Below are 144,179 nucleotides of genomic sequence, written 5' to 3' on the forward strand. Positions count from 1 at the left end.
TTATTTTTTTCCCTTTAGGTTGTGCGGCCCAGGACTTGGCCATACCAGCTATATATGTTATTGTTTAGGTCTTTGTGTATATGTCTTGTCCTTTTTTTTCCTTTAGGTTGTGCGGCCCAGGACTTGGCCATACCAGGTATATATGTTATTGTTAAGGTCTTTGTGTATATGTCTTGTCCTTTTTTTGTCCTTATTTTTTCCCCTTTAGTTTGTGCGGCCCAGGACTTGGCCATACCAGGTATATATGTTATTGTTAAGATTTGTGTATATGTCTTGTCCTTTTTAGCTCACCTGGCCCGAAGGGCCAAGTGAGCTTTTCTCATCACTTGGCGTCCGGCGTCCGTCGTCCGTCGTCCGTCGTCGTCCGTCGTCCGTCGTCGTCGTCCGTCGTCGTTAACTTTTACAAAAATCTTCTCCTCTGAAACTACTGGGCCAAATCAAACCAAACTTGGCCACAATCATCATTGGGGTATCTAGTTTAAAAAATGTGTGGCGTGACCCGGTCAACCAACCAAGATGGCCGCCACGGCTAAAAATAGAACATAGCGGTAAAATGCAGTTTTTGGCTTATAACTCAAAAACCAAAGCATTTAGAGCAAATCTGACATGGGGTAAAAATGTTTATCAGGTCAAGATCTATCTGCCCTGAAATTTTCAGATGAATCGGTCAATCGGTTGTTGGGTTGCTGCCCCTGAATTGGTAATTTTGAGGAAATTTTGCTGTTTTTGGTTATTATCTTGAATATTATTATAGATAGAGATAAACTGTAAACAGCAATAATGTTCAGCAAAGTAAGATCTACAAATAAGTCAACATGACCAAAACGGTCAGTTGACCCGTTTAGGAGTTATTGCCCTTTATAGTCAATTTTTAACCATTTTTCGTTAATTAAAGTAATCTTTTACAAAAATCTTCTCCTCTGAAACTACTGGGCCAAATTAATCCAAACTTGGCCACAATCATCTTTGGGGTATCTTGTTTAAAAAATGTGTGGCGTGACCTGGTCAACCAACCAAGATGGCCGCCACCGCTAAAAATAGAACATAGGGGTAAAATGCAGTTTTTGGCTTATAACTCAAAAACCAAAGCATTTTGAGGAAATCTGACATGGGATAAAAATGTTTATCAGGTCAAGATCTATCTGCCCTGAAATTTTCAGATGAATCGGTCAATCGGTTGTTGGGTTGCTGCCCCTGAATTGGTAATTTTGAGGAAATTTTGCTGTTTTTAGTTATTATCTTGAATATTATTATAGATAGAGATAAATTGTAAACAGCAATAATGTTCAGCAAAGTAAGATCTACAAATAAGTCAACATGACCAAAATGGTCAGTTGACCCCTTTAGGAGTTATTGCCCTTTATAGTCAATCTTTAACCATTTTTCATAAATCAAAGTAATCTTTTACAAAATCTCCACTGAAACTACTAGGCCACAATCATCTTTGGGGTATCTAGTTTGAAAAATGTGTCCGATGACCTGGCCATTCAACCAAGATGGCCGCCACGGCTAAAAATAGAACATAGGGGTAAAATGCAGTTTTTGGCTTATAACTATGAATTCAAAGCATCTAGAGCAAATCTGACAAGAAGTTAAATTGTTAATCAAGTCAATATCTATCTGCCCTGAATTTTTCAGATGAATTGGACAACTGGTTGTTGGGTTGCTGCCCTCCAATTGGTAATTTTTAAAGAAATTTTGCCGTTTTTGGTTATCTTGAATACTATTATAGATAGCGATAAACTGTAAACAGCAATAATGTTCAGCAAAGTAAGATCTACAAATAAGTCAACATGACCTAAATGGTCAATTGACCCCTTAAGGAGTTATTGCCCTTTATAGTCAATTTTTAACAATTTTCATTGATTTGGTAAATATATTATGTAAATTTTTACCAAATATAGTTCTCTGTTACTAATGGGCAAAGTTCATTATAGATATAATTGTAAGAAGCAAAATCGTTCAGTAAAGTAAGAACTTCAAACACATCACCATCACCAAAATACAATTTTGTCATGAATCCATTTGTGTCCTTTGTTTAATATGCACATAGACCAAGGTGAGCGACACAGGCTCTTTAGAGCCTCTAGTTTTGTCCTTATTTTTTTTCCTTTAGGTTGTGCGGCCCAGGACTTGGCCATACCAGCTATATATGTTATTGTTTAGGTCTTTGTGTATATGTCTTGTCCTTTTTTTTCCTTTAGGTTGTGCGACCCAGGACTTGGCCATACCAGGTATATATGTTATTGTTAAGGTTTTTGTGTATATGTCTTGTCCTTTTTTTGTCCTTATTTTTTTTCCTTTAGGTTGTGCAGCCCAGGACTTGGCCATACCAGGTATATATGTTATTGTTTAGGTCTTTGTGTATATGTCTTGTCCTTTTTTTGTCCTTATATTTTTTCCTTTAGGTTGTGCAGCCCAGGACTTGGCCATACCAGGTATATATGTTATTGTTTAGGTCTTTGTGTATATGTCTTGTCCTTATTTTTTTTCCTTTAGGTTGTGCGACCCAGGACTTGGCCATACCAGGTATATATGTTATTGTTAAGGTTTTTGTGTATATGTCTTGTCCTTTTTTTTCCTTTAGGTTGTTCGGCCCAGGACTTGGCCATACCAGGTGTATATGTTATTGTTACGGTCTTTGTGTATATGTCTTGTCTTTTTTTTGTCCTTATTTTTTTTCCTTTAGGTTGTGCGGCCCAGGACTTGGCCATACCAGGTATATATTTTATTGTTAAGGTTTTTATGCATATGTCTTGTCCTTTTTTTCCCTTAAGGTTGTTCGGCCCAGGACTTGGCCATACCAGGTATATATGTTATTGTTAAGATTTGTGTATATGTCTTGTCCTTTTTTTGTCCTTATTTTTTTCCCTTTAGGTTGTGCGACCCAGGACTTGGCCATACCAGGTATATATGTTATTGTTAAGGTCTTTGTTTATATGTCTTGTCCTTTTTTTTTCTTTACGTTGTTCGGCCCAGGACTTGGTCATACCAGGTATATATGTTATTGTTAAGATTTGTGTATATGTCTTGTCCTTTTTTTGTCCTTATTTTTTTCCCTTTAGGTTGTGCGACCCAGGACTTGGCCATACCAGGTATATATGTTATTGTTAAGGTCTTTGTGTATATGTCTTGTTCTTTTTTTGTCCTTATTTTTTGTCCTTTAAGTTGTGCAACCCAGGACTTGGCCATACCAGGTATATATGTTATTGTTAAGGTTTTTGTGTATATGTCTTGTCCTCTTTTCCTTTAGGTTGTTCGGCCCAGGACTTGGCCATACCAGGTATATTTGTTATTGTTACGGTCTTTGTGTATATGTCTTGTCTTTTTTTTGTCCTTATTTTTTTTCCTTAAGGTTGTGCGGCCCAGGACTTGGCCATACCAGGTATATATGTTATTGTTAAGATTTGTGTATATGTCTTGTCCTTTTTTTGTCCTTATTTTTTTTCCTTTAGGTTGTGCAACCCAGGACTTGGCCATACCAGGTATATATGTTATTAAGGTTTTTGTGCATATGACTTGTCCTTTTTTTTTCCTTAAGGTTGTTCGGCCCAGGACTTGGCCATACCAGGTATATATGTTATTGTTACGGTCTTTGTGTATATGTCTTGTCTTTTTTTTGTCCTTATTTTTTTTCCTTTAGGTTGTGCGGCCCAGGACTTGGCCATATCAGGTATATATGTTATTGTTTAGGTCTTTGTGTATATGTCTTGTCCTTTTTTTGTCCTTATTTTTTTTCCTTTAGGTTGTGCGACCCAGGACTTGGCCATACCAGGTAAATATGTTATTGTTAAGGTGTTTGTGTAGATGTCTTGTCCTTTTTTTGTCCTTATTTTTTCCCCTTTAGGTTGTGCGGCCCAGGACTTGGCCATACCAGGTATATATGTTATTGTTAAGATTTGTGTATATGTCTTGTCCTTTTTTTGTCCTTATTGTTTTTCCTTTAGGTTGTGCGACCCAGGATTTGGCCATACCAGGTATATATGTTATTAAGGTTTTTGTGCATATGTCTTGTCCTTTTTTTTCCTTAAGGTTGTTCGTCCCCGGTCTTGGCCATACCAGGTATATATGTTATTGTTACGGTCTTTGTGTATATGTCTTGTCTTTTTTTTGTCCTTATTTTTTTTCCTTTAGGTTGTGCGGCCCAGGACTTGGCCATATCAGGTATATATGTTATTGTTTAGGTCTTTGTGTATATGTCTTGTCCTTTTTAGCTCACCTGGCCCAAAGGGCCAAGTGAGCTTTTCCCATCACTTGGCGTCCGTCGTCCGTCGTCCGTCGTCTGTCGTCCGTCGTCTGTCGTCCGTCGTCGTCTGGCGTCGTTAACTTTTACAAAAATCTTCTCCTCTGAAACTACTGGGCCAAATTACACCAAACTTGGCCAAAATCATCATTGGGGTATCTAGTTTAAAAAATGTGTCCGATGACCTGGCCAACCATCCAAGATGGCCGCCATGGCTAAAAATAGAACATAGGGGTAAAATGCAGTTTTTGGCTTATAACTCAAAAACCAAAGCGTTTAGAGCAAATCTGACATGGGGTAAACTTGTGTAACAGGTCAAGATCTATCTGCCCTGAAATTTTCAGATGAATCGGATAACCCGTTGTTGGGTTGCTGCCCCTGAATTAGTAATTTTAAGGAAATTTTGCTGTTTTTGGTTATTATCTTGAATATTATTATAGATAGAGATAAACAGTAAACAGCAATAATGTTCAGCAAAGTAAGATTTACAAATAAGTCAACATGACCGAAATGATCAGTTGACCCCTATAGGAGTTATTGCCCTTTATAGTCAATTTTTAACCATTTTTCGTAAATCTTAATAATCTTTTACAAAAATCTTCTCCTCTGAAACTACTGGGCCAAATTTATCCAAACTGGGCCACAATTATCTTTGGGATATCTAGTTTAAAAAATGTGTCCGGTGACCCGGCCAACCAACCAAGATGGCCGCCACGGCTAAAAATAGAACATAGGGGTAAAATGCAGTTTTTGGCTTATAACTTAAAAACCAAAGCATTTAGAGCAAATCTGACATTTGGTAAAATTGTTTATCAGGTCAAGATCTATCTACCCTGAAATTTTCAGATGAATCTGACAACCTGTTGTTGGGTTGCTGCCCCTGAATTGGTAATTTTAAGGAAATTTTGCTGTTTTTGGTTATTATCTTGTATATTATTATAGATAGAGATAAACTGTAAACAGCCATTATGTTCAGCAAAGTAAGATTTACAAATAAGTCAACATGACCGAAATGGTCAGTTGACCCCTTTAGGAGTTATTGCCCTTTATAGTCAATTTTTAACCATTTTTCGTAAATCTTAGTAATCTTTTACAAAAATCTTCTCCTCTGAAACTACTGGGCCAAATTAATCCAAACTTATTCACAATCATCTTTGGGGTATTTAGTTTAAAAAATGTGTCTGATGACCCAGCCATCCAACCAAGATGGCCGCCATGGCTAAAAATAGAACATAGGGGTAAAATGCAGTTTTTGGCTTATAACTCAAAAACCAAAGCGTTTAGAGCAAATCTGACAGGTGCTAAATTGTTTATCAGGTCAAGATCTATCTGCCCTGAAATTTTCAGATAAATCGGACAACCAGTTGTTGGGATCCTGCCCCTGAATTGGTCATTTTAAGGAAATTTTACTGTTTTTGGTTATTATCTTGAATATTATTATAGATAAAAATAAACGGTAAACAGCAATAATGTTCAGCAAAGTAAGATTTACAAATAAGTCAACATGACCGAAATGGTCAGTTGACCCATATAGGAGTTATTGCCCTTTATAGTCAATTTTTAACCATTTTTCGTAAATCTTAGTAATCTTTTACAAAAATCTTCTCCTCTGAAACTACTGGGCCAAATTAATCCAAACTTATCCACAATCATCTTTGGGGTATCTAGTTTAAAAAATGTGTCCGATGACCCGGCCATCCAACCAAGATGGCCGCCATGGCTAAAAATAGAACATAGGGGTAAAATGCAGTTTTTGGCTTATAACTCAAAAACCAAAGCGTTTAGAGCAAATCTGACATGGGGGTTAATTTGTTTATCAGGTCAAGATCTATCTGCCCCGAAATTTTCAGATGAATCTGACAACCCGTTGTTGGGTTGCTGCCCCTAAATTGGTAATTTTAAGGAAATTTTGCTGTTTTTGGTTATTGTCTTGAATATTATTATAGATAGAGATAAACTGTAAACAGCAATAATGTTCAGCAAAGTAAGATTTACAAACAAGTCAACATGACCGAAATGGTCAATTGACCCCCTAAGGAGTTATTGTCCTTTATAGTCAATTTTCAACAATTTTTATAAAATTTGTAAATTTTTACTAACATTTTCCACTGAAACTACTGGGCCAAGTTCATTATAGATAGAGATAATTGTAAGCAGCAAGGATGTTCAGTAAAGTAAGATGTACAAACACATCACCATCACCAAAATACAATTTTGTCATGAATCCATCTGCTTCCTTTGTTTAATAGTCACATAGACCAAGGTGAGCGACACAGGCTCTTTAGAGCCTCTAGTTTTTTCTTTACGTTGTTCGGCCCAGGACTTGGTCATACCAGGTATATATGTTATTGTTAAGATTTGTGTATATGTCTTGTCCTTTTTTTGTCCTTATTTTTTTTCCTTTAGGTTGTGCGGCCAAGGACTTGGCCATACCAGGTATATATGTTATTGTTAAGGTCTTTGTGTATATGTCTTGTCCTTTTTTTGTCCTAATTTTTTCCCCTTTAGGTTGTGCGTCCCAGGACTTGGCCATACCAGGTATATATGTTATTGTTAAGATTTGTGTATATGTCTTGTCCTTTTTTTGTCCTTATTTTTTTTCCTTTAGGTTGTGCGACCCAGGACTTGGCCATACCAGGTATATATGTTATTGTTAAGGTTTTTGTGCATATGTCTTGTCCTTTTTTTTCCTTAAGGTTGTTCGGCCCAGGACTTGGCCATACCAGGTATATATGTTATTGTTAGGTCTTTGTGTATGTCTTGTCTTTTTTTTGTCCTTATTTTTTTCCCTTTAGGTTGTGCGGTCCAGGACTTGGCCATACCAGGTATATATGTTATTGTTGAGGTCTTTGTGTATATGTCTTGTCCTTTTTTTGTCCTTATTTTTTTTCCTTTAGGTTGTGCGACCCAGGACTTGGCCATACCAGGTATATATGTTATTGTTAAGGTTTTTGTGTATATGTCTTGTCTTTTTTTTGTCCTTATTTTTTTTCCTTTAGGTTGTGCGGCCCAGAACTTGACCATACCAGGTATATATGTTATTGTTTAGGTCTTTGTGTATATGTCTTGTCCTTTTTTTGTCCTTATTTTTTTCCTTTAGGTTGTGCGACCCAGGACTTGGCCATACCAGGTATATATGTTATTGTTACGGTCTTTGTGTATATGTCTTGTCCTTTTTTTGTCCTTATTTTTTTTCCTTTAGGTTGTGCGGCCAAGGACTTGGCCATACCAGGTATATATGTTATTGTTAAGGTCTTTGTGTATATGTCTTGTCCTTTTTTTGTCCTTATTTTTTCCCCTTTAGGTTGTGCGGCCCAGGACTTGGCCATACCAGGTATATATGTTATTGTTAAGGTCTTTGTGTATATGTCTTGTCCTTTTTTTGTCCTTATTTTTTTTCCTTTAGTTTGTGCGGCACAGGACTTGGCCATACCAGGTATATATGTTATTGTTAAGGTCATTGTGTATATGTCTTGTCCTTTTTTGTCCCAATTTTTTTCCCTTTAGGTTGTGCGGCCCAGGACTTGGCCATACCAGGTATATATGTTATTGTTAAGGTCATTGTGTATATCTCTTGTTCTTTTTTTGTCCTTATTTTTTTTCCTTTAGGTTGTGCCACCCAGGACTTGGCCATACCAGGTGTATATGTTATTGTTAAGGTTTTATTGTATATGTCTTGTCCTTTTTTTTTTCCTTTAGGTTGTTCGGCTCAGGACTTGGCCATACCAGGTATATATGTTATTGTTACGGTTTGTGTATATGTCTTGTCTTTTTTTTGTCCTTATTTTTTTTCCTTTAGGTTGTGCGGCCCAGGACTTGGCCATACCAGGTATATATGTTATTGTTTAGGTCTTTATGTATATGTCTTGTCCTTTTTTTGTCCTTATTTTTTTCCTTTAGGTTGTGCGACCCAGGACTTGGCCATACCAGGTATATATGTTATTGTTAAGGTTTTTGTGTATATGTCTTGTCCTTTTTTTGTCCTTATTTTTCTCCTTAAGGTTGTGCGGCCCAGGACTTGGCCATACCAGGTATATATGTTATTGTTATGGTCTTTGTGTAAATGTCTTGTCTTTTTTTTGTCCTTATTTTTTTTTCCTTTAGGTTGTGCGACCCAGGACTTGGCCATATCAGGTATATATGTTATTGTTTAGGTCTTTGTGTATATGTCTTGTCCTTTTTTTTCCTTTACGTTGTTCGGCCCAGGACTTGGTCATACCAGGTATATATGTTATTGTTAAGATTTGTGTATATGTCTTGTCCTTTTTTTGTCCTTATTTTTTTTCCTTTAGGTTGTGCGACCCAGGACTTGGCCATACCAGGTATATATGTTATTGTTAAGGTTTTTGTGTATATGTCTTGTCCTTTTTTTCCTTTAGGTTGTTTGGCCCAGGACTTGGCCATACCAGGTATATATGTTATTGTTACGGTTTTTGTGTATATGTCTTGTCCTTTTTTTGTCCTTATTTTTTCCCCTTTAGTTTGTGCGGCCCAGGACTTGGCCATACCAGGTATATATGTTATTGTTTAGGTCTTTGTGTATATGTCTTGTCTTTTTTTTGTCCTTATTTTTTGTCCTTTAGGTTGTGCGACCCAGGACTTGGCCATACCTGGTATATATGTTATTGTTAAGGTTTTTGTGTATATGTCTTGTCCTTTTTTTTCCTTTAGGTTGTTCGGCCCAGGACTTGGCCATACCAGGTATATATGTTATTGTTAAGGTGTTTGTGTATATGTCTTGTCCTTTTTTTGTCCTTATTTTTTCCCCTTTAGTTTGTGCGGCCCAGGACTTGGCCATACCAGGTATATATGTTATTGTTAAGATTTGTGTATATGTCTTGTCCTTTTTTTGTCCTTATTTTTTTTCCTTTAGGTTGTGCGACCCAGGACTTGGCCATACCAGGTATATATGTTATTAAGGTTTTTGTGCATATGACTTGTCCTTTTTTTTTCTTAAGGTTGTTCGGCCCAGAACTTGGCCATACCAGGTATATATGTTATTGTTACGGTCTTTGTGTATATGTCTTGTCTTTTTTTTGTCCTTATTTTTTTCCTTTAGGTTGTGCGGCCCAGGACTTGGCCAAATCAGGTATATATGTTATTGTTTAGGTCTTTGTGTATATGTCTTGTCCTTTTTTTGTCCTTATTTTTTTTCCTTTAGGTTGTGCGACCCAGGACTTGGCCATACCAGGTATATATGTTATTGTTAAGGTTTTTGTGTATATGTCTTGTCCTTTTTTTTCCTTTAGGTTGTTCGGCCCAGGACTTGGCCATACCAGGTATATATGTTATTGTTATGGTCTTTGTGTATATGTCTTGTCTTTTTTTTGTCATTTTTTTTTTTCCTTCAGGTTGTGCGACCCAGGACTTGGCCATATCAGGTATATATGTTATTGTTTAGGTCTTTGTGAATATGTCTTGTCCTTTTTTTTTTCTTTACGTTGTTCGGCCCAGGACTTGGTCATACCAGGTATATATGTTATTGTTAAAATTTGTGTATATGTCTTGTCCTTTTTTTGTCCTAATTTTTTTTCCTTTAGGTTGTGCGACCCAGGACTTGGCCATACCAGATATATATGTTATTGTTAAGGTCTTTGTGTATATGTCTTGTTCTTTTTTTGTCCTTATTTTTTTTCCTTTAGGTTGTGCAACCCAGGACTTGGCCATACCAGGTATATATGTTATTGGTAAGGTTTTTGTGTATATGTCTTGTCCTTTTTTTTCCTTTAGGTTGTTCGGCCCAGGACTTGGCCATACCAGATATATATGTTATTGTTACGGTCTTTGTGTATATGTCTTGTCTTTTTTTGTCCCTATTTTTTTTCCTTTAGGTTGTGTGGCCCAGGACTTGGCCATACCAGGTATATATGTTATTGTTAAGGTCTTTGTGTATATGTCTTGTCCTTTTTTTGTCCTTATTTTTCCCCTTTAGGTTGTGCGGCCCAGGACTTGGCCATACCAGGTATATATGTTATTGTTAAGGTCTTTGTGTATATGTCTTGTCCTTTTTTGTCCTTATTTTTTTTCCTTTAGGTTGTGCGACCCAGGACTTGGCCATACCAGGTATATATGTTATTGTTAAGGTCTTTGTGTATATGTCTTGTTCTTTTTTTGTCCTTATTTTTTTCCCTTTAGGTTGTGCAACCCAGGACTTGGCCATACCAGGTATATATGTTATTGTTAAGGTTTTTGTGTATATGTCTTGTCCTTTTTTTCCTTTAGGTTGTTCTGCCCAGGACTTGGCCATACCAGGTATATATGTTATTGTTACGGTCTTTGTGTATATGTCTTGTCTTTTTTTGTCCTTATTTTTTGTCCTTTAGGTTGTGCGACCCAGGACTTGGCCATACCAGGTATATATGTTATTGTTAAGGTTTTTGTGTATATGTCTTGTCCTTTTTTTTCCTTTAGGTTGTTCGGCCCAGGACTTGGCCATACCAGGTATATATGTTATTGTTAAGGTGTTTGTGTAGATGTCTTGTCCTTTTTTTGTCCTTATTTTTTCCCCTTTAGGTTGTGCGGCCCAGGACTTGGCCATACCAGGTATATATGTTATTGTTAAGATTTGTGTATATGTCTTGTCCTTTTTTTGTCCTTATTTTTTTTCCTTTAGGTTGTGCGACCCAGGACTTGGCCATACCAGGTATATATGTTATTAAGGTTTTTGTGCATATGTCTTGTCCTTTTTTTTCCTTAAGGTTGTTCGGCCCAGGACTTGGCCATACCAGGTATATATGTTATTGTTACGGTCTTTGTGTATATGTCTTGTCTTTTTTTTGTCCTTATTTTTTTTCCTTTAGGTTGTGCGGCCCAGGACTTGGCCATATCAGGTATATATGTTATTGTTTAGGTCTTTGTGTATATGTCTTGTCCTTTTTTTGTCCTTATTTTTTTTCCTTTAGGTTGTGCGACCCAGGACTTGGCCATACCAGGTATATATGTTATTGTTAAGGTCTTTGTGTATATGTCTTGTTCTTTTTTTGTCCTTATTTTTTTCCCTTTAGGTTGTGCAACCCAGGACTTGGCCATACCAGGTATATATGTTATTGTTAAGGTTTTTGTGTATATGTCTTGTCCTTTTTTTCCTTTAGGTTGTTCGGCCCAGGACTTGGCCATACCAGGTATATATGTTATTGTTACGGTCTTTGTGTATATGTCTTGTCTTTTTTTTGTCCTTATTAATTTTCCTTTAGGTTGTGCGACCCAGGACTTGGCCATACCAGGTATATATGTTATTGTTAAGGTTTTTGTGTATATGTCTTGTCCTTTTTTTTCCTTTAGGTTGTTCGGCCCAGGACTTGGCCATACCAGGTATATATGTTATTGTTTAGGTCTTTGTGTATATGTCTTGTCTTTTTTTTGTCCTTATTTTTTTTCCTTTAGGTTGTGCGGCCCAGGACTTGGCCATATCAGGTATATATGTTATTGTTTAGGTCTTTGTGTATATGTCTTGTCCTTTTTTTGTCCTTATTTTTTTTCCTTTAGGTTGTGCGACCCAGGACTTGGCCATACCAGGTATATATGTTATTGTTAAGGTTTTTGTGGATATGTCTTGTCCTTTTTTTTCCTTTAGGTTGTTCGGCCCAGGACTTGGCCATACCAGGTATATATGTTATTGTTATGGTCTTTGTGTATATGTCTTGTCTTTTTTTTGTCCTTATTTTTTTTCCTTTAGGTTGTGCGACCCAGGACTTGGCCATATCAGGTATATATGTTATTGTTTAGGTCTTTGTGTATATGTCTTGTCCTTTTTTTTTTCTTTACGTTGTTCGGCCCAGGACTTGGTCATACCAGGTATATATGTTATTGTTAAAATTTGTGTATATGTCTTGTCCTTTTTTTGTCCTTATTTTTTTTCCTTTAGGTTGTGCGACCCAGGACTTGGCCATACCAGGTATATATGTTATTGTTTAGGTCTTTGTGTATATGTCTTGTTCTTTTTTTGTCCTTATTTTTTTTCCTTTAGGTTGTGCAACCCAGGACTTGGCCATACCAGGTATATATGTTATTGGTAAGGTTTTTGTGTATATGTCTTGTCCTTTTTTTCCTTTAGGTTGTTCGGCCCAGGACTTGGCCATACCAGGTATATATGTTATTGTTACGGTCTTTGTGTATATGTCTTGTCTTTTTTTGTCCTTATTTTTTTTCCTTTAGGTTGTGCGGCCCAGGACTTGGCCATACCAGGTATATATGTTATTGTTAAGGTCTTTGTGTATATGTCTTGTCCTTTTTTTGTCCTTATTTTTCCCCTTTAGGTTGTGCGGCCCAGGACTTGGCCATACCAGGTATATATGTTATTGTTAAGGTCTTTGTGTATATGTCTTGTCCTTTTTTTGTCCTTATTTTTTTTCCTTTAGGTTGTGCGACCCAGGACTTGGCCATACCAGGTATATATGTTATTGTTAAGGTCTTTGTGTATATGTCTTGTTCTTTTTTTGTCCTTATTTTTTTCCCTTTAGGTTGTGCAACCCAGGACTTGGCCATACCAGGTATATATGTTATTGTTAAGGTTTTTGTGTATATGTCTTGTCCTTTTTTTCCTTTAGGTTGTTCTGCCCAGGACTTGGCCATACCAGGTATATATGTTATTGTTACGGTCTTTGTGTATATGTCTTGTCTTTTTTTTGTCCTTATTTTTTGTCCTTTAGGTTGTGCGACCCAGGTCTTGGCGATACCAGGTATATATGTTATTGTTAAGGTTTTTGTGTATATGTCTTGTCCTTTTTTTTTCCTTTAGGTTGTTCGGCCCAGGACTTGGCCATACCAGGTATATATGTTATTGTTAAGGTGTTTGTGTAGAAGTCTTGTCCTTTTTTTGTCCTTATTTTTTCCCCTTTAGGTTGTGCGGCCCAGGACTTGGCCATACCAGGTATATATGTTATTGTTAAGATTTGTGTATATGTCTTGTCCTTTTTTTGTCCTTATTTTTTTTCCTTTAGGTTGTGCGACCCAGGACTTGGCCATACCAGGTATATATGTTATTATGGTTTTTGTGCATATGTCTTGTCCTTTTTTTTCCTTAAGGTTGTTCGGCCCAGGACTTGGCCATACCAGGTATATATGTTATTGTTACGGTCTTTGTGTATATGTCTTGTCTTTTTTTTGTCCTTATTTTTTTTCCTTTAGGTTGTGCGGCCCAGGACTTGGCCATATCAGGTATATATGTTATTAAGTCTCCCAAACAAAGTTTGGAGACTTATTGTTTTTGGTCAGTTCTTATTATTTTTATTATTCTTCCTCTTCTTCTTCTTCCGCCACTTTAAAAATGAACTTGTCCGCAGCGGTTCTCCTAAACGGCTTGTCAGATATACTTAGGATTTTACAATATGTTAGACTAACATGTCTAGGTGAGCCATCAATGTTTCGTTTGTGCATTGGGGTCTATTAAGGGGTATTTTGGGGGGTAGAAAGGAGGGAGGGGTTTACTATAGAACCCTATGGGATTTTATTTTCTAAAATTTTCAAATGAATATAACTTGAAAACTGTAAGTGCTAGATACATGCAGTCTTCAGAAATGATTATAGGACAATAAAACAAATCACATGAAATATAGGGGGAGTCCCTGGGGGGTCATCCCCACCCCCTTCAATTTGAGAATATGCTTTTATCTTGTAAAAGGTCCAGATCCCCACCCCTAAACCATATATATTCTTGAATGGGACGATAAAACAAATCAAATGAAATTAAAGGGAAGTCCCTGGGGGGTCATCCCCACCCCGTTCAATTTGAGAATGTGCTATTATCTTGTAAACAGTCCAGATCCCCACCCCTAAACCATATATATTCTTGTAGGGGACAATAAAACAAATGAAATGAAATAAAAGTGATGTCCCTAGGGGCTCACCCCACCCCCTCTTGTTTGAAAACTTGTAAACGGTCAACATCCCCACCCCTAAACCATATCTATTCTTGTATGGGACAATAAAACTAATCAAATGAAGTTAAATGGAAGTTCCTTGGGGTCACCCCACCCCGTTCAATTTGAGAATGTACTATTATCTTGTAAACGGTCCAGATCCCCACCCCTAAACCATATATATTCTTGTAGGGGACAATAAAACAAATGAAATGAAATAAAAGGGAAGTCCCGAGGGAGTCACCCCACCCCCACTTGTTTGAAAACTTGTAAACGGTCACCATCCCCACCCCTCAACCATATATATACTTGTATGGGACAATAAAGCTAATCAAATGAAATTAAAGGGAAGTTCCTGGGGGTTGCCCCCACCCCGTTCAATTTGAGAATGTGCTATTATCTTGTAAATGGTCCAGATCCCCACCCCTAAACCACATATATTCTTGTATGGGACAATAAAACAAATCAAATGAAATGTAGGAAAAGTCTCTGGGGGTTACCACCACCCCCTCCTGTTTGAATACTGGTAAATGGTGGAGATCCCCACCCGTAAGCCATATATATTCTTGTATTGGACAAAAAATCAAATCAAATGAACATGGGACCATATAAATGGCGAGTTATGGGAGCTTTGTTTGGGAGACTTCGTAACAGCATTCTGTTACAATTACTTCTTGTTGTTTAGGTCTTTGTGTATATGTCTTGTCCTTTTTTTGTCCTTATTTTTTTTCCTTTAGGTTGTGCGACCCAGGACTTGGCCATACCAGGTATATATGTTATTGTTAAGGTCTTTGTGTATATGTCTTGTTCTTTTTTTGTCCTTATTTTTTTTCCTTTAGGTTGTGCAACCCAGGACTTGGCCATACCAGGTATATATGTTATTGGTAAGGTTTTTGTGTATATGTCTTGTCCTTTTTTTCCTTTAGGTTGTTCGGCCCAGGACTTGGCCATACCAGGTATATATGTTATTGTTACGGTCTTTGTGTATATGTCTTGTCTTTTTTGTCCTTATTTTTTTTCCTTTAGGTTGTGCGGCCCAGGACTTGGCCATACCAGGTATATATGTTATTGTTAAGGTCTTTGTGTATATGTCTTGTCCTTTTTTTGTCCTTATTTTTCCCCTTTAGGTTGTGCGGCCCAGGACTTGGCCATACCAGGTATATATGTTATTGTTAAGGTCTTTGTGTATATGTCTTGTCCTTTTTTTGTCCTTATTTTTTTTCCTTTAGGTTGTGCGACCCAGGACTTGGCCATACCAGGTATATATGTTATTGTTAAGGTCTTTGTGTATATGTCTTGTTCTTTTTTTGTCCTTATTTTTTTCCCTTTAGGTTGTGCAACCCAGGACTTGGCCATACCAGATATATATGTTATTGTTAAGGTTTTTGTGTATATGTCTTGTCCTTTTTTTCCTTTAGGTTGTTCTGCCCAGGACTTGGCCATACCAGGTATATATGTTATTGTTACGGTCTTTGTGTATATGTCTTGTCTTTTTTTTGTCCTTATTTTTTGTCCTTTAGGTTGTGCGACCCAGGACTTGGCCATACCAGGTATATATGTTATTGTTAAGGTTTTTGTGTATATGTCTTGTCCTTTTTTTTCCTTTAGGTTGTTCGGCCCAGGACTTGGCCATACCAGGTATATATGTTATTGTTAAGGTGTTTGTGTATATGTCTTGTCCTTTTTTTGTCCTTATTTTTTCCCCTTTAGGTTGTGCGGCCCAGGACTTGGCCATACCAGGTATATATGTTATTGTTAAGATTTGTGTATATGTCTTGTCCTTTTTTTGTCCTTATTTTTTTTCCTTTAGGTTGTGCGACCTAGGACTTGGCCATACCAGGTATATATGTTATTAAGGTTTTTGTGCATATGTCTTGTCCTTTTTTTTCCTTAAGGTTGTTCGGCCCAGGACTTGGCCATACCAGGTATATATGTTATTGTTACGGTCTTTGTGTATATGTCTTGTCTTTTTTTTGTCCTTATTTTTTGTCCTTTAGGTTGTGCGGCCCAGGACTGGCCATATCAGGTATATATGTTATTGTTTAGGTCTTTGTGTATATGTCTTGTCCTTTTTTTGTCCTTATTTTTTTTCCTTTAGGTTGTGCGACCCAGGACTTGGCCTTACCAGGTATATATGTTATTGTTAAGGTTTTTGTGTATATGTCTTGTCTTTTTTTTGTCCTTATTTTTTTTCCTTTAGGTTGTGCGACCCAGGACTTGGCCATATCAGGTATATATGTTATTGTTTAGGTCTTTGTGTATATGTCTTGTCCTTTTTTTTTTTCTTTACGTTGTTCGGCACAGGACTTGGTCATACCAGGTATATATGTTATTGTTAAGATTTGTGTATATGTCTTGTCCTTTTTTTGTCCTTATTTTTTTTCCTTTAGGTTGTGCGGCCCAGGACTTGGTCATACCAGGTATATATGTTATTGTTAAGATTTGTGTATATGTCTTGTCCTTTTTTTGTCCTTATTTTTTTTCCCTTTAGGTTGTGCGACCCAGGACTTGGCCATACCAGGTATATATGTTATTGTTAAGGTCTTTGTGTATATGTCTTGTTCTTTTTTTGTCCTTATTTTTTTCCCTTTAGGTTGTGCAACCCAGGACTTGGCCATACCAGGTATATATGTTATTGGTAAGGTTTTTGTGTATATGTCTTGTCCTTTTTTTCCTTTAGGTTGTTCGGCCCAGGACTTGGCCATACCAGGTATATATGTTATGGTTACGGTCTTTGTGTATATGTCTTGTCTTTTTTTGTCCTTATTTTTTTTCCTTTAGGTTGTGCGGCCCAGGACTTGGCCATACCAGGTATATATGTTATTGTTAAGGTCTTTGTGTATATGTCTTGTCCTTTTTTTGTCCTTATTTTTCCCCTTAAGGTTGTGCGGCCCAGGACTTGGCCATACCAGGTATATATGTTATTGTTAAGGTCTTTGTGTATATGTCTTGCCCTTTTTTTTCCTTTAGGTTGTTCGGCCCAGGACTTGGCCATACCAGGTATATATGTTATTGTTAAGGTCTTTGTGTATATGTCTTGTTCTTTTTTTGTCCTTATTTTTTTTCCTTTAGGTTGTGCGACTCAGGACTTGGCCATACCAGGTATATATGTTATTGTTAAGGTCTTTTTGTATATGTCTTGTCCTTTTTTTGTCCTTATTTTTTCCCCTTTAGGTTGTGCGGCCCAGGACTTGGCCATACCAGGTATATATGTTATTGTTAAGGTCTTTTTGTATATGTCTTGTCCTTTTTTTGCCCCTATTTTTTTCCTTTAGGTTGTGCGGCCCAGGACTTGACCATACCAGGTATATATATTGTTAAGAACTCATGTTGATAGAAGCTGTGTCCTTGGATTGTTATCATGTTTAACATTTGTTAAGAACTCATGTTGATAGAAGCTGTATCCTTGGATTGTATGTCATGTTTAACTTTGTTAAGAACTCATGTTGATAGAAGCTATATCCTTGGATTGATATCATGTTTAACATTTGTTAAGAACTCATGTTGATAGAAGCTGTATCCTTGGATTGTTTGTCATGTTTAACATTTGTTAAGAACTCATGTTACTCATGTTGAGTTCTTAACAAATGTTAAACATGACATACAATGTTGAGTTCTTAACAAATGTTAAACATGACATACAATCCAAGGATACAGCTTCTATCAACATGAGTTCTTAACAAATGTTAAACATGACATACAATCCAAGGATACAGCTTCTATCAACATGAGTTCTTAACAAATGTTAAACATGACATACAATCCAAGGATACAGCTTCTATCAACATGAGTTCTTAACAAATGTTAAACATGACATACAATCCAAGGATATAGCTTCTATCAACATGAGTTCTTAACAAATGTTAAACATGACATACAATCCAAGGATACAGCTTCTATCAACATGAGTTCTTAACAAATGTTAAACATGACATACAATCCAAGGATACAGCTTCTATCAACATGAGTTCTTAACAAATGTTAGACATGACATACAATCCAAGGATACAGCTTAGAACTATCAACATGATCCTTGGATTGTTATCATGGACATGTTCCCATCTTTTCTACAAAACAATTTTAATTATTGGAACTTCTATTGAACTATTGAAAATAATAAGTAAATAATTTCTTGAATACAACCAAAATTTGGAAATCTAACTTCACTTGAAGTTCTCTTAATTATCAACAATATAGAGAACAAAAATATTGGTTTGACCATGTAAGTTAAATTTTCGAAATTTTCCATTACCTGATGCAGACGATTCGTACACATTACATCCCTTAATTTGAGAAATCAATTTGGCTCTCCATCAGGGTATTTATACTTAATCATTTATTCTTTATCAGGGTATTTATTTTATGAAGTTGAAGTCCAATCAACTTGAAACTTAATTAGTATACATGTTCCCTATGATATGATCTTTCTAATTTTAATGCCAAATTAAAAATATTGACCCCAATTTCACTGTCCAATGAACATGTAAAATGATAGTGTGAGTGGGGCATCCATGTACTATGGACACCAAACTCCAATGGCTTGAGATATGATAAAATTAAATCTAATAACAAATATGATAAACAGCAAACAATGACTTTTTCCATCGTTTTGTGCCAACAAAGACGGATAGTTTAAATGATATGTCAACATGTCACTTAAAGCATTAGTAAACTAAGTAAAGAAATGTTAAATTGTTTATTTACTCAGTTAATTATTCTGCATTAAATATTGTTTCAATTATTTTTAAGATAGATTTTCCATGTCGCAGAGCAATATTCCATTGAAGATGCATGTTAAAGAAATCTTCAACCAAGTCAGAAATTAGTCTGCAGCTTTACCTAGAAAATAAGAGAAGCAAGTTTATTTAAGCCTAACAATTTCTATACATGTACCAGGTATATCAACAAGATTTACTATTAAAATTATAAAAAGTAAGCCTGCAGATTGGAATATTACATCCAAGGGGAGACAACTTCAACCAAGTCAGGAATTAGTCTGCAGCTTTACCTAGAAAATAAGAGAAGCAAGTTTATTTAAGCCTAACAATTTCTATACATGTACCAGGTATATCAACAAGATTTACTATTAAAATTATAAAGATTGGAATATTACATCCAAGGGGAGACAATTTCAACCAAGATTTGTTAATTCAATAAGAGATAACTCAGTAAAATAATGAGATTTTTGTGCAGTGGAAATTCAAGTCATTATTATTTTACTTTTTTTTTTTTGGATTTAACATCGTTATATGTATTTTACAAACTTCAGTGTTGATATAATACTATTCTGATTATGTATTAAGAAATCATAACAATATTTAGTAAATTTTTGTTATGTTGATAATAAAAATGGATTTGTAAAATATTTAATGTATCCATTTTATTTTATTTTTGTGTTCTTTCAGTGAGATGTTTTCATGGTGTTGGCAATAAACTTGGTAGTCTTATACATCTAATACAAAGGTACGTAGAAGTTTTTTATTTTGTTAAAAAAAAAATAATATATAGTTGGTGAGAAGTCTACTCGCATTTATCAGTACCATTATATTAGTAAATTAAAGGATATCTTCTAATTGCATAAATAATTGCTGTGTTGCTGGATAGCTGTCTAATCCATATATTCTCATCATTTATTACACCTTTATATACTAATCATTTTTTTTATGATGAAGCATGTCATTTATATTTTAGGTTATCATCACAGCTTGTCTATTAGGATTGAGGTTGGATATGGCCATTGGAGCTGACCTTTATCAGGTGAGAATCAGTAGATAGATTTATGAACTATTTATCTTAAATGAGCATGTCAATGATGATTTTTACCACTATAATAAAATTAAGAGATGCAGTGTGATTGCCAATGCAATGAGACAGTTGACACATATGACAAGGATTTTAGCAACTCCTATCACTTTACCAACTTCAACAATGAGAAAAATCTATACTGTATTGTTAACTATAAAAGTCCACAACATGAAAAATGTGAAGCATTCAAAGGTAAAACAAAAGGCCTGATGAATGATAAATCAAATAACTTGTTGTTCATGCTATTTTGCTAAAAAAGACTGGTGATTTAAAAGTTAATAATGCTACCAAATCATTTTAAAAAAAGTAAAAGAAGAGTTATGTGTAAATATATTATTCTTATTGTTATTATGTCCAGATAATTATTCTCTTGAATTAAATAGTGTTTCAATTATATAGTTTTGTTAGAGATATGTTGAAGAATCTATATTTCTTCTACTGTGGCTGCATAAAAGGTTTGTGTCGGATAACTATAACAAAATACAATGTAAATCAGACAATTTTTGTGTATGCACAACAGACTTCATGGAGAAAACTCTGACCTAAAGCCGCAGCAGAACCAATAGCCAAATGAATTCCACCGGTTGAATCCCTCACTAAACAGGAAATCGTAGCAGCACCATCTAAATACCCAGCCTCAACTCTGGTTAACACACAAAAGACACCAGAAAAATTAACCATAGATGTACTGACAGAGAATACTTACACCTCAGCAATCCTGAAGATTAAGATGACGATGTAATATGTGTTGAAACCGCAGGATCGCAGAAATACAGTACAAACCACTACTGCTATTTAGTGGAAGAAGAACAAAAATACCAGACTACCAATAATTATAAAACATACAAGGGACCAGTTCAAAGCTCAAGCCCGAAACAGTATGAAGAGATAACTCTCCGAGGATAATTAGATGACACAATAGTAACAGTATGAGGAATGTATAACATCTTCATCATTTGAAAACATTGGACAATAACATTTTAATTTCTAAATTATTTTTATTTAAAACTTTGCAACTTTATTAAAATATTTTTCAACCCAATACATTCAACACATAAGTAACCCATAATAATAGAGACAATAGATGGAACATTATGATGTAAAAAACTTGATACCATTTTTATAGCTTTATGATTTTACAATAGACATTTTTTATGCATAATATGTTTGTCATTTTCTTACACATGTTACTGTATAATGTTTATTTTATATCTTTTTTCATTTCGTCCCTTTATTTGTAATTAAGTAAACAAACTAGCATCTTTTCTTATGTTAATTTAATATAATTTTATCAAATTATTTCTCACAATATCTTTTTATTGTTGCTTTAAATCAAGCACCAATTGCTTTAATTTGTTTTAAATTATTCCACATTTAGTAACTGTTCCTTGAAAAGTAATACAAGATAAAACTTTCAATAAAACTAGACTACAATGTTCTTTAAAGGGGCACTAGCTACGAGATATATAAAAAACTATAGTAAGATTTTTTTTTTGTTCAATCAATAATGAAAGTGAAATAGTGAAATAATAATACGCTTTTAGCATCCAAAATGGTTCAATTTTGTCAAATTAAGCGAAGAAACATTGATAATTACTCAATCACTTGCAAGTGAATTAGTCCACCTCATTAAATCCGTATTCATGTGAACTTCAATTTAATCCCTTGCTAGAGACTGACAACGCATGCAAAAATTTGTACGTGTACTGGTTATTTAAAGAAAAAGAATGTCAACAATGAAAGTGAAACTACGGTAAATCATTTGATTACTGATTAGATCCATATAAAATCACTCTTGTACGGTTAAAAACAATGAGAAACATATATTTTTAATCTATAAAATAAACTCAAACAGCCCCAAAATCATCCTATTGCACGTGTTGGTTTAATCTATTCATATCTTTATTTATGTTTACATCGCTTATATGGTCATTAGGTCAAATCGGTAGTTAATTAGATGGGGTCTGGGCTAAAATACACACGAAACGAACATTCATATTATCTACCCCATGCTCTGTAAACTGTTTATTTTAAACTTTCGGTAGTTAGGATAAATGTTTTACATTATTATAAATCAAATATGAAAATTTGAGTCGAATCAGTGACCATGAATTTGACAGCTAGTGCCCCTTTAAACTCTGGAAATCTCAAGCAGGTAGATGTAAATTACGAAAAAATTAAGGACATATAAATTACAATGTCAAATAACATATTAAAGGTACCTAAGTGTCTACAGAATATAATCCTTTTCCTTCTCAAATCCCAGTATAATCGTACTATTTAAAACACAAATTATGCAGAATGTAATATAATTTTAAGTTCCAAAATTTTCCTGCCACTTCGACTAACTGGAACTGAAGTGCCTTGTGAGATCATATGACATGATCAGGGAAATGTATAACTATAGTATTTGCGTTTCTCCCTAATAAGGACAAAGAGTTATGCCACTTTCCATGACCTAGTTTGCCAAAAAATAATTTTTAATAAAAATTAGCATATACCATCAAGCTTCAGTTTCCACAGAACTTCCTTGAAATTTTATCTCTGTGCCATTTATCATATATTATCTCAATTTTTGGCATCATGTCAGCATTAATTAATATCACTTCCCCTAAAAAAAAATGATAGTCCACCATGCCAAAATTGATGTTACTTGCATTTTTAAATAAAAGTTTAAACAAAATGTTTAGATCAATAAAATTCATTTAAGATAAAATTATGCCTTTCAATGAAATAAAAAAGATTGGTCATTATTAAAAAAAAAACATGCATAAAAAATTCTGCTTAATTTTATAAAAAAAAATTATAAACTGACTACTATATATGGCAATCCTATCAATTTTAAAATAATTAGAAATGCATTTTACTAGGAACAAAATATATCAAACATTACGAACTATAACCATACAAAATCATAACCTTTATCATATTTATAGAGTCTATTATCTTTTGATCAGTTAGCAGTATTATTTCTTCAAAGAAAATTTGAATTATTCTAATCATATAATTCATTCATTTTGTTTCACATAAACTCTTATTAAATCAAGCAAGTACTGCTACAATCCACTATTCAACCATATTTTATGTATACAAACCACGATTTGGTTAAACTAAAAACTTAACTTAATAATGAGCCATCAATACATGTCTAATCTATAAAAGTATTCAAATGTAACTTGAAAAGTTAAAATGTACTAAAGGGACGAAACTCACAAGGCCATACCGACACATTAAATTGATTTTTTTCATTAGAATATTTTGTTCATTATAAATGAAATCTATGTTTATCAAATATTCAAAATTATCTCTAAAACAACTTTTCACAATTTAGACTTTTTCACAATTTAGACTTTAAGTCAACCTGGCCTTGGGGGTATAGGTAGTACTAACTTTTCAAAAATCGTGATCAAATTTTTATTTGAGCAGTCACCAGAAAGTCATTCTCTGTATTTCAACTAATTGAGTTTCATTTTTTTGTTGCTGATAATATTGATGTGTGAAACACCTACTGATGAGTCCAAAATTCACACATCCATATTACAATACTTTGTTATCAATTTCTATTCATTCCAGATTTTGATCTTTTACAACCTTACTTCCACCCATATAATTAAAATTTTGCAATTATTTTCACCAATCAGGATGTCAAATTTTGTGTTACTATATAATGGTGTTTTTTTCAATCGCTTCACTTTCTAGCCATTGTTCAACATAGTGATTAAGTATAAGGGCCTTTTTATAATTGCTGATTGCAATATTACAGTTGTTTTTCTAATATTTTTATTTATATACCTTTTTGCTAATTAAAGGTGTGGTCCAACACTTTTATCCTGAGATAGGCTCGGATATAAGGTTTCCTTTCATATTCATGTAAATATAAATGATGATTGTTGGTTTTCCTGGACGGCCTTGACTATTTATGAAGGGTAAAAATTCAGAAAAATAAGCAAATACACTAGCTATTGATACATTGATATTGTTTGATATTTGTAAAATGTGTGAGTGCTGGAAATTATTTATGATATAAATTAAATATGTTGTCTATCTGAGACTCATTCGACGGGCTCTCAGCAAATTTACATTTGGGTTTTAGTTTTATTTCGTCATAGAATATAGGTAATACTCATTAAAACCCTGTGTCCTCACAAGCTGTCCAAATTATCAGAATTATATACACTTGTGTGCAGCATAAGTGACTTTATGGTACAATGAAAGATTGTAATTTTTAATTGTATCCAGTCTTGTGTTATCAATGTTTTGTAAATTTTAGAAATATGTAGAAAATAGTTTTGGTACATATGTGCTTATCTATCTTAAAACTCATTGGAATTTTGTAATTGATAAGGGGGCACTACTTCAAGCACATGTTTTAATATCGATCCTATTGTCCAAATAGTTGCCGAAGAAAGAACACGTACAGAAATTCGGTGACAATAAAATATTTTATATAAAAAAACTTGAAAAGAGATTGGTTAATTGTTGAATTAAAGGTGATAAAAAGAGCGGTATCTGCCCCAAAAAGTTGAGGTGTTACACTATAAGTAAATTATTTATTATAGTGACATGTGTTTTTCACAAAATATTATATAATACAGTGAGATATAAAAACAATAATTAAAACACCCGACCCTTTGGGTCTATAAGTCACTTTTTAAACATAAATTTCAATGGTACGACTACTATAATTAACAAATTTGTAGTCAAGGGGAGATAAGTTCTCAGATAACTCTAAATTGATTGACTTTTAAAAAAAATTCAATTTCAATAATTGATGACATTAATTTTGTCATTTCATTTATTACATAATATGCTCATTGACTCTGACTGTAATGAAAGTATTGTATATTTAAATTCACAATTGGTAGTCACCGTACTTATAATTGTAGTGTATGCAAATTTTGTACATGTATCTTTTGATATGATTGATTTTGAAACATAAACTGTCACATCTGTGACCTGCATCATCATAACATGTGTTAGTTTTTATTTTGATTTAGTGGACCATAAAAATATATTTTGTTTGATTTGTTTAAGCCTAAATATTTCAGGGGTAGAATTAAGTTATAGTAAATAGATATAAGAAGATGTGGCATGAGTGCCAATGAGACAACTCTCCATCCAAGTCAAAATTTGTAAATGTTAACCAGCTTTCAACATAGAGCCTTGGCTCTCATTCAACAGCAACTATAAAGGACCCCAAAAATGGCCACTGTAATATAATTCAAACAGGAAAACCAATGGTCTAATCTATTTAAAAAACAAGAAATGAGAAACAATTATGAATCACATCAACAAACAATGAACATCAGGTTTCTGACTATGGACAGGTGCAAACAAATGCAGCAGGTTTAAATGTTTTAATTGGCGCTTAAAAACACAGGTCAAGTCAAATTTGTTTTTTACAATAATTGTTCAAGAGTTGTGGCTTGCCTTTGAACATGGTATTTCATATATTTCTGGATGATAGTTCTAGTCCTACTTGACCCAATCCTTTGAATTGTACTGTGGATCATTGAATGCAGTTTAAAGTCTGTTTTTGATGGTTTTTGTAGAGCCTGTTACTTCTGTCTCAGAAAGCTCGACATCATAGTAATCTGGCAGCAGTGTTAGTTAACTTATTGAAAGCTTTATATTTTAGAAGGTGGTTGACCTTGATGCTAATCATACTAAATAGATGTCTTATGTTAGCAAGTTTCCATCTGTCACATGTCCATTGTCCTTGACCTCTTTTACATGGTTCAGTGACTACTTGCATAAAAAGTTGTTTTTTTGTAATGTTAGTTTGTCTCTTATTATGAGAAATAGGATAACTATCTTTGGTATGTGGGTACCTTGCAAGGTATCATGCCTGTCAAACTTTTTTCACTTGACCCTGACCTCACTTCATCGATCAGTGAACACTTAGGTTTAGTTTTATATAGTGGTCAAGTCCATATCTCAGATACTATAAGCAAACGCTCTAGTATATTTGGTGTATGAAAGAATTGTATGGTGTACATGTCCAACTGTCAGGTGTAATCTGTTTTGATTTCATTTTCTTGGTTCAGTGGTTATTGTTAATTTTTTGTGTTTTGGTCTGTTTTTCTTAATGATGCAATTATTATAGTGACTAAGGTCTATAATGTTTGGTGTATGGAATGATTGTAAGGTGTACATGTCTAACTGACTGGCAGGTGTCATTTGATCTCATTTTCATGGTTCAGTGGTCGAATTTAAGTTTTTGAGTTTTGGACTTTTTTTCCTAATACTACTCCTGTATATGCAATAGGTCAACTATATATGGTGTATGGAAATATTTTATGATGTACATGTTAGTATCACAGGTTTTATTTGACCTTGACCTCATTTTCATGGCTCATTGTGCAGTGTTGAGTTTTTGTGTTTTGGTCTGTTTTTCCTAACTATGGGTATAAGCAATAGGTAAAATATATTTGTTACATGGAAGTAATGTAAGCTGTACATGTCTGCTTGGCATGGTTCATCTGACCTTGACTTCATTTTCATGGTTCATTGGTCAATTTTCAGTCTTCTTGGTTAAGTCTTAGACTAGTATTGCCACATTTTCACATATTTATGATCATTCAATTAAATCCATAAAGGATATCCAGTACAGAAATTGCTAACAAGAGCACATGAGTTTCACATGTGAAGCACATGAGATGCACATAAGAATTGTATGCAAATCAGATTGCTCACATGATCAAGTCCAGATTTCAGAAAGTCTTGATTTGCAGTTTTTCATTTTGTATAGGAATATATAAGTATTCAAGTAACAGGTTGTTTATAAGTGTTTGATCTGAAAATGTATAAATAGTTGTCAAAGGCTCATCAGTGACGCTCATATCAAAAAATTTTATAAAGCCAAAATAGTTCAAAGTTGAGGAGCATTGAGGATCCAAAATTCCAATAAGTTGCGCCAAATACAGCTAAGGTAATCTATGCCTGGGATAAGAAAATCCTTAGCTTTTTTCAAAAAATTCAAAACTTGGTAAACAGGAAATTCAAAAAATGACCACATAAAACAGTATAGCATGATCACATGAAACTAAATTTCAGGAAACTCTTATTCTTAGTCTCTGCTATAATGAAAAGGAAGGATTGACAAAAACATTGACAGACAGAAGGATTGACAGCCAGAAGGAAAGAATGACAGACATATAGACATAAACCAGAACTTATTCCTCCTTTGCAGTAGGGATATACAAATAGGGACCAAACATTAATCCACCATTCTGCCTCTGATGAAGGTCCTTTTTGGACCGAAACCGGTCAGGGTATTAAACATCACCAGGCCCTGTGAATTATGTGTATTGGTATATATACTATATTTTTAGAGATATACAAATCAATTCACTAACTAATTTGTTTGTTGCACTCATATACATTAGCTGTGAGAAAACATATATACAATATCTCATGTGTAGACTTTATTTATTAATACAATGACAAGTAACAATATTAAACAAAATAACTAAAAAAATTGTCCTGTACATATCACAGACAATAGAAATAAATGGACGGACATAAGATGTAATAACAAAGGATACGATGTGATAAGAAATGTCCCTGATACCCTTAAATATTAAAACTTTTCGAGTTTTGAGGGAATATGGTGCATTAAATATTTAATTTACTGTTACACTCAAAATTTGGCATTTTCCAAAAAATCTTTTTATTTGATACAATTATCAGGAATTTCAATTACTTTTCAAAACAAAGACATAAGTTAATCTAAGAAATATATATATAAATTAGTTAATCTAAGAAATATATATATAAATTAGAGAGTGGTGTGTTTAAAATAAATCACTGGTTTTGTTTGTGGAATGATATAAATAATACAACAGTTAAAAATTGATATCAAAATCATGTTTTTGGGTGGCATTAACTAACAAATGAAAATACTCAGAGTCCTAAGAAATATTGCATTTTGTCCAACGTTTACAAATTTGCCAACTTTTAAAATTTATTTATAAAAGGGGTTAAATTGCTCCTTAAAATACCTTATCCTTTATGGTTTTATTCACTTTTAACATACACAATCATATATACAGAATCACTACAATAAGTAATAATAATTTGATTAATTGTTGATAAATTTATGCCATCATAGTCCATTATGAATAAAGTGTGGTGATATTTTGATCAGTAGCATTAAAAAAATATGTATAAATGTTTCTCTGATTCTTCGTCAATTTATCCCTTTCTGCACCCATTGTATAAAAAAAATATAATCAACGTGTGGTTCATTTGATCTCAGTACTTCATTGGTTAAAATCTAATTATGACGTTGAATTTTCTTGCTGTCCTCTGAAATTCCTATTGTGAAGGCATGAAAAAAGGTGACCATGCCTGATGACGTCACATAGAAAGAACACATATTTTGCAGATCATTCAAAAGAAGGAATAAGTTTGCCTGTGTATTGTTTGAAAATCATTAGAGAATGCGAGCCTCGTGTTTTAAATTTGAAAATTTAACTGTCTCGAGTGGATAAATATCGTAATACAATCGATGCAGTGGTAGAATCTATATTTCTCCATCCCCATGTGTGTCCTGTATTTTGATTATTTTTGTCTGGCAAACTTTCTATTTTCTACTTTATTGAATCACTAGAGAAAACCGGGTTTATTTATACTAGAATAAATTTAAAAGGATGCAAAATAAACAATATTCCTGAGCAATAAAAATATTTTTCTTAAAAAAATATTCTAGAAGTATTGCAATGGGTGCAATTACCAGTAAATCAAATTATGATCTTCAGAAAAAAAAATAATGCAACTTAAACATGTCATGATGAAAAAACATTTGCATTGTATATAAAACAATAGGATACAATATGCCATACTTATTTGCAAACATAGATTGGTTATAATATGTTTATAATAAGATGTTGATAAATATCAACCTCATTTGACTTTTTGCATAACTGCATTTCACGTCACAAGTTTTATTCCTCACTAAAAATGTATTTTTTTACATCTTTAACAATCATTTATGATTTATAAAGAGATAGTAAAAACACAACATACATTTGATTTTATTTGTTTTATAAAAAGAAAAACGTAAAAAAACATTCTCAGTCAAGAATAATAATTTCATTTATCTGTTTTATCCTATAAATGTAAAAGTATGTAAAAAAGAAATTAACTTGCTAATGAAAATAAAATCAGCTTTGTAAAAATGTCAATGTTGTGGTCAAGATCATTTAATTAGACAATCTTCAATAATATATATAAAAAAAAAACAGAAGGGGAGATAATTGAGCAGTAAAATAAATTTGAGTACAAATCCTTATAAAAATCAGTCAAACACCAGTTCATGTAATAGAAGTCATACAATTAAAATACATTTTTTTTCACAAAATCTATACCCTATTAATTAAAAAATCATTCAAGTCTAAATGTTAAAGCTTATTGAACATTAAAATCAAAATTTAGAATTTACTAGCTTATCTCCCTTTTCTTAAACAAGTCTACATATAAATAAAAAGATGTGGTATGATTACAAACTAGACAATGAGACAACTATCAATCACAGACAAAATGATTTGGATGTTTACAATAATAGATCTCTATAGTCCAGATCATGTGAGATCCTCATGAGTAGTTGATTAGGTCACCACCGTACAGCCTTCAACAATGATCAAAAGCTGTACCATATGATATGTTATTAAGTCCTCAACATGACACAATGTGAAACAGTTCAAATGAACAGCCTGATTACTCTTGTATATTCTTGGTTTATAAATTATCTAGATAAGTTCATCTTTATTTCTTACAGTGTGATGTTGTCTAGCAAATCCTTAGGCAGAATTGTATTAAAAAAAAGAAATTCATATTCTTAAGATGGGAAAAGTGAGTATTATGTCTATGCCTATACTAATGCCATTTAACTTCTACATATGGTAGATAAATGTCAATGTGGCACAATCAAATGTATAACTAAAGTATACACATTCTTACAAGTTTTGGTCATCAGTCCAGTTATACAAACACTGAGATTTATTTATCTACAAGCAATGATATAGATTAACCTAAAAATACTATCTATCTAATAAAATGATGACAATATTGAAATGATCAGAGTAAAAAATATAATAATAATCTATCAAAAAAATAAATCTTCATTACCCACATGTATAAAAGAACAATGGCAAACACTCAGTCATGATAAGAATGTTTCCATGGGAAATAAATATTCACAATTTTACAATAAAAAGGAAACCAAACATAATTAGGTGACACATGCTTCTTAAATATTTAGCTGAGGTCAACAGGTTATGCATGAAGATTTTTAAAATGACAGTAGATATGATGATGATGGACTTGCAATGTGCCTTTCAATTGTCAATAGCTATTAAAGCAATTTCTTAATTTTCAAATGTGAAAAAGAACTGAATTTTGGCATTAAATGTTTAATTAGTATAAAAGACTTATTGGAAAAAATTAATAAAAACAGTGCTATTGGGTAAATGTAAAAAAAAAAAAAAAAAATGCAGTATAAAAAATATTTTATATTAAATGTCCAATTTATATAGTTGCCTTTCCTAAATAGTAAAAAAAAATATGAATATCAAATAATAAGCTTTTTTTTAAATCTTTCTTCTTTTTTTGTCTTGTAATTTTTTACTGAAAACATAATTGTAAATATGGAATATGAATGTACAAATCAAAAAGTAATGATGAATGTTTATCAAAGTAATTCATCGCTATCATAATAGTCTTGATGCGTCCAACTTTCCTTTGGTTCCCTAGGATACACAGAGGTCTGAGACTTTTTCCCTTTTTTCTTTCCTTTTTGTTTTATAACTGAACCTGACATTGGTCTAATAGTGTCTCCTTGGTAACCAGAACTAGGTCTTCCTCTTATGTAATCTATAAAGTAACAGTATAAATATTAATAATGATATTTTCAATACTATTCATATGGAATTATAATAAAATAAAGGTGACAAACAGATTCTTTGGTTTTAAACAAATTCTTGTTTTAAAAAAGTCAAATGACAAATAAACAACAGAAACAAGAACAAATATATAAATTTGTCTCATTTATGCTGATTCTTTAAAGATAATTTCTGCAAACATTAAAGCTATACTTTTAAAAGTCATTTATAATAAATAACACTCAGTTATTGCATTTTGTAGGGTTATGATGTTCTTTATGTACAAATTTCTCTTATGCATGTACCATTTTCTGATCCAGATTTGGACAAACAGCTTTATAGTGCAAAACTAACACAATTGAGATTTAAAAATGTAGAAAATACAAACTTAAATTTTGTTTATGTGACATATGAAATATTTTAAGCAAATGATGTTTCTGCTTTTCATTAGTTTTCATATACATGTAATAAAAATCAAGAAACTGCCATCAAATTAATATAAATAAGAACAATAGGAGTTGTTGCATAATTGTTAAAGGGACAATAACCCAACAACACAATAAAACCAAATCTATATTATTTCAAAGTCAAACTGCATCCAATAAAATAAGCTACAAATTGACCCTTTAAATATGAGCAAAATTAGAAATGATGTGTACGTGGTTAAATGATGTGAATGAAGTAAAATATATTCTAATGTTTTTTTTCTCTCAGATATTCTTGAACTAAGTAGTGGCTGCATATGGAAACAGTATTATTTGTGCATTTTTCCTTTGATCTTTATTTGTGATAATTTTCATATCATGCTTCTCACTTGAGATGGAAAAATTATCGCTAGAAACTAAGGAGGTCACTTGGCGTTGCTAACGAAATTGACATGAACTTGACAACGTCATCATAGGTAAAATAGCGATAAACAGATTATCATTGGTCATCTCAACTCGATTGCTTTCCTCACTTTCGCTGTACCAGCTCAAGCGAGAAAATCAATCTCGTTGAGATGATCAACGATAATCTATAAATATCTCTAATGTTTACGACACAATCTTATGTCAAGCAATAATATCTTTAACATGGATCTGCTCTTTTAATTTTTTTTTTATTGAAATTAAACTTATTATTAAACAAGAATGTTTGCATAGTACACAGATCATTTTCTAATGGGGTCAAAACTCTAATTAGGCATTAAAATTAGAAAGATCATATCATATAAGTTTCAAATTGTACGGACTTCCACTTCATCTATAACTACCTTGACCAAAACTTTAACCTGAAGCAGGACAGACGGACAGACAAACAGATGCACAAACTGAAAAACTATAACCCCTAGATGGGGCTTAAAATTAAAAAAAAAATTGTTGTTCAAATTCATTAATAACTGTTTATTAGCAAGAATTGTGTCTAAGATGATACCTATTCCATTCCAAACATATAAATCTATATAAATGTTACCACTGAACTTTCTTTTCTTGACTGAATAAAGTTTTGACGGATGGACAGATGGCTCTTTAATGTCCAGTGTCAAATTAAAATACATATTTAGGATGAGATCATGTTGCTGTGAGATGAATATGAACCCTGCATTGTATTAGACCAACATGCTGAGCAAGATTTTTAAAGTGCTAGTTCACAGGAAGAATTGTCACCCTACCTAGAGACATTTTATCTGACTTCTGGTCAACTAGTTTTTTTTTCACTGCTAAAATGTGGCATGCTTAGCAAATACCAATTTTTTAGTCTTTGATTTGACCTGACCAATGGTCTGGCCGATGAACTCCTGCACTTGTAAAGCAGGCTACCACAAGACCATCAAGGTGGTTATTTAGAATTTGAGTACTAGAGTACTATCCTATATATAAAAAAGCTACACAATGCTTGCTATGAATGGTTTGATTAATTTCAAAGTTTACAGAATTAAGATAAAATTTCTACGCTACATACAAAATATGCTTCCTTCAACACTTTTACAACCCTATAAAATTAGAAAGATAAATATTTTATTATTAAAAAATATGCTTGATTTCATTTTTATGCTTTAATATGAGGACCATTATCTTTTTTTTTTGTCAATTGTGAATTCCTCTGAAAATCCACAAATTTTGTTAAATATATATATTATGCACGTTTTAAGAAGAAACTTTGGGCGATAGAAAAACCTAGTTTTCAACAACATCATATAAACTTGACTTACCAGTATAGGGTATTCCTCTTTTTTTTAGTTATCCCAATTTACCTTTTTTTTCAATATGAATATAAGGGGAGAAAAGAAATGGGATGAATATCACACAACCAGCAACCAAACAATGATATATGACCTTGAGATGAATACCAACCAAACAATGATATATGACCTTGAGATGAATACCAACCAACCAATGATATATGACCTTGAAGTTTTACTATAATGAGATGATGAAATGGTTTGATAATATATAACTGAATGCAAGGATTAAGTGTTTATAACAAACATGATACAGGAACCAAATCAAGAATATAAGTAACACTCTGTGCAGTTTTATATTCACCAACATAAAAAACATTAACTTACAGAAATATATATATTACATAGAAGGAACTGGAACTGTAAAAAAGTGGCATTATTTATTGTTAAATTCATTCTTTAACGAGGAATTGGTTTTATAAAAAAACTTCCTGCTAAGATTGATTTGAAGTAATGAACAATTTAGTATACTTATGACTAATCTTAGTCGTAAGTTTTTTTGTGAAAACAACTCTAGACTTTAACTCATCTTACAGTAAATATGTGTAAACAGATGTTTTATTTTCTACTTAGTGTTTCTATTTCCATGGAATTCAATTTAGGAAAACAGTAACCAATAAAACTGAACTGCATAAATTATCTCCCTTTTTAACTATCTGAATTCTTTGTGTTACCATTTTCATACAATTTATTTCTAGTCTTTAACATTTTTGCTTTTGTTTTGAAAAAAAAAAAAACAATACCTACTACAGACTACACAAGTACAACCAGATGGTTCAAAAGTTAGGTGTGTCAGTGGTGGATCTAGAAATTTTCATAAGAGGGGGCCCACTGACTCCCCAATTCCATCACGCTTCAGTGATTCCCTATATAACCAACCAAAATGTTTCTGAAAAGGGGGTTCCCGGGCCCCCTGGGCACCGCCCTAAATCCGCCCCTGTGTGTTCAATTTTTACAAGTAAGACACCACTCGTATACAATTTGGTGGCAAACTATTTATAGCATAAGTTGAACAAAAACTGCTATTCCTTCCAGGGCACTTCAGTCTAACCCTGGATATTGGTGAGGTGGGAATTACTCAATCTTTAGTTTACCATTTAGTATTATTCATGGGTTGTCTTTTCCATTTCTTTGATTATGATTGTTCATTGGCCCTCTGTTTATATCCTCTCCTTTTCCCAATTTGATAAAAAAAAAAATGAGGAATCTAACAAAAGGGTCTCCTCACTTATTAATTACCTACATTTCAAAATAGTCCAATAAAGGATAAAAATTGCCTCTGGCAATCATGTTTATTTGCAAGATTGAAAGTATTGCAAGATTGTCATTCTTTTGAAAGAATGAAGCAATTAACAGTAATATAAGTTACTCATACCTATTTCACCATCTTCATCTAATGTTAAGTCTGTTTTGGCACGTTGCAATCCCTGACGTAATTCTTTGCCTAATTTCTTTGCAGCCTGCTCATTGCCACCAGTATCTTTAAATACAAAAATCCAAATTTAATAGATTAATTTATTTTAAATTACAACCACCAACAAAAAAATGGAAAAGATTTCTTGCATCGTTATCATTTGAAGCAAATTTCTGTTTGATCAATGTACACACTTGCTTCGTCTACAAAAAAATAAAGTTTGATAACATTGACAAATATGCATTTGCAAATATGGTTTAATCTGTATTTTACTTATTCAAAACCATGAGGATGTTAAAACTGACTTGTCTGTGATACTTATAACAATTATTTTGTTCGGGTAATGCAGCTTTATACTATGTGTGATCAAATGCTATCAACTAAAAGCTTCTGTTTCTGACTGCATACATAAACATATTGTTTATAATATCATAAAGTACTTAATTTTTATGGAAACTACTTTTATCATTTTAGTATTATTTTTTTATTTTTATTTTTCAAGTATGTCTTTCATTTGTGTTTCCCCTGTCCCTATTTAATATTTATGTGTATATAAGCCATTACAGGAGCACATGCTTACAACAGTACCTCCTGATAAACAGATAAATACCACTCTCATAATATATAAAATATAGATTTTGGAGAAGACATTACCAAGTTGAAAAAACTTGTGTCTAATTCGTTTGTCATTTTTGAACAATAACCTATGTTTTAACTAAAAACTACCACTCTCATGGCAAAGTATAAAAAGTTCATCTTAAGGTGGTACCCAACACTTTCACTAATATTAATTTGGCTCGTTTAATTTTCATAAAATTTTGACAAAGTATTTACTTTGACCCTTTAATAAAAATATCAAAATATCAAAAATTTTGAACCAACCATTTTATCTGAAAAATTACACTGGTTATATAGCAGTTTGACAAATACCAATTTTGATCATTGAGAAACTTTATGTTCCCTTTACAACACAACGTAATTAAAACGTTTAGCTGACTTTACAGAGTTATCTCCCTGTAGTGTTAGGTACCACCTTAAACTAAAAACTACAACTCTCATGGCAAAGTATAAAAAAGTTCATCTTAAAGTGCAGCATTAACTATTTGTTTCACATCTGGTGAGTTTCCCCTTCCACTTTTACTCATTCTTTGTGTGCCTGTACCAATGAGCCTGTAATTAAGTGGTCGTTGGTTCATGTGTGTGTCATATTTGTTTTCTGTTATAAATTGGGTTGTTCCTTTTTTACTTGAATGGTAAGCATGCAGGGCCTTTTACAGCTGACTAAACTATGGATACTCCTCATTGTTGAAGGCTGTGCAGTGACCAAAGTTACTAACATACATGCAATATAGACTCGGGTACAATCATAACCAAACTAGTAAATTTTAAATTCATTTGATAACAATCAAATTACCTCTGATAGCAGTATCAACTGCATCCTCTAATTCTCTTTTTGATAAGTCTGAAGCTGTAGCTAACTGAGCCAAAAACTGTTTCTTTTGTTGCTAAAAAATATGCCAGTAATTATTATTGCAGTTTCATTTATTTCAAGGATGTATATTTTGGTCTTTAAGAAAATGTTCAATATAAAAGGGTAATTAAATGTTGTATCATTTGATTTGTTAGATATTTTGTTGAGGACTTGAATATAGTGGCTTGCTGATTTGAAAATTAAAATTTAACTCATTATAAGTTATAAAGTGACATTTGTAGATTAATGAACAGGATCTGTACACTGTTTTCATGGACCCCATACATTCTTACCAACTCTCTGTGCTAACTACTAATTTCAAAATTTTATCATTAAATGTGAATTTGAGAGAATTTTTTTTTCTGCTTAGCAGTGACTAGTGATATTCTACCTATCCTACACTTTGAAGTGTTATATCAATCAGTAGATTCAGTAAGCTGCTGTTCAAAAATATCAAGGTATCTTTTTTAAATTTGAATCCGAAGTCTTGATTTATCTTTTTTAAAGTTATTCATAGGTACCAAAGAGAAAAGAAAATGTCAATTGTTATTTGTTTCTGCTATTTACCTTCAATTCTGTATCTAGAGTAACTTCTAATTCTCTATTCAATGCTTCCTTGCTTTTTTCTAGCTCAGCCTTCATTTCTAAGTCAAGCTCATCCCTGTGTCTTTTGTGTTGTTGTTCTAGATAACTTAATTTTAAAACTGATGCAGCTTGTCTAAAAAAAAATATATAATACTGTAAATTCAGAAATTATTGCGTGCATTTATTTTTGTGAATTTGTCATTTTGGACCACAATTTGATTTTAATTTTTGCGATATTGAGAAAAAATCCTGTTTAATTTATATAAAAACCTTAAAAAATGAGAGTTTAAATTAATGTGATTATAACCCTGTCGCATTTTTCGCAATAATAAAAACATCGCAATAACTCCTGAATTTACAGTACACCTATCTCAAGTCTTTGTTTTAAGATATAATAAAATTAGCCCCGCTTCGGAACGGAGTTTCCCTATATCTTAGGACCCACTGACCCATGTTCAAATGAGTTACATTGATTGACCCAAGGTTAATCAGCATAACCAACTTTATTGAACAGGTTTTACTGTGATGTAATAACATAAGTATATGTGGCACAATAATTTTACAAAACAAGAATGTGTTCATAGAACCCCCAATTGCACTTTCATTTTCTATGTTCAGTGGACCGTGAAATTGAGATGAAAAATCTTATTTGACATCAAATTTACAAAGATCATATCATAGGTAACATGTTTACTAAGTTTAAAGTTGTTCATCAAAACTAAACTTGATCAAATTATAACCTGAAGCTGGACAGTTTATTTTCAATGTTCAGTGGACCGTGAAATTAGAGTCAAAACTCATTAAAATTAGAAAGGTCATATCATAAGGAACCTGTGTACTAAATTTCAAATTAATTGGACTTCAACTTCCTCAAAAACTACCTTGACCAAAAACTTTAACTTTAACCTGAAGCGGGACAGACAGACAGATGGATGAACGTATTGTTGACTGAATGAATGAAAAAGCAGACACATAGACTGAAAAACATAATGGCCCTGTAGGGCATAAAAAAATGCAGAAATTTGAAAGCTGTATATAGTAGCTTTTTTCACTTCTTTTTGGCTCATTTATGTTAATGTGAGATCGTTTAAGTAAACTCACCCTGCACCTCGTCTTTTTATAGAAGCTGATTTAACTACTTCTCTTTCTTCATGTTTTTCTTCTTGAAGTTCTCTGAAATCAGATAAAATTGTTTACTGAAAAATACCTTGTGTGCTTGAATAAAAAAACCTTTAAAATAATGTTTAACATCCATTACCTTTTGTTGCATTTCTTTCTTCTATTGTAGTTTTCCTTTAGATATCATCCTTTTGGCCAGGACTTTATACAAATTATGATTTTATCTGTCATTGCAATAAACAAAACATTTTTGAGGAATTTGGTAAAGTGAAACACGATACAAAAACATCACTTTATGCTTGCTCTTCATTGTTAGAAGCTAAGAAGTCACATATTTTTTTTTTTTGAGAACCAAATTTATTATATGAGGCAGATCATTTTCAAGGAGAGGAAAACATCTATAGGCAGATTTACAACCAGTTGCATGCATTTATCATAGTTCCAGAGACATCTAACTTTTCATAACAGCAGAAAATGCCTGCCTGCAATATGTTTTTATGTGACTCCTAAAGATCCTGTATGTCAACAAATTGTGGTACTACCAGTACAAGTGCTATCAAATTCTTTTTTGAAGGCTATAGTTTCAGAAAATAAAGTTTAAATGATAATTGTTCCACTGTTTCAACCTGAGATCACCCCTAGTTTTTGGTGGGGTTTATGTTGTTTATTCTTTAGTTTTCTATGTTGTGTCATGTGTACTATTGTTTGTCTGTTTGCCTTTTTCATTTTTAGCCATGGTGTTGTCAGTTTATTTTCGATTTATGAGTTTGACTGTCCCTCTGGTATCTTTCGTCCCTCTTTTTCAACAGAAATGAGAACTCCTTCTATGTCAATAATTGTCTACTCTTTCTACAGAAATGAAAACTTGCAGAATACTTCTATGTTACTCCAAATAAACAAAACTTACTGTTCCTTCATTAACTTTTTAGTCTGGATTTTATCTTGTATAACTTGTATTTGATGTTCACGTTTATTCTCTATCTGATCGTGGACATATTCCATTTGATTTTTGTGTTGCTGTAAGATCTGATCAACAGCTGATGTCTTCACTGTACCATCGGTTAACTTCTTTTCAAGTTGGTCCTATAAGTAAAGATATTAACATATGTATTTCATATTACTAATTTTAAATATTAAAAAAATGTGCTTGGTAAGAAATCAATTTGTAAAAATTCTTGAGAATTTAGCTTAAAAAAACTGCACACCTTCATTTACAGCATATATTAAATAGACCTCTTTCCAGTTGTAACCATTTCTGCCAAAAACTCTGATGTTGGTGAACATCATTTGAGCTTTTAGGGGCATCAGCACTTCCTTCCCATGCTTAGCAAGCCTTGAAAAATATGATGCTACATTGCATGTATTATTGTGTAAATTAAATGCTGATCATTGATAATCAGGACTGCTGTCATTAGAGAATTGTGATTAAATATCTACTGAACAAACTTTATTTCTAGTTTATCCTGCATAATAACAATCAGAATAAAGCTTGATAAACTTAAATAGTGCACAGATTCAGAAGGTCCTCTTTATCTGGTAAATTTTGTCATAAAGGCACACATAATGGACGAACTTTTCCAGTAAAGGACATAATTAAGGCCATGGCGTTGTCAGTTTATTTTAAATTTATGAGTTTGACTGTCCCTTTGGTATCTTTCATCCCTCTTTTCCTTGATTAGTGGTCTCTGTTGTCTTTATCTTTTATTTTGAGTAAATAATCTTATGAAAGATTTGTACATCTGTATATTCCAATATTTTGATCCCATACCTGTAAGCTCTGTAGCTGTGTGTCTTGTTTTGTTAATAAAGCTTGTCTTCTGGCTGCTCCAATCTGTAAAATACAACACATTACTATGTATATACATGAATCGTAGTGTCTAGGTTTGTTTATTTAGAAACAGACATTCATTACATTCTATGCGGGATACTATCTACCAATATCCATGCAAAAATCCTTTTATTGTATTATCAGCTCTTGAAAAACTTTAAAAAAATATATTTTTGTGACAGGCCATTGATAATATATTCATATTTGAACTAGCGCAATAAGACAAAATATTGTAAGTTGACTTTTCATAAAATTCTCTAGGATATATCATGTTGGTATAAAATAAAACTTCCTTGTCTTTATTGAATGTAGTGTTGACAACAGATCTTTGATCATTTTTCGTAAATTCATATGCATTGTTTTAGATTTGAAGCCATTAAAACCATATTGTATAAAAACGTGTCTTTTGTTGAAAACTTTGTTGACCACAAGATGTCTTTTGACTTTAAGTGTTTCACAATGTATATATTTAGTATCATAGCACATGCTCTAAACAATACATCAATACATATACACTTCAAATGCAGCATAGATTTTACTTTGATTCATGTGATTTACATTTTTGTAACCCTATATATTCATGTTTTAACATATTTTAATAAATAATAATCTTTGTAATGTTTATCAATATATCTAATGCAAATATTAATCCACACACCTCTAATCTACCAATCAAAACTCCTAATTCCTTCTCCTGCTCCACCAAAAGAGCCTCTGTTTCAGAAGCCATTTTTCTTTTGAAATCTATCAAAGCTTGTTGTCTTTCCATTTCTATTTTTACCTCTTCAGCTGCAAGTTCAGCTTCCTATAAAAGAAAAATTGCAATTTGGGGTTGCTGTCTTATTCAAAGTTTCCCATACATCTCATTTTATTCATTTAAACAAATATTTATAAAGTGTCTATTTTAGATTTACTTTACTATATGAACAATTACATGCTGTATGTCTGCTCTATGGTCAGGTTGTTGATTCTTTGACACATTCCCCATTTCCATTCTCAATTTCAGAATCTTACAGAAAAAATGAAAACAAATGTCCTACTTTACAATCCCCTAAAAACTGACTCTAAAATGAGAATGCAATTAGTTGCAAACTTTTTAAAATCCATTTTTTATTTTTTATATAAAAATCAAAGATGTTAACAATCATGTGAAATGATTATTATTCAATAACTTACCAGCTGCTTTGTAAGTTTGTCAAATTCATCTTTATTCATTTTTGATTTGCTCAAAAGTTCATCTTCACGTTTTTGCCTAATTTCTGCAATTTTTGTTCTTCTTTTTGCCAGTTTAGCTTCCATACTACAAATTAAATTGATAAATAATTTTCATAAGAAGAAAGAGTTGGGAGAGTTAACAGTCAAATGATTTTCTATTAGTATTCAAACAAATGTTGTATCAGTATATTAACTAAAAACTAAGAGCTCATTTCAATTGTCTGATAATATGAAATAACTTTAAATATCAAAAAGTTCAGTTTTTCCTTTAATATTACTGAGTTAAATTGATTGTTGTTTGCTTTGATTTACGCCACATGAGCACAAAAAGGCTATTTGGGACAAGAGCTTATTTTAATATTTTTACAATTCAAATTGTATATTTTAAAATCAGACAAAAGTTCCTTCAATAAACTCTAAAGTCTTAAGCATTTGTTTATTTACAAACAAAATTACTGAGTTTGACGTTTCTGTGCAAACATATATTTTTTACATTATTAAATTTTTCAACTTCTGTTAAATTACTCTTTGTTAATTAATATACTTTTATTACTATTTTCTTAAATTTTGCACAGATCATCTCTGTTTTTGTGCTGATTTTTCATATCATGTTACTCTACTGAGATAAATTTTTGTTTGTCCATAAGATAGAGAACACTATAAGGTCAAAAAGTCTACATAGTTGATTTTACCAAGGAAAACAGGGATAAACAGATTATCAATGATCTTCCAAACTCTAGGATAATTATCAGAAGCTATCTCATTTCAGGGTTGCCTGCCTTCAATGACAAAGCAGCCGAGAAACATCATTTATTTTGAAAACCGATTGATAATCTATTACTACAGAGTAATTTGTAAGCCTGTTGTTTAACATATTAAGTAAAGTTATATAAGTTTTTTACCTTTTTTCTTGTCTTAATTTTGACATCTGTAACTGGTTGTTTAAGACTTGCATGTTATGCCCATGTTCTTTCATGATCTTCTTCTTTGCCCTTAAATATACAATATCTACAATGATCATCTCCATCATTTTCATCCTGTATAGGGGGTCTCATTGGAGGTTCCGATCCCGCATCCCGCTTACTATTTTGTCAGATTCCCGTATCCCGCTTACACTATGTACGTAAGCAATTCTCATTTTTTTGTCATTTCCCGGGTCCCGCTAGATCTCATTTCCCGTTTTCACGACACAATAATTTGACTTTCACGTGTCCCGCTTACAAAAATTCGGCAATCCTGCGTCACGCTTAGACCCCAATGAGACCCAATGTATACTCATATGGTTAAAAGTTTGCATTTGTTAGCTGATAAAGAATACTTATACTGTAAATCAACTTATTTTCACGGATACTCTATTTCACGGCTATTTTATTTTGTGATTTTCTAATTTACTTGATATTGTTAAATAAGGAAAGATCCAAGTGTTACATATTTGCGACGATTATATTTGTGTTCAATATTTTTCATTATAAAAATCATGAAAAATAAGTTGGTTTTTTTGGGTTTTTTTTACATGTGACTGTGACATTTGTCATAAGAAACCTCAAATTAAGAAAAATAATGCATACGTTTTTTTATAACTCAATGGATAGTTTTCATTATAAAACTGATGTACATATACTTTTTTTCTGAAGAAAATTCTTTAATTTATTTATATTTAGAAGAAGTTTACTTTATTTTAATTCAGGGATCTCCATGGCCTGTTTAACGATGGCGCCCCGCCATCGTTCAAATGTCTTGCGCCATCGTCAAATGACTCGCTCCATCGTTAATTTGTCTTGCGCCATCGTTAAATTGTCTTCCGCCATCGTTCAAAACTTCATCATTTTTTGTAGCCCGACGCCATTTTTTTTATCAATTATAATCAAATGCATGTAATTGCATAACCTTTAGGCTTTTTATGTTATAATCCAACACAGTTCTAATGCCTGAGGGATATCCGGATTAAGATCGCTAATCACTTGTACCTGAGCTTGTACAGGTAGATAAACAAACCAGACAGGAGAATACTATCTGAGGATAGACGATCCATTTGTCGAATTAATCAACTAAGTTTCAGCAAATGATTATGATAATTTAGATTAAATAAATTAATTAATAATCCAGTTACAAAGAAAACAGTTTAACAAGTCGAACACGTGCTTTATTTTGACTTACGCAATCAGCATCCCCCTTTTTTAAGAAGTACAAAATAAGACCCAAAACAGTAAATATTATTTCATCACAAATAACTCGAGTACTGCTGTAACGATAATTTAGAATGACTTTAAAACTTATAAATATTTCCTGTAAAGAAATATCGTATCGTAATTCCGAATTCATTTCGTATATTACAATCAAATTGATACATCCGCTTTTCCGGTTTCTAGTCGGACTCGAAAGATGCATATTGCACAGCATCAATTTGTCAGATAAAGTCATTAAAAACCTTCTTATTTGCTTTACAAATCTCTTTAACCTTTTACATAACCCGTACGAATCGTTTTGTTGTTGCTGCAAATCCGCCAAACCGGTAATGGGTTCTGAATTTGACAGTGTCCATGAAAAATAAGCTCCACATCATATGATTTTTAACCCCCATAACAATTACCAAAAATACAAGAGATCTACATGGGGACCTTCATGACAGCTTTTGGTCATTCTCGACTAAGGGGGGAACCATGAAGACTTGGCATTTGAATGGTTAAAAACGGCAATAAATGAACATATTGATACATGTACTTCTTATTCTATAATGAAAATTCAAATAAAATATAATTTCAATAAGCAATGAATTAGCATGTTCACCATTCCTTGTATGGAGGGATAAAATACTTCCGATCGCGCTACACTGTACAGCGTAGACACTGTTTATAATGGTGAAAGTTCCTCCATGGTTCAATTTTCATCCATGGAGATCCCTGAGCTTCCTTCCATGAAGCAATTCCCCTGACATATTTTCCGTATGCAAAGTGACCTCAGTGCGACCCATCTCGTAAAATCCGGTGATCACAATACGCATGGATGTCCTTAAAATAAACTATTATCTGAATTTACATGTAAAACATGTGCTCAATTTCCATGCTTTTTTGTTGATTTTTTGTTGATTAAAATTCAGCTCCAAACACGAACTTTAATTACCTGCCATATTTTCACATCAACACTGACCGATTGAAAATAAAAATTAAGGATTATACGAAATTTACACCAAAAAAAATGATAAATTCGTGCACAGAAGACTAATTTATGATGTTTGTATGCATTGGTTCAAGAATTGGAAGAACATTATTTTTCACCGGTCACTCGTTTCTAATGACTTTAATGTGGATTGTAATGGGGTATCAAACATGACAAAGCAAGATGAATGTTTCCTCAAAATGACAGCATCTCAAAAAAGAATATAATTTAAAACTAACTGTAGCAAGTAACTGAGTAATAGAAAAATGTTGCTAAAGTTTACAGGTTTGATTCTTGATGGAAACGGGCCTTCCTATCCTCACTAACATAATGAAGAGTTGTCTCATTGGCTATCATACAACATTTTCTTTTTTATATGTACACCTTATAATGATACCATAGACCAAATATTTTTTTTTATTATTGACAAATCCTGAAAAAACTCTGGATTCATTTCTTTATTGTAAATCCACTGGATTCATTTCTTTATTGTAAATCCAATTTATAAGAAATTTCCACAGAAAAAAAACTATTGTCTGTGAGGATTCTACACAAAAACAATTTTACAGAAAAGTAGCCATATTGGATTTAGAAAACCAAGTAACAAATGTTAATATTAGGAAGAAACTTCTCGTCTTTTCAACAACTTTCAAATGTTATATGTAGACCATAATGAAGGTTTTAAGACAACCACAGCATACTGCCGGGTATCCATCATGATGACTCTCTACCAGCTTGTACTGTTAGAAGGTGTCATATTACTCGATGCAACTTTCAAAAAGATTTAAATCTAAGCTTCACACATTTTTTTGTTTCAACTCAACAAAATACATAATAATTTACGACTTACTCTTCATTTAATTCCAGACTGCTATTTAACACCCTATTAACTGTTGTCAGTTGTTGTTCAGCAAGTGTTTCTTGTTCTTGGTTAGATTTCTCCTCATCATCTTCAAGTTGCTGAAAGAAAAGCAATATTTTTTTCTTACAGAGTTATAAAAACAATTATATTTGCAATTCAACAAAACCAAACAATATATATCAAATGATACAGTTTAAAATATTTGTGAACAATATCACTGCATTGTTTTCATGCACTCACCTATATCTCTATCAAAATCTGTACAAAAACTGTTTTCATGAGAAATTTCAAATTTTGCTAAGAGATTGATATTAACACTGATTTAAAAAAAAAAACATCCAAAAAAATTCTGTCCAATGATAAAAATATTTTTTGTTACACTGCACTTGCTTCATATTAACAGTATTTCACCTGTTTGTTGCAAAACTTGTTTCCTAATCCACTATAAATAAATATATTTTAATTACACTAAACTAAACCTGTTTGTCAAAATGCATCTACGTAAACCATTATAGCAAATTGATATTGTGATTGGATAACCTTTTTGAATATATATATATGCATAGAAAGATTGGTTCAAAAACTTTTTAATACATTGTTTGCTGTAGAAAAAACTGCTAAAGTGAGAGAACTAGATTCCCTTTATTTCAATAAATACTCATTGAGTTTCAACAATACAATTTTGCAATGGCTAACAATTTTCAAAAGACTTTGTAACAATTTATTTTTCTTCTTTCATATTCAAGAAAATGTCTAAACAATTATGAAGTTTCAGTGCTAATTTTTCAAACAGTTTTTGATTTTTTTTTAATTTAACTGATCAGTAACAAGAATGTTAGTGTTTTTATATGGTGGTTTTTCATGATAATAGTAGGCAAAATGTAACAGGGTTGTAAAGGGTTATTTTTGTGCAACATGTTTTGCCATTAAAAGATCAATGTGCAAGACATTTTTAAATGAAATGCTCATTAATAGAATAGTGAAATGGCAATTTTATTTCGCGTTCTTTTGTGCAGATACCCCCCCCCCCCACTTTGTACACCCCTCATGTAAAGCTAAACAGTTTCTGTTGACATTACCATCATTTTTTGTTCCCATCTTGCTTGAAGCATAGCTTTCATTCTGTTTTGTTCCTGAAGTCTAGCATCTGCAATATAACAATATAGACCTTTATAAAAATTATAAAAAAAATACCTCATATACTATACACATGTTACATATCCATTTTTTTTTTACCCAGGACCTCCAACACCCTAGGCAAGCATACTTTCACGACCAGCTATGCAGTACTGACATATAATTTGACAAAATTGTGTTTTTAAAACTATTACTTTTACTCAATAAAAGTGCTTGTAAACACTGAGAGGTAAAGATTGCATTTATTTATTAATGGGATGTAAAATTAAATATTGCCTTGTATAAAGCATTGATGTAGTTGATTCAACTAAAATTCTGGACAAAGGAAGATAACTCCAATTTCTAAAGATGACCTGATATTGATATTTTTGGAACAGATACATGTATAAGATTCATGCACCTTGCAAGAATAACATTATTTTGTGACTTGTATATCTGAGTATAAATTTCAATGATTAATTTCTGGAAATGTTCATAAATAGGATGCATAAATTGTTATGATCAATGTACTATATTTTGTGAGATATTAGTGATAAATCTTAGACGATTTAGTAATCAAGTCAGTACCATAAGGTTTTGATTGTGTTTCATGAAATCTTTACACAAAAAAAAATACATGGTATCAATTTCTTTGCTAATATATAACATCTCTTGTAAGTGTTTATGGAAAATTGCTTCCTAATAGAAAGATGTTTTGATTAGATAATATCTTCAGATTTATATATTATATATTGCTATCATATCTGTGTATATTATGTTGTAAATTGTAAGTTATAAATAATAGATAAAAAAAAAAAAGTGTTTATGGACTTACCTTCAAGTTGTAGCATTCTTTGTTTATGTGCTTTGATCATTCTGTTAACATCTGCTGGATCAGCTGATGACACAGAACCAATAGCTTTGTTCATTCTTTCTCCTCGCTCTTCTATTGATTGCACTTTATCCCGATTTATTCTCTAAAATTGTGTGCCATGTTTTAAAACTTCATTTTGGATATAAAATACTGAACAATGAGAATTGGTATTATCTCTCTTACGATGGGTAGTAATATGTCTAATATAAATCGTAACTCATTTATCTTTTTTTCTTTTGAAATACTCTGTATCATTTCTTGAATGTGAGACATTTATTATTCATTTGTTCCATCAAAAGTTTTAGTCTTTGCCTGTAATTTTGACCTTCCAAATTCTTATACTATATCGTAGTTTAGAACATACATCATGTTTTATTGTACTGTCAGATCATGAAGGCTTCATAAAAATATAGTTTACATACTGTAGATTCATTTATTTTCGTGGGTACCAATTTTCATAGTTTGAGGAAAACTTGCATATATATATATTCGTAGATATCTAATTTCGTGGTTTTGGCAAAGTCTGCATTCATTCCTTTGGAAAGTGTACTATTCTTTGAACATGTAAATTCTTGGTTCTCCTGTACCCACGAAATCCAAGAAAATTGGTATCCAACGACTTTTTGAAGGCTTTACAATACCTGTCTAATCTGATCCAGTTGCTGTAGTTCTGTCTGATCAAGTTCTGCTTCTGTTGATTCCAGTTCTGTTCTTTGTTCTTGTAGCAACTCATGGTAACTCTGAAAATATTTCTGGTATTTAGTATGATTCTTTTACTTAATTCTTTTTACAATAAATACAATTTTTAATTTTTAGACTCATTTGAATTCAAATAATAATCACAATTCATAATAGGAGCTAGAACAATCATATCATTATTCATGATTTATATGAAATATTTTAAAAGAAGAAAAACAGTTTCTAATATACCCCACTGGGTTCTAAGTATTACTATCACTGTCTTCTAAGATGGCCATCTTTGATTTAAAATCAGCGATAAAATTACAGACTTACATACAACCATAATGTCATCATAATTCTAATATTTATTCAACAAGTTAAACAGTTTCCAAGTTCCAACAAGGTTGTATGTTCAAGCAAGTTCCTATCAGCATCAAAAATATAGTCTTGATGTATGACCTATAAGTTGATATTTGGGAAGAGAACTGAACCCTATGCATCAAACAAACATATGTCTACTAAATAACCACTTTTCAAAGTACAATGTATTTATTTTGAATGGATATCTTGTTATGAATTGACCATCTTGCTTAACTTTTTCCCCAAGGAAAACCTACCTCTATAAAGTTAGCAGTGTCTGTGGATTATTTCAATTACCTCTATAGAGTTAGCAGTGTCTGTGAGTAAATATTTCACCTACCTCTATAGAGTTAGCAGTGTCTGTTAGTAATTATTTCACCTACCTCTATAGAGTTAGCAGTGTCTCTGTGAGTAATTATTTCATCTACCTCTATAGAGTTAGCAGTGTCTGTGAGTAATTATTTCACCTACCTCTATAGAGTTAGCAGTGTCTGTGAGTAATTATTTCACCTACCTCTATAAAGTTAGCAGTGTCTGTGAGTAATTATTTCACCTACCTCTATAGAGTTAGCAGTGTCTGTGAGTAATTATTTCACCTACCTCTATAGAGTTAGCAGTGTCTGTGAGTAATTATTTCACCTACCTCTATAAAGTTAGCAGTGTCTGTGAGTAATTATTTTTTCACCTACCTCTATAGAGTTAGCAGTGTCTGTGAGTAATTATTTCACTTACCTCTATAAAGTTAGCAGTGTCTGTGAGTAATTATTTCACCTACCTCTATAGAGTTAGCAGTGTCTGTGAGTAATTATTTCACCTACCTCTATAGAGTTAGCAGTGTCTGTGAGTAATTATTTCACCTACCTCTATAGAGTTAGCAGTGTCTGTTAGTAATTATTTCACCTACCTCTATAGAGTTAGCAGTGTCTCTGTGAGTAATTATTTCATCTACCTCTATAGAGTTAGCAGTGTCTGTGAGTAATTATTTCACCTACCTCTATAGAGTTAGCAGTGTCTGTGAGTAATTATTTCACCTACCTCTATAAAGTTAGCAGTGTCTGTGAGTAATTATTTCACCTACCTCTATAGAGTTAGCAGTGTCTGTGAGTAATTATTTCACCTACCTCTATAGAGTTAGCAGTGTCTGTGAGTAATTATTTCACCTACCTCTATAAAGTTAGCAGTGTCTGTGAGTAATTATTTCACCTACCTCTATAGAGTTAGCAGTGTCTGTGAGTAATTATTTCACCTACCTCTATAGAGTTAGCAGTGTCTGTGAGTAATTATTTCACTTACCTCTATAAAGTTAGCAGTGTCTGTGAGTAATTATTTCACTTACCTCTATAAAGTTAGCAGTGTCTGTGAGTAATTATTTCACCTACCTCTATAGAGTTAGCAGTGTCTGTGAGTAATTATTTCACCTACCTCTATAGAGTTAGCAGTGTCTGTGAGTAATTATTTCACCTACCTCTATAGAGTTAGCAGTGTCTGTGAGTAATTATTTCACTTACCTCTATAGAGTTAGCAGTGTCTGTGAGTAATTATTTCACTTACCTCTATAGAGTTAGCAGTGTCTGTGAGTAATTATTTCACTTACCTCTATAAAGTTAGCAGTGTCTGTGAGTAATTATTTCACCTACCTCTATAAAGTTAGCAGTGTCTGTGAGTAATTATTTCACCTACCTCTATAGAGTTAGCAGTGTCTGAGAGTAATTATTTCACCTACCTCTATAAAGTTAGCAGTGTCTGTGAGTAATTATTTCACCTACCTCTATAAAGTTAGCAGTGTCTGTGAGTAATTATTTCACCTACCTCTATAGAGTTAGCAGTGTCTGTGAGTAATTATTTCACCTATCTCTATAGAGTTAGCAGTGTCTGTGAGTAATTATTTCACTTACCTCTATAAAGTTAGCAGTGTCTGTGAGTAATTATTTCACTTACCTCTATAAAGTTAGCAGTGTCTGTGAGTAATTATTTCACCTACCTCTATAGAGTTAGCAGTGTCTGTGAGTAATTATTTCACTTACCTCTATAGAGTTAGCAGTGTCTGTGAGTAATTATTTCACCTACCACTATAGAGTTAGCAGTGTCTGTGAGTAATTATTTCACCTACCTCTATAAAGTTAGCAGTGTCTGTGGATCACCTACCTCTATAAAGTTAGCAGTGTCTGTGGATCACCTACCTCTATAAAGTTAGCAGTGTCTGTGGATCACCTACCTCTATAAAGTTAGCAGTGTCTGTGGATCACCTACCTCTATAAAGTTAGCAGTGTCTGTGGATCACCTACCTCTATAAAGTTAGCAGTGTCTGTGGATCACCTACCTCTATAAAGTTAGCAGTGTCTGTGGATCACCTACCTCTATAAAGTTAGCAGTGTCTGTGGATCACCTACCTCTATAGAGTTAGCAGTGTCTGTGGATCACCTACCTCTATAAAGTTAGCAGTGTCTGTGGATCACCTACCTCTATAGAGTTAGCAGTGTCTGTGAGTAATTATTTCACCTACCTCTATAAAGTTAGCAGTGTCTGTGGATCACCTACCTCTATAGAGTTAGTAGTGTCTGTGAGTAATTATTTCACCTACCTCTATAGAGTTAGTAGTGTCTGTGAGTAATTATTTCACCTACCTCTATAGAGTTAGTAGTGTCTGTGAGTAATTATTTCACCTACCTCTATAGAGTTAGTAGTGTCTGTGAGTAATTATTTCACCTACCTCTATAGAGTTAGCAGTGTCTGTGAGTAATTATTTCACCTACCTCTATAAAGTTAGTAGTGTCTGTGAGTTATTATTTCACCTACCTCTATAGAGTTAGTAGTGTCTGTGAGTAATTATTTCACCTACCTCTATAAAGTTAGCAGTGTCTGTGGATCACCTACCTCTATAAAGTTAGCAGTGTCTGTGGATCACCTACCTCTATAAAGTTAGCAGTGTCTGTGGATCACCTACCTCTATAAAGTTAGCAGTGTCTGTGGATCACCTACCTCTATAGAGTTAGCAGTGTCTGTGGATCACCTACCTCTATAAAGTTAGCAGTGTCTGTGGATCACCTACCTCTATAGAGTTAGCAGTGTCTGTGAGTAATTATTTCACCTACCTCTATAAAGTTAGCAGTGTCTGTGGATCACCTACCTCTATAGAGTTAGTAGTGTCTGTGAGTAATTATTTCACCTACCTCTATAGAGTTAGTAGTGTCTGTGAGTAATTATTTCACCTACCTCTATAGAGTTAGTAGTGTCTGTGAGTAATTATTTCACCTACCTCTATAGAGTTAGTAGTGTCTGTGAGTAATTATTTCACCTACCTCTATAGAGTTAGCAGTGTCTGTGAGTAATTATTTCACCTACCTCTATAAAGTTAGTAGTGTCTGTGAGTTATTATTTCACCTACCTCTATAGAGTTAGTAGTGTCTGTGAGTTATTATTTCACCTACCTCTATAGAGTTAGTAGTGTCTGTGAGTAATTATTTCACCTACCTCTATAGAGTTAGCAGTGTCTGTGAGTAATTATTTCACCTACCTCTATAGAGTTAGTAGTGTCTGTGAGTTATTATTTCACCTACCTCTATAGAGTTAGTAGTGTCTGTGAGTAATTATTTCACCTACCTCTATAGAGTTAGTAGTGTCTGTGAGTTATTATTTCACCTACCTCTATAGAGTTAGTAGTGTCTGTGAGTTATTATTTCACCTACCTCTATAGAGTTAGTAGTGTCTGTGAGTAATTATTTCACCTACCTCTATAGAGTTAGCAGTGTCTGTGAGTAATTATTTCACTTACCTCTATAGAGTTAGTAGTGTCTGTGAGTTATTATTTCACCTACCTCTATAGAGTTAGTAGTGTCTGTGAGTAATTATTTCACCTACCTCTATAGAGTTAGTAGTGTCTGTGAGTTATTATTTCACCTACCTCTATAGAGTTAGTAGTGTCTGTGAGTAATTATTTCACCTACCTCTATAGAGTTAGCAGTGTCTGTGAGTAATTATTTCACTTACCTCTATAGAGTTAGTAGTGTCTGTGAGTTATTATTTCACCTACCTCTATAGAGTTAGTAGTGTCTGTGAGTAATTATTTCACCTACCTCTATAAAGTTAGCAGTGTCTGTGGATTTGTCAGCTTTATGTAATAGCAGAGATTTTTCTTGTTCATGTTTCTCATTCAGCTGATGAATTCTTCTCAATCTTCTCTGTTCTAATTTACTTGCCAAATCTAACTGTTGTCTTTGTGAATCTAATAATAGATATAAGATATAATTCAACATTGTGGTTTCCCATTTTAAAAGTTATATATGAGTAACTGCAAGGTCTCAAAGATGATCATCATATTCAATGATAAAATAAAATGCGAGAGACAAATAATTGAATATTTATCATTCATAGAGCAATTGTCAAAGAAAATTATAAATATCATGTTTAATGACATTTAAATAGTTAAAACTTGCAAAGTGATCTCAGATTTTTTCAGAAGTTAAGGTAAATGAAAAACATAGTATGGTAAGTGATGGTATCGTCGCAATCATTCACAATGAAGCTTAGTGGTTTATGAACCTTAATGGTTTATTTTTTGAAAATTGTTATGATGTACATGATGTATGGACATATGTATATCTATCTAAGCCATTGGCGGATCCAGGGAGGGGGGGGGGGTTCCGGGGATTGGAACCCCCCCCCCCTTTTTTTTGGCCGATCAATGCATTTGAATGGGGACATAGAGCTGGAACATCCCCCCCCCTTTATCCTTGGTTGGGAACCCCCCTTTTTAAAATGGCTGCATCCGTCTCAGAAACCAGATATTAATTTTCTATCAAACAATAAAAGATGAGTTACATGTACATGTTTAAGTTCATTCATGTTTATACAGTTATAATTGAAAGTCCTATATTAAAACTTAATTCAACCTGACACTTGACAGTATAAACAAACTGTTAACACATAGATATGACTCTCTTGTATAACTTCATCAGTATTGCAGGTCAGATAAAAAAATTAATAAATGACCTACAATTTATTTTCTTTTGAATTTCCCTTCATGCAAGATTTATGCACCACGATTAACTTCAAGTTTAAAGATCTTAGCTTTAATTTACTTTGTTGATGACACCGAAACACTTTTACATCTAAAAGGCTAGATACTGTATGGCTTGCACATATATCAGTATTATACATTTTTTTAACATCCTATTTGAAAACTAATGAACAAATGACAGAAGAAGAATGTAAAAAGAAAATTCAGTTGTCAATACCTTTCTCATGCTGTCTATTTAACCGTTTAAGATCCATCATGTATTCATTCAGTATTTCTTTTTTCTGTTTCTCTGTTAAGTTTCCATCTATAACAAGTTTCTTCATTTCTTCCTCATAACTGTCAGCACTATTATTGCCTAACTCCTGTGCTTGTTTGTCCTGGATATTTCTGAAATCTATAATCTGTTTTCTCTTTGCCAATCTTTCTTCTAAAGCCTAGAAGATAATGATAGTAGTGGAAAATACAGATTCATTCTATTTAAGGTGGTACCTAACACTACAGGGAGATAACTCTGTAAAATCAGCAGAACGTTTTAATGACGTTGTGTTGTTAAGGGAATATTAAGCTTCTTAATGATCAAAATAAGTTTTCGTCAAACTGCTATATAAACAGTGTAATTTTTCTGATGAAATGCTTGGTTCAAATTTTTTGAAATGTTTATATTTTTGTCAAAGGGTCAAAGTAAATACTTTGTCAAAATTTTATGAAAATTAAACGAGCCAAATTAATTTAAGTGAAAGTGTGACCACCATAATTAAATTGTTAAAATTTCAAATACTTTTGTAGACATTTTTTTGGACTTACTTTTTTCTGTCAACTACTATAACCCCAAAAGTATATGTTATATATCTTATAATTGTACTATGATAATTTGATGATGATCTTATTTTTTTGTTACAAGAAGACATACATTTTGATATTGAAATGTGGATCATCTTAGGATATGAACATTTCAAAGTTACACTGAAAAGTCTTGTATGTCTAAAATAAAGTCATTACTTACCCTTTGTTGTCTCAGTCTTTCGTCATTTAGTTTTTTCTCAAGTTTTCCCATATCTTTGAGTAAGCCTTCCATGACTGCCTCTATCTGTAATACATTGTAATAAATTATAATAAATTATCATAATAAACATTTAGTATGCTGTCTTCTCCAAATACATTTATAATAATAGACACATAAAATGATCTGATATTTAACAATCATTTTTTTTGTGTATTCATTTGAAATATTTAAGTTGTTTGATTTACCAATCACACTCATACGTTTTACCATCTAAATGTTGGCAGGCTAAAATATCTTTCAAAAAAATAAAAATTACCTCAGCTTCTGACAATTTTGTATGTCTTCTCAAGTCTTGTTTTATCTTCTCTCTTTCTTCATCCAAAATTTTATTCTAAAAGAGAAAAATAAATTAAGTCTAAATATTATTCATAACAAATAAAACACAATAACAATCTTTCATACTTTGAAAAAAACTGTCAGTTACCTTTAAAAATAAGTTTTTGAAAGCTTCTATAATGGAAGATATATTTTTCTATACTTAAGTATATATTATTCAAAATACAGGTACTCTTTACTCCTAAGATATACAGGTATCATTCTAATATGACGTTCTTATTTAGCTTTGGAAACAAAGCCATGTTCTAATTCCAACAAAACAAGGCCTCACGTGATTAACATCACAATTGAAATTGCAAAGTCAGATGAATTTTAAACAACACAGGAGATCAAAAATGGACATTTGTGTTGGTGTTGCAAGGAAATCAAATAAAAATATTCAAAAAGTAAGTTTCAATGTGTTTGTTCTTTTTTATTGTTAAACTGCTGATTTTCTATAACTTTTTTGTTCATCAAATAAAAAATGGTGACATTTACAACATGTATTATAGGTCCTCTTGGAAGTACAAAAGTTCAAAATAGTCTTTTGAATAGAATCAACACAATTCTATCATGCTATGCTCTATGTTCATTTTAACATGTGTAGACATTATATATGTTAAAATAAACATAAAGCATGACATGAAAGAATTATTTCTTAAATAAACCAATAGTACCAGATCTAGAATTATATTATATTAGTTTGGTCTTTAATTCTGACTAATGACAAAATGAAATTAACTTTTAATTATGAGAGATTTTTTTATTTTGCTAATACATGCAGTACTCTACTACTGAACCCAAGGGAATACACAACGATTTAGATTACCTCCTTTTGCTGGGAAGCCATGTCTATTTTTTCTAATTCATTGTCAAGAGTTTGTTGATCTTTACTGTGAACCACTCTAAGTTCCTAAGAAGAAAAAAAAATATACATGTATTGAAATATTTCTAAAAACAGTAAAATGTATTATGCTGGACTACATCCCTGCAATAAGTGATATCACAGGCAAAATAATGATTAATTGAAAAAAAAGATTTTGATTTTTTAATTTTTGGTGTTTAAATGCCACTTTCTAGCACAGCATTTAGGCTATTTTGTGGCAGCCAGTTTTTATTGGTGGAGGAAGCCGCAGTGCCCTGAGAAAAACATTACCTACGATAGAAAAATTGACAATCCTAGTCAATTCAGATTGAAGTCGAGTGCACCCACACGAGCGGGGTTTGAACTCACAAGTTGTGACTAGTCACAACCTCAGTGTTGACTAGCTTGTGATTACAGTAGTAACTACCTATACCACTCGGCTAACAAGTCCACTTTGAATAAAAGAAGTATATCAAACATTGTAATGTTGCAATAATACAGTATTCAGTATCAAGAGCTGTCTCATTGACATATACACAACATCTCCTCTCTTCATATGTCTTTACATGCAAATTATCAGAGCGCACAGATAACTTTTCATGCATATTGTTAGGAAAACATTACGACTTTATTACGTTATTTCTATATTTAGATTAATTGTTACATTAGATTGGTTATTTTTACAGTAGCAAAATCCGTTTCAACATGTAACGTTTTTTCTGTTTTTGTGTTTCTTTTGTTTTGTTTCAATAAAAGATCATCTACATCAATAGTGTGTATATACAATTGATATTTACACAAAATTTAGTGAAATATGAATGGATTTCTTACTTAAATAATTCTTGTAAAATGAAAATAACTATACATACAGCTTCAGTCTCTAGCTTATCATCCTCAATCACTTTCTTTTTATTTTGAATATCTTCCATGACAAAGTTGACAAGACGAGACAAAAGGGGATCATCTATTTTGGCCTTCTTAAGCTTCATTCTTAACATGGCTAGGAACATCTACAATATAACAAGTGAACTTTCAGTATATGCATATTTAAGATATTCCATAAAAAAATGTTTTATTTAAATATTTCCTATTTACACTTTTAACGTCTAGTTTCTGGTAAGATTTCATTCTTCTCTGAATTGTTGTTCTGCCTGTTCAATGGAGTGGTTAAATGTTAACCTCTATTCATACAGTTGCTTGTTTGGAAGTTTCATTTATTTTAGAGGATATAAGGTAAACTATCAATATTTTCTTCAACTTCATACTTTATTTGGCCTTTTTAACTTATTTGTGTCACTGATGAGTCTTTTGTAAATAACGCACGTCTGTTGCAAATACAAAATTTCAATCCTGGTTATCTATGATGAGTTTATTTAAAAGTGAATAACTTCCTTTGAGTGTATTCTTTATATTGGCCAAAGTAATTATCATGTAATTGTTTGAAATATATATACCTTCTGAATTGTATAGAGTCTGTGTACTTTTAATTATATTTCTAACAAAACACATAAATTCTTCATTTCAGCTGATTGTAACCAGTACAAGTACTACGTTCAGTACAATTGTTTGAATAAACACTTATACTGAAAATCAGCTCAAGACAAGCTGAGTTAAAATGTAACCAACAGAGCTATTTGAAACCTATTCTGCTATCATATAACTCACCGATTCTTTTTCTTTGCCAAGGTCATTAGACAAGTGGTCGACTCTGTCTAAGTCTTGTTTAGCTATTTCTGATTCGGCCTCTTCACTATAAATAGAACAATATTGTTTAAAATAGAAATTTCATATCTTTCAATTGTAGAAACAGAAAATTTTTTCATCTTAAAAATATATGATAATGTAACATAAAAGGAGAAGGGTTAAGATCTAAGGAATAGTTTTACCCCTACTCATTTTCATGTGCCGGTCCAAAATCAGGAACCAATGTCAGAAGTTGTTGCATGCTGTATGTTATATTCAAATGGCTTCAAATTCATTATTTGGAGAATTGGGTGTTTATGGAAAATCTTTGTTCCTGTAATTATTTAGTAATAAAATTAAACACACATATATATACTCTGTGTTAGAAGTGACCCCTACTTTTACTAGGAACAATTAAAACCAAACATATGTTATCTTTATATATAGGACAATATCAGAAAAATGTAATCTTTACTTTTGTATATAATGTTAATGGCATTAAGATATTAAAACATTGTCTGATTAAACAGTTTGGAAACCTTAGTAATCTCATGGTTATATGCTCCCAGCATCAAACATGTCAGGGTGGTAATGGGTTTGTTACCTAGTGTTTACTTTAAATTTGAAATTTGCAGTTTCTCTGCTAGCCTAAGCATAAATCACACAGAGTAAGACCTAAGAATTGATGTTATCCATTGATCTAAATTACTCTAAACCATTAGAAAAAGGGGATAAACAGGCCTTATATTACATGTATAGACTTTAAGTACTTATTTCTATGAGAACATTTAACACATGATTATAGAGTAATTTTCATTAGGTCCATTAAAATAACTGTGTTCAAGTACAAAGAATATATCAGAGTGCTTAGACTTAAGATCACTAAAATTTTGTTGCTGTCTTTGTCTTAACAGTTGTAAACGCTTCTTTTTTAATTTGTTTTATTTCTATACTTAAGAGTTATGAAATAAATTTTCAGAAAATTTACAATCCTTACAAGCAACCATGATACATAAAAAGGTCTATTTTATAATGAATAAAATAGTTGGATCTTTTTTTTTTTTCTTAAATATTTTATAAGTATTATGTCGAACTGTTTGATATTAAGGGTCATCAATTTTCTTTTCTTTTTCTTTCCTGGAATTAATAATCTTAAGGTGTAACACCACTAATTCTGGCCAGGCCAGAAAGCACATACCAGAAAGTAGTGCATATTTAACACAAAATAGTTCCTACGCATGAGTGTAACTTTTGAAACATGTAGAATATTTAGGTATTTTTGGTATCAAATGAAAGCTGAAGGACTGGTGATCCTTGTAGAACACTTTTGGACTTTTAATTTTGAATATTAAAAAAACTGCACCAAATTTTAAAAAGAGGGTACATTTTGTCTGTTTGTCAAATCTGAAGTACCTGTTTTGGTACATCTGAAGTTCCGGGAACCAGTTCTTTCTTATATGCCATTAAAGGTATGTTGATTTTTTCAGTACAAGACACCATAAAGTGTTGCTTTGAAATGCAATGATAATGCCACTTCATTTGAACTTAAAACAAAAGAGGTGTGCCTGCTTGAAACGTATGAATTTAACATAGGAAGCAAAGGGACCATGAATTAGTGGTGTAATTCCTTAATATGGAACATGAAATAAATAAACTAAAATAGCACCATTTTAACCATATCTGCATATCAAAGACATGATAACAATAGGTAAATGGCTACTAAAAAAAAACACTTTAATAATCTTAAAAAAATATTTGTTTAAATCATTGAAATATCTAACTGCAAAAATCACGATCACATTAACAATGTACCCTAATGATTGGCTGTCAATTTGACCATCACGTGAAGGGAAATGAACTTTTTATAAAATTAACAATACATGTTTACTTGAGTCTTCTGAAGAGGATTAACAGGTGTTATCAAATAACGAATTAATTAAAAAGAATTAGGATTTTAATTAGATTGCCTTGAAATGGGATTTAAATTCTAATAATGTACTTTAGCAAGAGAATTAAACAAAGTATGACGTGACAATTTACCTCACAGCATGGAACAGGAATTATTGTCTATTTATATAGCTTAATCGCAAGAAATTAAAAACATTTCTTTCAAAATAAAAACATTTTATAAAAATATTTTACATATTATTACGTCTTCCGTCACCAAATAGAGATAAAAATTATGCAAATATCTGAAATTTATCATAAAATGTATCTTTTTTAAATCTTTTTTTTGTGTGTTAGTTTTACAAACAACACCCCTGTAATATCTGTGTTTAACCCATCAGATAATGAAAATGAACCTCATGAAAATTATGGCCAAATAAACAGTAAAACTTTGGACATTTCTTGTGGTATCTATTTTAGAAAAATCACTCATACTTTTTCTTTGTAATACTTTTTTGAAAAATATCGATTTTACTTGAAATGATAGGACATATTTTAGTGAGAACTGACTTTTGTTCTATGACTATTGTAGGTATTGGTCAAAGGTGCTATATATATTTACTTTATTTTATTGCCTAGAAAATGATGGGTTAGATCAGATAACTGCAGTTGTGTAGCTACGAAGTGAAAAGAAAATTATCTTGGAAAAATCTGCATATCAAAGACATCTTACAACATAAATGAGGGTACACTTTAAGTTTACATTATTGAGCAGCTGTTTAAGATTTTGTTGAAATTATGTTTTTTACATCTTCAACTTGCTGATCTGCATCTATATATGGAAAAAATATATATTATGTAGTTTCTATTTGACCGTACCTTGTAAACTTGACAAGAATACCACCCATACCAGTTTGGAAAGATTTGTCAATTTTAACTTCTTTTCCTTTCTTTTCATGTTGATACTCATCATTTAACCCTAGTTTTCCCATCAGACCTTTTCCTTTTCCTTTCTTCTTTCCTGCACTCTTCTTTCTACCTTTTCCATCAGATACAATCTGTATAGAGAAAATAATTCATTCTAACATTCAATCACTTTCCACAACAAATAAAAATAACACTAAAAGACTTTGTGCATAAGGTTTAAGGAATATTATCATGTAAAACATCTGTAATTCTGACATGACGTCCTTCAAATGCTTTTGAGTACACACCCATTGTAAAATATGAATATATTGTTTGTGCTGTTCCGATCGTACTCCCATGATGCATTAAAGCTATTGGAATATTTGTTCTATGTTAGATATTCTAATTTGTGGTACATGAAATCCATGAAAATCTGTATTGCACAAATATTAATAAATACACGATACAAACCTAAGTTATTCATTAAATCTTACCGTAACAGTATCATCATCATCATAGTCATCTATAATCTTGACTGTTTCTCCTCTAGTTCTTTCCTTTCTTCTGTCTTCTTCTATTTCTTCTTGGTCTTGTTGCTATAAAAAAAAATCTACATTTATCAAAAAGTGTTATTGACTTAGTAACTGTTATGTTAAAGTAATACATGACAATGACAGATTTATGATAATTATAAGATCATGAATGAAATAACCAAAACTGTGAATACGAGATGATTACCTTCCACATCATAAATACTCTTTTACCTATTTTAAACTAGTTAAGAGGAAGGTCATTTTTAAGACGCTTGAATGTTGTATACAATATATAAAATTTCAACCTTTTCTTATCATTCATTGACATTTATACCCTAAATAAGTCATAACTAGGGATAATAGTGAAAATTGACAAAGTATATATAGCATAACATTCTTTTGTCAGATTTACCTAAAATGAACCATTACAATAAACATTGCACGCACGGTCACTTTAAAAAAAAAGTACATTCTGAAAAATTCTGAAATTTTACAAATGATTTCATTACTGTGGAAAATTGTAATCATAGAGGTTTAAAATAATATAAACTTAAATTACTTGTACACAGCTATATCTGAAATGGCAACAATCTATCTAACATTTTTCTCTCTTAATTTTTCAACATTTAAAATAATTTCAGAATTTACAAAGATATAAGAAGATGTGGTATATTTGTGCCAATGAGACATGTACAGTACATTTATTTATAATTTATAACTCATCCACATTACTTATATACTTATATTTGATGCATAAAAGATATTGGTAAGTCTTATCAATAAGATAAAATTAGATCATACTAAAATAAGTACTTCACATTATGATTTTTCTGTATTTTATACAAACTTAAGGGCATCTGATACAGTTTCTCGATATAATGTCATTTTATAATTTTTAAATAAGTTGTAGGCCTTGGCGAGTTATAAAATAAAACACAATATAAAACATAGGTCACCGTGTTTGTTTTTGAGAAAATTGAGGCTGAAAATTGGGGATTTGTGCAATTTTGTAAAAAACTAAAGGAAATGTTATAAAATTAATTTTTGAAGCAGATAATTTCTTCACCGTAAATTTTAAGATAGGGTCCAAACTGAATCTGTGATAAGCGACAATAAGGAAAAAACTAAATCCCTACACGAATGACTATACAATTATTCAAGCCTTGCTTGACAACATTGCTGACCAGATACTCAAAGTGGTATTTTTTTAAACCTAAAAATATAGAAATAAACTGTTTCTGAAATTTTATCATGCATTCTCCAAATCTTAAATAAAGGAAAGGTCACCAGTAAATGGGAGATCTATGGAATAGCATATTGTGGATTATAATACTTAAACTAAATAATTAAATAATTAAAACTGATCTGAAATTTAACTGAAATGGATCAATATTTTTTGGTATAATATACATGTGAAGTTATGTTACAGTTCAACAAGCTTTACTGACAGAAAGTTGAAAGTACATTTATTGGACTGATTCATTTTATTGCTCAATATATAGTTTATGGTGAAAAATTGTCCCTCTTTAAAAGTTTATATCTTTTAAAATTCCAATTACTTGAAGTCCCTTCAATATACAATATTAAATCAATAATTAATGTTTATCTAATAACCAACTGAAATATATATTTGAAAAAAATGCAATACTTATCCTGTCAAACTTTTGGCAATATTAAAAACATTCATAATACAGTGTTAAATTAAACATAATGCTATAAAAATCAAAACCAAACTTTAATATCTAGTAAACGCATAGCAAAACTAGAGGCTCTAAAGAGCCTGTGTCGCTCACCTTGGTCTATGTGAATATTAAACAAAGGAAGCAGATGGATTCATGACAAAATTGTGTTTTGGTGATGGTGATGTGTTTGTACATCTTACTTTACTTAACATTCTTGCTGCTTACAATTATCTCTATCTATAATGAACTTGGCCCAGTAGTTTCAGTGGAAAATGTTAGTTAAAATTTAAAAAATTTATGAAAATTGTAAAAAATTGACTATAAAGGACAATAACTCCTTAGGGGTCAATTGACCATTTCCGTCATGTTGACTTATTTGTAAATCTTAATTTGCTTAACATTATTGATGTTTACAGTTTATCTCTATCTATAATAATATTCAAGATAATAACCAAAAACAGCAAAATTTCCTTAAAATTACCAATTTAGGGAGAGCAACCCAACAACAGGTTGTCAGATTCATCTGAAAATTTCAGGGCAGATAGATCTTGACCTGATAAACAATTTTACGCCATGTCAGATTTGCTCTACAGGCTGCAGTTTCAGAGTTAAAAGCCAAAATCTACATTTCACCCATATGTTCTATTTTTAGCCATGGCAGCCATCTTGGTTGGTTGGCCGGGACACCGGCCACAATTTTAAAACGAGATACCCCAATGATGATTGTGGCCAAGTTTGGTTTAATTTGGCCCCGTAGTTTCAGAGGAGAAGATTTTTGTAAAAGATGACTAAGATTTACGAAAAATGGTTAAAAATTGACTATAAAGGGCAATAACTCCTAAAGGGATCATCAACTTACCATTTTGGTCTTGTTGACTTATTTGTAGATCTTACTTTGCTGAAAATTTTTGCTGTTTACAGTTTATCTCTATCTATAATAATATTCAAGATAATAACCAAAAACAGCAAAATTTCCTTAAAATTACCAATTCAGGGGCAGCAACCTATCAACAGGTTGTCCAATTCATCTCAAAATTTCAGGGCAGATAGATGTTGACCTGATAAACAATTTTACCCGATGTCAGATATGCTCTAAATGCTTTGGTTTTTGAGTGATAAGCCAAAAACTGCATTTTACCACTATGTTATATTTTTAGCCATGGCGGCCATCTTGGTTGGTTGGCCGGGTCACCGGACACAATTTTTAAACTAGATACCCCAATGATGATTGTGGCCAAGTTTGGTTTAATTTGGCCACGTAGTTTCAGAGGAGAAGATTTTTGTAAAAGATGACTAAGATTTACAAAAATGGTTAAAAATTGACTATAAAGGGCAATAACTCCTAAATGGGTCACTAGACCATTTTGGTCCTGTTGACCTTTTTGAAGATCTTACTTTACTGAATATTTTTGCTGTTTACAGTTTATCTCTATCTATGATAATATTCAAGATAATAACCAAAAACAGCAAAATTTCATTAAAATTACCAATTCAGGGGCAGCAACCTATCAAAGGGTTGTCCGATTCATCTCAAAATTTTAGAGCAGATAGATCTTGACCTGATTAACAATTTAACACCATGTCAGATTTGCTCTAAATGCTTCAATTTCAGAGTTATAAGCCAAAATCTACATTTTACCCCTATGTTCTATTTTTAGCCATGGAGGCCATCTTGGTTGGTTGGCCAGGTCACGCCACACATTTTTCAAACTAGATACCCCAATGATGATTGTGGCTAAGTTTGATTAAATTTGGCCCAGTAGTTTCAGAGGAGAAGATTTTTGTAAAAGTTAATGACGAAGACGGACGACGGACGCCAAGTGATAAGAAAAGCTCACTTGGCCTTTTAGGCCAGGTGAGCTAAAAAAAGAAGAAAAATAAATTGTATAGTTATTAAAATAAATTTACTAAAAATAAAAAAAACAACATTGTATGATATTATTTTTTTCAAACATCGATGTAAGGCTTTCAGAAAATGTGAAAATATTTCAAACCTTGATGACACAGTTTGAGTGTAACCTTATAAACATAATTTTTCAGAATTTTAGAAAAAAAAAGAGTTAATTTTGATAACATTGTTGGGAATTTGTGAATAAATAAACATTGATCAAGAGTGTTTCCCAAATTAATTTTTTGGAGGGAATATATATCTTTTTGGCAAGAGGCTAGTTGTAATCCGCATTATTTTTAAGCAATTTCTTATCAAAGAATACAATTACTGCATTTGACTGAATTTACTGTTGTCTAATGGGTAACTCAGCTAACTCAGTACACAAACTACATGTTCCACTTAGAGATGGCTTGAAATATATCTTTTTTTTTAATTTTAGGATCCATTTGACCTTAATGAGTCCTTCTCCTTTTAGTTCTCCTTCATAAATATTTCAAATTATTAAATCCAAAGTTAGAGCATGATAAGCCATACTAACAAAAGGGACTTACTACAGATGCCAAATGATGGCAAAAGTACACATGGACTTTAAGATCAGTTGAGCTTTTTAAAATGGATACAAATATATAACATATTATACTAGACACTAATCAATGATGAGATGAAAAAGAGTTATTTTCCAAGTTTGTTTGTATGTAACAGAGATAACTTTATTTGTAGTATGGATTAATGTTTATAAATTCTAAAATACCATTACCAAATAGTTGAACCAAAGAGAATGCAACTACAAAACATTTAAGAATGAAACAGGTGAATCTTGCAACAGCATCATGGTATGTTTTCTAACATAAAAGAATATAATTTGAAATTATGTAGCTATGGTTATACAGTAAACAAATTAGTTAACTAATAATTTAATGCACAAAAAATGTGAATCATGCTTATACAGTGTAACCTGTCTAATCCCACACCTGAGTTTTCCAAAAATGTGAATCATGCTTACACAGAGTAACCTGTCTAATCCGACACCTGAGTTTTCCAACATCCTGCATTAACTGACAAATTTTAATGGTCCCAAAATGTGCCTATCCTTGCAGAAAAAAAAGTATTCCGACACCCCTGTTTAATCCTACATTTTTTTATGGTCCCCCAGAGTATCGGATTAGGCAAGTTACATTGTATATATAAGTTAAGGGACGACATCAAAAGATCGATGTAGGATAAAAAACTTAAATCAAATAGTTTGGGGGTGGGGGTCAACATTGCTGCAAGTTTTGTTAATCTAAAATCTATTTTACATATATATCCATATAGGTAAATCAATTTTTCCCAAATTAAGTTAAGAAGGGGGGTCGGGGGGTCAGCGAAAAACTATTTGAATTAGTTTTTTATCCTACATTGAACTTTTGATGTCGTCCCTAACAGTAAACATACTGTAAATTCATTTATTTTTGTGGGTACCAATTTTTCTGGATAAAGATTTTTTTTTTCTTTTCATGGATTCTTGATTTCATTGTTTTTCTAAAGTCTGCTTACAACTATTTAGAAAGCTTGTATGTCATTTAACCTTTAAATTTGTGGTTCAACTTTACCCACGAAATCAACAAAATTGGTATCCAACAAATAATAATGAATCGCCAGTATTTCAACTGGAATCAACTGTTGCAGAAATTCACCAATTTGTTTCTAAAATACTACAGAAAGAGCTTTTAAAGCAAGAAAAACTATATAACTAATGCAAGCAACTTACATTTTTTGCCTATAATTAGTATAATAAAAAAAAATCTATGTGCATGAACATTATATACTTAGAATTACCATAATCTATTAAGTTTCTACATCTTAGTAAAGAGATCTTCAACAAATTGAAAATAAATTTTCTTAATTTTATTACCACTTAAAAATTACTTTAGAATGTCATATGAATGACATTATTTTTTCCTCTTAATTATTTTTAATTGAAATAAATGAAAACAACGTTAACATGTTAATATTTCTTATTTAATAAATAATTGTATTTACTTTCTTTGCGTAATACGAAGTAATTCGGTTCTAGTCCTTTATATAATTATTTTGGCGCCTTTTTCTAATTATCGAGAAAACACCAAAGCGAGTTCTACAGTTACATTTAGATATTGTTTATTACAATGTTTTTGTATGGAAGTTTTTTTTTTCCTGTTCTAATTCAAAATTTTTTATATATGTAGATTTGTGATTCCAGAATTGTGTCGATAATTTGGACTTTGAAATAATTTAATATAATTTGGATTAATATATTGAATATGAATGAAACATATTGTTGAAAAAAGTTTATTAAAACTGCTTTGGTGCATCTCTCAATTCACATAAGGCTTTAGTTGTCTTTGAAGTAATCAGAAAAGTTTTATGTTCGGATGAGCAAGCGAAGGAGAACATAATCAAAGTTGCATGCGTCCGAGGTGCTTTCTGAGTTTACCTTTACCAGGAATGCTCAAAGCCAAAAATAAGTTTTTTCAAATGCTTACCCTTTTTTTAAAATAATCTCTGATACAGACTGGGACACAGAAGACTGTTACTAATATTCCAAAAGCAAGTCCTAAAGCAAAAGCACCTCCAATCCATGCCTTATTTATTTGAAATGATTCTGTTTCATATGTAACGGTTACTGGTAGGCAAATATCATTAAGAATTCCACTTCTGACACGGTATGACATTGCTGGTCAAATTCAATTGATGGTCAATATTGTTACTGTACTTTCTTTAGATCTTCATTCCTATTAAATATAAAGAAGATTCAAAACTAACTGTAGACACCTCAAATTCTAAAGCATAAAGATAATTTATAATCGTTCTGAAAATCTTTTATAGATAAACTTGCATTTCGGTACAATATAGAAATAAATTGCTCCAGATAAGGTCCTTTCAGAAAATAATTGCCCAAGCACATAAATTTGAATTTAGATCTTTTTAATAATCAAGTGCATAATTTTTTTCCCACATAATGCTAGTTCAGAAGAGTTGTCTAAGAATATAGTTGACAAACAGGCCTCATGCTATTTCTGAATTTTAGAGTGTCTTCAAGTGAATTCACCTTTTTTGGCTTTATAATTGAACAAAAAAAGATAGATTTAAAAAGATTACTTCATAGAAAAGTGTTGTTTTTGTTTGCCCTGCACACGTAACAAGCTTTCATCATGGATGTTTTACATAATGGAGAAGACCATGGAAGTAGACAATTTAATTATATTTAATGTTGCAGTGATTTGACTAAAATTTAAATTATCATATTTTTACTATTCAATATGGGCATTTGACCAGGGGAACATCTGAAGTTTACAAAAGTACCAAAAAACTTAATTACCACTTTTAAAGAGCCAAGATTAAGAATCTGTTTTTGGACAATGATATGGTAATTTATGTAAATTTATTGATAAGACAATGTTAAATTATTCAAACACTAAGACTTTTATACCCCAAGCATACATGGCCATAGCCAAAGTAAGCATTTAGATCTAGTGACATATTCAAAAAGTGTAACTATGAATTCTACAAAAACCTCTTTAAAAGCATGTTTTAGCTAGTCTCCTACAGAGCTGCTTGTCATCATCTTATCCTAGTATTGCCACATGTTTATACATATTCATGATCATTCAATTAAACCCATAAATGATATTATCATATGATAAATGGCAAGAAATATGGGTAATATGTTTCACTGTATGTAAACAGGATAATGATTATATATTATAAAGTTTTTGGTTGGGATAATGTTCTGAAAAAGTTCATAATAAATTTATGAAATATGTTTTTGGCGTGAATAGAAAGGCAAGTAACATGGCTGTGATGTCAGAGCTTGGTAGATGTCTTATTTAACAATGCTAAAACTTTGTAATACTTGTAATAGCCTCGGAGGTTTGAAAGAAAGATTATGATATGCATTTTAATGTTGCACACAATTACATATTTCTAATGTTAATAACTTAATAAATGGTACTCTAGTATAGATTATATTCAAAAAGGGATTAAATTATCTAATTTTGACCAACTAACTGATTCTTTATGTAATTAAGTATGTTAAAAACTAGGTCGTTAATTTCTTGTTAATGTATTCATTTTTTGCTCTGTTTTAGTGTTTATACTATTTGTCATGTGGTCGATTCGTGACTAAGTTGATTTGTAACTGAGACGGTTCCTACCTCGTGTAATTATATATAGTTATAAAGTGTGTATCTATAAGTTTGGTCTCTGGAATTGTTTATCTATATGAATTGTCTATATATTGAAGCCAAAATAAATTTCTTGAGTTGTGTTCTTATCATTTATATTTAAAAATGATCAAACTGTGCATCTAATAATAATAATATTTTAATAATTTTTAAAATTTTAAATTCTTGGCTATTTAGTGATTACGTTTAATGGTTTTATGACAGTTATTGACATTTGTGATGAAAAGTTATTAGGCATAAAGTGATTAAAAATAGGATTAAAAAAATGGCTTATGATTTGAAAAAGATAAATTGATTTACATTCCTCCTTTTCACGCGGGCTGGGGACTGGCAGGGTTTTTTTCATCAATGGTCTTCCTTTAGAACATTAACTTCACTATGTTGTCCTTTATTTGCATGTACATGTATATACTTGCATAAAACCTGATTTTTCTAGCTGAAAATAAACTGGTATAAAAAGGAAACAAAGTCTTAGTTGGCCGGAGCAACAGTCACCAGCATTTGGTCCATAAACAAAAGCACATCTAATTAACAATGATATCTGGTTACGAGTATATTTATCCCAGAATAAGAATATGCGTCCTTAAGCTTGTTTGAAGTGGGACCTAACACGCTGATACCTTTTTAATTTACCTTCAGATATACAAGGGTACCTTCATGACAAATAATGGTAAATATTCTTGCCAAATGGTAATTATTGGTGCATGACGATAAAACCAACAATTTCTTTCAGACGCTTAACAAATCGACTGGTTTTGACGAATCATGTTCATTTTTTTCCAAAAATAACGGTAACAATAATTAGAGATAATGATTAGATACCTTTAATGAATCACGACAAGGATATCTTGACAAATCATGGTTATTTTTAAGCTAATTTGATGCTAACGGTAGCCGATAAAAGCCATTTGACGTCTGACTGTAAAGGGCATCACTTCTACCCTCATATGTACATCAAAAAGTCTTTTTATTATTTCCATAACCTACATCTCATATTATTAAATATTGTTATTAGGTTACGAAACGTTAAAGTTACAAAAATGAACTACATTGTAGTTAGTTACGAATCAACGTGCACCCATCTTGATAGCATTAATGGTACTTAAGTTAATAATTCTACAACAAATGCATTCATAATTTATATGATTGACAGCTCTGGTTCTTGTCACTGATGTTTACTGTTGTATTAATCAATTATGTCAATCAATTTGTAACTGAATCTACATGCAGATATGTGATATATTTACAGGACATGCAGGAGTTTGTTTATCTTTCACTATTTTTCTTTACCAATTTATATAATCATTGCATTACCTGTGAAAAAGTCAGATGATGGAGATCACGTTTAAAAAAAAGAATGAAAATGACAGTTATATTCAAGTTCAGTCATGCATGCTTGTTTACTTGTTTATCAGTCGCGATGGGTATTAATCGACGTTAATTTCCAGCCTAAAAAATGTATTATCTGTCTTCGTAGTATAAAGCGCAACAACGACATAGACTCATTTTTTCTTTGGACTTTTCCTGTCTGCCGAGGATTTTCGAAAGGAAGCTTGATTGGTTACGACAGGTGCCCCAAGAAATTATAATCAAATATGTAATATTTATATTTATATACACATATCAAAGGTAAGAGAGTTGAGGTAATCGAAAATGCAATTATTTAATATCAGTTTGTAGGATACACTTTTTATTGTTTAGATACAATTTTAAATGCCCTGTATCGCATAAATGAAAAATATGCACCAACCACATTTCACGCTGTACATAGCTATATAGCCTAATATTACTCAGCCTTTTCAGTTTTCCATTGACTACACTTTATACAGCACCTGCACTTGATGACATAGCATCAGGAGAATTTGTTGATGACACAGCATCAGCATGATCAAATTCTCCTTTGCTTTATAATATTTACAATGAAGAAGGAATCCGGGTCCGTTCGCACCCATTCATGTTCACACCCTATCACCACGTTCGCACCCTTTAACTTTCACACCCTACACGTTCGCGCCCAATTTTTATTAGTTTTGTGTTTAATAACTTTGTAATCAAGTTTTGGCAAGTGTATTTGTTGTCATTGTGAGACATGTTTTTTTTTTTTTTGTGTTTAATAACTCGTAATCTTGTTTTGGATTTATAGTGTATTGCTAACTTTTATTTCATTGTTTCATAATAAAGAGAGACTATGACTATGTATAAAAATTTTTGTGTTGAATAAATTTAAATCATGTTTTGGTGAGTGCATTGCTATGATTTTTTGTTTCATTGTTTCAGATCAAAGGGGCCAAGCTGTTAAAATCTTTTGTGTTTTTCATTTAAAATCTTCAATGTTTTTACTGACATACCAAGCGAAATACATGCAGTATTTACATCAAATCAATTAAAAACAACAATCTTGATTTTCTTATTATTCAACTGGAATTTTATTTAAAATTGGGTGCGAATGTGCGAGGTGCGAACGTGTAGGGTGCAAAATTGTATTGGGCGCGAACAGACCTGATACCATGAAGAAGAAGAAATGTCATAAATGAACCCCCTGACTACACTTTTCTTCTTAGAAATCTGTCCAGTGTTGAAGCAGTTACAACTAGCATTGTTTTATTTAATAATAACTGATACAATAATCATCATGCACTGTAAAGAATCTACATTTTGAATGCAGTGCATCATCCAACAAGCAAGAGACAACAACATTCCAACTCATTCTTTCATATTGATTGGAACCCTTATATATATATGGCACTGATGTGCACATTAGGAAATTTGAACCTCACATCTGCTCTTGCTCACTGCCATTATATTCATGTTGACCAATATCCCAATAGTATTAAGTAAGACTTGGTGTTTACAATGTACTCAAACACACCCAGGTATTCAGGGCAAATGTGAATCTGGGCGAATGGACCCAGATTTTATTTTTTGTATATTCTTGTATGTTACAAATGTATTTTGGTGATTTGTATCTTTGTGTGTTTAAGAGTAAATCTATTTACTATGAACAAATTTTCTTAGTTGCTAAACACAAAAACTTATATATATAATAAAACAAAAAACAGAACATAAGTTCAAGAGCCAACATATTTTGATATATAAGTATAAATTCAGCAGGACAGTTCATTCATAGCAAATGTTATAAGCCAGGTGTTATATATCTGTATGTTGAATCCGTACTACATGTATCCGAAACCGTTGTATTGTCTTAACCATGATTGTTGTGATGATTACATGTATCAGCCTCTTTTGGCGTTTGAATGAAAAGTAAAAGGATGACAATTTGAAAACTCTTTGTTTTCTTAACAATATATATACTTGTCTTTAGTCCCCAAACCTAAGTCAGGTATATCACACAGGTCTGGTCTGTGAACATTTGAAACTGAAAGATAAAATTTGAAAATTTAAGAATAGCATAAAATAAAATCTACAAAGGAAATACATGAGTCAATGGAAAAAAGCTTTTAGCAAACATTTTTCTTCATTTCCAGATAAGACACACACAAAAACAATGTAATATTATTAAATTATAAAAATGTGTGTTCAGTTAGGATTTAACAGGTTTTATCCATAATTCCATTCATTGATTGTACATTATTATACATAAATTGACATAATTAAACACACAAACAAAGATAGAGAAAACATATACTATAAGAAGCATATACATGTACATAAAAAAGATGTGTATAATTGCCCATGGGACATTATATTAACTCTCCACAAAAGACCAAATGAGACAGAAATTAACAACTATAGTTCACTGTATGGTCATCAACAATGAGCAAAGCCCAAACCGCATATATATAGTCAGCTTTAAAATGCCCAGAAATGACAAAAGTAAAACAATTCAAATGAGTAAACTAATGGCCTAATTTATGAACAAAAAAACTGAATGCAAACAAACTGAGTAATTATTTTTTTTTTTTTTTTTTATAATTGTCTGTTTAATGTCTTTTAATTTGAATAACTGTGATATGTACAGTCATGTATGATGTATTAATATGAAAAGTTTCTTTTTTTCATTTCAGAAAAAGAATGAAATTACTGTATGCCATATTTGCCCTTCTTGGATTTGCATCCCCTGTTTTTGGACAGCAATACACATCAAATTTAAATTTAACTTATGAAGAAAATGCAGTTATAACTGTTGGAAGTCAAGTTATAAATTTAAATGTAAGTTAATAAAATTGTGTTCTTCGATTGTAAAAAAAACTCACAAATAAAAGGAAGTACTTTCATATGGGTGAACATCAATGAGATATGGAACCAATAGAACGAAAAAAAAGTTTGATATTAAGAATTTTCTTATATAAAAAGAAGATGTGGTATGATTGCCAATGAGACAACATACTCTCCACAAGGGATCAAATGAGAAAGTGACAACTATAGGTCACCATCATTGTTTACTTTATGATATCTTTCAATTCATGTATATAGAATCAAAAAACAGAAAGAATTTATTTCATTTCCCACATCTATATTACTCTAATCAACACAAAACTGGGCAACATTGCAAAAGATTTTACTGGATAGCAAGATTGACCCAGAGATATCTGTCAACAACATTGTATTGATCTGATGAAGTAAAATGGCATTGATAATATCGCTGCAAACTTCTAATGATTAAAACAGCCGTGCTTCCATTAAAACTAAAAGAAATATAATAAATTTTAACTACATTGTGTAAGATATAAGAAGGTGTGGTATGAGTGCCAATGAGATACTCTCCATCCAATTCACAATTTATAAAGGTGATCATTATAGGTCTTCAACACGGAGCCTGGGCTCAAACCGAACAGCAGGCTATAAAGGGCCCCAAAAATCACTAATGTAAAATAAAATTGAGAATGGAAATGGGGAATGTGTCAAAGAGACAACAACCTGACCATAGAAAAAACAACAGAAGAAGGTCACCAGCAGGTCTTCAATGTAGTGAGAAATTACAACCATTCAAATGGGAAAACCAACATGTCTACATCTACATGTATATAAAAACCGAAAAACACTTACAAACCACATCAACAAACAACAACTACTGAACATCAGATTCCTGACTTAGGATAGGTGCAAACCTATGAGTCAGGTTTAAATAATCTGACACAATAGTAATGCATATTTAGTTTTGAACATGCAACAGCCACAAAAAAATTTGAAATACCATCTTGTTTCTAAAAATTACAGCATCACATCCATAACACAATCTATAAGAATATCAATTCAGATAGCATCACATTCAGAAATATAGCATCACATTACCATGATGCTTAAAGGCCCTGGTTTTGTTTAAATATTATAAGATAAAATTGTTTTCCTTCAGCTAACAAATAGATTGGTATATTTACTTTTATTACAGGACACATATTATGTCAACTCAGCAGCATTGGATCCAGCCTATATAAATACAAATGATTATGTGCAGTATCCATCCTTAATTACCGCCAATGGCCATCACATGGAGATCATTGGACTTAATGACTCAACTGGTATCTACCCTGCATCAACAATTATCTTTGAAAAAGTCATTGAGGTTTGTATTTAGCTGTAACAGTTAACCAATCAATTGTACAATTGAACCTATCATGAAGGTCACCTTGAGAAAACCTATCTTGTCAGGTCACCTGTTTTATGAGAAAACCAGTCCCACTATAGTTATATCTACATTTTGAACCTGGATCCAAAGGTTGTGGTACAAAGTCAGTTTTTTTTACTAGTCCAAAGGGTGACCTTCACATATAAGTTTGACTGTTTATACAACAAAATAACACTTTTTACCAAACAATCCATTAATTTGAAAATAATGTTCTATTCATTTTGGTAACAGTTTACACACAGTGTTTTGGCCGTTATTAAAAGTTTATATCTTTGATATCATATACATTAGAAGATGAGGTATGATTACCAATGAAACAACTCTCCACAAGAGACAAATGACATTGAATTCAACAATGAGCAAAGCCTATACCGCAATGCGGCGCATAGTCAGTTATAAATGGCTTTATTAGATTCAGATCATCTAAATTTTCTTGCAAGCATTATACTGTTCAATGTTAATTAGGCCATCAATTGAGTTAAAGAAGATCAGTTTGAATTTTTATGTTTCAGTACTGTTGACTATTGAATAACAATGAACTACATTTCACTCAATCATGAAAGCGAGACAGAGGGATCCTAGATTCCGTAGGCTACTGTGGCAACATTTATGTTCAGTCTGTGGTTAAAGTTTTTTATACATCAATAACTTTGTCAAAACTTCGCAGAATATTACACAATTTGGACAGTTCTAAGCTTGTTTATAATCAAAATATAGTAGTAAAAGCAGAATTTTACTGATAAATTGACCTAATTTTTTTTTACAGTTTAAATTCATATTTAGTGTCAATCTGAGCTTAAAGTTTTTCTGTCATTAATGACTTTGTCAAAACTTTGTGGAATCTTATGAAATTTGGACAGATGCTTGTTTATGACCAAAATACAGTATCCAGAGCAAAGTTTTGAAAATATTTATTTTCATTTTGCCATTTTTTACTGATAAATTGATGTAGTTTTTTTTACAGTCGTCATTCAGATTCAGTCTGAGGTAAAAAAAAAAATCTGTCATCAATAACTTTGTCAAACCTTCATTGAATTTTATGAAATTTTAGCAGTTTAAAAACTTTCATGGATTGTAAGGCAACTTGGACATTAGCTAACCTGATGGCTGAGGCTCTTCAAGACCTAGAAGTACATGTAGCATATAAGAAAATCAAAAAATTGTGCAGAATTTATCTTTGTTTTAAATAAAGATTTACTTGACATGAGTAAAGTGTTATCCTATCCAGTACTATAGAAAAAAATCCTCATAACATTTCATAGCATATAAGAAAATAACTATCACTGAAAGTTAACCAATCAAATTTTCCACCTTATTTAACCTGTGCATAAGCTTTAGTAACCATGTAACCTCAAGTTTCCAAAATATTCTATAGAATCATTGATCAATCCTCAAATTAAAAAATAATTGTTCTTTGAAATACCCAAGATATGTGTTTATGACCCAGAAATATTATTATGAAATGAGATGTAGGATTAATTACCTCCAACTGTCAAATTCAAGGGAATATTTTTTTCTACCTATTTTCGTATGCAACCTGATGTGACGTACTATAATTTGGTAGAATTACGCCTTTTACATTTACAGCAGCTATCGTAGATGAGACTAAGGGTTCTGTTAAACCCCTTACAAATGTTTTACTTGAGTGAAGTTAAATTATCATTTGAACTTTGGTGGATATTTGTCTCATTGTAATCATAACACAGTTCTTTCTTTATTTATTTTTTATGTTTTTTATTAATTTTCAGATGAATGATGACACTATTTCAACTTCTCAAACACAGATGCTAGAAATAAAATTGTGGATAGCAAACAATGATTCTTCAGAGACTATTAATAATGTATACATTGAAGAAGATTTAACTGAGGGATTAAAGGCAGATTATGGTACAGTAACAACAGGAGGAACTGTTACAAGTACTAATGGAGAGAGAGAATTTAATTATACTGTCGGAAATTTAGCAGGTAAATTATGAATAAACTTTGAGATGGAAGTTGGAAAAACAGGACTTGTACTAAGTTCATGGCTATTTAAAATTGTTCCAATAAAAATTTTGCTAGGATCTGGCCTTGAAGTCATAAAACTTTGCTCAGTGCTCTGAGCACAAAAATCATGCTCGAAACATGAAATCCAGCAGTTCGATTGGTTGATTTTCCAGTCTGAGTACAAAAATCATGCTCGAAAGTTTTGTGATGTGCTTTCTTTAATGATCATTTGCTTTAACAGTATTTTTGCATAGAAAGTTTTTGTTTGTTAATCTCTTAAAAACATTATTACAAAAAAAAACACATTTAAAACATTTGTTTATAAAAAAAAATATATATTGGGAAGATCCATTTGACTTAAGTTAACAGGCTTTTTTGCTGCATTTCTTAATGACTTATTAGAAAATCTAACCAGGCCTCTTCTTTTGACAGGTTCAATTTTCTTTCTCTATAAAAAAAAGAAATATTAATTTTTGTATTCTATAGGTTAAAATTATTATGATTTCCTACATGTAGGTAACTTTAAAGTTTATGAAGATAAAATACTCTTCACCTTCATCTTTTTTTGGTCTGTGCATCTGTCAGTCCATCTGTCTCTTTTTCTTATCACATTTTATAAACATGTCTATTTCATATAAGATCGCTCAAGTCATTGTCCATTTTATGTATGTTAAGAAACTGTAAAGGGTAACCTAGAAGTTTCCAATTCTGCAGTAGAATCTCCATGCTGGAGAATTAAAATAACACATTCATGTCTATTTGGACCCTGAAATATAAATCTAATGCCTTGCATAAAGAGAATGCCACACAGTTACTGAAAGTTAAAGTTGATAAGGTTGTTTGCTTGTTTTAAACGTTTAATGTGTTAATACTTACGATTTTTGGAGGCTAGGGATTCAAAATGTTTGTCCATGGTAAGTCCAACAGTAGAATGGAGATATTTTATTTGAACATAATTTATCATTTTTAGTCTCCATGACCTAATAGAGCAATGAAATGACATAAAACTCTTAATTTCTTTTAAACATTTTCTATAAACTATAAAGTAATGAAATGTGTGTTCATTTTATAAAAAAATATTTCAATCTTGATGCATCTTTGGACTCACCAGTTTTGAGGAGTCCAGACATATTTTCAGGACTCCTGTACTCACCTAAGTGAGAACCCTGATCAATGATATAAACTTATAATGTTGTTTCATTTATTTGTATTTTAAAGCTAGTACAAGTTCTAGTTTGACGTTCATTGCCCGACCCTATGGAGATGATGGGACAGAATTAGGGGACGATATTACCTATTTTTACAGCAACCTTTACTTTGATGCTAAAGATGTAAGTGCTCCTTTTATTAAACAAAATCAAGCCATACTGAGAATGAGACTACATTACTTAGTACATTTTCACTCCAATGAAACCTTTCATAAACAATTAAAAAATTCCTTTGAAAAATGAAGAGTGTTTTAAATTATAAGTTTCACTAACAGTAAGGCCATAGTTAGCTGCGGAACCGTAGCTCTTAGGTCCTTATGTTATTTTTTGACTATTTGCGGACGAGCTACGGTTCCGCAGCTAGGCCATAGTGTGATCACCCATGATAGTTCTGTACTTTTAAGTGGCTAGATGTCATTATTTCATCTTATTCATTTATCCATGTAACTTATTTGAAAGGATAAAAGGAGTACTAGTTTACTATTGTAATTTCAAGGGTCCAAAGAATGGCTCTGTTTTTTTCTTCTTTTACTTGAATCATTTTTATCTTATAAAGCATATTTTCTTTTCTTTGAAAATATGTTAGAACTTGTGTTCATCATGTGTGTGCACTGAATGAGAAACTGACACACCACCAAAAATACAAAACAAAAAAAACACACAAACAATATTTTGATCAGTTGATATTTTATTGGCACTATATTATAGGCATTCTTGATTTAGTTATAAAATACCAAATAATCAATCTTAATTATCATCCTTTTTATAAAAATTAACTTTAATACTTCTTTACAAAATATTGTTTATTTGTTGAACAGATAAGTGGAACATATCAAACTGTTGGACCAGTGCCAATATCTGTATGTGTAGTGAGGGAAAATAATGAAATATCAAATGTAAGTAATACTATAAATTTATTAATGTTTCACATTGTTTTATTATTGCAAAAGTTGGTGGAATCTTCTTATAATTAACTCACTGGAACTCACATTTTAAATACTTTTATAACCAACTTTTTATATACAACATGTAGTTGATGTTTGCATAAAAACAACTGTGAAAAAAAATAATTATTGAAATCTTTTAACTCGCTCCCTTGATCTCTATGTTATTCATATGAGTGATTTACTATATGTATATTTTTGTTAAATTTCTACTGATATATATTTATCAAATCATTTTCTCATTTTGTATATATGAGTTTCATTCACTGCCTATTGTTCTAGATTTGTGAACAAATTAATATTGCACTGATAGACTTAATTCCTGCTGACTTCAAGATTTAGCTCGAAATGAGTATATAATGTCATTGAAAATGAAGCTTTCCATGTTATAAAAACATCTAAGGGATAACATTCCTTCTCTAACCAAGAAATTTGTGAATCAGTACAAGATTATTTCATATGATAATTTACTCATGTGAATCCAACTCATATCCTGGGGATCCCAATGTAACAATATTACCGTACAAAACTCACTTTTGAGTTAAATAGTTCAGATTAAATAAAAAGTTACACTTGCCAGTTGCATGTATCTGGTTAACACATATATTGATTTGGTTGCAATATTCAGACTTAAAATTAAGTAAACTGTAGATATTTTTTCATATTATTTGTATTTTGATTTCTGTTACAGCTGTTTTACCAACATGGATTTACAGCATTGGCCTTCTTCATGGCCACCCTCCTTGGAATTTTATTAGTTGTTTTGTTTGCAGTGTTGTATATCATCTTCATTTCAAAAAGAAGAAAATCTGTAGTTGGAATAGAGGTTAGTTTAACAGACATACATTTCATTTCAGAGACATTCTTTCTGTGAAATTATGAACTTCAGGACACAAAATATTGAATGAAAATTGTTCTTTTGTAGACCTTTTTTTCATTATGCTGATACATATTATGTAACTTTATGTTGATTGTTGGTTCATAAGTGTATTATGGTGGGATATAAGTGGAGTTTATATTTTAATCAGTGATTTTTCCCTACTTTTTGAAGTTCTATAGTCATTCTGCAGATGTTTAAAATCTTATAGTCCATATTTATACCCCAGCTTTAAAAAGGTCGGGAAATACTGTTTTACCTCTGTCTGTCCATCCATCCATCAATTCGTCCATCCCTCCCATGAATATTTTTCTTTACATCTTTCTCGGGAACTACATAACAAGGATTTCTGAAATTTGGTTTCAGGTTTTATACAAGTCAGCTATACCCTATGATGTGTTTTCAGATTCATCACTCAACAACTTCCTGTTTACTGAACACTTACATATTTTTACACTATTGAAATAATCCACTTAAGGCAGGGTTATCATCAGTGAACAGTAGCTTGCAGTTCCACTTGTTCATAAATAGTTTTGCATTCACTTTGAATGTTTAAAAGAAGGAAAAATTATGTTTTTACAGAATTTGTAAAAAAATGATTGAATGCAATCAAGTTTTCCAAGAAATTGTGATTTTTATAAATGTTATATAACATTAAGCAAAATGCATACATAGAAGATTGCTGAACCATCCTTTGAACAAGTATTTTACAAAATCTTTTTTTATTTTATTTTAGGATCAAGTTATGATGGAGAAAGGAAAAAATATTATATTAAATCCTGCTGAAGTTATGAAGACTGGGAACACAATTCTTGATTATAGGTATTAAATATTCTCCCTATCACTTTATTTATGACTGGCGATCACCTGATACGTTAGAAAAAAATGGTGGTTTATCTTTTCAAAATGAGCGTGGTTTGTTCAATTTTCATACACTTTTCCTGTACTATTCCATGATGAACAGATACAAAAACTGTAAGTTATGACAACAAGGAACACAATAGATTAATTTTACGAACAAAAGCTTTATTGTGTCTTTATTAATTATATATAAGACATGGCAAATTTCTGGATTGCAAACAGAAGGATAAATTTACACAATAGACTACAGAGATATGAAATGAATTTTATTTGAATAAAACATGACAAATCAAGAACAATAAGATACATATTACAAATATAACATGTAAAATATAAAAGCAATTGAGGTTTTAGCAAAAATATTCTGTATGCTTCACTTCACCTGGAAATTTCTTTGTTGGAGTTTGGATCTGAAAAAAAAACTAAGAAAATGTTTGAAGGTAATTATAACGCGTCCCCTCTCACAAGAAACATGACCCAGGGTATGAATATGTGCACTATACATACTTCAAAGGACGGTATTCTCTTCTTGTTTTTTTGTCAAAGGAATTCTCTGTGTATATGACTTTATTACAAGTACAAGCCCATGTTGATCTTTTATCTTATTTTTTATAATTGACTGTTTTATATCTGACAGCTCAACAGCAGCAGATGATAGTATTGTTGGAATTTTATCTATGAAAGACAGACTCAAAAGATACAGAGAAATCGACGGGTAATTTATTTGTTAAGTTTTGTATGCATGTTAAGCCATTTGTCTGGTGGTTTTTTTTTATATGTCTTTCCTAGTATTACTGTTAATCTTATAGATATCTATAATTGCTGTTTTGTTTTATTTATCCACACTTTTGTAACAATTTTACAATAGTCCATTCTTATTATGCATTTTGTATATTCCAGTGTATGTATTTTATGTTAAATATTTTAATTGCTAATTTTCAAAATTATACTTTTATGTACGTTATGCAAGGTTTCAGTAGATTTAACTTTTTCACTGGATGCATAATCAGTTGCTGACTGTGTATATTGTGACTGTTGGGTGCATATGTTGAACTATGTTGAAAGACATACATAATGGCAATTATGAAAAACATCACCTTTTTTACTTTAAGAAAACCTGTAAGATTCCTACTGCTGTTCCTTTTAAATGGGTGCAAATTCCGTACTCTCTGCAATTAGCATTATATTAATATACAGAACATTGCTTGTTTTGTGTTACATTTTTAAATTCATTTGTAAAAGATGACCAGCTAGAAGCTGAATTCCTCACACTTTTCAACAGGATCAGAACTGTACTAAGCATAAGCAAAAGCAATTCTCTTTGTCTTTATCTAATGAAGTAACCATAATCTATTTCAAATATATCAATAAGTCTAATGTGGAAAGAAACACATGAATGGTCCTGTGAACATGAGAATGCAAATTATTTTTACCTGGATTTGATTTTGATTTTTGGTGTTTTAACGCCACTTTTAAGCACCTCATTTAGGCTATTTCGTGGCTGCCAGTTTTTATTGGTGGAGGAAGCCAGAGTGCCTAGAGAAAACCATCAACCTTCGATAGGAAAACTGACAATTCTAGTCAATTGAAACTAGCAGGGTTCAAACTCACTTTTTTTTCTTTTCAATTTCAGTTTGGATATTGTTTCTTCAATTAAAGTGGACACAGATATTGAAACAGAGAGAAATGATGCTACGGTTCAGGCTACTGTTCTGCTTCTCAATGGACTTCATCAGAATAAAGATTTATCATCAGCCAATCAACAGCAAGTCGTAAATAACTTTAAAAAGAAGAGAACAAACCTAGACAAGAACTTAGATGATGAATATAAACGTGAAGTCAAGAAATTGTATAAGAAACTTGGTGCCAAAAATAAGGTCAGTTGGACCAGTTATGTGGTCTGTTTGATGCTTAGTAATGCAAAGATCTGTTAAATTATTGAGAACTTTGAATAAAAATGAATTATACAGCAACAAAAGAATCCAAAAAAATTATAAAGGAAATCTGTAAAGGTCTCACATCAAATGATTTTGAAAACATAAAGGCCAATTTTTCATTTTCTAGTAATCATAGTTCTAAGACTGAACAATTGATTGTTGCTCTTTCTACTGTCACTGGCAGGACAATAAATATAAATATTTAGTTTTCTGCACTAATAATCATAGTTCCAAGACTGAATGATTGATTGTTGCTCTCTCAACTGTCACTCGCAGAATAATATATATATAAATATTTAGTTTTCTGCATTAATAAAGGGGAGACAATCTAAGTATTTCAATTATTTATTTAACTTCACCCTTCTATTGTTATACGACCGCAAAATTTGAAAAAATTTTCGTCGTATATTGCTATCACGTTGGCGTCGGCGTCGTCGTCGTCGTCGTCGTCGTCCGGCGTCCGAATACTTTTAGTTTTCGCACTCTAACTTTAGTAAAAGTGAATGGAAATCTATGAAATTTTAACACAAGGTTTATGACCACAAAAGGAAGGTTGGTATTGATTTTGGGAGTTTTGGTCCCAACATTTTAGGAATTAGGGGCCAAAAAGGGCCCAAATAAGCATTTTCTTGGTTTTCGCACTATAACTTTAGTTTAAGTTAATAGAAATCTATGAAATTTTGACACAAGGTTTATGACCACAAAAGAAAGGTTGGGATTGATTTTGGGAGTTTTGGTTCCAACAGTTTAGGAATTAGGGGCAAAAAAAGGGCCCAAATAAGCATTATTCTTGGTTTTCGCACAATAACTTTAGTTTAAGTAAATAGAAATCTATGAAATTTAAACACAAGGTTTATGACCATAAAAGGAAGGTTGGTATTGATTTTGGGAGTTTTGGTCCCAACAGTTTAGGAATAAAGGGCCCAAAGGGTCCAAATTAAACTTTGTTTGATTTCATCAAAAATTGAATAATTGGGGTTCTTTGGTATGCCGAATCTAACTGTGTATGCAGATTCTTAATTTTTGGTCCCGTTTTCAAATTGGTCTACATTAAGGTCCAAAGGGTCCAAAATTAAACTTAGTTTGATTTTAACAAAAATTGAATCCTGGGGGTTGTTTGATATGCTGAATTTAGAAATGTACTTAGATTTTTAATTATTGGCCTAGTTTTCAAGTTGGTCCAAATGGGGGTCCAAAATTAAACTTTGTTCATCAAAAATTGAATAAATGGGTTCTTTGATATGCCAAATCTAACTGTGTATGTAGATTCTTAATTTTTTGTCCAGTTTTCAAATGGTCTACATTAAGGTCCAAAGGGTCCAAAATTAAACTAAGTTTGATTTTAACAAAAATTAAATTCTTGGGCTTATTTGATATGCTTTATCTAAATATGTACTTTGATTTTTGATTATGGGCCCAGTTTTCAAGTTGGTCCAAATCAGGATTCCATATCAAGTATTGTGCAATAGCAAGAAATTTTCAATTGCACAGTATTGCACAATAGCAAGAAATATCTAATTGCACAATATTGTGCAATAGCAATTAATTTTCAATTGGAGTTATCTTTCTTTGTTTAGAATAGAAGCTGATAATATATGTTGGAAATTTGCCAGACATGACTATGATGTCATTTTCTATTTTTATTTGCCAATAACTTTATGTAAATAACTTCATTGGAAATTTGCCAATATAAAATGTTGCTGATGAAGCTTTTTTTCCTTATCTTATCTAAAATGTTTTTAGATAATGTATGTTGGACATTTGCCAGACATGACTATGATGTCATTTTCTATTTTTATTTGCCAATAACTTTATGTAAATAACTTCATTGGAAATTTGCCAATATAAAATGTTGCTGATGAAGTTTTTTTTATTGTTTTATACAATAAACAATGTATATTCACTTTTACTACCAACCAATCTTTACCATTCAGTGATAACAAGCACTTTATTTTACATTTTAATATTTTATGATGTATTTAAACGAGTAGTTATTGTTGCAAACTCCATTAGAAATTTGAATTGATATCAGTTTTGGAAAAAGGGAAACAGGGATGTGAAAAAAAGGGGGGGGGGGTTTAAATTTTTCTCATTTCAGATTTCATAAATAAAAAGAAAATTTCTTCAAACATTTTTTTGAGAGGATTAATATTCAACAGCATAGTGAATTGCTCAAAGGCAAAAAAAATATTTTAAGTTCATTAGACCACATTCATTCTGTGTCAGAAACCTATGCTGTGTCAACTATTTAATTTTAGATTTAAAAAATTTGAAGAAGAAATCTTTAATTGATTTGTAAAATCTTGACATTTGTTTTGTGTAAAAAAAACATGTAATGTCAAAAATTTGATCACAATCCAAATTCAGAGCTGTATCACGCTTGAATGTTTTGTCCATACTTGCCCCAACTGTTCAGGGTTCAACCTCTGCGGTCGTATAAAGCTGCGCCCTGCGGAGCACCTGGTTCAAAGTTATTATGGTAAAAGGTGGTGCTAAATACTTATACATGGAGATCACATATTACATACAGAAAATATTCTTGTATAATGTTTAAAATAAATATATTTTAGGCAAGAATGTCTCATTTGCTGCAGAAACAGAAAGACGAGAGGAAAAAGATTGTTAGCGAGATGTATGATCTAGGAGACAAGGTATAGTAAACTAGACATCTTTAATATGTATAGATATCTCATGTGTAACACATATGAAAACAACTGCTATCAAAGGAGTTTTGGAACAGAACAGTAAAACTAGACATATTCTGAATAGATATCTTATGAGTTACACATATTAAAACAACTGCCAACAAAGGAGTTTTTGAATGAAATGGAAGCCCAAGTTGTTAAACTCTTCAGCTTTTGTACATTAGTACTGTAAGTTCCCAAATTATTGTGAGGTTTTTGTTATTGTGAATTGCAATAATACGAACTGGCATTTTTATATCTGATTCAAGTAACTGTATGCAGACTTTCCTGACATCGCAATAATTAATCTCACATTTTTGTCCATGTTTCAAAAATCACGATAATAAATGCATGCAATAATTTCTGAATTTACAGTATACTGCTAATTTTTTATTGAACCCTAGAGGACTTTAATGTTTCTGATCTGTATACTATAAGCCATTTTCTATGAATAATAAGTTTAACTCTCAAGTTTATTTGTTGGAAGGTGATAACAAAAACTAAAATAATCTTGTTTGTAGTCATCCTGTATAAGCTCAAAGACCATTTTAGATGAAAAGTTAACAACAATCATCAATCATGTCTGTAGTATTAGATAGGTGATAGAAAGAGCAAAAATAAATCTTAAAATATATTCTGAAAAACAGTTTTAATTTCACAGTATGTTATTATTTAGGAAAGAAACCAGTTGTTAAAGATGCTGGATAAACAACACCAGGCTGAACAAACAGAAGAAACATATAAGCTTAAACTAGAACAAGATGAAGAAACTGAAAATCTGAGAAAGGTAAATTAAATTATTTGAAATATGAATATCAAAGTTGGGTGAAGGTGTGATATACATATTTTATTCTTTCAAACCTAGACCTGCCAACTTTCCTGCTTTATAGGGGATATCCCCCATGAGGATGTTCTGACCCGACCCTTATAAAACTCAATTATAATAGACATAGTACTTTAAAAAAACACATTCTGAGGAGAAAAAAGTACATTTTTAAAACACATGTTTTCTTATTCAAAACCCTAGTTGTTTGAATTTAGAACACTTATTGTGCTTAAAATCCACCAGGTAGATTATTAAAAGTTTGCAGGAATGTACATCCAAACCTGTTTACCTTTAAAAATATACCACTAGACAATTTTCAAAATAAAATCTAAGATGGCCAAAATTGATTTTAATTACTGTGACTTGACTGTTAGTATTGCACCTCATTCAAAATTCTGACCAAATTGCAATTTGTTTTATTAAACCAAACTGTTCAAGTTGTCAGAATTTGAACAAACTGTTCAGTCAAAATGTGAAAGTGTAAGGTGATAAAATAAAACATACCTACAATCCTATGTTATTTTAGTCCATATTATTGATGTTGTGAAAAATCAGTCTAACAGTTTGTATAGAAACTTTATTGTCATTGTCATGCTAAAGGTGATATGTAGTAATTTTGAATTGCTATAAAAATGTCCAAACTAAGCTTTCATATAGTTTTTCTTTCAAAAAGTCTTCTATATTCATGAGAATCGGACATCATTTGAATAAAAACATTTCATATTCAGTAAAATAAGTGTGAAATTACAATACATTGTGTAGTTAAGATTAAAATACATAGACGTTACATGGACGTTAAGCAAGAACTAATCAATCAAAAGCAAATAGCTGCCAGATAAGCAATGCAAGTACAATGTACCCTATTTGATGCTCATATTTGCAATCTGTTCTCTTTTTTACTACAATCTGGCTTCCTCCACCAATAAAAACTGGCCGCCATGAAATAGCCTAAATGCGGTGCTTAAAACTGGCGTTAAAACACAAAAAATCAAATCAAATCTTTTTTAATAGCAACTTCTACTCGGAGACTGAAAAAAGCTAGTATCACAAAAGGCTATACCAAAGTACTATCAATAATGGTTTTTACAATACAATGGGTTTGGACAGTTAATGGTTATGATATTAACATTCTGATAAATGTACATTTTTTTTTCTTTTTATGGTTATAAAGAATATGGTAAAGTTAGAATGCTTGTTTTCCTCCATTGTCTTGTGCATGTAGTGCCAGTCATGTAGACATATTGATAATATACATTGATAGTATTTTTTACTAACTTTAATCTTTTTAGAAATTTATCAAAATTTTTTGTAAAATTACTTGCATCGAATAGATAGTTAGGAAGTTTGTAAAGATTTGAAATGATATATGTATTAACGTATGTAATCTATATGTAATGGCCTGAAAATGTATTCCTTGCTTGGCTGTGAGAGTATATGTTTAGTGTTTGGCAACAGATAAATGGCAGTGCATGCTGAAGTATAAACAGATTAACCTTAGATTAAAAGTGTAGTACAAAAATGTTTACCATGTTCAACTTTGTAATGTTTCTAAAAGAGTTTATATATTGAGTTACAATTCAAACTTGGAATTGTTATTTAATTATATAATATATGTTTTTCTTTCCATCATATATTCATGCAATGCATAGAATATTTCAGGACTTTATGCGCAAGGGTTTGTTAACCAATGAATTGATTTTTCTGAATTTTTTTTCATTTGTTCTTCACGTATTGCACATAAAGAAAATAAACATTTATAATTCCAATTGAATTTATTTTTCAAATAGATTAAGTTTTAAGCTCCAATCATTCAAATTTAAAATAGAATTGAGAATTGTTGGAAGGAATTAAGTTATGCATAATTTAATATTGTAAATGACTTTTGCAATTTTTTTTTTTTAATTATACATTATTTTGTAAAAAAAATCTGGTGTATAGAGATATAAGATCATAAAGGTCTTCATATACTTGTATCATGTTGGATAGGTTTTTTTTCTGCCAGTATATATAGAAGTACAGCTGGTTTTGTAATTATTTGAATGATACCAAAGACAAGATCAATATAGATTTTTTCCTGTAGGGAAAACCACAAACAGCTTCTACTTTTATTACATAATAAATAAATTTGGTGTATTTACTGTCTTCTGAGTGGTTAAAAGTATTACTTTTATTTTCAATGTTGTCAATTTTTATGGCGACAAGCCCACTCTGATGTTGTGTATTCATACTCCAACATGTGTGTATGTTGTTATTGTTAATATAAATAATATAAAAAGTTCTTTGAGCCTTATTTTTTATAGAAATTTATTTTACATAATCCACCTCACGAATTATTCAATGTGAAAAGTCGAAAATTAATTTTATGGTTCAATAAATTCAAAATAAATAATAGCCATTCATTAATTTAGGAATTTGGAGCCAGAAAGAGGGTTGGTCTGAAGGAATTACAGCAGGGAATGCTCACAGAAGCAGGAGAAATAGGTCTGCTAGATCAACAGAAAATGAATTGGATGTTGGAAGAACACAGAAAAACACAAGAAAAGTTGGAGAAGACTTATGATGAAGAGATTTCAAGACAGCGCATGCTGCTTGAGGAGAAACTAGAAAGAAGAAGAGCTCTTGCCAAATCAAGTGTAAGAATATTATAATTGTTAGAGATGTACCATATAGCATGACACATACCATCATATAGCAAAGTTTAATTCAACATACTTTAAGGTGGTACCCAACACCTTCACTAAAATTAATTTGGCTCTTTTAATTTTCATAAAATTTTGACTAAGTATTTACTTTGACCTATTTAAAGAAAATATAAAAATTTTGAAAATTTTGAAAACCATTTTATCAGAAAAAAATACACTGGTTATATAGCAGTTTGACAAACACCAATTTTGGTCATTGAGAAGCTTAATATTCTCTTAACAACACAACGTAATTAAAACGTTTAGCTGGCTTTACAGAGTTATCTGCCTGCAGTGTTAGGTACCACCTTAATTTGATTTATGTACTGTGGATTCATTTATTTTTTCGTGGGAACCAATTTTCGTTGATTGAGGAAAATTTGCATTTTCATTGATATTTGAATTTGCCATTTCCCAAAAGTCTGCATATAATCATACAGCAAATTTGTGATTCATTGAACTTTTAAATTTGTTGTTTCCTTGTACCCAAAAAATCCATGAAAATTGGTATCCAACGAATAACGATGAATCCACGGACCTTTTACAGTCATTGCTGTGGTGTAGTGGTTAGTGTATTGGACTACTAACACAAAGGTTCCTGGTTCGATTCCCAATTGGGATGAAAATTTCAGGAACTCAATTTTCGGCTCTCCCTTGACACCATCTGCGAGTATGGTCTTGAGGAAACGAAGATAGTCTGTTGGAAGGGGACGATGAATGGCTGACCCGTGTTAAAAGAGAGCCATATCTCTTGCACATTAAAGACACCCTTGTAGATTTCGAAAAAGAGTAGGCTAATGCTGCTACAAGGCAGCACTCGCACCATCAAAGTGGAAAGGGATTAATATAAGTTGCAAAACTTGTTTCCCAATCCACTATAAATAAATATGTTTAAACTAAACTACAGTCATTGCTATGTAGTTTTAGTTTAGTTTTAGACAAACACTTACTGTAAATATGTGACTGGATCATTGTCTCATTTATTAGCACTCATATTTAAAACTCAGATTGAATTATTTGTGTAAATTTCTAAATTTCTAAAAGAAAACATATTACATGACTGTCAAGATCTGTCAAGAACACAATGAATTGAAATGGATATGATTCAACATTTGAAAAAAGAGTTGAGGGTTTTAGAGGATGGCTATATGCATGTACTAAGAGAAAATAAAAAAGCCAATTCACGAAAAATCAAAATTAAATATGAGTGATTTATTTTCACGACTTTTGATTAAAAAATAAAATGAATATAAATTGTCATGAATAAGTAAATCTTTTCTTATTTTAATCAGCAAATTTGAAAATTGTGAAACTAGATATCCATGAAAGGGGCTAGTATAATGGCCCAACTTGAAATAAAGTATCTGTGAAAATAATAGATATAGGAAGATGTGGTGTGAGTGCCAATGAGACAACTCTCCATACAAATAACAATTTAAAAAGTAAACCATTATAGGTTAAAGTACGGCCTTCAACACTGAGCCTTGGCTCACAGCGAACAACAAGCTATAAAGGGCCCCCAAAATTACTAGTGTAAAACCATTCAAACGGGAAAACCAACGGTCTAATCTATATAAACAAAACGAGAAACGTAAGTTGGTTTACAATTAATAGCTTATAACCAATTTTCACAAAACACTGAATAATAAGCATCAAGCAAAAAAACACAGGTATTAAAAATTGCAATGATGTCTAAAAAAAGAACCTTCCAACCTTCAAAGTTTTTCAATATTTCATGGACAGTATAATTTTATTATTTGTAATGATTTATTTTGTATAATTATACAATAGGAGACGCAAGAAGATGACCAGAGTTACTTACTGAATACCATGGCTGGACATCAACTGACCCTTATAGAAGAAACGCAAAAGTAAGATTCATTAAGTACCAAAGTATATTAGTGACTATATGACATTCATTCACTATAGAAAGTTAAATTCACATGATGTAACCATGGAGAGTGGATGAGTATTGCAACTCACTGTGTAAGAAAGCAGTTTCTGATTTAATTGAAAAATGATTACACACCTGTATTCAAATCAATTGCTGTAATTTAGATAAAGATAAGAATATGTGGTATGAGTGCCAATGAGACAACTTTCCATCCAAGTCACAATTTGTAAAAGTAAACATTCAGGTCTTCAAAACGAAGCCTTGGCTTACACTGAACAGCAAGCTATAAAGGGCCCCAAAAATGACTAGTGTAAAACCATTCAAACTGGAATACCAACGGTCTTATGAATATCTATATAAAAAATGAGAAACACTTTATGAACCACATCAACAAACTACCACTACTGAACATCAGTTTCTGACTTAGGACTTCTGCAAACAAATGCAGCTTGTTTAAACATTTAAATAGGTACCAACCTGTACCCTTATCTAAAATTAGTGTAACATCACCACATAGAACATATAGCCCTTTTCCAACATAATATACAACATTCCGTGTATAAATGCACAATTCTTTAATTGTATAAATAATTAAAAACAACCAATTAGTGGAAAATTTCAAGTTAATTTTTGTGCAATTTTGTTGACGGAATTATGTCAAATTCTTTAAAATTTGTCCAGGATTTTCAGATTTTAACTACTGAGAACTCTTATTGTTTTAAAATCATTAGCAATGTTCAAGCTATCTCTGAGTAAAAAAAAGGCTTACACATATTTACCAAATTTTACAGATCTTCTGGAATGGGACATGATCAAGCTCAAAAATACATAGAAGAGGCCAAGGCAGAGTTAATGGCTTTAAATGAAAGGAGAGAAAAAGAAAGGGAAAAACAAGAAGAAGCATTGCACAAAAAACTCAGTGCTTTGAAGAAACAGCAACTTGATAATAAGGTATAATAGTAATTCCAGTGTTTTATCCAGGGCATTATAAATTCATAGTTTGCCAAAAAGCTTTTATCTTTGGTAGGAGTGTTTTCCATCAAATGCAGTTGAACTTGACTATATTAATGTCATTTTAGTAATTATTGGTAGAGTTATGGGCCTTTGCCCATTCTTTTACTATTGTAACACCTGTGTTTCCTCTGAGACTCTTTGCCCCATTACTTTCATGCTTGATAAGATTGTTTGTCATCATGTGAAGATGACAATAATATATTGTAATTTTATTGGAGGCATTTCGCTTCTGGCAAAAGTTTTCAAAATTAGAAGCTATATATGTCAAAATTAGATTAGTGGTGTCATCTGCTGTAAATCAGGCTGTTTTTGTACATTTCCTCTTAAATAGTTCATGACATCAAATTGACTGTCAATGTTTTACTTCTAATATGCCTTATACTTTTTTATATCCATTCCCTCCTTTTGCTATGTTTCACTCTAAAATTTTAGCAAAAAATGGTGCATGGTTAGATATTAAAGAAACCTTGTCACTAAGCTTTACATACCAAAATCTAATATTTTGCATGCAATAATTTGTATTGTGCAATTTTCAGTTTGATATTACTCCATTTTCTAATTAGGGTGTTATAAAAGTGTTCTTTTGTTCCCATTTTGTATGCTCTGAAACATTTGTCGTCTGTTTCATTTTTTTTATCATTTTTTCATACAAACCATGAAAACATTCATATCTAATTAAAAAAATTATTATTAAGGGAAGACTGCTAATTTGTACACATAATGCTATCAGAATATAACTTGCTACCTTTAGTTATGTGACATATCCTGTAACAATTTTCACAACAATAAAAGCTTCATAAAGAAACCTGAATTTACAGTATTTAATTTTTCAAAAAACTGCTTTTGCAATAGTCTATATTTTTTTAATGCCAGGGGCGTAGCTAGAAAGAAACGATGTGGAAGCAACTACTGCCGAGCGGAGCGATGCGAAAAATTTTGGGACCCTATTATGCAGAATTTTTTTTTTTTTCGGTTTTCGGTCATAGGACGGTTAAAAGAGGAGCTATATGTAGATAAAATTTTATGAATGTAAAACTATCAATAAATCTTCTGAATATAGTAATACATAAACAACAAATATTTGAGATACAGAATTTACTCAAAATTGTCCAAAATCTGCTCTTCGGGTCTGGGCAGAAACAAACTTCTCTATTACTTTGTCAACATTCACACTGAAATCCCGATGAACATGCAGTAATCATGGTAATGCTATGTAACTTTCGTTGTTCATTGTTGATCGTACATTTGTTTTCAATTACATATACGTAGTACCGTGACTGATAGATCTCAGGGCCATCATGGCATGGTAGCACTCGCGAGATGTTATAAACCAGCGTACATGTTCGGCATCGAGCGACCTCCCAATTGAATTCGTCAAAATTACATGCTAGGTCAGTTTCGTATGTTTCAGACAATATTGAGATTTGTTCGTTTGTGATATTTCCTACAACACGATGAAGCCGTGAGATACAGCAGAAAGAAGCGATTTTCTGATAACTTGACGCGACTCCACTCTCCAGTTGCCTTATCATATGGTCTATGAACACACAAAATAATGAGGCTTTCCAATACTGTTTTGGCGTGGTTGCAGGGTGATTGGCTCTGGTAGTCTGTCACTGAACCACATCGCCTCGGCATATTTTCAACGATATCGAAGGGATCTGATAATTCTAATGCCGATTGGTACATCTCATTGCAAACTGATGAACTGTACACTGTAAAATGTGCTCCAAAACTACATATTTTAGAATAGACTGAGTATTACAAATTCAAAAGTAAAACTCTTGTAAAAAAGATACAAGTAACCTTCCGATTTTGTCATAATCTCAACAACAAAATTATTTTGAAACCAAATGTCGTTATCTAATATTTCATCAATTAAAAAAAGTGACAACATAGGTGTTTCCTTTAACATTCAATTTATAAATTTTTATTTTGCCATTTCTTTTTTTGCATGCCGAATCAATGTGCACGTGACGCAACTTCGGAGCTACGATCTTTTTCTGAATGAACAGCTTCATCAACACTTGTAACTAGGTTGTCAAACTTATATCCGGGATAGACGGAAAAGACACCAACAGTCTCTGATTCCGATTGACCAACTCATCTCTCTCTCTTCTGCTTTTTTTTTTTTTTTTTTTTGGGGGGGGGAAAACGACGTGGATGCACGTGCTGTCGTGCCTCCGGTTAGCTACGCCCCTGAATGCATGTTGTCTAATAATAATAAAAAAAATAATAGACATTATAGTAAACATTAAATCAAAGTCAATGGGATGAAGGTCTTGAAAATAGACCAGAAATATATGTTTTAAAGTACTTCAAAAGTCTTATATGAATAGAATAAACAGAAAATGCAACGGCATAAGTAACAATTAAAATGGAAAGAGTCTTGATAAAGATAACTTCAAAAGTCCATATGAATAAAATAAACAGAAAATGCAACGGCATAAGTAACAATTAAAATGGAAAGAGTCTTGATAAAGATAACTTCAAAAGTCCATATGAATAAAATAAACAGAAAATGCAACGGCATAAGTAACAATTAAAATGGAAAGAGTCTTGATAAAGATAACTTCAAAAGTCCATATGAATAAAATAAACAGAAAATGCAACGGCATAAGTAACAATTAAAATGGAAAGAGTCTTGATAGAGATAACTTCAAAAGTCCATATGAATAGAATAAACAGAAAATACAACGGCATAAGTAACAGTTAAAATGGAAAAAATTTTGATATACCGGTATGATCATTTTCTGTTGTTATAATGAGATGGCGGAGAATCAAATTATGATTTTTAATATGGCCTTGTTAAATTTTACATAAAATCTGTATTGCAGAGAAAAGAACAGAAAACAAAAATGGATGATTTTGAAGCCAGATCTATAGGGACCCAGTCTGAAGGGCCTGTTGGTGAGTTGATTATCGCATCTAGCTTTGAATTAAAACAAAGCCATAGCCTTAAAAAAAAATCTTTTATCAAACCAGTCACACATTTGAACAAAACTAAAAGCATTGGAATTTTTTTCATGAATTCTGAATTCTGAAATATGTCGTTTGTTGATGTCACCATTAGTAATGACAATTGAATTTGTCTTTGAAAGAAAATTTATCTTTAAAATAATCTTTTTAAAATGTTTGACTAAATAAAGATGGAAAGTAGTCTTGACACACACTTTTTTTCTACCTTTTATAACTTGCTGCAGATATTTTTACATGATTTGTTATATCAAGTTTTTGTTTAATCTGATCAACTGTGCATCTACTTCATTTATAATGGTGGATTCCATTTTTTGTGAATTGAGGAAAACACATTTTTGTGGATATTTAATTTTGATTTTTTTGTCAAAGTCAGCATATATACAAGCCTATAGAAAATTAATAATTTGTTGAACATTTAAGGAATGACTGTAATATTTTTTCTGTCTATGAAGAAATAACATCAAAAATGTGGTGCACACTGAATATTGTGTGTAGTGGGTTATTTAACAGTGTGCACCACATTTTTTATGTTATTTCGAATAGACAGACAAAATATTACAGTCATTTCTTATAATTTAATTTTGAATTCCATTTTAAACCGTAGAAAACCATGAAAAAACGTTGATGACGTCACGGTCATATGACAAAATTATGTCTATGGGCTCATAACAAAATAACGTCAGCCAATCAGAAGACGCATTACATCCAAAATTAAATTATTTAAATTTGTGTTTAGCCTGTTCCCATGAAATCACTGTAATTTGGTATTCAAATAATAATGATGAATCCAAAGTATATATATATGTGAGTAACATTCCCAGTAAAATGCAGACTTTGAAGGTTCACAGAGTACCAATAAATAAATGTGCTTGAATCAGAAAAAGAAAAATTAAATATTTCTCATAATGTTCAATTGTCTATCTTGTAAATTTTAATTGTAGACCCAGAAAACTATTTGACAGAAAAAGCCCAGCTGCAGTCTAAAAATAGACAAGAATTATACAATTTAGAGAAAGAAATAGATGGACAACAAGCTACAGAACTTGAAGAATTCCGTGAAGAATCATTGGATAAAACTAAAGAGGAACTACATGTTCATGAAGAAAATTTAATCAAGAAACTAGAACAAGAAGGTACAGTGTAAATCTAGTCAAACTTTACACATTTTAGACTGAAGGTTTGGTTCATGCTTAAAAGGTGTGTGGCTTATAAAGTTTTGAAAATAGAGATATTTTGTACTTACAGTAATTCAATAAACCAGAAATTGGTTAATAATAACAACTGCATCAATAATACTTTATTTTAAGAGTGTTACACTGTTGTATACAGATTTTTGTTAATTTGCTCTGCCTTGTACAGTTTTTACTGTACATATATTAATCTATTTATTTATTAAGAAAGGTTATTAAAATTGGAGGAAATTTCCATTGCGTTTATTTTTAATGACCAAAGTTGTTGTGTTAGAAGTAATTATTTTGCTTAGAAATTTTCAAAACATTACTAGTCTCCGTATTCTGTAATTCAGAAAGTCTTGTGTTCATTAAATAAAACTGGGAGTGTTGAATGATGGAAAAAATATGCTGACGAATATTATTCTGTTGTTTTGTTTCCATTTTAATTTTCTTTTGCATGTAGTCATTTTAAATATGACAAATGTATTGAAACACAATCCTTAGGCAGACAATTTAACACCTGTTCCAAGCAAACTATTAAATAACCACCACCCATCAAATTTTAATAAAAGTGCCCCCCCCCCCCTATCTCCCCCCTCCTCCTCTACAATTTATTCTGGAAAAGCCCTAAGGTGAGAATTATGCACTTTTCTTTCTAAGACTACTAGCTGATGCTTCAAAATTAAGAATTCCTCACTTTTTTTTATACATACCTTGTGATTCTGAAAATTCATTTCTACTACATATTCCATCTTTATTTTTAGGTATGGACAGATCTAGAATCAACAGTTTATTGGAAAAACATGAGAGAGAAGTTGATAGGTTGGAAAGTAAACAGAAAGACCAACAGCAACTACAAAAACGACATATAGATGTATGTCTATAAAATATTAGGATTTTTGCTAAAACATGTCTCTCTTAATTCTGTTTATAATATTGAACCACAATTACAGGGATAACTATGTGTAGTGTTGTAAAAGGAGATTAAAAAAAACATTTGAATTTTAAAAACTATTGCTTATGATGTACATGTATAAGCATTTATTCATTAAATATTACAAATTTTTTTGTGGGACAGCTTGAAGCAAACAAATTTATAGCTTTTGACTTATTCGAAGAAGAAGATTAAAAAAAATCAGATAATACCATAAGACCACATTTATCAGCAACTATAAGTCATAGGTCCATGATAGATAGCACTATTCTCATCTGATTACATCATACCATGTGACATGGTTTTTATACGCCCGTCAAAATTTTGACGGGACGTATTATGGTATACAAATGTCCGGTGTCCGTCCGTCTGTCCGTCTGTCCGGCGTAAACATGTCGCACCGTAACTTGAGAATGACTTATCCAAATTTCATGAAACTTAATATAGTTGTTTCTTATGATGGTCAAATGATCTGTATACTTTTTGGTGAAAATAAGATTTAAACTTTTTGAGTTACGGCACTTTGTAACTAAAACAGGGGTGTGCTTTTTTTCACATGTCGCACCGTATCTCAAAAACGTTTCTTGATTATTGCTTAAAACTTTACACACTTCTTAGTTATATTAATCTTAATATCTGTATACTTTTTGGTGATGATTCAAAATTTCGTTTTTGAGTTTTTGAGTATTTTGTAAAAAAAGGGGAGGGTTTTTTTACATGTCACGCCGTATCTCAAAAACGTTTCTTGATTATTGCTTAAAACTTTACACACTTCTTAGTTATATTAATCTTAATATCTGTATACTTTTTGGTGATGATTCAAAATTTCGTTTTTGAGTTTTTGAGTATTTTGTAAAAAAAGGGGAGGGTTTTTTTACATGTCGCGCCGTATCTCAAAAATGATTTATGATTATTGCTTAAAACTTTACACACTTCTTTGTTATATTAATCTAAAGATCTGTATACTTTTTGGTGATGATTCAAAATTTCATTTTTGAGTTATTGAGTATTTTGTAAAAAAGGGGAGGTTTTTTTTTTACATGTCGCGCCGTATCTCAAAAACAATTTATGATTATTGCTTGAAACTGTACACACTTCTTTGTTATACTAATTTAGAGATCTGTATACTTTTTGGTTTGATTCAAAATTTTATTTTAGTGATATTTGTTTAAAAAAAACAGGGTGGGGTGGGGGGGTTCACATGTCCCGCCGTGTCTCAAAAACAATAAATGGTTATTGCTTAAAACTTCCTCAGAAATTATTTATGATTATTGCATAAAACTTCCACACAAGACGTCGGGCGTATCATGCGCTCATGGCGCAGCTGTTTATTTTTTAGTTCCGTAGATAATCTACTTTCTGTTCGATGAAAATTTGTATCTTTTACAGAAAAAATAGTATAAACAAAATTGAGCAGGGGATTAATCAGTGAGCAATAAATGACAGTACACCTTATTTTCGATGATTTTGATAAATTATACATTATAATCTATTGAAAAAGATAATATATGTGAAATGTTGTAATTCTGAATTCCAGTAGTAAACATCCTCAATCAGTGAATGTAAATATGCAATACAAAGTTAATATCATTCATGTTATGGACAGTATTGATATTGAATAATTTGTCATCCAGGTTTTGATAAAACAAAAGTGAACCGTAGGTCAAACACATATATATATATATATTTTTTATTACAGGAAGTTCTTGCCCAAAGAAGACAGGAGTGGGGAAGAAAGAAAGAACAGGAGAAAGTTGAGCAAGAACAATTAAGAGATTATGAAGCTAAAGTTGTCAAGTATGGATATTTTATTTTAAATTTAAAGTATATATTCAGTACGGTACTGACTTCTGATCGACAAAATTTAACCTCCTGACTTAAGATCATGTATTCTTCAAGCTAATTGATCCTGTTTAAATTTTACTTGCCACGAATGCTAAAAGATAGAAAAAACATATTTTAAGTTATTACTGCACAATAAGCTGTTATTCCTAGCCAACAATGATAAAAAGGATCATAAGTTCATTTAAAATGGATTTTTAAAAGGGAAATATTCAATTCTTTTCCCATAAATTTGTATAATTTAGGTCATAATTTGTTCTTGGGTCACTATTTATATCTAATTAAAAAAGTAATTTACTTATGATCACTTATAAAACAAATGAAATATTAATTACATAGGAAAATAAAATAGCATGATTCTGTTATAATTTTATTAAAATTTATTGCAAATGTCCTGAAAGAGATGGTTTCAAAATATAGCAAGACTTGTCTCCCTTTAACTGTTATTTTTCTATTTGAAATATGACACAAAGTATTGCCATCTGATTTCAGGTGAGACTTTGATCTGCTCTTTCTGGGGCAAAATTAAGCTTTGTGTAGCATAAATTATGATTTATGTAAGACATTTTTCTATGCAGATTACCCAGTAATTTGCCAGTTTGATATGATATCCATCATAAAATTTACACATATGATCTAACTGCTATTTACGTTAAAATTTTTGCCACTAATATGAGACACACATTTATCCAAAGCTGGTATACCAATATCAACATTTTCCTACCAAATACTTTTCTGGGTGGGGCTTTGACAAGATCTCTAAATGAGGGTTTTTCAGTAGTTCTTTAAAGTTTGCATCTCTTAGGCAAATATATAAGACAAAATTCAAAAATATGCATTTGATACTGATATCTTACAATCTTAATATAGTATGAGAGTTTTTATTGATTAATGATAATTTTTAAAATTTTGAATTCAAGGATCCATATTATGGCCCTAAGATATCTTCTACCTTCTGAAGAAAAAACAAAAAAAGTGTAGTTTTCATTCCAAATATGTTTCAAAGTATATAAGGCATATCAATCTTAGATTCTGTGGTCAGTGGTGGCAGCGACATTGACATTTATGTTAAGTCTGTGGTAAAAGTTGTTTTATACATCAATAACTTTGTCAAATTTCATGAAGTTTCTAGAATTTGGACAGAAGCTTGTTTATGATGAAAATACTTCTTTTTTAATCAATTAACATTAATAGACATTAATGGATTTTTTTTTATTTACATTAATTTGTAAACTTTCATGGAATGTTATAAAAATTGGATAGAAGCTTTATCTTAAAAACCAAGAAATATCATTTAAAGAAAAAGATTTTTCAATTCTGTATTTTACTGATAAATTGACTCTCTTTTTAAGTCAGCATTACACTTTTACACTGACAAGCATCAATCCGTGGAATCCCTTACTAATTTTCAATATTTCAGTCATAAATATGCACACTGAATGTATTGTCCTACTGTGAAATCATGATACTCTACTTTATAAAACTTTTTTTACTGTTTACAGCAAATTGATTTGTGGTCAAATGAGCATTTCTGATGAAGAGAGAGACAGAATAATGAAGGAACACGAAAAACAAATGGTTAAACTTGAAAACAGGTAAACAATTGCATATTTATATTTTGTTTTCTGCATTTAAAAGAAATGATCTTAAAGAGTAAGGTTTATAACAAAATCAAATTGGCCAAGAAAAGTTGAGATTTGTAGTGCCAATTTCACAGATATTTTGTATGATTGACATCACATTCCTCTATAAAGATGAATTCTGCACTAAATAATTCAAAGTTTGGTGACTGTTGAACAGATCCCATCAAACTTGAAATAAAATATATACAAAATAAACCGGTAAATCAGCCTCATATCTTGATTTACATCTACAAAATGGACAATGAGTGTAGTTTGGAATAGAACATTACTACAAAAGTGATGATTTCATCTTCCCAATTGTTAACTTTTCATTTCTATGTAGTAATATTCTGGCAGTTTATTCAGTTGGATCTTCCTGTTGTTATGATATTTCACAGATTTCCTTACCTATCTTGATTTTTTTTTTATATTTGATTGCTGCTTACAGGGAAGCCATTGAACCTATGGTTCTAAGAAGTTAAGTTGAAGTCATCCTTCAAAAGTTTAACAGACACCATCTGTTTGTTGGCCATTATGGACTATTTGTGTCACAGATGACTATAAATATGAATAAACTGTAGCAACGGCAATCCCCTCGTCATTTTCTCAATTTTCACATCAATGAATGAGACTTATAACTTGATTTGTACTTGCAACAGTATGTGTTACCCTACAGGTGGAGTCAGAACTGCTGATTCTTTAGGAAAATTTAAGATTACTCCTAACTTTTGTTGGGATTTGTGTTGGGGTGTTTGGTTTTCTATTAGGTTTTTCGTTGTTTGCTTTTTTTTTTGGTTATTAACCCAGGCATTGTTAGTTTTCCTCAACTTATGTGTTTTTAGTGTACCCTTGGTAACTTCAGTCGCTATTTAAGTTGAGAATTTGTTTTAAATTTAAGTGTTTAAGCAAGAAAACTAATAGCTACTGTAAATTCAGAAATAATTGCATGCATTTGATTGGGATTTTGTCATTTTAGACTAAAATGCGATTTTAAATTTTGCGATACTGAGAAAAATGCTGTTTAATTTACCAGTATATAAAAAAATTCAAAATATGAGTTAAGATTATTGCCATTGTAATAACCCTGTCACATTTTTAGTAATAGTGAAAACATCGCAACACTTTCTACATTGACAGTGCTTCCATACAATTTATCTGGGAATAAGGCCACACCAATTTAATTTCTTGTTCTAAGGATTTTTGGACTCCAAAATTTGGGGCGAGCGAGCGATTTGAAAATTTTAATAAAAAAATATTTAATTTGCTAATTTTTGAGGCGAAGCTTGAAAAGTAAAGGCGAGCGATTATAATTTTTTTTTGTAAACACAAAATAGTAGGTTTTGACAATATTAAAGCTTGATTTATCACTTGTACTTTGACATTTCTTTAATTTCTGAAGTATTTTTCCCCTGTTCACCAAGAAATAATTAAATATGGTCTATGTATGTGTGACTGACAATGAGACAATTCTCCATCCAAGTCATAATCAGTTTGGGGACAACCCCTTAATGTTATAAATCTCCCTTTTACATGTTTTATGAGGGATCAATATAAGTTATTTATATATTTGTTTGTACAAAAGGGCTCATATTTTCTCAAAGAACTATATATCTATCTGGTATTAAATGGTCAAAACATGTCCAAGAATTTTGTAATATTCCTTGACTTTAACCATGTTAACACATTTACTTTAACAGTTTAATATTATTCAAAATAAGTGGACCCCTCATTTAGAAAAAGTTGTTTAAAATATGATGTAACTCTCCTCTTTTTGAGTACAAATACTAAGTTTTCAAAGGTTTTGTATAGAAGAACTATACAAATCCTTGGTATTTCTATTTTCTTTTCTACATCAGTAAAATTACCCCTTGTCTGAGGGAGGGTTGTTCTCAACCTGATAATAACAAACACAGGTTAAAGTAAGGCCTTTTACACAGGGCTTTGATACAGACCAAACAGCAGGCTATAAAGGACCCCAAAATTATTAGCGTACACAATTCGAACAGGAAAACCAACGATCTAATTTATATATTATGCATATCCAAACGGGAAAATATCAATGAACAACATCAACAAACGATAACTGCTGAACGACAGGCCCCTCAATCAATCAGGACAGGTGCATAAACATGCAGCGGCTATGGATAGTTTTGTTTCGCCAGCATACAATATAATTGCAGTTGAAGGCAAATCCTTCAGAAGTTCTTTGTACTTTATTCCAACAACGAAAACTTTTATAGGGAATATAAGTAAGGGGGAAAGAAACAAATTTTTTGTTCTTAACAGGTATTATAAATTTATATCTAAGCACTCCCGCTTTGGATAAATAGGTTTCTTGTTGAAACAAATATTCTCACAGATATTTACAAAGTGTGGTGGGGTGCTTTTATGTTTAAAATCGTTATATACAGGTTAGACTGTGATTTTAAAAACAAATGTTGATATCTTTTTATAATATTTACAAAAAAAACGGTGCGGGAAATGGACATGATTACATTTCCGGATGCAGGAAGCGGGAATATAAAAAAAATAAAAAAATTCTGTTTTGAAAAAAATAGGTGCGGGCGGGTCCGTCGAACAAGGAATCAAATTGGTGTGGCCTAAGATCTGTCCTCTTTTTCTGAAAGTAGAACTATAAAAAAAGAAGTTTTAAACAAGACTTTTATGATATTATGATTATTTTTTTAGCTTGACTTTGAATAAACTAAGACAGAAAAGAATGTTGGAAGAAAAGTTATCCCAGAAGAAGGCTCTGTTAATGCAGAACTTACAAGAAAAACAAGTTATGGATCGTGAGGTAAATATTTTAATACAATTTAAAAAAATGTTTTGCTACTATGAATTAATATTTTTTAATATGAAATTTGGAATAAAGTTTCTTGTGATCATGCTATATCATGTGATGCATCTCACATTCATTGCTCATTTACTTCCTGTTTACCGAATATTTATAAGTGGTATCATTTGTGAAAAATAGCTCACAGTTCAAATTGTAAATACTAAAAATTGCACTCATTCATTTGACAAAGTATGATTTACAGCTGAAACAGAACATTTTCAACTCAAATATAAGAATAGATACATGTCAAAAATCATCATTATTATTCAAAATATAACCAGGGGTGAAACATAAAAACATAGAGATACACAAGATAGCCTTTGTAATATGTTGATTACTCTTTAATTCAATTAGGATCATGATAATTATGTTTTTTATGCCCCACCTACGATAGTAGAGGGGCATTATGTTTTCTGGTCTGTGCATCCGTTCGTCCATGCGTGCGTCTGTTCGATTCAGGTTAAAGTTTTTGGTCAAGGTAGTTTTTGATGAAGTGAAGTCCAATCAACTTGAAACTTAGTACACATGTTTCCCCATGATGTGATCTTTCTAATTTTAATGCCAAATTATAGTTTTGACCCCAATTTCATAGTCCACTGAACATAGAAAATGATAGTGGAAAGTTCAGGTTAAAGTTTTTGGTCAAGGTAGTTTTTGATGAAGTTAAAGTTACATCAACTTGAAACTTAGTACACATGTTCCATATACATTAAATATGATCTTTCTAATTTTAATTCCAAATTAAAGTTTTGACCCCAATTTCACAGTCCACTGAACATAGAAAATGGCAGTGCGAGTGGGGCATCCATGTACTATGGACACATTCTTGTTTTTATCAGTGCCTAAGTTTGCATGTATGTTGTTTATCCATTCATAAGTGTGGTTTTTTTTTTGTCTATCAGATTAAAGTTTATGGATAAGTTGCAGTCACATCAAATTGAAACTTCTTGTCCTGTGGATGTTGAACTTGTTATTTCAAATACTGTACATCAACTAGTTTCGGCAAGCAATTATTTTATTGACTTTCGCCAGTAGAAAAATAATGTGAATTTATATTGTCATGAAATATGTATAACTTGGATCTTTCCTTATTAAGTACATCAAGTAAATAAGAAAATCATGAAAATAAATCGCAAAGTGGACTAGAGTAATATAAGAGCAAAATTATTTATCTGAAAATTAAAATTGAAAACCGAAATGGGGAATGTGTCAAAGAGACAACAACCTGACCATAGAACAGACAACAGCAGAAGGTCACCTATAGGTCTTCAATGCAACAAGAAACTCCCGCACCTGGAGGCGTCCTTCAGCTGGCCCCTAAACAAATATATATACTAGTTTAGTGATAATGGAAGTCAAACTAAACTCCAAATTATACACAAGAAACTAAAATAAAAAATCATACAAGACTAACAAAGGCCAGAGGCTCCTGATAGTTGATTTACAATAAACACAGTAAACATTAGTTTAAAAGACCAAAAACTTGTTTTTTTTCTCTTTCATATAGAATCTTAGAAGAAAACTGGAACACAATGCTGAAGAAGATGATGAAGAAGGACTAAAAAAGAAAATGTCTCTAATGAAAGCTCAAGCTGATCATCGTATGGCAGTATTACAAGGGAACAGACTCAATATGGATGATGCTATGGATGAGGTATACAGCTGATTTTAAAAAACACATTTTCCATAAGATTTAGATTGATGGTTCACTTTTTTTGTTTAAAGTCCTATTTCATATCTCTTTGCAGATTTTTACAAGCAATACCCTACCATCAAAACTGAAATATTTTTATGCCTGGCCTTAGATAATGGGAAATTAAGTTTTACCCTTGTCCGTTTAGATATCTGTCCATTCTGTCCTTAAATTTGTTTCCATTCTCTAACTTTAGTTTGCCTCTACCAAATGATATCAATTTTATACACAATGCTTATTACCACATAACACAGATCAAGTTTTACTTCAGGCGTCATCACTTTTACCTTTCTAGAGTTATATACACTTTAACATCAAAAGGAATTAATTTATCAATTGGTTTTTGAAAACCAATTTTTATCAAAAAGAAGAATATTAAATTAGAGTTGAAACATGAGAAATGATGAAAATTTGACAATTCTGTATTGTGTAAAATTGTAATTTAAAAAGTTTGATTTTCTGTTGCACAGGTGCGAATAGAAATGATGAAAGAAAGAGCTCAAGCTCTTAAAGACCAGGAAGAAAGATTGGGAGCTATGGTAGCATCTCTTCAGATGTCAAAGGCCAAAGAGGTAAACGTTCAGAATGAAACAAAACAAAAAAAACATACAAAAAGAACACTAAAACAGATTAAATAATGTACTGGAAGAATTTCACTCCTCCCTTTTTAGGCTGTTTAGAAATCAGATCTTAAAAACATTTAGTTGCTATATAATGGCATTGCTATTATTGGAAAATTATTAGTCAATTTTCATTGATTCATTTTTGTTGAGTCTGCCATATGATGTTGTGAAAGCGAGATATAGCAATCTTCAATTTCATCGTCAGTGTCGACAACATTTAAATTTAGTCTGGTTGAATTTTTTTTAGTCATCAATAACTTTGTGAAAAATTTTAGGAATTTTATGAAATTAAGACAGAAAGACAATATCTAGAGTAATTATCTAAACTTCTATGGTATGTTATGAAATTTGGACAAAATCAAATCTTTAAGATTAAAAAATAGCATCTAAAGAAAAATTTAATTAATTTTAGATCTGTATTTTACTTATAAATGGACTCAATCTTTCAGTTAACATTACACTATTACAATGACAGCAGCAATGACACACAACCCTAAATGAAGTTTTAAAAATGTTTTTAAATTGCATAGAATCATCACAGAACTCACTTAGAAATATATATATTTATCAACTCCTTGGTTTATAAAATCTATTTTCTTTGATTGCAGCTTGCCAAAATAGAGCAGCAACAGAAAGCTATTAACAATCTGAAATCTAACTTGCTAGAGGATTTGAATTCCAGGGATTTGTTGAATGATACTGAAACACAGAAAATAATACAAAGTCATAGACAGGTTTGTTCAAAAAATATTATCAGGAAATTTTAGAAATACTTTACTTTTATGATAAATTGAAATTCTGTATGTCGAAAAACTATTCATGCTTGAAATATTCCGTATAATTTGTAGACGATCACAATATGACTACAATTATGTATGGAATCTAGTTTTAATAATTGCATATGAACAAATGTTTAGACATGGTCCAAGGTGGTAAAAAAATCCCTTGTTGAAAAAAAAGTTTTTAAAGGTTTATTGCGTAGGCAATCTTATAAGATCTTCAATTAATTTACAGTTGAATATCATGAAGCTTTCCCACAATTGATTTTATGAATGGCTGTTATGTTTAAAGATAAATTTGTTCCACTGACATACACTGGGTTTTTCTTTCTTTGAATACATGTAAATAAATACTATGTAATGTCTATGTTCATATAAACTATGTGATTTGGCTAAGTCACTCTATATTTCTTGTTTTCTTTTAGGCGCAAGATGATCTTAATAAACAAATGGAAGAACATAGAGTGAAACAGGAAAAGGTATATACAATTTCTTTAAACAATTAGTTATTCACAAAAGTATTATTAGATACCATGATTTTGGGCAGTTAAGTTGCCCTATGCTAGCACACTATATTTGCATTTCCCTCAAGAATACTGAGATAGTTACAATTGCCTTTTATCTTGAGTGCTGGTAGATTATTAACAACTAGTTGGACATTTTTTTCATGATTTTAATGCTGGAAAATAAATCTGTCAAGAATTTCCTTAAATGATTGTTGAAAAACCCAAAATAAATGACGCTGCACATAGGAAATAGTGCTGAATGGAAAGTCTTTATATATTGATTTTTATTTTCTCTGCTATTGGCAAGGATGTTAAAAAACAATTGTAAAAAATATTTCATTGCTGAAACATTCTCTTCACATGTTGTTTATATTTGTCAAATGGCAATAGACTCATAAAAATTGTTTGGTGGTAATTTTAACTTGAACTTGGTTTGGCAGTACTTGAACTTGCAGAGTATATTTCTAAGGTGTATAACACTATATGTGTTCCTTGTAAATTTTTGCACCCATGCATTTATCAATTAATGCGAGAATTTCAATGATCTTTCCTTTCTACATATAACACACAATTATGTTTTATGAAATAACTGGTTCTGTCAAATCTATTTTACGTTTGGACAGTAAACTTATAAGATCATGACATTGGTCACGTGATGACAGTAGAGTTGTTGAAAATCGCTGACCATGATTGACAAAAATGATGCAGTTCAAGTGACGAACATGTAGCTATCATGTTTGACCCTTTGTCTGGTTTAACAAATTTTGATCTGAGGTCCAATACAAGTTCTTTTAAAAGCCCTATTTTAGTGTAAGCAAATTAATTTTCACTGGTCCCTCTGTCACTACGTAATTAGCAGACCAAGACAAATAGTACCAGAGTTGAAATTGGAGTATCAGTGCATCAGGTGACTGTGCATGATCAATCCATATGATAATGTACACCTGAGTTGTCCTTTATCATGGTCAGAGTACACAGTTATTTCGTAGTGCATTTATTTTAGACAATAAATGGATATAAAAAAAATCCCACCTGCACTTTCTCAATAATATTTTTACAGTGTGTTGTACTACTTTTGGGACAAATTATATAAAAATTATACAAAACTTCATTGGCTCTAACTCAAAATATGGACACTTTTATGTTAAGGAGTTCTTGAAATCTTTTGACAGCTTCCGAAATGCTAATTTCTAACCTTTTTCAGCTGGACCAAATCACTACTTTACTTAAAATTTATGAATCAAAATTTTTTAACGTGTAATTTTATCCCCCTTCTTGCTATTTGAGACATTAAACATGAAGAAATGAATTTGCAAGGGGTATAACAAAAATTGGCAAGTAACACACTATCCACACTAGGGACTATATTTGTGGACAACGAAAATCAAGGGAAGATAACTGTGTACTCAGACCTAATAAGGTCATACCAAAATTCTTGTAAATCTTTCATACATCTCAGCACATTATATAACAGTGAAATTCAGTTTTGAATACAGAAACAATAATGATTCCAGAATTGAAACATCATATTTGGATTTCATCGAATTAAATGAATTTATAACCAAAAAAAACCTAGAAATTGTTGTAGCTTTTGTACCCATTACAGGCACTTTACTTTATAATAAAACTTACTCTTTCCAGATGTTGAAAAAGAAACTTCGAGACAGACTAGAAGTACGTCAGAAGGCTATGGAAGAACAGCAGCGAACAGAATTGCAAGAAATATTAGTAACCTGTAAAAATAAGACTGCTATGAGAATTAGAGAAGCTCTGCTGCTACACAAACAAATGATAGCAATGGAACAGTTTAGGTCAGTTCATATGGTGGTCACACTTTTTCAAATATTGTGTGTGTTATTATAAATCTCTGCAAACAAAGAATCATCTTGTCTAATCATTCATCTTTCTGATTGTGATTGTTTTAGAATAATCCTTAACCATTGAATGGATTTGTATGAAACTTTACATAAATATGTTCATGAAGCAAAATATTTCTTCAGGCAGATTTAGGAGTATTTGGTTTGCAGCTGGACTGTTTTTTGCATTGGCATTTCTAATATACACAGAGGTTGTTTGGAACTGCACTTACAGACATATTTCATTAACTTGAAATGTTTTGCATAGTTTAAATGTTAGAGTATTACTGTTACCTATTGCATTAAACTATAAAAATAGAATAAAAGGGAGACTTACCTCTGTGTCAATTAAAAATTCTAAAAAAATTATGTGATAGGGAAAAATAGAAAATTATTACATTTGGAGGGAAATTTTCCAGATTTATATAGAATAGTTTTTTATGAATAATTTGTATCACTATAATGTATTTTATTCATAAGAGGTAATTGTTTTGTAATAATATTAACAGGAATCAGTTGGACAGAGAGATCGCACAAACCCTTGAGAATGTTAGACAAGAATATAATCTGAAACGCATGCAGAAAATGCAGGAACAGGTAAGATATAATGATAATATTTCAAATAATAGTTTCTGTGATGTCCTAGAAGAGGGGTGAAAGATACTAGAGGGGCATTCAAACTCATAGATCAAAAATAAACTAAAAAATATAAACAAACAGACAAATAATAGTACACAAGACACAACATAGAAAACTAAAGACTAAGCAACAAGAACCCCACCAAAAACTGGGTTGATCTCAGGTGTTCCAATATGGTAAGGGCTATTCCAGAAAAAAATGTATGGGGGGTGGGGGGTGGAAGGCAGTTTACGACAAACAGACAATTGTAATTGAGAATTATAGTGCATTATAGTGTGAAAAGTTGTGAAAAGTTGCTTTGATACCCATCACCCATGTATTATTCATATAATGTGCCTTCCAACCCCCCCATACATTTTTTTCTGGAATAGCCCCAAGAAGATCCTGCTCCACATTATTTTTGTCATTGGCTCCTTCATCAAAAGACTTTCATGGAAGGAGACTACCATACCCAGTTGTAGAAACATCTTTGAATAGTTTTACATGCCACAATAATTTTGTATTTTTCAATAAAAAAAAGTGTTTTGCCTGATCTTAGAACTAACTGGTAACAATTGCGAGAGTAACTATTTTGCAATTTATTTTAATCTGCAATTTTGTAGGAATATGAATTTATTGGAGGTTTGGTGAAGTATAGCAGTCTACAGCAGAGTGAATGTGTTGCTGTATTGAATATGCTGTTCCCTTCTAAAACAGACGAAGAAATCAAAAAGATAATGGCAACAATATATGGAGAACAAGCACTTGGTCAAAAGGATAAAGGGTAAATATTTTCTTTTATTGTTTGAAGAGGTATTTTTTTGCTATAAGTAATAAAGAAGACTCAACTTAATTATTGCGATTATAACACTGTCACATTTTTGCAATTTTAATAAAAACATCACAATTATTTCTGTATTTTCAGTAACTGAATAGTAAAGCAATGATTTAAGTATAATATTTGTTTTCTATTTCAGTAATGAAAGGAGGAATAGCTCTCTACTTCGACGTGTTCAAGGATTAGAGAAGTCCTCTGCACCTTGGGCACAGCTCTCAGACAGGTAATTGATTATATTTTATTTTTAACACTAGGCTTGTTCATTTTCTTAGAAAGCTTGCTTCACTAAATGTTCATGTCTGCTTTTTAATCAGTCTTTCATAAATTAATTACAGACTAAATTAAATTAAATACGTCGTAAGATATTCTTATGTTTGTAAAACATTCTGTTACTCGGCTAGCTAGCACTCAGGAGCTCCTTGCTTGATTACAGGTTTACTTATTTTAAATTCTGCAATAATGTTTGAGACAAAAATACAGTGATTTATAAAAGCATAAAAATCAAAATAAATGTTTTCCACCTAATAAATAATTTTTAAAACCTTATGTTGGTATAATATTTTTGAAAATAATGGTAATGCCTTAAAACAAAATTCTTGTGGGTGAATCTCATGAATGAAACCAAAAAAATAGCCAAGAGCATATCCGTTGACCATTCTGTACTATAAATTGTTCAAGACAATTATGTTAAATTTTGTTTAAAAGATATTTCTTTAATTTTAATGTGATTTATACCTAGCGGAATATTTTCATACCACTGTTTTATACAAAAGTTCAACAGAAGGACAAATTGACAGAGGAAAGAACAAAAAGCAAATGAATTGACATACTTCCTAATCACTTATAGTTATTGGGAAATCTGTCCATCTATATACCCACAATAGAAATATAATCCAAAAATGAATGTAACTTATAACGATGTTCTTATTTCTGAAATATTTTATTTAAAAAGTATAGATTCAATGTAAAATGTTTTTCAGTGCAAAACAAGCTGAAAATTTGCTGATCGTAAAACAAGCTGATAACTTGGTGAATGACTTATCTGCATACACTGTAAACTAACAAATGGAAAGTTCTTTAAAATTTGTACCTTACTTTCTAATGGCAGTTGGTCTCCTTAGGTCATCTTGTGATCAGAAAACAAACACTATGAAAATTGAAGAATTTCTTTTAATAGCCATAATGAAATCTAAATTTCATTTTAAAATGTATTTAAACCATTTTTTGAAGACCAGTAGCCATAAAGTTTCAAATTTCAATATCTGACTATCTGTGGCGTTTTGGTTTGCATAATTTACAACTGTTTCTCTTTCTATACATAATCTGTATGATGTACAAAAGTTTTGTTAATGTAAAAGTACAATTTTTGCATGTATTATTTTGTTGTTTGTTGCACCTTTTTTGTACTTTATGTCACTGTGTAGGTGTTTTTAGATGTGATCATTTATGGGCATTATATTTTCTGGTCTGTGGGTCTGTTTGTTTTTCCATCCATCTGTCTGTTCGTCCGTTCAATTGTCCGTCTTTACCAAAAACTTTAACCTGAAGTGGGCCAGACAACCAACTTGAAACTTAGTACACATCCCTATGGTCTTTCTAATTTTAATGCCAACTTAGACTTTTAACAAAAATTTCACATTCCACTGATCATAGAAAATGGTAGTGCGAGTGGGGCATCTATATACTTTGGACACATTCTTGTTATAATAAATATTTTTAGTATAAGTTTGGGACAATGTGTATGAACAACATTTATTCAAAGCTATGAAATCCATTCCATCAATAGGACCAATGATAGTTATGATTTATTTTTAAAGCCTGCATGCTTTTTTATGCAATATATTCACAAAGGGAGACAATTAACAAATCTTTGATTTAAAGAACTGTAATTTTTTTTTGCAATGAACAGGTATTATTAGAAAAAACTGTTTTTTATTATTTTATTGTTTGAACCATATCTGAAGTTCCAAATTCAATAACTTGTAAAGTCCTTACATAAATTTGAAATATAATGTATTTATAAAATTACTAACTTTAATGTATTAGATATAATTATTCAGAAAGATTACTCAACATTTTATTCTTAGCAGACTTTATACAAATCATATCAGCATAAAAGATATAAATATATTAACTGATATGCAATAAATCTTTGTAATAACCTTTCCATTGATGAATTCACATCAAACTATAATACATTCAAACTCTTTTTCTTATTTTTTGTATACTTAAATATTTTGTACCTTGTGTTGATAAAAAATGCAAACCTCTAAAATTCTGTGAGGTATTTGGTGTAATATTGATCTACAACAGTTATCAATGAGTGATCTGTCATGTATCATTGTTCTAAAAATATATTTGTTACAAGTCGATCAAATTTTACAGGATAAGTATCGGCTAGCTATAAAACCAGGTTTAATCTACCATTTTCTACAGTAAATGCCTCTACCAAGTCAGGAATAGGACAGTTGTTATCCATTCATTTGATGTGTTTGAGCTTTTGATTTAGCCATTTGATTAGGGACTTTCTGTTTTGGATTTTCATTGAAGTTCATTATTTTTGTTATTTTACTTTTTGCTGTAATTTGTTGTTTTACAATATAAAGGATTATCGCACGGCTTGTAAAATATCACGTTGTGAGGTTAAGTAACGCCGTCACATGGTGACCCCTATGAGATAGAAGGGGGGTTAGTAAATTTCATAGGGGGTTCATGACGCGTTAATGATGACGTCATCTATTAATGTTGTTGTTTTTCATTGTTGATTTTTGAACAAATAATAATAATAATAATAAATTCTTTATTTAAAGAGGGTAACTCAATTAGAAAAATTCTAATTTTCATTGAGGCCCTCAAACAAAATACATGCATACAGTTAACATTGATACATTAAATTACAATATATATTACTAGTATATACAACAATTCAACCACTAAAATATACAAAGGGTAATAAATGACAATATTTGATATAGTTTTGTTAGAGAAAAACAAATTATTTGACTTGCATATAATTTTCAAGAAAATGATTATAACTATGTTTCTTGAATAATTCCACATTAGGACATTTTTTTATTTCGAGTGGTAAATTATTCCATACTTTGGTTGCAGAGTAATGAAAAGATTTTTTATAAAAATTTGTATTTGGCCTTGGAACAAAAAGATCATTATTAGAGACAGATCGTAGGTTGTGGCGTTGCACATCATCAATATTTAGAATTGCTAAGTAATCAGGTGTTAGCCCATTTACAATTTTATACATTAAAATTGATTGTTGGTATTTTATTCTTTTGGTAAAAGATAGCCATTTTAAAGAAGAAAACATGAAATTAGATGGAATAGAAATATCGCATTCCAGTATAATTCTTGCTACTCTTTTTGGAAGTTTTATGATTCTATCTGAATCTTTTTGTAATAAATTTCCCCAAACTGAACTACAATAGTCTATATATGGTAGAATATATGCATTATAAAATAGTTGCCTTGTGTGTATTGGCAAATATACTTTAATTTTATATAAAAGTGATACTTTATTGTTTTACAATATAAAGGATTATCGCACGGCTTGTAAAAAAAAGTCCAGCATGCGATAAATTTGTTATACAGTTAACTACTGGCCCCCTCGTACCATAGAGGGTTAATAAAATCCATAGGAGATTCGACATTCAGCCTCACCCCCTATGGATTTTACAAACCCTCTATGGATCCGTAGGGGATCAGTAGCAAAGTAAGCAGACCATATAACTTATATTGTAGGTTAAGTCATTGTTAATACATCGAAATGAAAATAACATTAGGTACACCTTTGGGTTGGTATTTTATGGAAGATGACAATTATTGATTACGTATATAATTGTTCTATGAATGTCAGACATTAAATTATCTGTAAAAATACAGCTAGGATAGTTCATGAATTATGCTATTATTAACGGTGAAAGCAGGTCAGAATTTTTTTTTTTAAAAGTATGATGACTTTGAAATATTTATAAAATATAAGCTGCATAGTTATAAATTAATTTTTTGAAGATTTCTTTGTTTTAAATGAAATTTTTTTGTAAGTTGATAATGAATGTTCAAGAGTAGTTTAGAGTAATAAATATTAATCTTCTTTCACAGCACTGGAAGCCGGAAATCCCCCAAAAAGAAGGGAAAGAAGAAGAAGATGATTGAGGAGGATGATTACTATGACAATGAACAAGATTTTGGTGGTTATGGTGAGCGACCAGAGCCACTGGGAGGGCATTCAGATAACTATTATGAAGATCATTCATTTGACACTCATCAAAGATTTCGTAACTATGAAAATGACTCTGATAGGCCAACTTCAAAATCAAATAAAAGGCGTGCGTTTGGCGAGGATATTCATTTTGAATCACCTGTAGCCTCAGCGCCACGTCAACTACCTCCATTGCCAGCAGAAGCTGGTGGAAGAAAAAAGAAGAAGAAGAAGCTCTTGAAAAAATTAGCTGATGAATCTACCTATCGTGATGAGGACAATTTTTAGAGATTTAAAAATAATACCAGTTCAAAACTATTTTTAGAAATAACATGACAACAGTCGATAACCATTTGTAGAACTCTTACTTGTTACTGGTCTATAGGGTAGTTTTCACTGTTATATAGCACGATTTATTTCAACTTTCTTTGTTCTGATTTGAGATAGAAGAGTTAAATTTTTACGGTCATTTCTATAAAAAAAAGAAACATTTAGAAAAAAAAATTAAATTATATTTTTTTTTTTAAATAATTTTTAAATTAATTAGATAATTGAAAACCATAGCAATATTGGTTATTTTGTTATTATTTTTATTTCTGTGATATTCAAGTCTGTGATTTTGCTCAATTTATAAGTCTTTTATATTTTATATTTTTTCATTTTGATTAATACATAGGATTTTGAAACTTTAAATTTTATATTTCTCAGGCATTTGTTGATTTCTTATCTAATATTTCAAAAGCGTTTCACCAGAAAATGTCATTTTAAAAATACTATTTAAGTTTCTTTGAGAGACATATTTGAAAGTATATGGTTACTACTCAAATTACTTATTAAATATGCTGTTTGTGTAGACATTTAACCTAAAATGCCAAAAGAGTTTGATAAAAGCATGTAAATGTTTTAGTATATTTTCTCATCCATAAGGTACTCTCCAGTTTTATTAACTAGTCAAGATGACACAGCAATAAAAAATAAAGTGATGTTGTATGATTTCCAATGTGATAACAATCTAATAAAGACACAAGATATAAACAATTACAGGTCACCATACAGCAAGTATTTTTACAGAAAAAATAAGCCTATGATCCTGTCTCAATCTTTGCTCTTCATTTAAGGGGTTGACCAGGGAGACATGTGACCAATGTTCAGAACTCATCTGGTTTCAAGGTACTAGGCATTTGAAAATAAAGTAAACCTTTGATTAATCGATCATATTATAAATTGAAATTTGATTAATTAGGAAAACCGTAGTAACATTTTATAGTAATTTGGAATTATTTTTATAAAGTATTTGCAATGAATTTGTAGGGTAATAAATATTCTCTGTCATATGTATGAAATTGTTCTTTCTCCCCAATATATTGTTCTAGTGTCCAGTCATTGTAACCATCTGTACACTTGACCTTGCTGCTAAGTAGTAAGTGAGAATACGTGTGGTCTTGGGCATAAGTAATTTCATTACATGTATAATTTATAATATAACCAAATTAAAATTTATTGTTCATGTTGAACCTTTTATGGTAAATTTACTGATATAGTAATAGTTGTTAACATATCATACAAGAAATATTCACTCTTTAGCAGTTTCAAATTAAAAGCATATTTTGTTTAAAATTGTGGGCAAAATCACTCTTTAAAATTTTCCATTTGGGAGCTCTCATTTGGGGAAATTCCTTGCAAATAGTGACAGTTGGCAGGTATTCTTTTTTAAAGAAAATATGTTTTTTTTTTTTTTACTAAATCACATGATATTTTAAAATGTTCATCTCTGTCCTGTTACCAATACCCTTTTTTGGCAAGTTCATGAACTATTATATTATATATATATAAATAAAGTAACCCTTCATCAAATGTAAAAAAAAGCAGAAAAAAAACCAAAACAGAATAATCTACATGTTTCAAAATGTATTGCTAAAGTAACTTTTAACTTCTCCTGTTTATTTGCCAAGCATATGTTGATTCCAGTTCAGTTGACCAGTCTATGTTTTAACAAAGCCAGTTATGGGTGTAATTTATACTCCTATATTGTCAGTTTCTATTTTGTCATATTCTAAACAGATTTGTTTGTATGCAGGTGGATGGAAAACAGAATCAAAACATTTTACGTAACTTACATTCCTTATTTGTTGTTGTTAATTGCTATCAGTTATATTTATGAGTAATTTAAATTGTTTATATGTGAACCTTATATATTTATTGTTATGATGCCTTATACATTCATTTGCCAATTTTGTAAGACTTAATTTTTTTATGAACCTTGACTTTTATTAGGCAATATAGGAAAGGTGTACTGACATAAGTAGTCTCTAAACACATAAGCTCCATGGAGCTTTCGTTAGTAGAAGCCATATTAACTATGTGTATCAGTGAGAAAAATGTAAAAGCATAAAAATATAGTATATACCAATACACATAATTAACAGCGCCTGGTGATGTTTGATAGCCTGACCGGTTTCGGTCCATAAAGGACCTTCATCAGAGGCAGAATGGTGGATTAATGTTTGCACCCTATTTATATAGATATGGTAACCGGCGGTTAGGTTAACCGGCGGTTGAGTTAACCGGCGGTTGAGTCAACCGGCGGTTGCGTTAACCGGCGGTTGAGTTGACCGGCGGTTTAGTTAACCGGCGGTTGAGTTGACCGGCGGTTTAGTTAACCGGTGGTTGAGTTGACCGGCGGTTTAGTTAACCGGTGGTTGAGTTAATCGGCGGTTGAGTTAACCGGCGGTTGAGTTAACCGGTGAAAAATCCCAGTGGGATTTTCCATGGTTACAATTATCTATATTTAGCTAATGTTCATGTTACAGTAAACTTTTTGACATGTTACGGTAAACATTTTTACACTACATGTATATGGTAAACATGTGACCTGATGATATAACCATATTTGGGCTTTAGCATTGGATAAAGGGTGTTTTAATAATTTAAGAAGTACATAGTAATCATTTAGTCTTGATAATTGGCTTATGATCCACCTAAATATCAAGTCTTGGAATAGTATTTCATAGTAGTTATGTGATCTTAATATTTGGCTTATAATACACCTAAATATCAAGTCTTGAAATAGTACTTCCTAGTAGTCATGCAGTCTTGACCTCAGGCTTATGATACACCTGTATATCAAGTCTTGAAATAGTAATTCATGGTAGTCATGCAGTCTTGATCTTTGGCTCATGATACACCTAAATATCAAGTCTAATAATAGTATTTCATGGTAGTCATGCAGTCTTGACGTTTTAGCTTGTGATACACCAAAACATCAAGTCAAAACTATTACCCCCCCCCTTAACCAAACAAAATTTGGTTTAGGGGGGGGGGGGGGTTCTTATTGAGAATGCTTCATTTAAGCCTTTAGTACTCCTTTCAAGATCAAAGGTAGATGAATATTAATCCTCAGTGTTAAAAAGTTTTCAACACCTTAAGTTTGTAATGTAGGTATTACATATATACATCAATTTCAGGTAATCGCTAGGCTTACGCTTAGAGCTCCTATGCCAGTGAAAAATCAATAGGCAATATAGGAAAGGTGTACTGACATAAGTAGTCTCTAAACACATAAGCTCCATGGAGCTTTCGTTAGTAGAAGCCATATTAACTATGTGTATCAGTGAGAAAAATGTAAAAGCATAAAAATATAGTATATACCAACCGCCGATTAACTCAACCACCGGTTAACTAAACCGCCGGTGGTTGAGTTGACCGGCGGTTTAGTTAACCGGCGGTTGAGTTGACCGGCGGTTTAGTTAACCGGTGGTTGAGTTGACCGGCGGTTTAGTTAACCGGTGGTTGAGTTAATCGGCGGTTGGTATATACTATATTTTTATGCTTTTACATTTTTCTCACTGATACACATAGTTAATATGGCTTCTACTAACGAAAGCTCCATGGAGCTTATGTGTTTAGAGACTACTTATGTCAGTACACCTTTCCTATATTGCCTATTGATTTTTCACTGGCATAGGAGCTCTAAGCGTAAGCCTAGCGATTACCTGAAATTGATGTATATATGTAATACCTACATTACAAACTTAAGGTGTTGAAAACTTTTTAACACTGAGGATTAATATTCATCTACCTTTGATCTTGAAAGGAGTACTAAAGGCTTAAATGAAGCATTCTCAATAAGAACCCCCCCCCCCCTAAACCAAATTTTGTTTGGTTAAGGGGGGGGGTAATAGTTTTGACTTGATGTTTTGGTGTATCACAAGCTAAAACGTCAAGACTGCATGACTACCATGAAATACTATTATTAGACTTGATATTTAGGTGTATCATGAGCCAAAGATCAAGACTGCATGACTACCATGAATTACTATTTCAAGACTTGATATACAGGTGTATCATAAGCCTGAGGTCAAGACTGCATGACTACTAGGAAGTACTATTTCAAGACTTGATATTTAGGTGTATTATAAGCCAAATATTAAGATCACATAACTACTATGAAATACTATTCCAAGACTTGATATTTAGGTGGATCATAAGCCAATTATCAAGACTAAATGATTACTATGTACTTCTTAAATTATTAAAACACCCTTTATCCAATGCTAAAGCCCAAATATGGTTATATCATCAGGTCACATGTTTACCATATACATGTAGTGTAAAAATGTTTACCGTAACATGTCAAAAAGTTTACTGTAACATGAACATTAGCTAAATATAGATAATTGTAACCATGGAAAATCCCACTGGGATTTTTCACCGGTTAACTCAACCGCCGGTTAACTCAACCGCCGATTAACTCAACCACCGGTTAACTAAACCGCCGGTCAACTCAACCACCGGTTAACTAAACCGCCGGTCAACTCAACCGCCGGTTAACTAAACCGCCGGTCAACTCAACCGCCGGTTAACGCAACCGCCGGTTGACTCAACCGCCGGTTAACTCAACCGCCGGTTAACCTAACCGCCGGTTACCATATCTATATAAATAGGGTGCAAACATTAATCCACCATTCTGCCTCTGATGAAGGTCCTTTATGGACCGAAACCGGTCAGGCTATCAAACATCACCAGGCGCTGTTAATTATGTGTATTGGTATATACTATATTTTTATGCTTGACTTTTATTAATTTAAATGATATCTTGACATCAGGTTGCAAACCATATCTGCTCAAGATTCCTCAGTTTTAGATTTATACTTATTTAAAAGAAAAGAAAAAAAATCGTCTATATGCAATTATAATTCATAGTTCATTATCACGGTTATGGAACAAACTATACTTGGATTAATAGATAGCCAATTGTCAATTTCTGTCATATTTTTCATGTTTATCTCTTTACATTAGTTTCAAAAAGATATAACTAGTTTGGCATGAGGTTTTGTAATTATCAAGTGTATTAATTTTTTGTTATTATAGTTGAATTATGTTTAGAATATATCCTTATTCCGTCTATGAATGGCAGCCATTTTTATATTCATGTTTACTGTCTTGCTCTTATACCAAAAATAAAAAATCTTAGAAATACAAATGTATTGTCTTGTACCACAATTTTTCCTGGCCATATCTGACTAACACGATCTAATATGGAATATAAAGTTCCAGGTCATATATCAAATCTATCATGACTGCAGAGTCAAATGTTATTGTTAATGCAATGCTCAATATTCAGGGTTTAGTCAAAAGATTGGTGAAAGATACCAAAGGGACAATCAAACTCATTAGTCGAAATAATAATGCAATGTCATGACAAGAAAACAAACAATAGTATACAAAAACAACACAGAAAACTATAAAGACTGAACAATAGGAACCAATTAAGTAGTCTTATATTATCTTGTGTTAAATAGCCCGATAGATGCTAATTATAGTACATGAAAATACATCACATCATCTATTTTCATACCTTAAACAGAACATTGGGTAAAATGTAGATTTTGGCTTATATCTCTGAAACCAAAGCATTTAGAGCAAATCTGACACGATTAAAATTGTTTATCAGGTCAACATCTCTCTGCCCTGAAATTTTCAGATGAATCGGACAACCCATTGTTGGGTTGCTGCTCCTGAATTGGTAATTTTAAGGAAATTTTGCCATTTTTATACGACCGCAAAAATTGAAAATTTTGGTCGCATATTAGTATCACGTTGGCGTCATTGTCTGCGTCGTAGTCTCGTCGTCCAAATACTTTTAGTTTTCGCACTCTAACTTTAGTAAATATGAATAGAAATCTATGAAAATTTAACACAAGGTTTATGACCACAAAAGGAAGGTTTAGATTTTGGGAGTTTTGGTCCCAACATTTTAGGAATTAGGGGCCAAAAAGGGCCCAAATAAGCATTTTCTTGGTTTTCGCACTATACCTTTAGTTTAAGTAAATAGAAATCTATGAAATTTTGACACAAGGTTTATGACCACAAAAGGAAGGTTGGGATTGATTTTGGGAGTTTTGGTTCTAATAGTTTAGGAATTGAGGGCCAAAAAAGGGCCCAAATAAGCATTATTCTTGGTTTTCGCACAATAACTTTAGTATAAAGTAAATGGAAATCTATGCAATTTAAACACCAGGTTTATGACCATAAAAGGAAGGTTGGGATTGATTTTTTGGAGTTTTGGTCCCAACAGTTTAGGAATAAGGGGCCCAAAGGGTCCAAAATGAAACTTTGTTTGATTTCATCAAAAATTGAATAATTGGGGTTCTTTGATATGCCGAATCTAACTGTGTATGTAGATTCTTAATTTTTGGTCCCGTTTTTAAATTGGTCTACATTAAGGTCCAAAATTAAACTTAGTTTTATTTTAACAAAAATTGAATCCTCGGGGTTCTTTGATATGCTGAATCTAAAAATGTACTTAGATTTTTGATTATTGGCCTAGTTTTCAAGTTGGTCCAAATCGGGGTCCAAAATTAAACTTGATTTCATCAAAAATTGAATAATTGGGGTTCTTTGATATGCCAAATTTAACTGTGTATGTATATTCTTAATTTTTGGTCCCGTTTTTTAATTGGTCTACATTAAAGTCCAAAGGGTCCAAAATTAAACTAAGTTTGATTTTAACAAAAATTGAATTCTTGGGCTTCTTTGATATGCTGAATCTAAACATGGACTTAGATTTTTGATTATGGGCCCAGTTTTCAAGTTGGTCTAAATCAGGATCCAAAATTATCATATTAAGTATTGTGCAATAGCAAGAAATTTTCAATTGCACAGTATTCAGCAATAGCAAGCACAGTATTGTGCAATAGCAAGAAATTTTCATCAATTGGAGTTATCTTTCTTTGTCCAGAATAGAAGTGGAATCAACTTAAATCATTGGTGTATACAATATACAATGTATATTCACTTTTACTACCAACTGATAAATTAAAACAATCTTTACCATTCAGTGATAACAAGCACTTTTTTTACATTTTAATATTTTATGATGTATTTAAAGGAGTAGTTATTGTTGCAAACTCCATTAGAAATTTGAATTTAGATCAGTTTTGGAATATAAAGAAAATTTCTTCAAACTTTTTTTGAGAGAATTAATATTCAACAGCATAGTGAATTGCTCAAAGGCAAAACAAAAATTTTAAGTTCATTAAACCACATTCATTCTGTGTCAGAAACCTATGGTGTGTCAACTATTTAATCACAATCCAAATTTAGAGCTGAATCCAGCTTGAATGTTGTGTCCAAACTTGCCCCAGCCGTTCAGGGTTCAACCTCTACGGTCGTATAAAGCTGCGCCCTGTGGAGCATCTAGTTGGTTATTATCTTGAATATTATTATAGATAGAGATAAACTGTAAAGAGCAATAATGTGGAGCAAAGTAAGACCTACAAAAAAGTCTACATGATCAAAATGGTCAATTGACCCCTTCAGGAGTTATTGCCCTTTATAGTCAATTTTTAACAATTTTCATAAATTTTGCAAATTTCGTAAATTTTTACAAAATATTTTAACTACTTGGATAGATTCATAGGTTCATTTAGGAATGACTGTAATATTTTTTCTGTCTATGAAGAAATAACATAAAAAAAATGTGGTGCACAATGAATAACGTGTGTAGTGGGTTATTTAATAGTGTGCACCACATTTTTTATGTTATTTCGAATAAACAGAAAAAATATTACAGTCATTTCTTATAATTTAATGCTAAATTCCATTTAAACCATAGAAAACCATGAAAAAACGTTGATGACGTCATGGTCACATGACTAAATTATGTCTATGGGTTGATAACAAAATAACGTCAGCCAATCAGAAGACGTGTTACATCCAAGATTAAATTATTTATAGATAGAGATAATTGTAAGCAGCAAGAATGTTCAGTAAAGTAAGATCTACAAACACATCACCTTCACCAAAACACAAATTTGTCATGAATCCATCTGTTTTTCGTTTATGATATGCACATAGACCAATGTGACCGACACAGGCTCTTTAGAACCTCTAGTTATTATCTATTTTGATATTTCCTATGATCATCATAAATCATAATGATACTCTTCAAGTCTATACATTTTCTGATTGCATATTATCACAGTTTAATACTATCACAAGTGTTCATTTGTTTGGAGTAAGAACAGTAAAGGTCTTTCTTTGACCTTAAACTTTAAAGTATGCAATATCAACAAAAATAAGCAGTTGTTCAATTCTAAATTGTACAAATTTTCATAAATTGAACGTTTTTTCTGTTTAATTGCTATTCAAAATATGGATATATTCAGACATATGACATATTATATTTATATTATTGATTGTTACTTGCATGCTTGCTTGCTTAAAATGGCAACTGGCCAGTGGCAAATAGTTAAGTCATGTTGATGAAGAGGATATCTTATATTAAGATTTCAATTAGATTTAAATTTCATAATTCAATTAAAAAAGCTTTTAAACTAGGTAAAGTTTGCATGTCAAGTAAAATCATATTTTTGCAATACACACCTGACAAAATGTGTTGAATGATGACTTATTCTTTTATAAAGTAAAACTCAGCAATCAGCCAAAATAATAGGCTTTTTTTCCATCTAAACTACAATTGAAACCATTGTTTCAAACATTGTGCCAAAACCTACTTTTTGTGTTGATTATCAGATAGATACCAAAAATAATAGATATCAAAATAAAAGGTAAAATCCAAAATAAATGGGATAAATCTTCATTAAAGGGCAATAACTACTATAAGGAGTTGTTGGACAAATCCAGCCATCTAAATTGTCTTATCTGTAGATTTTTTGAGTTTAGGGGTAGTATAGACCGTCCAAGGCCGTAACTACCCTTGAGGCAATACGAAATATAGTCATTTGTTGTTCTGTCTCAACCTTAATTTTTAAAACTTGTCATCATTCCTTTTAAGTTATTCTTCCCGAATATAACTCAGCATCTCAACGGCTGATGTTCTCGATTACATTAACCTAGTAACGGTAATTATCGAGGATCTCTGGTTAGAATAGGCTCTTGCAGAAAAAAGGAAAAGCGATACTGAAGGTGAGGAAGGAATGTTCTAGTTGTTTGTGAACACAACAGGGATTCCCTGTTTTACCCACCTAAAAACACCCTAAATTCTCTAAAATGGAGGGTTAACTTAACTATTTATCACACATATCCTGCTATATGAAAATCGATATATTGACTAAAAAGCATTTTTATTTTTTATTTTAATAGTAAATTTTATTCTGTTGTTACTTTTTAAAATTGACCCTTCTGTGAAAAAAATCAGGGGAAATTGGCCCTATCTCTTTCCATGAACAGTGAGTATTGTATCAAAGAGGAAGTGTCTGCACAGCAGATCTTAAAATCACATACTTGTACAATATACAAACCCTTAGGAAATTCAAGGCCAAATATCAAAAAGTTCCTCAATACATAATCTTACGAATATGTAACAAAAGTAATAAACGTTAATAAAGTCAGACAGAAGTACATACAATGGACAAATGGATGGAAGGGTGATTGGAGAGACGAATAAGGTAATTACAGTACCCCACCCCACTCTGTGGTTTCAATTATCATCTGATAAAGTAATACAGTATAGTCAGTCAATACACTTTACATTTCTCTCTTGCTCTATAAAACGCTTCTACAAAAATAGAACTATTGAAAATAACAGAATTGTTGGAATTATTTGATAACAAAACTAATCCAACACCTAAGTTATTTACGACTTTAACAAATATTATTATGTATTAGTTTATGATTATATCAGTCTCTGGAGAACCACTAGTGCTAAGTCAATAATATTTGATATGCAGTTGTATAAGTGTTGGCACATCTCATCCGCGGCGATCAGTATGCTATCCCCTTCAGTCATAAGTCTTTTGACTTGGAAACATTTGCTAAAAAAAATGTAATTTGAGAGTATAAATCAATGGGAAACCACTTGTGGTATGCCAATGGCAATACGTATGAGGTTTTATAAACATAGGCATTTCTCATTTCCATAGAGATTATTTGGCCCCGCACCTTCAGTCATAGGTCATTCACTTTGAATGTTTTGCATTACTCAGGTCCGTGTCTCATATACTATAAGAAGTATGTCTCCTATATTTGGTGAATGGAATAGTAATAAGGTGTACGTATCTGACCTTGATGTCTTTTTATTGTTGTGTTCAGTTCTCAGATACTATAAGCAATAGTTCAACTATATTTGGTGAATGAAATGATAGTAAAGTGTACATGTCTGTCTGGCAAAGTTTATCTGACCTTGAAGTATTTTTATTGTTATGCCCATGGTTCAGATACTATATTTGGTCCTCGGGATGATTTTAAGGTGTACAAGACGTCCGTCTAAATCAAGGTTTTTACGGTAGAATAGATAAACTCTCAGATAACAAGCAACCGGTCAACTTCCTTTGATGGACAAAAATATTGTAATTTGATCGTGTCCGTCTGACAGGGTCCATGTGACCTTGACCTCAGATTCCTGGCTTGTTAGTCAAAGTTATGTTTTTTTGGACAAATCCGTATCTCAGATAATACATTTATATTTATTCGGTAAACTGTATATTGATTATGGAACGATTGATAGGTGTGCATGTCCATCTGGCATGGTTCATCTGACCTTTGTAGCATTCAGCCACGACCAGTAAGTAGTGATCTTATTTTGGCCAACACAATTTATCTTTGGACAGACTATTAATATTTGACATGTACATAAAATACTATAACAGAACCTATAACCTATGGCATACTATTGTGACAGACATAACAATGATTTGTGATGATTCCTGGTAACAATTGTTGCTTTTATTCTCTTCGTGCAGCATTGGAATTATAGGGAGGGACATGTTATGATGCTTCAGTTAATTTCGACAAGTCTATAGGTATTATTTTATTTTAGTTGTTTAAGGAATTTTGCGCAAGTTGCAGACTGGATTTGTTGACTTTTTCAAATTTTATTTACAATAAGTTCAGTGTGCCCAATTGAGTGACCAATAAAAGTTCATCTTAGCCTCTGCATGCTCACACACATCACTCCCCTATAATATGATAAAATTTACAAGTCCCACTTACAAGAAGTGGTCCCCCATTTTATATGTTATGATTATTGTCATTATCCGCGTTTTCAATAAGTTTCAACTTTTTATCCAAATTTAAAGAAACCCCGACATATATGTAAATATATATATATTTTTTTTTTATTTCGGCTAATCATCTACTTGCACTGATACTGGTGTTGTTTGCTTTTTCATGATATGTGAATGAGAGTGGAGTATAAGGAAAATGACGATAGTCACCAGTTAGAATCTCAATACTGGGAAAAGTGGCACAATCCACAGGCACTCGTCTCAGATTAGTTTACCTAATCGGAATGACTACCTTTAATCCACATCGACTTTCTTCGTATGACCTACATCTTCGCTAGCCAAGGGTTACGATCAACTCCCGCTCTCTTCCGTGAAGAGAGCGGGAGTGGATCGTAACCCTTGGCTAGCGAAGATGTATGACCTATAACTATTGCGTTTATTGTTAATTCTGTGAATATGCGTGACATATTTGTCACTGGACATTTAGCAATAAGCAATACTTGAATAAACAACACGATGACATTTAAAACCCTTTCATCTTTTCATAAGTAGTACTTTTAAATGATAACCACGATGACAAGCAGATCAAACAATTTCTACGTCAAATAAACTTTCTACAGCGGAAGTAAGATGAGCGATTTGATCAAGAATGAGGGAAGCCTATCCAAATATTAAAAGACCACATTAAAAGTCAATAAAATACACGAAATTTAAATTGAGTCTCAGAATTGAGTCACTTTGACAACATAAACCTTCCCATGTTTACCTTATGTATTACTAGTATTAAAATGATCGGACAATAAAATCACATAGCAAAAACATCAAATGAGTCACATTTTTTTATTGTATAAACACAACCTTAGTAGATATGATTTATTAAAAATATACAAAATATAATAAATAAATAGAACACACAATCAGTAAAAAAGAGTATTTCAAAAGACTAGATATGTATAAAAAATTCTACAACTGTCGTAAAAAAGACAATTATAGGTTTAATGAATAAACAAATGGATTTCGTTCGAAAAATAATAGGAACTATGATGAAAAGGACTCGGTAGGGGGTAACTCCAGAAGACAGCATACCCCCAATGACAAAAAATAATGAAAACAAAATGAAAAAGCCAAAATTAAAGATCTATTTTGTTATAAACGTTTGCACATAAATGCTTTTTTGCAGAAAATACTTTGTAACTATGTCAGGATAATGTTTAAACCATGGAAGAAAACGTTTGTTACCATTATATTAACCAAAAGTAGTTTAAATATATACAAAAGCTTATATCATAAGTATATATATATATATTTAAGTAAAATATACTTGCCAATAAATGATAAAGACATTATCGTTAAACAAAGATATCATAAAAAATTCGAACACAGGAAATGTAATTGTGGAAGAAAAATTAACACGTTTGAAAAAAAATCACAGTGGTTTGGATTTTCATTTACCACAACATGTGTAAGTAATTGTGACAAGAAGGGTAATTGTTGTAAGTGTCAGTTTTGATCCCATCGGCAATACTCGGGTGCCTCCGCTACTCTTCTTCTAGATCGGCCGAGTTGTGACGAATCAGTCTTGGTCGTCAGTTATCTAAAGTGTTTTGATGACAACGCATATTCTTTCTTTTGGTTTTATTGCATCGTACAGTTCCGAGTACATACATATCAAATACTGACTGTCTGATTCTACATTTTGTATTTTGTAATATTCTGCGTATTTTGGAACATGTACTGGATAAATCGTTGGGTAAGGTCCTAATTTCTGATATTCGAGTTTCATCGTTGACACCATACTTGGAACCCTTATTTCCCACGTGATTTCAATGGTGTGATCGGTTTCAGATACTTTTGTAAATTTAAAATTGTTACTTTTGTCCACAGCTGGTTGTTCTGTCGTTCTAACAGTAGGCGTAGGAATAGTTTGAGCCGTGTTTTCAAAATTTTTGCAAACTGGTATTTGATAAGATGGACCGCAAGTCAATCCGCCTCCTTGAATATTCCAAATAGGCACATTCTTAAGATGCTCAGGGGATTGACACATGCCATTTACCATATACCGGAAAAAGGGTTCTGATGCACTGCGCTCCCTAATCCAATCTTGTAACCATTTGATTTCGCAGTCACATCGAAGAGGATTTCCATATAAGAACATACTTTTCAAGGCCGTAGAATTGGCAAATACGCATCTATCAATAGTTTTAATGCTATTTTGTTGCAAATTTATTGATTCAAGACTTTTCTCTGTGCCATACAATTTAGCCTGTGTTAAAATCGAAATAGAATTTCTTTCAAGCATCAAATGGCTTAATCGTCTATTGAATGTAAACTGTAAATCAGGAATTTCTTTGATGTCTGTTCCACCTAACTCTAAAACAACAAGATTTTCTAAATACTGAATTGTTTTCCACAATTCAGCTTCATCAACAGTCGTATCGGTTAAAATAAGTTTTTGCAGTTGTTTTAAGCCGTTTACACTATCCACTGTTAGTTTAAAAAGTCCTGTGGAAGATTTGCCGTTTTCATTCCTAAGATCTAGCACTCTCAGTCTGATCAACGATAAAAACGTATCTTTATTAATTGTGTCCAACGTGTTGTAGGATAAATCGAGATTTTCTAGTTTATCCAGTCCCTGTAAAGCCCCTTTGCTTATCGTTGCAATTTTATTGGAATCAAGATTAAGAGTATTAAGGTCTCTCATATTAAAGAATAATCCATTCGGTATGGTATTCATTTTGTTGTGTCCGAGATTTATCTTTTCCAACTGTGACCAAGAAGTCGATGCTAAAGGACCTAGTTTTGTTTCGTCTAAATTGTTCAAATGTAGTCCAAGTACTTTTAAAGATGAACCAATTCCATCAAAGCATCCTGGATAAAGTGTCTCAATTTTGTTATGAGATAGCACTAACTCTTTTAAGTTTGTCATCGTTTGGAAAGCCCCGTATGGAATGTTTTCGAGCTGCATATATACAGCATATAGTTTTTCAAGATACTTTAAAGGTTTCAGTTGTTTCACTGGAAATTCTCTCATTGGCAACCCCTCTAAATGGAGTTTTGTCAGTTTTGGCAGCCGATACAAAAATAAATCATTGGAAAATACGGACACGTCCATGTATTTTAATTCTAATGTTTCCAGGTTAACTAAAGTGTCGATCATTGTATTTTGTCTGTTCATATGTGCTTGATTGAAATGACGTAATGAAAGACTCTTCAAGTTAGAAAGTCTTGACATAGCACTGTACGGTGGGGATATGGTCTTATCCCCATCAATTGATAATTCTTCCAGGTAGCTTTCCAATCCTTCAAACGCTGTGTCGGAAACTTGTGATATCTGATTTTTACTAAGATCTAGTCCTTGTAATCGAAGTCCTCTGAATGCAGTAGGAGGAAGAAATGTAATTTTGTTGCATGACGGACATTGGGCGCCGTTCGATAATAGAACTGGGTCGTAGCTATTGCTAAGTGTGAGTTCAAGAAAAATTTCGTCTGATGGTTGAAACTTTGGAACGGACGTAAGACTTTTATCTCTGCAGTTAATTATTCTTCCTTTTCCGATTGGTCCATTTTCGCAACTGCACTCCTCTACTGGACATGGCAAATCTGCCTTTAACACTGTGATCACAATACAATAAACGACAATCTTCATCATAAGTTTCATGTTTCTGTAAAGTAGAAAAATGGTACTAATTACTTGATAACACAAACAATCCGTCCGTTATTTTACAATCAATTTTAGACTATGTGTTACACATTTCGGAAATAGTTCATCCTATAAGCGGAAACACATTTCTCCTATGATCGGAAACCCATTTCAATGAACGACATATTTGGATACGTATGTCAATCAATTATTTCATTATTATTAATCTAATGGGACTCATCAATGACGTTTGAACAGAAAAATTAAATGGCCATAAAAGGTACAAAGTTGAAGAGCATTGGTGGCAACAAAATCCGAAAGGTTTTGCAAAATGCAGCTAGTGCGGTTATCCGGGGTAGAAAAAAACCCTTTGCATTTGAAACAATTTAAAGACTTGTAAACAGTTGATAACATTATAAATATGAAAACATGAGTGATTCTGATATATATATATAAAAAAGAATCATTTCAAACGCAGCATACATATTTTGCTAAAATCCATTGTTATTGAATGCATATATGTTGAGTTGTAGTTGATTAAATTATGTACAAATGCAAAAATTTACAAGAAAAATGCGAAAATAAATTAGAAATGAAAGAAGTGGATTAAAGCAAGAATTTGTATATAATATAGTAATCTTACTATACCGTTGAATTCCTTGATTAAAGTATATATTTTGCAGCTCTATTTTTTATATAAGAGTCGCGCGTCTATAACAACCGCAAAGCGTACCATATATATATTCGTGCACTTGTTTAATAGGATATCAATGAAAACTCAATTGGTGTACTTGGGCAACCTATAAAAGCTTAACCTCAAAAATGCGTATCTCTTTGACCTGTCACTTTTAGCAGGAAACCTTAAAGATGAAGGTATGTACTGAAGTGAAAATCAAACGTTTAAAAATAGTTAAGACCAATCTTATAGTACATCATTTTGAATTTGTAAACCCTTAAAAATTGTCTGAATAAGTATTATCATTCATTGAATCGGGTTTAACACTTTCTGAAAGAGAAAATTATAATGAACAAATCGTGTATACTTCCTCTATATAACAGTTAAAAAACAAACGAAATAAAATTATAAAAAAATCAGAGATTACTTTATGGTTCTCCACTATAAAAATCTGAGCTCTAAACATTTTCCTATTTGAAAAATCCAGTGTCGGTAATTTCTTAAAAACACAATTTTGATGAAATACACAGTCACGCTTAAAAGATCAGATATACTACTTTATTAATGATAGCAAGGATGTATAACTAACATATATACGTCCTTGATGATAGCTAGTTTCTTTCAAATAAATAGCTATCTTTGTTATTTAACAGTTGTCTTACCTTGAGTTACCTGTAAATTGCTTTCTTTTATAAACTTGTATCTCTTATAACTTTTACAAGTGGTAGTTTCCTGTATGTGTCTCGTTCTAGTTTTCAAATATTAATAAACATGTTTGCGGTAGTTCAATGTATAAATAGTTTTTTCAACTGACATTTTCAGCCTATTAGATCATCGTTCTACGCCCACTTATTCTTGTTCTGCAAATAAACATGCAGTAGGGTTGTCTTTAAACATCGATTATTTAATTCCGTACGTTTTTTTTTGTAAAACCAATTAAGCTTTTACCTGTCTTTCCCTTTAAAGGTATTGTTTATCATTCTAGAATGTTTATATTTCAATCTGTGGTATTACAAAATTTATTTTTTACGTAATTTGGCGTGGTTTCATTTGGTGTTCAATCATAAACATTTAAAATTAATTAATTTACTGGAGCGTTTTATGCGATTTATATCAATTGAAACCAAGACGGATGTAGTTCGATTAAAATATTTTCATTGTTCTAAACACTTCAAACGGTCGATCATGATGAAATGTGCGTAATTCTTGAAACGGCGGTAATATTTCGAGTAATGTATATCCTCATGTAACAACACACACACACACAAAATCATGATTATCGTCACGACCAATAATGATCATGTGTTCATTTTCATTGGCACGATATTTCATTTTTTTTTTTTAAATTCAAGATCCGTTCATCCAGGTTTTAAACGTATTTGATCAAATTAAGAAAATGAATAATCATAAAACCACAAATATTAGAAAAACTAAAAGGATTTAAGTGAGAAATATTTTATCATTATTTTGATTACAAAAATCATATCAATTACAAATTGTGGTTCAGATTTGAATTACAAATATTTCGATTTGATGAATAAAAAGATATCGAAATCTGATCTGTCGTTTTAATATCGGGTCTGCATTAATTTGAGATTATTTATTGGTGTGACTCAGGTGACACGAAGAAATTTGCACTCTTTGTAGATTTCGTCAACACAGGTGTGTCTATACCCAACAAATAATTGAATATCATCGAATTTGAATACAATGAAATGCAATAAAGGTATCCCGTTGCAAGGTTACTACCAAATATGGTTAAATAAACATTCTCGGTTATGCATTCTTATTCAAAGCTCGTGATACAAGACATTTTGTCATCTGTGTTACACCCTGAAAGAAATTATAAAACATACGTTTAGAAGTCGTTGAATTCCATTTTTTGTTGATATTGTAGATCTATGCAATTATGCTGGACATCCAGCCTGCATTTTTCCCACAACGTGCATTTATTTAAATCCTTTTGAAAAATGATCGTGTTTTTTTGTGTGTGATGTAATTACAAAAAAAAAAAAAATTAGCCAGGCTATTGCGTCCATCATGCGTCTATACTGCAAATGGGTTTGAAAGAGCCTTCAGTTGTTTTTTCATATATATATATATGTAATATATGCATGACATTTTAACACATACGGTAATACCGACTGGAGGACCAAAAGTCACCTCATGAGGGAATATGATCATCCTAAGCCCCTGCTACGGATATATGGAAATTCATCAAAACATTAAAAAAAAATATTCTGCTACGTGTGGTGTTTCAATAGGCTTGTTTTTATACCGTATTAAAACTTTCTGTTGCCTGATTTAAAATTAAATCAGCGCATTTTTTCAGACACTATATATAGTATTTGTCCGAGTATACAGTTATTGCCTACAAATACAGTCCCTACATTGTAGTCTTGACAATTAATAACTCTTTTTTTGTCACAAACCATGGCCATATACCTCTCAATGTATTTCTTTGTATTTTAAGCATAGAATGGCAAGAATAGCCAGTTTCTACATTAGCCGATGTATTTCTTATTCTTTTATGTTTTGACCGATGATAGATTCATTTAGTACAGTCTATGCTCATGGTTTGTTTTATATTGTTTTAACTGTTCATGTTTTTTGGTCGTTTAAAATACCGGTATATGCTTTCAATGCCCTTGAAATACAATCGTCAAGCACATTAGAGAAAGTAAAAAGTGATGAATAAATATTTGTGACTTTAAAATCTCATCCTATACGTGCCAGATGGTAAAACAATACAAACAATGCAGTAGGTTATATTAAATATTTCATTCCAATGCCATACAAAATAATCGTCAAGCTCATTAGAGAAAGTAAAAAGTGACGAATAAGTATTTGCGACTTTAAAATCTCATCCTATACGTGCCAGATGGTAAAACAATACTTTATACAGACAACAGACAATGCAGTCAGTTAAATTAAATATTTTAGTTATGTGATATGTACACTCACCATCTTTGTCAGGGGTAAACCTTGGCATACCTATGTAATGAACGGAAATATTTAATGATAACAATTACCTTGGACTTTCATTCAGATCAGGCATATCCATGTAGAAATATAAATGTGGTCTCTACTAAAATACAGATGACATTTTTACAATATTACAAATCTGTTCATATTTTGTCACGTAGAAGTTACTTGACATAGTTTCGACACTTTTCAGCTGTACTTTAGAAGACCGTCGTTGCCTGCTTATACTGTGGTAAAATTTGCAGCTTTTATGAAATATAAAAACACAAATTTTCTCTTGTAACGAACGCCACGAAAGCTGAAACGCTTCTCCTTATATAGAAATAGTCAGAAATATATTAATTCCAGCTTTATCCGGTATTTGTATTTATTTCCGTTTCAATCAAAAACTAACTGCATGGCCACCTAAATTGTTTATAAAATATACTATCAAAATCTTACCAAACCTTTAAACATACATACTCACAAGGGATAGTTACGATACTGTTGTCAAGTCCTTAAACAGGTTTTAAAACAAATAACATTGATTAATTCTTAAACGATCTTTGCATTGGAAAAACTGAATTAATTTATTCTAAAACCAGTTGTTAACATAAAAAAAGAAGATGTGGTATGATTGTCAATGAGACAACTGTCCACAAGAGACCAAAATGACACAGACATTAACAACTATAGGTCACCGAACGGCCTTCAACAATGAGCAAAGCCCATACCGCATATGTATATATAGTCAGCTATAAAAGGCCCCGATATGACAATGTAAAACAATTCAAACGAGAAAACTAACGGCCTTATTTATATATAAAAAATGAACGAAACACATATATGTAACACATGAACAAACGACAACCACTGAATTACAGACTCCTGACTTGGGACAGACACATACATAAATAATGTGGCGGGGTTAAACATGTTAGCGGGATCCCAACCCTCCCCTAACCTGGGACTGTGGTATAACAGTACAACATAAGAACGAAATATAAAAATCAATTGAAAAAGGCTTAACTCATCAGATGGACAAAAATACAAGTGAACGTGTTAGCATGATACGAGTTATATTCTTCTCGTCTTATTTATGATAGCATGGCACTAAACCCTCTTATGAGAGGGTTAGTGCTTGATTTTTCAAGTCACGAAGACTTATTGAGTTCTGGCTCTGGCATGTCAGTAACTACTTGTAGTCCTTTTTGATTTATGTTGATCTTGTCATTTTGCTTATAGTTTCTTATATTCTTACATTGGACTCTGACTTCTTTCAACCGGAGTCTTACTGTGCGTATTGCTGTCTGTTTGTTTATTCTACATCGGCTTGAGATATAGTGGGAGGGTTGATATATCACAAAACATGTTTAACCCGTCGCAGTTTTGTTAAGCCTGTCCGAATTCAGGAACCGCGGAACCTTTGTAAGTCATTAGTATATTTTTTTTTTATTATGGTTCATTTATATGTTACGGATTTAAGTGTTGGATCCATTTTGCTTAACTTTCGAATACATTATTATTTAGTGGTCGCTGCGTTGACGTCCCATTGGTTGCCTTGGGCTGTTTTCTACTCTTTGATCGGGTAGTTGTCACTCTGAAATAAAGTTGTCAAAGACATTTGTTGTCACTATCAAAGTTTAGCACCAAAAGCTTGACCAAAGGAGCGATTAGAGGGAGATTAGTGTTTACAAAGGGATATGACTCAAATATTATTTTCATAGAATAACAGCATTAAACCTTTGCTGTGTTTTCAGTGTATTACCATTTACAAAAGGCGAAATAGAGATAGTACACGAGTGAGAAGAAAGAAACTGGTTGTTTTAGAAGGCACTTTCTTTTAAGAAATCAATAGTACCCAGTCGAATTCACCTACTCTATACTATACTATTGGTTAAGTTGAACGTCTGATCAAAATAAATTCAATGCCTGAATTCATATTTCCACCCAAGAAATTTTCGATTTCTCTTGAGGAACTCATATAATACCTTTCCAAACTGCACTATGATTAAAAATTTGCTTATTCCCATGAGAGTCCACCAAAGTTTCCAGAAAAATAGGATATGATTATATTCCAACTAAGTCCATCAAGTTTTAAAAAATAAAAGCTTTCTTGTCGCAATAAAAATTTCTTCACAAACGTTGACAATTTTCTGTCTTAGTAAACAAAAAACTTTAAAATAGACAAGCGAATCAAGTCAAGAAAATGCCAAACTCTGTTTCTTCATTTAATTGATAGGATGTAGTATTTCCAGACACGCCATTACGTGGGCTAAATTCTAAAGATACTTTAATGTGTCAAAATTTTTGACATAACCTTAGGTAATCTGATGAAGAAATCATTACGAAAACTAACAACTTATGAGTCTCATTCCACATCTGTACATAAACAATCCCAAAGAACATAATTTAATGGCACATCACTCAGCTCACAGCGGTAACTAATTCATTTGCGGTAAATTATTTGTGAACTTTTCTTGAAATAGAACTCTCTGATAGATATAAATAAACTAAATGATCAATTATTACTATGCTATAGACACAACATAAAAAACTTTTAAAAACTTCCGGATTTTTTTTTGATCGTCCTTAATAATTATTTTGACAAACTGATAAGACTGGTATTTCAGGAGCAGATTGTTTAGTGATGATCTACCATCAAAACGAATGCCAATTCAGAAACCGGAAATATACAATGCATGCATCAGCTGCAATTGATAATTGAAAATGTCAAAACAGACATTTTAAAAATTTATATAAAAAAATGGAGACAAAATTTGTTGAGAAAACATAGAATAGAACTATTTTACTATTTAATTTTCGGGGAGGGACACAGGCACTTGTCTCAATTTCTATAAATCTTAACATAACACAGGTTAATTGAAAAAAGACAAGTGCCTGTGGGAGGGGGATTTAAAAAGAGCGTTGGTAAGCAGGATGAAAATGAAAATTCTGCACAAACTTCAGGAAATGTAAATTAGTGTGAAAAAAAAAGTGAAAACAAATTTTCACGCGAAAAAAAAAAGCAATATGGTTTTCGCTCATTGTTGAAGGAACTAAAGGTTGCATGAAATTCTCCAACACACTAAAATATATGTAGAACTGCGCCGAAGATATTAGCATGTGGTCTCTTATTCGAATAACACGTACTTGTGATGCTGTTATATTATTAAAGGAAACTTCATTATGCCACTGCATCCTGACGTGAAAAATCGCCAAACACGGTCGTTCTCGCTTAGTTGACAAGTATGTACATTCTATATACTTTGGCATTTCAATGGTGAGAAATCGGAAAACTAGCTGTAGCGTACGATAAAAATGACACCACCGACAATCGTATCGTTAAAAATCCATTTCTGTTAGGGACATACACTAATACATGTGTTCTTTGTGTTGTAAATGTGTCGAAACAATAAATTCAAACTAAAACAAAATAAAAACAGTTATACGTACTTGAACATATTATCATGTAACTTTAGAATTTAAGTCAAACGAAATAAAATTGAGAATAGAAATGGGGAATGTGTCAAAGAGACAACAACCGACCAAAGAGTTAAAAAAAAAAACTGAACACCAATAGGTCTTCAACACAGCGAGAAAATCCCGCTTTCGGAAGCGGACTTTAGATGACCCTCAATCAAACATGTGTACTAGTTTAGTGAAAATGGACCTCATACTAAACTCCTAAACATATTAATACTTAAAAACATACAAGACATATACAAATGCCAGGGCTCTCGACTTGGTACAAGCTAAAAAATTGCATGTCCAATTGAACTTGCCTTTATTTTCATAGGAAAGGTTATTTGACATTTCATCAAAGGAAAGCATGGCCATCTACTCATTGATCATAGCATAAATGTCTACTGTTTATGTTCATACTGCATTTGTTCATGAATGAACCAAACATATATTATCCTCATGCATTCAATCATAGTGCACCACAATTGACATCCGTCGCCTCGAGTAACAAGATATACAAACATGACACTGTATTAAAATACTGCAAGTTTACGTAAAGGCGGGATGCAAAGAGACGATGTTAAACCCAAAGTGAACTCATTTCAAATGTTTGCTATCCAAGTGAACCGTTAAACAGTAAGTCAGTTGTTCAACTCTCACTACACCCTCTTTTTTCTCTATCTATTTTTGGTGTTTTAATTTTTTGTTAGTGAATTAAAATGTCTTTTAAACAATTTTACTTATTTTAATGTGTTAACGATGAAATTAAAAGATAATGTATAAATCTCAAGAATATGATATCGTCCTGAACATGCATGAAATATTTGCCACTGGACCTAAAGCAACAAACAATAAATCTACCTTACGATTATACAATCATTTCAGTTGTCAGCACGTATAAACTGATCGAATGAATAGGAGCAAGAATACACCAATTAAGTAAAATTCGGTTCAAGTTAGAAGTAAATTTAAACAAATAAAATGATTTAAATACTGGAGAATGAAGAAGTTAATTCCCTAAAAGCTGGTGGTTTCACTTGCGGACAAACACAAACCGAAAGGATACAGGTGCTTAAAATTAACTCTAGGGAGGAAACAGATACAACGAGACTCAGAAAACATGATTTCAATTGGTAACTTGTGTCAGTTTTTGTTCGGAGAACGTGTCGTGTGTTATGGAGGTTTTATTCGAAAAATACATATCTGGTCTAACTACTCATACGATCTGGCCCGTTTATAACCAATTGAGTAGACACAAATGATCATGGCCATACGCCCATGATCTAAATACACGTATGGTCCGGAACATATACATTATGGAGTTATTTCTCTTAAACATGAGTTTTGCAAGTGTAGAGAATTATCAATGAACGATTATGTAAAATTTACCCGGGTCACGTTTTAAAAGAAACAACATTACAAGCAGATGTGTGAAGTCGTTAGGAGCTAATATAAAAATAAGAACTGGTACATGAATTATTGCAAATAGGATAATTATTCACAAGGACCAAAGAACAAAAAGTAAATTATGGATTTTGCACAGACGTTCAGCTATGTGTTTAACTCAGATCTGCAAGTTATGGTCATTGCGGCCCTGTTACCGTGTATTGTTTTAAGTTACAATTTATGACTAAAATCAGCTCAGACTCACTCATGGAAACAACATCTGATACACAAATTTGATAACTCCTTTAGACATTTGACTGATACATTTGCTCCCAATAATGACGACATCAGTATGAACAATAAAGATATTTATCCTGATGAACTGACTTAAAATTTAGCTAATACTTTCAACGAACACTGACTTTCCTGGATCTTGATATCCATATCTTTAACGAGAAGCTTAATACCAACATTTACGATAAAAGAGATGATTTTTCATTTTCTATTGTAAATTATCCATTTTTAGATGGCGACGTTCTCTTATCACCATCCTGGTATGGTGTTTATATATCACCACTTGTTCGATTCGCTGTTGTATGTAACAACGTTTTTTATTTTAGCGATAGAAATCTCTGTATATCTGAAAACCTTTTGCACTAAAGTTTTCGATATCACAAACAAGTCAAAATATTTACTAAATTTTATCATCGGTACAAGGACATCATTCGTAAATATTTATAAATCAACATGCACACATCTTATACGTTCAGGTATTTCATATCCAATCATTTAATGTAATATTCTATACAAAGCACAAAAGCTAACCAAACCTTTCAATCGACTTATTCAGAAGGGATATTGTTGTTATTTTGCTTATTTTTTTTGTTACCTTTTCTGACATCGGACTTTTAAACTTAGTTGACTGTGCACATTGCTGTGTGTTTTTTTTATTCTACAACGGCTTCAGGTATAGGAGGAAGATTGAGAACTCACTAGTCATGTTTAACCCCACCAAAATTTTACATCTGTCCCTGATGCTGGCCTTTGTGAGTCTTGTGTGGTTTTTTTAGTTTAATTTTATTAACATGTTTCGGAATTAAGTGTGATTTTCATTTTCACCAACTAGTACACATTTATATTGAGGGGCCAGCTGAACCCCACCTCCGGGTGCGAAATGGTCTCGCTGTTTTGTAAACCCCATTAATTTCCTTGAGCTGTTTTATGTTCTTTGGTCGAGTTGTTGTCTCTTTAACACTTTCCCCATTTCCATTCGGAATTTTAAATTTCATTTTATAATCTTATGTTTTAGGACATACAAGTGAATTTCAATGTATCAACCTATGATTTTAACTTAGACAATTTGAATTAGCAAGTCCTGTCCTCGATCTTAATTGAAATGTTTTACTCCAGTGCCTTGTGCCAATAACACAGGTGATACAATTTGAACAGTAAAATATTGTTCTATTAAGTTCAATTGAGGAATCTCTGCTATTATCAATCATCGTACGTTCGCTACGGTTTTTCAGCACTAGGAGGGAGATGGAATTAAGATATCGAAAAAAGATAAGTCAATAAAAATAAATATATGGATACAAAACTATATCTCCAGCTTTTTTTTGCATACAAAAAAATATACATTTTTGATCATCTATTGTGTGTGACAGAGAATCTTCTTTCATCCACTAATTCATAATGATTTAATTTATATTTTTTTTTCGTCACTGTGATGTCATGCAAAGGTTTTTTTTTTTATATTTCATGATGAATCACAATACTGATTAAGTTTTTTGCATTTTTGTTCTTTGTTTATCTTAGCTTTGTCATCGTTTTTAATGAATACTAACAAGCATATCATTAACATGTGTATGCATTACATTATCACACATACCTAAAAGTTAGTAACACAATTTTGGTAGAAGTAAAGTTTCATTATACGTCGAAATATCTATTGGTAATAGCATGTAGTAATTGGATTATTATAACCCCTTGAAACATTAGACGTAAATGATCATTCATATATCTATTAGTATGTTTTGTCAGTCATATGTAATGATAACATGCAATATGCTTATTAAGATTCTTTTGTTGTTACACTTCAAATCATCCATCGCCCTAAAAACAATAAAGATACAAGTGTTTTTTCTGGGTTTTTAGGTTTTGACTATCTGAAGCATATGATATTTAGAGAGTAGTACGAAAGAAGAATTATTCCCGTGGGAGAAAAACCAAGTACAAGTGGATCTATTTTTTACAATGGAAAATAAACTCATCATAGATACTAGGACTAAATTTATTATTTACGCCAGACGCGCGTTTTGTCTACAAAAGACTCATCAGTGACGCTCGAATCCAAAAAAGTTAAAAAGGCCAATAAAGTACGAAGTTGAAGAGCATTGAGGACCAAAATTCCTAAAAATTTAGCCAAATACAGCTAAAACAAACTTTGATTGAAGCGTAACAACCATAATGACCTTACATAGTATAAAATGCAAGGTATATATAGATAACAACAACCAGGTTGACATGTTGACCACCTGTTTTTTTGGTCTTATATCTCTTTTCGTGTTCGTGTCGTTATACCTCATTGGTCTTTTTTATGTTTGTTTGAACGTTCCATGTGATGGTTAACTAGATATGCGCTTTGGACATTAAACAATATAACTTTTCAAATTTCGTGTGTCCGAAGCTCTTTTCTTGATTTACATCATAATTGATCAGAATTTGAAAGCTTAACCCAAATATTCAAAGTCAAAGGATGTGCAAATATCCGAATAAGATACTGGTTATTATATGACCACACGAAAACTGTTAATTCTATATTCGTTTTTATGATTCAAAAACTTCCATTATAACAAAAAAAATGTCAAATATATCATCGTCCCAATAACTGTTTAATAAAGAATACTGTTACTTTTACCTGAGAACATAATGATGAATTTATTATAAAATACATATTTAAGAGGGGGCAATAGGGTGTCCCTTAACATGTTAACAACACCTCGATTTTGGCAAAAACAGTTAACAAAAATGCAAAAATGCTGATAACAGTTAATAAAGTGGGTTGAAAACAGTTAATAGCTTTTATTTGTCTCAGATAACAGTTAACAACACTTTGAAAAGGGGCAAAACAGGTTAACATAAAAAGGTATTGCCCCCCCCCCCCCATCAAATATATTTCAATTGCATTGAATTGAAAATCTAACATTTATCTCAAGGCTGAACGATATACATTTTATAATATTATAGTATAATTAGTGTATCTTTGTATCATTAATTATGCAGTAATTATGTATTATCTTGGTTTTCATCAAGTTTGTTTGCTAAATCTGAACATATTCAATACTTTACGTATGTGTTCATATTTTTCAAAAGTGTCCTTCTTGTATACACATATCACCATAACTAAGCGTGTCTTAGCTATTTCAATTGTATTGGTCAATTGCACTAAAATTTAGAACAGTTTTCAAATATAGTAGTCTCTGCAATTCTATTAATAAATCATAAAAATGTGAATTCTTAATTTCTTTTAATAACTTATCCGTCCTGGGAGTTCGGTACTTTTGTCATTTTACTTTCATCATAAAATTCAAAATGTAATAACTGCATGGTTTCGAGTATTATTTTACAGAGCAAAAAAGGCAAAAGAATAAAACAATGAATCATACAATGCAGGCCTATATCAAGTTGGTTTTTTTTTTAATTATAAAAGACATTAGTTGAAAAAAAAACTGTATTAAAAATCCAATTCAAGTGAATAAATGAGTGTGTATGTGAATATTCCTTTGCAATAAGGACAGGGAACTGTAGATGTATTTGCTTGATCAATTATTGCATTTATTTACTGATCCGTTGCACTGTATATCTTGTGTTTTTGTATAATTTATCAAAAGCTTGCTAATTCAAGGGGAAACAAAGACCTGAATTTGAATTCAATTTAAAATAATCTTTCAAAAACTTGAAACGTTAAATTCAAAGTAACAATTTTTTTCTGATCAAAGAGATTTTAAGCGATTAAATCAATCATCTTTCAATCCTACATTTAATCAATCGACTATTTGAGGAGAGATAACACGTGAGTCAGTCATTCTTGTATGTTTTGAATAGGCTAGTTGGTTTCCACACTTTCCTTTGGTTGATAAGATTTTGATTTTGTCATTTTGGATGGACTCCCCCTTTTTGCATTTACCTTGGACTTTGGTATTTTTGTAACACTTTTTTGTTGAAAATTTCTCATTAAAACGGAACGTTTGCAAACTAAGAATGAAATTTTAATGACTTCTCCAAAATTTATAATGAGTGAGTTTTTCATTCAAATCGTATGAACAACACTATAATTGTACACAATATGTAGGTATTAGGAGGATTCAGACACATTCTAAATGGTAACATGATAGTTATAACATAGCAATAATTTCAAACGTACCATTCCAAAAGTGTTTTAAGTACAGCTTACAATTTTGTCTGGTAATTACATTAGTGCTGAAAAATTGTTATATAATATAACAAATTTTATTAAAAGACACAAAAAAAAATATAAACTCATTTCAAAGGTTGATTTAACGTTGATATTCCGTTTAAGAACTTCAAAACATAACCTAAAGTGAGCTTTTTAAATCGACTACATAATAATTACAATAATAATCTAGAACAGACAGTGCATGGTAAAACAGTTACTGATAAAAAGCATAGTATTGAAATGAGGCAACAGTAGTTGACAGATGTACAAATGTCATAAATTAATTATAAAATCTGTTTTGTTTGGTTTGCCAATTGTTTAAACTAATATCGTTACACATTATAAGCATCTGTTTCACCAGCAACCAAAACCTAGCTTGGTATATACCGTAATACTTCAATAATTAATTAGGTGCCATGTGATTCAAATTATGATATTAGCAGATGCAAAGGAAACTTGTACATATTCGATATCAACCTATGCAAGTTTTACATTTTATCCTTAAGCTTCCTTGGTTTATGAAGAGGCAAACAATTCATTGAAAAAGAACAAAACTGATTTTAAGCAAAATCTTACACTGAAATTATCGAGTTTATTGATTTTTTATCGACTAATTATTGGTCACGTTTTTTAAGCATTTAAACGTCATTTCTAAGGGAACCAACTGCAATCTTCTTTCCATCCAACTTTATCCTTTATTCAAATGAGGTAGACATCAGACAGGAGCTTCTCATGAAGACTGACAATAAACTTAACTTGCATTATCCTTTAACTTCATGTTTCGCTATAAAGATGATATATTTTCACTGAAAAATTCAAGTTTCGGTGACCATCAAACCTATCTAATTGAATTATAAGAAAGGATACAGATACACAATCTTTACTTATATTTAGAAATTGACAATGCATGGGTGAACATATATACTATATAATACAATAGAGACGTTTTTAATTTTCGAATTGTTAACTTTAAGTTTATGTTAATTAACATTCCGCAAGCTTCAACTTAAGATACTTATTGCGTATAGACCCACAAGTTGATGCGATATCCCAGGGCTTGTGATCCATGTATTACATTACCATTTCGTGCTCAGCAAAAGAAGTATTTCTATCTTATTCAGTTTGATACAAATTATTGTAGCATTTAAAACAAAAGAGTCTGAATATACTATATGGGATATTAAACTAATAAGTATGAGACAAACTGACAATGCCATTGCATAAACAAAGGTCGAGAAAAAGAAAATCAACAATCGAAAAACACAAAACTGAAAATTAAAGAAATAATTTTCGACCTGAAGTAACAGTAAATGTATGTTTACAAGAGTACCAAACTCTAAGGTAAATTTAAACAGGTGATCTACTGGAAACAACTTTAACATTCCTGACTTGGTATGGGCATTTTCCAAAAAAAAAAAAATCTTGTCTTAAACCTATTTTAATCTCTCTCTTTCGTATCAGTTGTATATACAGTATGTAGTTTAAATATAAATCTCAAGACGAAACTGACACTATTAAATTGATGTGTCAAAACACCCACAACCAGAAATCTTAAAGCTTTTAATGAACACACACAGTGCCATAATAAGAACTATTCGAACGAAATGTACATAAACTGCAAAAGTATTCACATTGATCATTATTTTGTTATATAGATTATTTCTTTCTTTTCATTAATAAGAATTAAGAACTAACATAACAGCACAATAAGGGAAATTTTCCCCTTAGATGTACGGAAAACAAAATATTTTTTAAGCAATGATTAAAACGAGTTAACTTGCTGGTTTCTCCTATTTCTAAAGCCGTAGAAGCACAAAAAAAAGTCACTTAATATTTATCTAAGAAACCAGGATTAATTTGATACACGAAACGCGCGTTTTGTCTACACAAGACTCATCAGTGACTTAAAACTATTTTTTAATTTATCTTTTTTCTTAATATTAGATAAAAATAATACAAAATGGCTTCAATTGATCTATGAACCAAAAACCGAAAGGAAAAAACCATCCACAAAACAAAAAAATAGATGTAAAAATGTTAAAAAAAAAATAATAGAAGTAACTAACAACCAGAACTTATCAGATTGAGTTATAGATCTTGAAAAACAGTGCAAATCGTATATATATCGTATAAATATTACTTTCTCATCTTTTTTGTAACTTATTAGAACACCTAACTCTCGCGCGATTTGTTTCCTTTCATATCATCGTCAGTAAAATTCCAGAGAATTTATAAATTCGTTATCTCCATCTTCGTAAAGTTATATTCGTTAAATTTGGTAAAACAAAAGTTGAATCTAGTTTACGTAAACAGAAAAAAATGAAAGATAGTCAAAACACTTGAGGAATGACTGTAATATTTTTTCTGTCTATGAAGAAATAACATAAAAAAGTTGGTGCACACTGAATAACGCGCGTATTTTAACATTTTAACGGGTTATTTAACAGTGTGCACCACATTTTTTATGTTATTTCGACAAAGATATTCTAGTAACATCCAAAGTATCTAAACAGGAGATATCAACAATCGGAGATTATAAACCATGCGGTAGGGGCAATTGTAAGTGCTGCAAAGTCGCCAACATCGAAACCCGATTCGTGAGCACAGTCACAAAGAAAACATTACAACATATTTATAACATCAAATTGCAAAACGCAAAATTGCAATTATGTTCTAACGTGTGGAACTTGCAAATTACAATATGTTGGTGAAACACAAAACACCATTTAACATCCGACTAAATAACCATCGGCCATTTTATACAAAAGAAAGAAACTGCCCAATTACAAGACACCTTTTAAGAGCAGGACATGATTTTGAAAACGTCACATTTCAAATCATTGAGAAAAATCAAAATTGGGATACACAAGGAAGACAAAAGAGAGATGGATTTTGGATGCACCAGTTACGAACTCTTGAACCTGATGGACTCAATGAGAGAGACGAAAAAAATAATTTAAAAGCAGATCATAACCATAATTATCTTGAAATCATACAAATTAATTTATAGAAATTCATACAATTAATCAAACATCTATAAATGTGTTAAACTTTTATTCCAACTTTATGTAGTTGTAGCTACAAACATATGTTATGCAACATCAACTTTTCCTCAAATCTTGTATAGATTAAGCTACAAAAATATTTTTTGTCATGCATCCGATTTCACCTTGAGAGATGCACACGCCTGCTGAAGCTAATTTGTTTAGCGAACTATTGCGTATTTCTATTAAAAATCTAATAGAACTTTTTAATGTATTAATTAGCGTGTTTAAGTTATATTCTTAGACATTTATATAATTTTAATTCAGTAACTGTATCAGTTTAATTTCACAAACTGATCCACGCTTAAATAGATTGGATGTTGATTA

The 144,179-nt window shown here is 31.6% G+C and overlaps 3 protein-coding genes across 4 annotated transcripts; 1 reads left to right on the forward strand and 2 right to left on the reverse strand.

Annotated features, from left to right (window-relative positions):
* Positions 1-27,317: 27,317 nt before the first annotated feature.
* Positions 27,318-69,175, reverse strand: LOC139519838 (calponin homology domain-containing protein DDB_G0272472-like). 2 transcript variants are annotated; one of them, XM_071312113.1, is made up of 26 exons: positions 69,052-69,175; positions 66,037-66,285; positions 59,921-60,022; positions 59,400-59,578; positions 56,616-56,700; positions 55,820-55,960; positions 54,915-54,998; positions 54,027-54,101; positions 53,711-53,794; positions 52,925-53,141; positions 51,764-51,912; positions 47,291-47,389; positions 46,611-46,752; positions 45,739-45,806; positions 44,648-44,757; positions 41,544-41,633; positions 40,603-40,726; positions 40,085-40,231; positions 39,367-39,429; positions 38,506-38,681; positions 37,581-37,652; positions 36,462-36,612; positions 35,838-35,928; positions 34,385-34,489; positions 33,337-33,369; positions 27,318-30,780 (listed from the first exon to the last, which is right to left on the reverse strand). In XM_071312113.1, the coding sequence occupies exons 2-25, from the start codon at positions 66,223-66,225 to the stop codon at positions 33,350-33,352; spliced, it is 2,763 nt and encodes a 920-aa protein (XP_071168214.1). In that variant the 5' UTR covers positions 66,226-66,285; positions 69,052-69,175; the 3' UTR covers positions 27,318-30,780; positions 33,337-33,349. The 2 variants fall into 2 exon arrangements, with proteins under 2 accessions (XP_071168214.1, XP_071168213.1); XM_071312112.1 differs by lacking the exon at positions 33,337-33,369 and having other exon boundaries at positions 69,052-69,173.
* Positions 69,176-69,228: 53 nt separating this feature from the next.
* On the forward strand, positions 69,229-113,045 carry LOC139519839 (limbin-like). The gene is made up of 30 exons (XM_071312114.1): positions 69,229-69,366; positions 71,763-71,907; positions 73,088-73,261; positions 75,073-75,289; positions 76,529-76,641; positions 77,337-77,414; positions 78,154-78,288; positions 79,076-79,161; positions 79,838-79,915; positions 80,834-81,077; positions 83,708-83,788; positions 84,498-84,608; positions 87,056-87,280; positions 89,120-89,199; positions 90,014-90,173; positions 93,074-93,146; positions 94,157-94,348; positions 95,152-95,261; positions 97,021-97,118; positions 98,666-98,758; positions 101,474-101,582; positions 103,132-103,278; positions 103,788-103,889; positions 104,549-104,674; positions 105,145-105,198; positions 106,867-107,036; positions 107,591-107,678; positions 108,323-108,483; positions 108,677-108,760; positions 112,654-113,045. The coding sequence occupies exons 2-30, from the start codon at positions 71,770-71,772 to the stop codon at positions 113,039-113,041; spliced, it is 3,915 nt and encodes a 1,304-aa protein (XP_071168215.1). The 5' UTR covers positions 69,229-69,366; positions 71,763-71,769; the 3' UTR covers positions 113,042-113,045.
* Positions 113,046-125,045: 12,000 nt separating this feature from the next.
* Positions 125,046-129,750, reverse strand: LOC139519840 (carboxypeptidase N subunit 2-like). The gene is made up of 2 exons (XM_071312115.1): positions 129,200-129,750; positions 125,046-127,883 (listed from the first exon to the last, which is right to left on the reverse strand). Exon 2 carries the CDS (start codon positions 127,877-127,879, stop codon positions 125,816-125,818), a length of 2,064 nt encoding a protein of 687 aa, XP_071168216.1. The 5' UTR covers positions 127,880-127,883; positions 129,200-129,750; the 3' UTR covers positions 125,046-125,815.
* Between the last annotated feature and the right edge of the window lie 14,429 nt (positions 129,751-144,179).

The sequence above is a fragment of the Mytilus edulis genome, chromosome 4 (genome assembly GCF_963676685.1).
Source record: "Mytilus edulis chromosome 4, xbMytEdul2.2, whole genome shotgun sequence".
Taxonomy (NCBI): domain Eukaryota; kingdom Metazoa; phylum Mollusca; class Bivalvia; order Mytilida; family Mytilidae; genus Mytilus; species Mytilus edulis.

Coding starts and splice junctions, on each gene's coding strand:
- LOC139519838 (XM_071312112.1), bottom strand. CDS start 66,225: ATGTCATACCGTGTCAGAAGTGGAATTCTTAATGATATTTGCCTACCA. Junction 54,102..54,914: donor TGGCTTCCCAGCAAAAGGAG/GTAATCTAAATC, acceptor TTTCTCTTTTAG/AATAAAATTTTGGATGAAGA. Junction 35,929..36,461: donor CTCTAGATACAGAATTGAAG/GTAAATAGCAGA, acceptor CATATTTTTTAG/CAACAAAAGAAACAGTTTTT.
- LOC139519839 (XM_071312114.1), top strand. CDS start 71,770: ATGAAATTACTGTATGCCATATTTGCCCTTCTTGGATTTGCATCCCCT. Junction 104,675..105,144: donor TAATACAAAGTCATAGACAG/GTTTGTTCAAAA, acceptor GTTTTCTTTTAG/GCGCAAGATGATCTTAATAA. Junction 107,679..108,322: donor TGCAGAAAATGCAGGAACAG/GTAAGATATAAT, acceptor GCAATTTTGTAG/GAATATGAATTTATTGGAGG.
- LOC139519840 (XM_071312115.1), bottom strand. CDS start 127,879: ATGAAACTTATGATGAAGATTGTCGTTTATTGTATTGTGATCACAGTG.